General features: G+C 40.4%; 4 protein-coding genes and 1 pseudogene across 8 annotated transcripts; all 5 read left to right on the top strand.

Annotated features, from left to right (window-relative positions):
- The first annotated feature begins 19,577 nt into the window (after positions 1-19,577).
- Positions 19,578-20,350, top strand: LOC148873396 (ras-related protein RABF1 pseudogene; annotated as a pseudogene). Its single transcript, XR_016105577.1, has one exon. The product of XR_016105577.1 is annotated as a ras-related protein RABF1 pseudogene (transcript).
- Positions 20,351-24,873: 4,523 nt separating this feature from the next.
- On the top strand, positions 24,874-66,115 carry LOC148873395 (cysteine synthase-like). The gene is made up of 10 exons (XM_088966202.1): positions 24,874-25,300; positions 25,971-26,080; positions 26,193-26,250; positions 27,725-27,988; positions 28,419-28,556; positions 52,491-52,542; positions 52,638-52,717; positions 59,124-59,183; positions 60,306-60,386; positions 65,813-66,115. The coding sequence occupies exons 1-10, from the start codon at positions 25,079-25,081 to the stop codon at positions 65,903-65,905; spliced, it is 1,158 nt and encodes a 385-aa protein (XP_088822328.1). The 5' UTR covers positions 24,874-25,078; the 3' UTR covers positions 65,906-66,115.
- Positions 66,116-83,974: 17,859 nt separating this feature from the next.
- Positions 83,975-86,584, top strand: LOC148873394 (short-chain dehydrogenase/reductase 2-like). Its single transcript, XM_088986819.1, has 4 exons — positions 83,975-84,328; positions 84,424-84,682; positions 85,707-85,889; positions 85,991-86,584. Exons 1-4 carry the CDS (start codon positions 84,252-84,254, stop codon positions 86,384-86,386), a joined length of 915 nt encoding a protein of 304 aa, XP_088842945.1. The 5' UTR covers positions 83,975-84,251; the 3' UTR covers positions 86,387-86,584.
- A 9,050-nt stretch (positions 86,585-95,634) lies between these two features.
- Positions 95,635-96,234, top strand: LOC148873393 (uncharacterized). The gene has a single exon (XM_088965730.1). It carries the CDS (start codon positions 95,635-95,637, stop codon positions 96,232-96,234), a length of 600 nt encoding a protein of 199 aa, XP_088821856.1.
- A 9,926-nt stretch (positions 96,235-106,160) lies between these two features.
- Positions 106,161-116,419, top strand: LOC148873392 (cytochrome oxidase assembly protein). 4 transcript variants are annotated; one of them, XM_088960755.1, is made up of 3 exons: positions 106,161-106,300; positions 106,548-106,592; positions 115,961-116,419. In XM_088960755.1, the coding sequence occupies exon 3, from the start codon at positions 116,002-116,004 to the stop codon at positions 116,206-116,208; it is 207 nt and encodes a 68-aa protein (XP_088816881.1). In that variant the 5' UTR covers positions 106,161-106,300; positions 106,548-106,592; positions 115,961-116,001; the 3' UTR covers positions 116,209-116,419. The 4 variants fall into 4 exon arrangements, with proteins under 4 accessions (XP_088816881.1, XP_088816883.1, XP_088816882.1 ...); XM_088960757.1 differs by having other exon boundaries at positions 115,958-116,419; XM_088960756.1 differs by having other exon boundaries at positions 106,163-106,300; positions 106,558-106,592.
- Positions 116,420-122,110: the final 5,691 nt, after the last annotated feature.

Here is a 122,110-nt window from a genome sequence, read left to right as displayed (position 1 = left end):
AAATTAGTATCCGCACGAGGCATGTAGGAACTTTGGTGCAGAAGCATCCAGACGAGGTCACTAGTGAGCATAAAGTCCTCGGTAAGAAGAATACCAAGAGTCTCAAAGGTTTCAGATCCCTTACCTTGTACGAGGTGCCTTGCATTTATAATCGGAGATGTTTGAGGGTAGATGGGCTCGGATGGCCCAGATGCAAATCGTACGAGGGCTATGCCCGATAATCTGGTGGAGTCACGTGGTGCCCCGTAACTGGGCCCCACAATGGGCCTTTTCTGACACCCACTAATTGACACGTGTCAACCCCGTACTGGCCAGCCGAATGCGCCTAATCAAATAAATAAACTAGCAGAGTGGTTTAATCAGGTTTTGACTAACTTTGTAGTTTGTACCGAATAATGGGCCTAGACAATCTAGAATGCTTAATGTTGGATATCTGCTACTTGTTATAAGCTTTGTTATTTGTGCATTTGCCGGTTTTGTTTTAAAGTCATTCGCAATTCTTCAAATCAGAATTCATGGACATGATCTTCATACATACCTTAATACATCAGCTGTTCCGAACACAAAAAGCCTCTGGCCTGTAGTAACATTCCCACAAAACACACGTTTGATCACCAGAATTGATTATTAGGTGAATATTTCATCTGGAACATACTAACATGAAGATACATAACACTTATGCCCGCTTAACATCCTTGATACATAACCAATACTGGTAAATTCACATCCTTGAAGATAGAAAAGGCACATGGTAGTTTGTTAGAGCATGAGTTTTCTACTTGTTAGAGCATTTTACACAATTCAATTCTTTTCAGGAGTCTAGCCCAATGAATAAACTTGGCAGATTTCTTAAAAAATTATTAATTCCATTTGAAACCAAATTAGTAGATTAATGTTACTACAAATATTAAGAGAGCACTTTTGGCTGCGATCAATAGTTTCTGATGTCCAGACAAAATTAATTAAAGGAAAAGATGTAGTTGCAGCAGTTACAGAACCTCTCCACCCCTGTTCACTATCGTCTGAAAACCAGCAGCGATGGGTGAGGTGGCGATGACGACCAGCTGAACGGGCCCTGGAGCATTGGTTGAGCTGTTTTGGAGAAACCATAGTGTTTGGGAGGGCTGAAGTGCAACGGTTTTTAACTTTCCAAGGTGGGTTCAATAATGGACAGCCTCTTAGCTATGATGAAAAAAATCTAGAGAGCCCAAATCAAATAGGCGATCAGCCATTTTCTGGACCATCTACGAGCAATCTGCTTCAACGAAAAACCATGTTTTTGGCTTTCGAATAGTCATTATGGGCTCTTAAGGTCTCCTGTAATTTGGGGGCGATGGTAACTCTTGTGACGATAGTAATTAGTCTTACTATCAAACGGAGAGTGTCATGGCATGAAGGAACACGGGAAAGGAGAGGAAAGATGAATAGTTAAAAGTATAAAAAAAGTCAAAATGATTTTATATCTTTTTCATATCAATTTTTTTCAAAGTTAACTGACGAAATGCCTAGGAAAGGGGTCAAAATGTTGATTTTATCCTTTATTGTTTTTCAAAATTTTAAAATTGATGAAGGAAGATTTGGTGTGACCTCGTAATCATTCAACATGGCAAAGGCAATAGCTCGACACAACAGCATGCCCAAGGTGCGAGCTCCGAAATGAGGAACCAGCAATCCAAGCTCCCTACAAGGAGCCCGAACTCCCTATAAAGAGCCCTAACTCCCCGCAAGGAGCCCGAGCTCTCCCTTAGACTCTGAGCCCTACGAAACAATCCGAACTGGCCCGACCCAAGGTAGTTCGGGCCACACCTCCATCCGAACTCAAGACTTCACCTCGCACACCACTCCAGCACTTCGCCTCCAAGACGTTGAACTGAACAACCGTATCGTACCTGACACCGAAGGAGTCCGTATCCTGAGGCGGTGCACCTGACTGACTTGGGATCTTACACTTGACAGTCGCACTTCAACGGCCACCTGCCACCGTCACCTGCCACCACCATCTCCAGTTACAGAGACGGCTCCGACAAAGAGAGCGGTGGCGGTTCTGCCCCAGCAGAGGTGATGACACCCGAATTGGCAAAAGCGCAGGGGTAATCATACCCGACCTGACAGAAGCTTAGGAGTGAGTGCGCGAAGTGGTTATAAAAGGCCCCCTTCCCCCCAAGAAGAGGTATGTGAACTTTGCGCCATTTGGTTTTATCTTTCCCTTGAAGAAATACTGACTTGAGCTTCAGAGCATTCTCACTGGGTTCTTTCCCGGAGCTTACTCTCTTTCCCCTTCGTTTCAGGCACCTTCTACTCCAGCCCGAGGCAAGATCTTTGACAGCTAGGACTGGTCGGATTGCTCACCATCAGTTGGCGTCGTCTGTGGGAAACACTTCTAAAAGCATCCCTCTAAAATTCTCATAACCCCCTTTTTTTCCCAAAAAACCCCAACACTCATGGCTTCTTCCAACAATACTGGACGTGGCATGGAGATGAACACCGCCAGGGAACAACTTCAAGTCCCCGTGGTGTGCATCGGACAGATCACCATCCCCCTTCCGGTGGATGGGATCCCCAGCCTGAATGCACCACGAATAGTGGTGCCCGTAAACCTCCCCACCATGAACGTCTCCTTTCCTCTCCCTGTCGAAATAACCTTTACCAAACCAACTGTTGTCCCCCTAGCGACCAGCCAGAACCAGTTGGATGACCTGATGCAATGCATGCGAGCAATGCAAGCCCAAATGCAACAATTCCAGCAACATCAGCTCCAGCAGCACCAAGTACTGCCCCACCTCTCTCAGTATCACTATCAGCAGTAGTTCCCCCAACTGCCTCTGAACCAACCACAACTTCCACCTTGGCACCCTGCTCCAAAGCCGGTTAAGCCCTCCCCTCAGGGTGGACGCCATCACCAAGGAGAAGCCTCCCAACTTCATAATCCCCCCCCCAAGAGCCAGGCCTCATCCCCGGGCCGAGGGGAAAGAAAAATCACCCCCGCCTCGTAGCTCGCCGGTGGGTCAGGAACCTCGCCCGCCAAGTCAGTATCTCGACACTCCAAGTCTGAGCTCCTGCTAATAGAGAAACGATTCATTGTCCTAGCGGCAGACTACCAACAGTCCGGACCCATCGAGCTCGACAACACAGAGGCCAGCAGCGCCAGCACCAGGCCCACTCAGCAATGAAGACGCCAGCGAAATTGTCGAACTGCCACCTGTGTCCTGCTCGAGCTCAGAGGTAAAGAAGAGACAAACTTGGACGAGGTAAAAGTTGCCCCTATTCTCTCAGTTCCCTCCCCCCTCTCATCGAAACTCCTTGCAGTCCCCATGCCCAAACACTTCAAGCTCCCCCCTTTTGGACAAGTATGATAGGTCCTTCGACCCCAACGACCACGTCAATGCCTTCTAGTCCCAAATGCACCTAGCTAGGGCCAGTGAATCATGCATGTGTGTGGCCTTCACCACCACCTTCAGGGGGGTGGCCCACACTTGGTACAGGAACCTGGCCCCCGGGTCGATAAAAAGCTGGACTCAGTTCGTGCAGTTCTTCACCGCACACTTCGTTACCAGTAAGCGGTGCCCTAGAACCGAGGAAAGAATCTTCGGAGTAATCCAAAGGGAAGGAAAGTCCATCCGGGGCTACAACAAGCGGTTCAATGGCGCATGCTTGCAGATACCGCAACTGGACCCAGCGGTGCAGCTCGCGGCGACCAAGAGAGGAGTAACACACAAGGAGTTCAAATGGCACATGGTAGCTAGCCAACCCACGACCGTAGCCGAATTCCTCAAGCTCGCGGATAAGTTTATGAGAACAGAAGAAGAGATCAACCAAAGGGTCAAAAGTGGGATCGAGAAAAGGAAGAGGGAAGGCGAGCCCTCCAACCCAGTCGACAAAAAAAAACCCGGTCTAGGAGACGAAGTCGAGCTAGCCGTTACGAGCTCCCTTAGCAGCTCGGACAGACTACACACCCTTGAACGCGAGGCGGACCGAGATCTTGATGACAATCAAAGATGCCCCATACGTAAAATGGCCATCTCACCTAAAAGGAAACCCAAACGAGAGAAATAAAAACTTGTATTGCAGTTTCCATAGAGATCACGGTCACAGTACCGAACAGTGTAATAATCTCCTCAATGAGATAAAGGGACTCATCCGTCGCGAATACTTGAGAAATTTTGTACAGCATAATAATAATAATAATAACAATAAGACAGGTCGGCAAGGGGAGCACGGAAGGGATGCCCCTGAATCCAGCAGTAGGCCAACCGAACCATCGCAAAGACAGCCTCCAGAGGAGAGGCCAGTTTGGGGAACCATCCACGTGATAGTGGGAGGTTCGGTGGTAGCAGGTTGTACTTCGGCACTGGCCCGAATGTCAGTTCGCGAAGCGGGCCGAGAAGAACAAAACCCTCCAAAGAGGTGCGAGGGGTCCTCTACCCCAACGATGACGCGCTTGTCATAAAACTAAGGATCAGCGACTTCGAAGTCAGGCACGTACTTGTGGATTCAAGCAGCTCGACGAACATCCTCTTCAAGTCCGCGTTTGACCAGCTTCAGTTGCAGAAAAGCGATTTGAAGCCCACGAACACTCCTCTGGTGGGCTTCAACAGAGAGGAAGTCAGGCCCCTCGGGAAAATAATAGTACCTGTGGAAGTCGGCACATGGCCTTGTGCAGTGAGACTCAACCACGATTTCCTGGTGGTCACGACCCCCTCCCCATACAATGCCATAATATGGTGACCAATCATGCATGTCCTGCGAGCAGTGGTCTCCACCTACTATTTGGCAATGAAGTTCCCTACAGACTTCGGTGTGGGGGTAGCGCGGGGCGACCAGCTTGAGTCCCGCAAGTGTTATGTTGCCGCCCTGAAGGGAAAAACCAAGGTGGTCGACGATCTCAAACTGGAGCAGCCTACGGAGCAAGGCAAAGAACGAGCTGCGCCCACAGAAGAAATGATCGTGATCCCAACTTCGGTTGTGGACCTAGCTCGGACGCTACAGATCGGTGCTTCCGTCCAGGAACCTCTACGAACCGAACTGTTGAGTTTCTTACTTCAAAATTTAGATATTTTTGCATGGTCCGTGGCCGATATGTCCTGTATTAACCCTAGCCTTATAACTCACAAACTTAATATTGACCTTGTAGTCAGACCCGTTAGACAGAAAAATGCAACTTAGCCCCGGAACGCTGGAGGGCGGTCGACGAAGAGGTCCAAAAGCTCCTCACAGCAGACTTCATAAGGGAAGTTCATTACCTGAGTTGGGTAGCCAACCTAGTGCTGGTGAAAAAGGCAAACAACAAGTGGCACATGTGCGTCAATTACACCGACCTGAACCGAGCTTGCCCGAAAGACTGCTTCCCCCTCCCCAGAATTGACCGCCTAGTGGACGTGACCTCGGGACATGAGTTGCTAAGCTTCTTGGACGCCTACTCGGGCTACAACCAAATCAGGATGGACCAGTCCGATGAGGACAAAACCACCTTCATAACCGAGTTCAGCCTGTACTGCTACAAGGTCATGCCCATCGGACTGAAGAATGTTGGGGCGACCTTCCAAAGACTTGTAAATAAGTTGTTTTGGCCCTTACTTGGCACAAAAATAGAGTGTTATGTAGACGGCATGGTCGTCAAAACACAGTTTTCACAGGAATTAATACAAGACTTAGATTCTGTCTTCCAAATTCTGCGTCAATTTAGCATGAAACTAAACCCAAACAAGTGTGTATTCGGTGTCACATCGGGTAAGTTCCTAGGGTACATCATCAACTGGCGCGGTATTGAGGCCAACCCGGACAAGATAAAAGCCATCTTAGATATGAGACCACCTCGAAAAGTAAAAGAGGTTCAAAGGCTAAACAGCCGCATAGCCGCTCTGAGCCGCTTCATGTCCAAATCGGCAGACCGTTGTCTGCCTTTCTTTAAAGCAATCAAAGGCAAAGGGTTCGAATGGACCCGAGACTGCCAACTCGCGTTCGATGAGCTAAAAAACTACCTCGCTAGTGTGCCGATCTTAACCAGGCCCGAGGAGGGCGAGGTCTTAGAACTGTACCTCTCGGCAAGCGACGAGGTGGTCAGTTCGGTACTAATAAGAGAGGTAGATTGGGTCCAACAACCCATCTATTATGTTAGTAAAATTTTGCAGGGAGTAGAGACGAGATACCCGCAGATAGAAAATCTAGCATACGCATTGGTATTTGCAGCTCAGAAACTCCGCCCATATTTCCAGGCTCACACTGTCATCGTCTTAACTAACAAACCTCTGAGGCAAGCCTTACTCAAGCCCGAGGTTTCCGGTCGGCTGACGAAGTGGGCCATCGAGCTCAGCGAGTATGACCTCCAGTATAAGCCACAAACTGCTATTAAGGCCCAAGCCTTAGCAGATTTTATCGCCGAGTGCACGTTCAGCCTCGAAGTCCCTAGGCCAGTTGAGCCCGAGATCCCCAGTTCGGGTGAGCTCGGAGCTCCCAAAACAATAAAGTATGAGGAGCCCTGGATCCTTCACGTAGATGGCTCCTCGAATCAGTAGGGTAGTGGGGTTGAAACAGTGCTGCGTGGCCCGGGTGGCACGAAATTGGAATACGCACTACGCTTTGAGTTCGTGACATCCAACAACGAGGCAGAATATGAGGCATTGATAGCCAGACTGAACTTAGCACAAAAAGTAAGAGCAAAACACATAGTTATCCGCAGCGATTCCCAGCTTGTGGTCAACCAGGTTACGGGCAAATACGAAGCATGCGAGCAAACTATGATCGCCTACCTAGCAAAATTAAAGGAGGCTCTGCTCAACTTCTAGTCACACTTCATCAGGCAAATCCCGAGGTTAGAGAACACCGAGTCTGATGCCATGTCCCGGTTAGTCAACATAAGTCACAACGCCATGAGAACCGTGTACATAGAAGACTTACCTCGGCCTAGCATTCTTGGTGGGGCAGAGGAGGTCTCTCCCGTCCTTGAAGCAGAGCCGAGCTGGATCGACCCACTCGCGAGCTTCTTGCTAGACGGAACCCTCCCTGCGGACCGCAATGCAACCAGGAGTGTGCAGCGCTAGGCAGCCAAATACGTCATAATAGATGAACGGCTGTACCGATGGTCCTACACGCTCCCCTTCCTGTGTTGCTTAAGACCTGTCGAAGCCGAGCTCATACTCCGCAACACTCATGAGGGTCTGTGCGGCAGACACTTGGGAGGTAGGGCCCTCGCCCAAAAGGCACTTCAACAAGGGTACTACTGTCCAATGATGAAGGCAGAGGTCGTCGAGCTCGTTAGAAAATGCGACAAGTGTCAGAAGCATGCCAATATCCACCATCAGCCCGCCGCCGACCTCAAGTACCGCACTAGTCCATGGCCCTTTGCTCAATGGGGCATCGACCTCCTGGGGCCATTCCCGCCAGCAACAGGTGGGAGGAATTTCCTAGTGGTGGCGGTAGATTACTTCACAAAGTGGATAGAAGCTGAACCTCTGGCAACAGTTACAGCCTGAAAAATACAGAACTTCTTTTGGAAGAACATAGTATGTCGCTTTGGGTTACCTCAGGTACTGATCTCCGGTAACGACAAGCAGTTCAAGGATATCAAGTTTCAGGAATGGTGCCAAGATATGGGAATTCGGCAGAACTTCACATCGGTTGCATGCAGGCAAACGGTCAGACAGAAGTAATGAACAGAGCTATCCTCCGTGTATTGAAAGCATGACTAGACTGAGCTAAAGGGTTGTGGGCGGACGAGCTACCAAGTGTTCTATGGGATCACCGAACTACGAAAAAAACCACCACGGGAGAAGCCCCCTTTAGCCTCACATACGGCACTGAAGCGGTAATCCCGGTAGAGATCGAAGTGCTTACACTGCGACTAGAAGCGTATGACGATCAAACAAACGGAGATGAGTTACGTACCAACCTCGACCTACTGGACGAGGTAAGAGACCTCGCGTACATCCGGACCGCAACTTACCAGCAAAGAGTAGCTCGGTACTACAATGCCAGAGTAAAGAAGTGGAACTTCCGCGTCGGTGATCTGGTTCTCCGTAAGATCATGGCACCTGAGCACGACGTAGGCAAACTTGGACCGAATTGGGAAGGGCCCTACAGAGTAAAGAGAGTGCTCGGGGGGCATACGAGCTCGAAACTTTAGAGGGCAAACAAGTACCCTGAGCGTGGAGCGTCATTAACTTGAGACGATACTATCTATAGATCACCAAGCAAAGTGAACTAAGTCGCTACCAGAGCCTTAAGGCTAGAATGCCAAGCTAACAAGGACCTCGGCATAGGCAAGCTAAGGCAAAACAAGCCGCACGAGTGCATTAACCCGGGCAAAACAGATTGGGCATACGATTAGTTTGGCAAATACTGTCAATTCGGTGAGAGAGCAACCAACACTTAACCAAAAGAAAATCATTCCATTGCAAAATAAGGGAGTGTACATATCCAAAAAAATATATATATACATATCGAGCTCATAGGCCTGGAGGCACCTCGTCATCATCAGAAGGCACTTCAACGACACCCGAAGGTCCTGCCTCATCCTCAGAGTCTGGTTCACCGTCTGCAGCATTGGTCATCTCCTGAGTAATGCGCGAAGTGGTTATAGCGCTAATATCGAGCTCAGGGTATGTATTCCGGATCATCCACCGGCTTAGTTTAAAGCCCCTTCTGTACGAGCCCATCATCAGGTCATCAAAGCGCAACGTGGCGATATATTCATCGACGGCCTTCTTCTTGGCATCCTCGATGCCTTGAGAAAAAATCTACGTCATCTCCCTAATATCCTCTTGAAGGTATTCGACCTGATGCTGCAAATCTAGCCTCAGGTCCACCATATGCTTCACCACAACTCCCATGGCCTTGGTATTTCTCTGAGACCTCGCTACCCTGGCCTGTGCAGCGCGAGAAACCACCTCAGCACCTCGAGAAGCCACCTCGGCAACACGGAAAACACCTTTGGCAGCTCGCACCTGCCTCAAGCTCCTTTCCACTTGGGCCGCCAAGGCATGGATAGAAGAATTCACCTACCAAAAAGAAAAATAACAAATGATCAAAAGAACGATAGCAAGAAAGATAAAAGCAAAAAGCCCGACAAGAAATTGTTTACTTACCACCATGGCATGAGTGGCAGCACGACAAGCTACTTGGTTCAAAGGAAGCTCGGTCTATGATGCGACCTCCTCAGGATAAATGGCCTCCCTACTCTTCTGAAGAGCGTGGTTCGGCGACAACACGCTCCTGAACTCGCCATGAGCCCCCGAGCTTGAAGGCCCAGCTCGTGTATAAGCTGACTCAGAGTAAGCAGGAGCCCCCGTGTAAGTAGCCTCGGCATAAGGGGCCCCTGCCGCTTCCTGTATTGGAGGGGCCATCTCGGGCTCCCTGGACGAATCCACTGACGGGTAGTCCAATACCTCGGGCTCCGAATCTCGGGGCAGCTCGACACGAGTTCGTTTTGCGACTCGCTTCCTCCTCTTCATGGCGTGGAACAGGTTCCCACCACGAGTCTTCTTTGAGTCCATCACACCTGCAAAAAGAGCACGGCATCAAGAAAACTAAAGAACAGAACAAAACAAAAGGCAAGCCTTTGAGTAAGGAACCTACCCGAACTCAGACCGGCCTCGATGAGCTTAGCCTTCGTCAGATAATGGTGGCATTTTAGCCCAAGCCGTGCCCATTCCCGAAGGCCCTTTGCAGTCTCCCTATCAAGCGTAACATCGGCATCAGGGGTAGCCATCCCCCACCCAGTTTGGAATGGCCACCTCAACGCACTTTGCACCCCAAAGTAGTCTCGTTTCCATGCCAGGACCTTGTTGAGAAGATCGTGTACGAGCTTAAACCCCAGGCGAGGAGACAAGTAATACGCACGCCTACGTCCGGGAAGGGAACCTGCTTGCTTCTTAAGCATTAGAATGGAAGAAAAAATATCAAAGTCTAAGGGCAAGATCTGTTCGCAAAATAGGGAGATTGTCCCCACCAAGTTACGAATAGAATTCGGGTGAAGCTGGCCGACAATAACGCCGAAGTGGTTCATGACCTCGACAATAAGGGGGTGGAAAGGCAGGCGCAACCCAACAGCGAGCTGCTCCAGGAATATCACAATCTCATCAGGACCATGTTCCCAAGGGAAACTGCCCAAGGGTATAAAATAGGTGTACTCCCTAGGCAAGTTAAACTGGTTAATAAGGGTGTGAAGCCCCTCAGGCGTCATGGTCGAGGGCCCAAACTTGTCTAACGTCTGACCTCGATGGGAGGAGGACGCCAAACTACCCGAGGCGATTTGGCCTATGGGTTCAAACTCTTCCTCGAGCTCTACCTCGGGTTCACTAGGGTTGTCAGGGGATGCAACTCAGTTCGTAGAACTTGCATCTGACCCACTCGAACTGTCTGAGCTATCCGAGCTAGACATCGGAAGGAGAAGGATCAAGAAGAAAGTAGACTCACCCGAAAAGAAGGCAAACAGACTACGGAAACTTGGACGCGAGCTCAAGAAGCAAAACACAAGAGTGACAAAGAGACTGGGGTCCCCCACTATTTATACCCATAGTAACCAAAAATCAACGGTTCTGATCAAAGCGAATCCAACGGCTTGCAGTCACGCTGACCGCACGTCTCTTGAGACTGAGACGTGACTGGCCGCACGTCTTTTAAAACTGAAAGAGCGCCAGCACACATCTCCCCGCATTAAAGGCGTCAGCAGATCGCTTTTTCAAAATTTGAAAAGACGCCCGCTGTCACGTCTCCCAGCATCATGCTTTTTTGAATTCTAAAATAACGCGCACTGTCACATCTGTCAGCATTTATAGATGGATTGGCGCGTTTCCCAACTTTTTGGCACTCGAGAAACCTGGAAAGATCTTGACGAATGTGCACTTCGTACTATCAGTCAAAACGAGTTCGAATTACGGGTCAAATCCACCCACCACCTCGCGAACTCCCCGTGCCAGGGCAAGTCCCTTTGCAAGAGGAGTGGGGGGGCAATTGATGAAGGATGATTTGACCCAACCTCATAACCACTCAACACGTGGCAAAGGCAACACCTCGGCACAACAACACGCCCAAGGCGCGAGCTCCAAAAGGAGGAACCAGAAGTCCAAACTCCCTACAAGGAGCCCGAGCTCCCTACAAGGAACCCAAACTCCATATAAAGAGCCTGAACTCCCCGCAAGGAGCCTGAGCCTTACGAGACAACCCGAACTGGCCCGACCCATGGCAGTTCGAGCGACACCTCCATCCGAACTCAAGACTTCACTTCGCACACCACTCCTGCACTTCGCCTCTAGGATGTCGAACTGAACAACCGTATCGTACCTGACACCGAAGGAGTTCGTATCCTGAGGCGGCGCACCTGACTGACTTGGGATCTGACGCTTGATAGTCGCACTTCAACGGCCACCTGCCACTGTCACTTGCCACCGCCATCTCCAGTTACAGAGACGGCTCTGACAAAGAGAGCAGTGGCGGTTCTGCCCCAGTAGAGGTGATGACAACCGAACTGGCAGAAGCGCAGGGGTAATCATACCCGACCTGACAGAAGCTTAGGAGTGAGTGCGCGAAGTGGTTATAAAAGGCCTCCTTCCCCCCAAAAAGAGGTATGTGAACTTTGCGCCATCTGGTTTTATCTTGCCTTTGAGGAAATACTGACTTGAGCTTCGGAGCATTCTCACCGGGTTCTTCCCTAGAGATTACTCTCTTTTCCCTTCGTTTCAGGCATCTTATGCTCCAGCCCGAGACAAGATCTTTGATAGCTAGGACCGGCTAGATTGCGCACCATAAAAAATAAACATGAAAAATTTAAAAGAACCTAATAATCTGGGTCCATTTCAAAATAAAACCCAACTAATTCCTCGTCGTTTTATCGATTCAATAAAAAATGATGAGAAGAAAATGATGGCCCGTGAAAGTCGTCTTAGGCTTTGCCCAAAACTGGGTTCTCTTTCTCGTAGTATATCTAATAGTACATGGCACCAGCACCAACGCCAACGCTAGATCCATCGGCACCTCCTACCAATCTGCCAGTGAAAACCCAGAAGCTACGTCTTCACCCCATCAGCTCACGGCAAGAAGAATTACGCTGGTGTAAGTTCAGCTCCACCACCACCGCCGCCGTTACATTCAGTACCACAAGCACCGTTGTTACCTCCAATACCACCATCACCACCACGCCGCTATCAAGTACCAAAATCACATTAATTTATTAACCTTCACCATCAAACAATTTCAAAACAAAACTCAATCCTTCCTCCGACAGAAGGGGTTCGTTGATCTACACCAGCTCTTCGATGTTGAGATCCAAGTCAAGTTGGGAAGTTAACTGGGGTCACGGTCCTCAAATCGACGCAGTGATGACTTGTTGGCTTTGCGCTTCAAATTGAATCATTGAGAATAAATCAAGATTTAACACTACCCTCTGCCATTGGGTACATAATTACTGGTAAAGCTGCTACGGTTTATGGCTTATTGGTTTTGCGCTTCAAATTGTCGCTGGTGAGGCAGATGCGACTCGAGATTCCTTATGAAATGTTTTATCTTCCTTGGTTTGGGTAGAAATTGTAGTGGATACATCGAGGACTCTCCGAATCCTCTGAGACATGAAACCTGCCGCTGGGGCCTATGAAGCCACTTCGAGGAAGAATGCGTTTCCAGCTTTTCGAATCTTCTGCCGCTAAGTATCCAACCAGACTCGAACCCCTCGCGGTTTCGAATCTTCTACAACGATAATACGTTCAAGCTTTCGCAGATACAACAATGCTGAATTCATACTTTCTCTCTAGTAAATGATGAGTTATCAGCAGAACGACGTTGGATTTGTGGTTCTCAGACAGCTATGGCTGACGATTTGGGGAGCGGCATTTAGATCATGTGTAGAGTTTCTCACAACCCTCGTGAAAAAGACTGGCATTGGTTCGGTGCTGATGAAGTTTGAAGCTGAACAAAATCAACAGAGGTTGGGGTTAAAAGAGAAAGGGTATTTTTGGTTTTTTCAAAAATATATCAGTCATTTCGAAATTGAAATTTAAGGGCATTTTAAGAAAGTATGTAAAAGTAAGGGTTAGTCAATTTCTTAAGTCATAGGGGTATTTTAAAATATTTATCTCAAAAGAAAAAATGGGAATATAGTAAGGGTAACTTTTGGGCCCTAATATCAATAAAAGTAATATTTTTAAAAAAAAATTCGAAAATAAGGTAACTTTTGAAAAATAATATCAATAAAGGGCAGATTCATTGTTCATCTTCTTCCTCTTGTAATCTATTCGCTAGCACCGCCTCTGGCAACGCCTCCACCTGTCCTTTGCCCACCTCTACCTCTACTTCTGGCAACGTTGCTGGAGGTGGGCGGAGGCGCTGGTGGTTATTTCTCTGCCCAACACCATCACCTCCGCCCACTAGTGTCGCCATCGCTTCTGTCTCCACCCACCTCCAGCAACATTGCCGGAGGCGGAGGAGGAAGTGACAATGTTAGGCAGAAAAATAAGCACCAGTGTCGCCGTCGCCACCGCCTCTACCACCTCCGCCCACCTTCGCCTCCGCCTCCGGCAACATTGCTGGAGGTGGGCGGAGATAGGCGGAAGCGGCAGCGAGTAGCAGTGTTGATGAATAGATTGCAAGAGGAAGAAGATGAACAATGATTCTGCCCTTTATTGATATTATTTTTCAAAAGTTACCCTATTTTTGAAATTTTTTTAAAAATATTAGTTTTACGGATATTAGGGCCCAAAAGTTGCCCTTATATGCTATTATCCAAAAAAAAAAAATCAAAACCAATATATAAATAAATCTTAAGCCTTAAAGCTATAGAGTTAGAAGTCAAGATATCATAACCTGGCAGGATGGGTCATCCAAAACCTGAACCTAATTCAAATTGAAAAATCAAAACCCTAACCCAACCCTAAAGACAAATATATTGATCCTAACATGAAGCCCATTTACCATTTAACCTAACCCATTGACATCCCTCTCTATAAGCCTAAATGGCTGCTCTATAACTTTGGGCTAATCCATAACATCTTAAAAACTTTAACATTCCTGTCCTAAAATTTCATTTATTTAAGACCACAAAAATAGGCCCAACCTTCTTGTGCTAGATTTTGCAAACTGTAGCTCCGATTTTAGTCTGAAACTGGAACAAGGCTTTGATTGTTCAACTCCTAATATCCAGCCCACTATCAACGTGATAAAAATGATGAATTGTATTTATAGTGGGTTTCATCAAAGTTTGAAGACTGAAAAGGAGCAATTGTGTGCTTAGTAAAAAAGGAACATTGTTCAGCCAAAGAATCTATCCCAATTTACGCTATATCTACTTTTCTCTCTACCCAATTTAATGGCCGACACAATTGATAAATTTCAATGAGATTTTTAGTGGAATGATACCACATTAGAAATATTCCATTTAATACATTAAAAATAACTGTGCATACCTAACTCTCAAGAACCATTGGGAGTTATTTGGGACTGTCAAACCAAGTATGACCAAACTTTTCACCTAAATCATCATTAGATCTAAGGCTCAGTTTGAAAGGAATACAAATATAAATATAGAATGTAAAATTTTGTAGTCTGTATTATTTTGTATGTATGTGCATTGTATATATTTGTATTTGTACTCTTTTCAAACCGAATCTATGTATTCTACAAATTTGTATTTATACTCCTTTCAAATTTAGCTTAAGGAGCAAAGAAAATTATTTAGAGTTTGTTTGTCAATGTTTCTACCTGTTGGTTTTTAGAAATTCTTGTATTAGAATAAAAATTTTATTCTTTGCTGTTTAAGAATACTAGTGTTTGACATCGGTGGAGGAGAGGGATGAGCGTAAAGGATTGTCCTGTGACGTCGACAACAAATACTGGGTGGTCATGACTTCCATTCCATAGCAAATTGAAATCACCCCATGCGTAGCAACACTTAGAGGTGGAGGAAACCAAGATCGAATCTTTATGATGGGTTCTGACATTGATGGGTTGAATGACGATAATGGCTGCCGATGACTTGTTGTTGCTGACCTGTTGATGGCCAACAACCGATACTCAATGGTTGTTGAACGTATGAAACCAATGATGGCCAACCAAGACTCAATGGCTGCTGCTGACCTGCTGCTCGTTCTCAAGTAGCCTCTCCAACTTAGCTTCGACGACCCTTTTGTTGCCTTGTTGGAGATGTGTTCCGATCGATTGTCGTCCAACGGCAATGAGGTTGAACGAATGAGGGCTGCTATATATGGCTTGAGTAGAGGTGTAAAATGGGTCGTGCGAGCGGTCCATCCAAAATGTAGGTCATGTTGTGTCGGCCCGCAGGCTATTACACCTTCCCCTAGGATAACTTAGGGGGTCGATATAGCATGGCCCATGGCTCAAGCCCAGTAGGCCTTGTTGGGCCGGGTTGGGCCACAAGCTGGGCTAGGGCGTGGGCCGAATCGAGCCAAATTCGTTTTTTTTACCTTTTTTTTTGTTTTTTGACATTTTTTATTTTTTTATTTCTTTGCTAAATTAAAGTGTAAAACTAAAATATTTAACTTTCCTTTGGGATTTGGAAACTATTTGAAAAATAAGAAATGAGAAAACTAACAAATAAATGAAAAAAATAAATACTTAACCAAATAAGAATGGGATAACCAATTGGAAATATGAAAATTGGAAAATGGAATAAAGTAATAAAATATAAAAAATACAATATAATTACAACTTGAAAATACAAAATTACATTGTTAAAAAAATAGCAAATAAATTAAATAAAATTAAAACAAAATTTACAATAATTTGAAAAAATGCTATACAACTATTGTGTTAGTATACAAAAAATATTGACTTCATCATTTTCTGATTTTCTCCTATTGTTCATGACTTTCATCATTTGCTTCATATGAAATATCGGATGTAGTGCCATGCCCTTCTTTGTCTTGTAATATGCTTTCAGCATCCATACAATCTTTAAAGCATATGCACATCTCTATACTTTCATTATTCATATAGCTTCTCTTGTCATCCGGCACCCTAGTACCTGCACTAAACCAAGACTCCGATGGAACTTTAGACACTGGAGGGGTTAGTAAATCACGTGCCTTGGCAGCGAGAACTGGATAATTTTTTGAATGTTCATTCCACCAAGCTAAAATATCAAAATTATTTGTTCCCTCACCTAAAGTAGAAAAATTTGCTTATAAATAAAAATTAAGTTCAATAAATGAACTTGTTGTCCAAGTAATAGATTTTTGTCTTCTACTTATTAAATAAAAATGTTTTTATCTTCTACTACTGGGCTCAAATTCAAAAGTAGAAGATGCAACTGTGCAACTTGTAGAATTATTTCCTATTACTTCATATTCATATAAATTGTACATTTCAAATAATAAACTATTAATTTTTTTATTTACAATTTCAATATTCATATTTTCACAATATGTTTCAAGTAAAATATTTAAATCATCTTTCCTAATCCTAGGATCTAATATTGTAACTAAGCAATAAATAGGAGAAATGTTCTTCCAATATTTTTTAAATTTATTTTCCATTATTTCAACAATACTGTTAAATTATGGATATTTCTATATTTTGCAAAACAATCACTAATCACCATTAATTTATAAGCTAAATTACAACTAGTTGAATAATAAATACCCGATAATTCATTAGTTGCATCATAAAAATGTTTTAAAAAATCTCTTATACAAATTGTCATTTCCCAGTCTTCCTCAAATATAATATCATTAGGCATTTTGGCATTATAAAAATCACTAAGAATTTGTTTGTGAAAAATAAAACTTTCTAGCATAGCATAGGTAGAATTCCATCTGTGTTTAACATCTAATATAAAATGTTTATATTTTAAACCATAGTTTTGACAAAAATATTTAAATTCTTGTTTTCTTGCTCTAGAACTTTTAATATATATATATAATATCATTGCATGTGAGAAATTTTTCTTCATATTAATTACTTGAGTTTTAGATATATCATAGTTATGATAGAAATTGAAAATTAAAAAAAGTAACAATATGATTAAAAATAAACTTAGATATTAATTATTCAATTATGACATCATGCATTTTTTCTTTTGAAAAGTTGGATCATTGACCCACCATGTAGATAAGAAATAGCATTGCTTTTGGATTAGTTTTAAATTAGGGAAAATTATAGTCAGAGCTGGCTGTACATTTAAATTTTGGTTACATTTCAAATTATAAAAACCTTCGCCATGTCATCAGAGGGTTATGTGGCTATTGCCAACATGGGACTCTTAATCCATATTGGACACAATAAAAAGCTTATATTGAAATTGCCTTTTAATGTTCGGTGATTGGAAAAAAAATAGTTTTTAGTTTCTCTCTCTCTCTCTCTCTCTCTCACACACACACACAATGATCTTTATTTGCTCAATGACTATGTGATTTGAAAAAAAGTAAAAATTGTTTTTGGTTTTTAGATTTACGTTCTCTATATCAATTTCTCTTATTCTCTCTCTCTCTCTCTCTCTCTCTCTCCCTATCGTTCTTCTTCAATCTTTTTCGTTCTCTTTCTCGGTCGATCTCTCCTTCTCCCTTAATTTCTATCGTTCTCCCTCAGTTTCTCTCCCTCTCCCTCCCTCGCTTTTTTATTTTCTTATTTTCTTACACACTTATATGGTATTAATTAGATCGTATAAAAGAACATGAGATGAACTTGGTATGGTTAAAAAATTATTACACCAATTTGATAAAATTCACAAGAAACTCTTGGCTATGAAATTTACACCGATTGGAGAATGATAAAAAGATTGAGGGAGAATGAGATTTTGACCAAGAGGGAGAGTGAGGAAGAAGAATGAGAAAGATCGAGGGAGAACAATAGAGAAAGAAAAGTTTTGACTTGGCTATAGACCGAAGCATAGAGAGTGGGAGATCGAGAGATGATTGTGAGAGTGAGAGAGAAGGGAGGGAGTAGGAGAGAAACTGAGAACCTATTTTCGATATAAGTTTTCTACTGTGTCCAACATGGAATAAGAGTTCCATGTTGGCAACAACCACATAAGTCTCTGATGACATGGCGGGGGTTTTTATAATTTGAAATGTAGAGCCGATTTTTAGAGTTTGGTTGGTTTCTAGACCAACCTGCAACTTAATTTTAAATGTACAATTGACTTTGACTATAATTTTCCCTTTAAATTATATATTTCATTTACATTATATATAAAAAAAATTATTTATCAAACTTAATTTTTGTTTGTCTATAGTACCATTTTACTCAAACCACTAAACCACCATCTAAAAATAAAAATTGTTTGATTTATAGGTTGACATTAAATTTTGTATTACATTTTCATCATTGATAAAATTATTTCTTATGTATAAAACTTATTTTTGTTCAATACAATGAATGTACAATATTAGAGATGTACAAAATTATATATTTCATTTACATTATATAAAAAAAAATTATTTATCAAACTTAATTTTTGTTTGTCTATAGTACCATTTTACTCAAACCACTAAACCACCATCTAAAAATAAAAATTGTTTGATTTATAGGTTGACATTAAATTTTGTATTACATTTTCATCATTGATAAAATTATTTCTTATGTATAAAACTTATTTTTGTTAAATACAATGAATGTACAATATTAGAGATGTACCCAATATTTTATTTTTTATAAATATATAACATTAGATATGTACCCAAAATTTTCTCTTATCTTTTTTTTGGGTAAATTACAAAGACCCCTCCTATACTATGGGGGTCTGTGACAAAGTCCCTCTTGTACTTTGTTTTGTGACAAAGACCTCCCTGTACTATGATTGTCAGACAAAGACCCCCTTCCATTAGCCTTTCCCTCAAAAAAAAAAACTATTACAATATTTTTTAATCCCCATACTTTCCCTCAAAAAAAAAAACTATTACAATATTTTTTAATCCCCATACTACTGCCCCATTAACAACTAGACGAGAAAAACACTGTTCATCTTCCCTCAGCTTCTGTTGAGCAGATCAGGAGCGTTAATGGGGTTGATGGCCAGGGACGACTGTGGAGTGGTTAGAGCCTTGTAATTCTGTTGCCGTGCACATGCTTCAATAACACTAGTAATGGCATTACGATAATTTATTTGTCGTATTTAGTGCGCGCAGGGGAGAGCTTAAGCAGCATCGGAGAAACGTATGGTACGATTGTAGCAGAGTTGGTGGCCGTTAATGGGTTAACACATCCATCCTTCAAACTTCAAAGCTTTAACACACCCATTGTTGAATTTAAGACGGCAAACGGGCATTAGCGCAGAACATCAACAATTTTGGTCGAATTAGAGAGCATTACCTTTTACCGATAAATGCATCGTTCTACAACTGGAGAGCGAATTCATTAAGATAAGTACCTTGTCACCATTATTTCCGATACATAGACATGCTCTGGTGCTTTAGTTTGAGATAAATTTTTGTTGTTATTTGGTTCATGAAAAGGCAACAAAAAAAATCAACTCTTTGTATTCTTGCATTTTTTTTGAAATTATATTGTTTCTACTATTCCAAATCCAAAACCCAAAATGAGTTTGTTGGAAATCTTGGTAACTCCCCTTACATAAGTGGTAAAGTGCATACTAATGTCTTTCGGTAGCCCTAGAAGAACCAGGCAGGTCTCACCAAGCCATGGGTTGCTCCTCCCTTCCAGAGAGCACGTCTTCTGGACGGTTGGATGTTTCAGTTTTGAGAATGTTGAAGCAAGTGACTCAAAAAATTTGCGAGTGAAGCTAATGCTTTTAGGGGACTCTGGTGTTGGCAAAAGCTGTATTGTTCTTCGTTTTGTTCGTGGACAGTTTGATCCATCATCCAAAGTGACTATTGGAGCTTCATTTTTATCAGAGACAGTAGCATTGCAAGAATCTACAACGGTCAAGTTTGAAATATGGGACATTGCAGGGCAAGATAGATATGTTGCACTGGCCCCTTTTACTACCGAGGAGCTGTAGTTGCAGTAGTTGTATATGACATAACAAATCCACAGTCATTCAACAAAGCTCAGTACTGGGTTAAGGAGCTACAAAAACGTGGGAGCCCTGATATTGTCTTGGCTTTGGTAGGGAACAAAGCTGATCTCCAAGAAAAACGAGAAGTATCTATCGAAGATGGTATGAACCAGGCGGAGAAGAATGGGATGTTCTTTATTGAGACATCTGCAAAGACAACAGATAATATTAATCAGCTATTTGAGGAAATTGCTAAAAAGTTGCCTCGTGCTCCCTCTTCATGATTGCAGAAAGAACACCAATCGCACTACAGATTACAGAATTCCAATACCTCTCTTTCTTCTGCATTGTACTTCTGAATTTGTTTATATCGTGAATTACCCTGTTATCTTTGATCTATTTATAATGGGTTTTCGGTATGATTCAAAAAAAATGTGTCGGGAAGCAGATTGGTTATATTTTTCATTACAGAAGGAGCATCAACAACCTTAATGAACTCACAGAAATCTTAATTTCAATGAGAGATCATACACAACAACTATTGAGTGCAGCTCAAACGAGAGGAAAGGAAGCCAACTGGCCGGTAATGCAAACCCTGGTAGAAAGAGCGGATGCCATATTAACACAAGTTCATAGTTGGTTTCCTAACCCTGAAAATGCAGAGAGAAATAACAGCGAATGTTTTATTGGATATTGTCTTGCTCAGTAAAAGAGCAAAGCTGAAGATAGTGGAGATCAATTCTCTAATTGGCGAAGCAAAACTGTTTATGAATGAGAGTTGAAGATAGTGGAGATCAATTCCTCAGTCCTTTCATTTCGGAGAGTTGGGAGAGAGAAAGAATGATAGAGGACTGTGAGGGAGGGGAAAAGAAGATAAGAAAGGAAAAACCATAGGTTAAATAGGTTTTAAGAGAAAAAGGGCAAAAAAATAAAATAGAAAAAGTTTAGTGGGGTATTTTGGTAATTTAGCACATTCTGTCATCTGAATTAATGGTCAAGGGGGGCTTTTGTCTCATGGTCATAGTATAGGGGGGTCTTTGTTGCAAAACAAAGTACAAGGGGTCTTTGTAATTTACCCTTTTTTTTATTTTTGTGATTCTTTGTATTTTCTATTATTAAAAATTTTATCATTTGACTATGACATCATTTAATTTCTAGGTAGATTTTGAAATTGACTTTCCATTTTTATCATTAATAAAAATACTTCTTATGTTTCATAGTTATTTATTTTAATTTTTTATTTTGTAATTATGACATTATTTATTAATCCATTTGACCACAAATGGTCAAATTGCTTGCCCACCACCGGGAGGGAAGAAAATGGTTTTGTTTTCAAATTACTTTTCAAAATATTTATTTTTATAATATTAAAATTAATATTGTGGATTTGATTATAAGAATTTAATGATGAGAAAAAATATTTTAAATATAGAATTTAATGAGAGAGAATAGGAAAATATTTTTATTTTCAATTGGTTTAAAATTTTACATTCTATTTTCATCATTAATAAAAACATTTCTTATTTAATATACTTACTTTTGTTTAATATATATGTTAAAAATGTTCCCAATTTTTTAATTTCTATTTTTTTATTTTTTTATTTAATCGTGGCCGCATGGATTAACCCATTTGACCCAAAATGATTTAATTTCTTACCACCACTTAGATGAAAACACTATTTTTGCTAGGTAGATTTTAAAGGTATAAGCTTTTATGTTATTAGAATTATTAATTTATTAAGTATAGATTTAATTAATAGAACTTAATGATGAGAAGAAAAAAATGACTTAAATATATGATTTAGTGAACATGAATGCAAGTTAATAACTTAAATGTTGGATTTAATGATAGGGGATTGAATGCATTGAATATATTTAAATTACCTCTTTTCAACTCATTTAATATCAAAAATCAATTACCCTGTTTGCCCTCATTTTTTATCACTAAACTTAAATATAGAGGGGTAAATGTTGTTCTTAGAAAATTCCATAAAAATTCTTGTGGCCATTCGTACTTTTTAAAGTAGTATATATATAATACAATTTCTAATTTTAGAAATATGAGTAGAAATAATATTTAAAGAATGTGGCATGCACATGTGATATGAAATAATTTACCATTTAAACATGTTTTTAATTGAGGTTTTAAAATATTTATTGTTGAATCATTATTAGTAGCATTATTAAAACTAATAGAAAATCATTTATTCTCAATTCCATAAGCATGTAAAGTATTTAAAATATTTGCAACAATAGCTAGGCCAATATGTAGCCATCCAAGCCTAATAAAACTTAGAATTATTTTATTTAAAAGCTAATTTTCACCAATAAAATGACCGATAACACAAATATAACTTATGTTAAATTTAGAACTCCAAACATTAGAAGTAATTGCAAATTTAGAAATATTTGATAACATATGAATTAAATTGTTTATATGAATAAAAAATTTTAAAGCATCTGATCTAATAGTATTTCTAGAAACTTTTTTTATATTGTGGATTTACAGAAATATGTAACAATTTTTCAAGTTTAGTATCTTCAGCTAACAAAAATGGTTGTTCAACATGTACAATGTATTTTGCTAATTTTTGCCTCATTTTTTTTCTTGAGAATATGTAATGTACCAAACCCCCACCCAAATTGTGTTTGTATTGTTTCTCTCCCTTCTTCTTCTTCTCATGGGTGAGCAAATGTTTGTTCAAATGGTCAGTACCACCCTTGCTACAATAGATAAAGTCTTTCATACATTTTTGGCAAATAACTCTATTTTTTGCCATCTTTTTTCCTTCCCCTCAACATCCTCTATTTTAAATATTTTTCAAACCGGGCTAATCAACTTAGAAGGCCATCTTTTTCTTTCCCCTAGTATCGATACTAGGGGTGGAAGTTCTATCAATATCAATAGCATCCGTATTGGTGCTAACACTATCATGATGCAACTAAAATATCATTGACATTGAACATGTTGGGGAATTGGTTTTGGGAGGAGCTGACCATTTTTCTTAAATTCTAAAAAAATAAAAATTAATTTAATTGGACTTATTCAGATTACCGGTTCGGAATCCCAACTTGATTTCAATGATTGAAGCCTTTCAATTCCAAGAGTCCAAACCTCACAAATTGTTAACTTGAGATACTTGAGCTGGTTGAGCAAGCCTTCTTCTTGTTGAATCTTCAATAAAGTTGAGAATTGGAGAAACAGTCAATCAGAGTCCAAATAATGTATGAGAGATTGAAAATTTGAAATATTGGGAGATTGAAACTTGAGAGAGTATGAGAACTAGAGAAGAGATTAAGAGAATTGTTGAATTGATGCGATGAGAATGGTGGAGGATAGAACTATTTATAGGAATTGAAAATAATCCAATTGCCCAAAATACCCTAAAAACTAGTCATTTTTTAGTTATTGGGATGTGTATTTTGGTCATCGTAAGGTTATTTATCACTTTACCCAAAATGCCCCCTAAAGTAGTTGTTATATAACTGTTAGTGGCATCTGTGTCATTTTTTCTCCCCCTCCATAACCAAAACACATAAACACCCCCTATATAGCTTTTGGGGGGGGGGTATTTCTGTAAAACTATCCAAAAAACTAAAACTAGCCGTTGGGGGGGAGGGGGTCCCCAACGACTAGTTCCTTGGGTGGGTTGTGACGTGCCATGCCAGCTCATGGACTTTGAACCCTAGGCCCAACACGACACGGACCATCGTGCTAGGCTTGGCACTGCAGGTGGCACGACTTGATTTACACATCTAGGCTTGAGTTTATACTTTTGCGCAAAATGACAATAGCACCCATTTTCTCACGTGAGAACATTCTAAACTTGTTCGTTATTAGACATGAACGCTGTGGGAACCGCACGCTCCAAGAGAACATATTCTTTGAGAGCGTCAATTTGTCATTCCCAAACAACACATTCTTTGGGTGTTGTTCTCATGTGGGAATGACCCGTTTCTTTTGTTTTTTGCCAAACACGTTTTTGTTCCGTGAGAATGTCAAGAATAGTAGAAATGTTCTCTGTAACTTTGCTAAACATGGCCTTAGATTCTATTTGGGAAGAGTGCAAATATAAATGTGCACAATACAAATATGTATAATGCAAATACAAAAATGACAATATTAGACCTAAGGAGCTAGAATGGCCATGTATTTAGACCTGCTCATGGGCCAAATGGCCCGATGGGCTGGCTCAACTCAACCCATTCTTTTCAGGTTGAACAAAGTTTTAGGCATGTGGGTTTGGGCTTGGACTTTCTCAAATAAGCCTACTTGATAATACTATATAATTTATAATATTTATATAATTTATAATATATTATTAACAATATATAATTTAATATGTTATAATATATATTTCTAGGTTGGGTGGGTTTAAACTATAATTTTAGGTCCAATGGTTGAGTCAAGCTCTGGCTCAAACCTATTTTTTTTTTTTTTTTGTTAATAAAAGACAAAATCCAAACCTTGCCTGCCTGTGAGCAAGTGTATATGTATAATTGGTGAAACAAAATTTACGTAGCGAACCCCATATAGTGGGAAAGAGGCTTAGATGATGAATAATTGATGATAATGGTATAAATATTATATTATGACACATACAATACATATTTATGTATAAATTTTTTTTTATTTATATAAAGTATATAGACCCGGCCCATGATGAGCCCTAGTTATTCAACACTGAGTCACTGAGCCTCTATTCCCAAGGCCACAACTGAACCTATCACCATCATTTGATTCATTTCCCACAACAGAAAAAGACTAATGGGGTTCACTGAATGTGGACAACCTTTTAGACTTTGGTGGTCGTCTATGGAACTGGAAACGGGAAAGCATTCAGATTCCAGAGTCCTAATATTGTTTCTGTTTGGGAAATGAGAAGATCTTGAAGCAATTTACATGAAAATTAATTATATTCATGGGCCCCCATCGTCCTTTAACAAATCAGATCATGGGCCCGTTGACCTAGACCCTTGACCATTGTTCAGGTTTACCGGGTCGGGTGCAGGATTTCCACCTGATTGGTCTGATCAGATGATTCTGATCGCCACCAAAATTAAAAAACTAAATAAAAATAAAAAATAAAAGATAATATAATAAAGGGCGAGGCTTTAAAGCTCTGAAACAGTAGTCTTGACGCTTGAGTTGTGCAGGTGTTTTTTGCAGAACGAACTCCATCAATGGCTGCTTCCCTGTCGAACCATTTAACGTCAATTCCGAGATCGAGATTGGGGTCTTGTCCAGATAATCGGCTTCTCAAACAATCTCGGGTTTTTACAGCTTTGAATCTCCAGAAGTCTCCTGGGATTAGGAGGATCTCTTCGCCTGTTGTCTGTAAAGCGGTTTCTGTGAAGCCTCAATCAGAGATTCAAGGTCTCAACATTGCTGAAGATGTCACCCAGGTGAGGAAATGGAGTTACTTGTCTGGATTGTCTATGGAAATTGTGAACTGGGTTATGGTTTTAATTGCGGATTTTTAGTGGGAGTGAATAAAATTTGAAAATTTAAACTCTCCCGATGAAAAAAAAAAAAATTTAGAAACTTGTGACATTAGAGCTGCTTCCCTTTAGTTTTTCTATTGTCATTTTCTTAAGGTATCGGAGAGATATACTGGAAATGTGATTACTATAGTTATCTGCTTATCTGGGTTTCGTTTATTTGGTAAGGCAAATAACATAAACAAGTGTTTTTGTAGATGGAATGATTAAGTAGGTTTGTAATTTAAGTGGATAATTTTTAACCGATTCAAAGTTCTTACTGTTGGTCCAAGAAATCCACAATCAAATATATGCGTGTGTATGCTAATTGTTTACAGTGAACAACCATCAAAACTGAAAATTATATTCGTAACCTCAAAGGCTCAGTTCACATAATGGGGGAGTTCTTATGGAATGCTTACGGAATCAGAAATAGCTCATCTTTTTCTCTTTTTTTCCCCTCTTCTGTAAACAAAAAATAACAGTATTGAACTTCATACATATATTCAAAGTTTGTTTTCCATTGCATGATATGTTAAAATCTCAAAACTAATTAGGTTCTCTTCTTTTGGTTCCATTGGCCTCTCTGTAAAAGCTTATTGGAAAGACTCCAATGGTCTACCTGAACAATATTGTAAAAGGTTGTGTTGCCAACATTGCTGCCAAACTTGAAATAATGGAGCCATGCTGCAGTGTGAAGGATAGGTGAGATTTCTTTCTTTTATTCTTTTTGTTTTTCTTTCCTTATTTTTCATTTCTAATCATCTACATATTCATCTAGTTGACTTTCTGATTTTTTAATGGCTTTTCATTTCAGGATAGGTTACAGTATGATTGCTGATGCTGAACAGAAGGGAGTTATAACACCCGGAAAGGTAGACAAATGATAGATTTAACTGTTATGGACATTTACTATACTTTCCAGGTTCCATTACTACACCATGCCCCATCTATCTTGTTGAGAACCTCACGGCTTGCAAAGTATTACTATTTTCTATCTGATAGATGCATAACTAATGTAAACTGCAAATTTTAAGGGGCCATAGCTTGGTGCAATGGTAAAAGCTTGGGCTGATTAATGTGAACACAGGTTCAAATCTGAGAGTGGCTACTTTATGCAAAAATTACCAAAGGTTAGGTCTGTAATATCCAGTCCACTCCTCCCAAGAGCCCAAGTAGCTGGGGCCAAATAATGGTTTTTTTATGTGGTCTTGCTGATCTGCTTGATCATTACTGGGAAAGCTACTTCATGGATGTTCATGGTCCATGTCATCAACCATAATACTGTATATTCATATTGATCATATTGATGCAATATTGCAATAGAGGCAAAGCGCTATGGATGTTTAAATATTTTTTAAAGGGAAGGAGTTGTGTGGTTCAGAGTTTTTCCTCCTAAAACCTGTTTTAGTAATTTTGCTATTTGTGTCATTTTATTTCATACTTCTGTTTGTTCCTTTTCTTGTAGAAGGGGAGGGTGGGGTGGGGGTTCTTTGAGATTATACCGTTGCCCTGGTTATAACTGAGTCATTTAAAGATTTCCTGGCAATGTCATTTGTATTGTTTTTGAAGTTACAGCTTTGCTTCTTCCACAGCTGATAATTTCCAGAAATTTGGTTCTGCATTCTTGGAAACATGGCTCTTTTTGGAATTATTTCTGCATTCTCAGATACAGTTCTCTTTCTCTCTCTCTCTCTCTCTGTGGAATTCTATCTCCATCTTTCCCTATTAGTCCCAGTCTGAATGGTTGTAAACATAGAAAACCTGGCTTTTCAGATCTAATAAATTGCAAAATGCCTCATTCCGCAATTTGCATAATAGTTTATTTGCTTCATCCATGAGCCAATTTGCTAATTGTGAATCTGTGATGCATCACTCTTTTCTTTTACATGGTGGATAAGGGGTATTTTACAAAGAAAGGAAAGTAAAAGCTTTTACCTTTATAAAAGTGAATTAAAATAACAATAGTATGGTATGTATAGAAAAAGGGAAACCATGGAAAAAGTATAGTTGCTGATGTTTGTTTTCATAGTTCAAAGGAAAGAATTAAAGTTTCTCAGCCAAAAATAGCATTATTATACAGTGAACCATGCATTATGGAGCATGAACTGTGAAAGGTTTACCAACTAGGTAATATGGGGCACATCTCCTAGTAAGTTGAATGATAGGAAAAGCTATGCACAACTGTTGTCCAAAATTGAACATCAAATAAATGAATGAATAGAAATTGCATCCATAACTTCCAATCTGGTGTACCTAGTTACCTACCACATTGATATAATTTGTCTTAGTTGATTTCATTACTTATCTTTTTCTTTCTGAATATAAGCTTTCCTTTTCTTTTACTAGAGCATTCTGGTGGAACCTACAAGTGGAAATACGGGCATTGGTCTTGCATTTATTGCTGCTGCAAAAGGGTATAAACTCATTTTGACAATGCCTGCATCAATGAGCCTGGAAAGACGAGTCCTCTTGAAGGCATTTGGTGCGGAGCTGGTTCTCACTGACCCAACCAAGGGCATGAAGGGAGCAGTTCAAAAGGCTGAAGAGATTTTGAAGAGCATACCCAATGCATACATGCTTCAACAATTTGACAATCCTGCAAATCCAAAAGTATGCGGTTAGGTCTATTAAACTTCTTCCTTTCCATTTTGCCTATAAATAGTCAGAGTGTCTATTATTGGGTTAACTCTGATATTCAGAAATTGCTTTCTCTTGCAACCTTGTGGTCAATGAAGAAATTACCAAAAGAGAAATTTGCAAGTCAGGGAGATAAGAGGTTGTCCTACCTAAAGATATATGATTTGACACCATCACCTGGAGTATGCACCTAGAAAGTGTTATCTATAAATTGGATGGTTCTTGGATTAAGAGTCAAGACCCATCCAACAACGATAACATGCCATCTGAGAGATCATGTGAATGGAAGCATGGATTTATGTCCTGATTTGGTTGCATGGTGCTCTATGCCTGGATCAAATTGGATAGGCTTTTCCCCTTCAATTTTTATAAGCTTTGACCTATTCTTATATTCTTTATGCAGATTCACTATGAGACAACTGGTCCAGAGATCTGGGAAGACACAAGTGGTAAGGTGGACATATTCATTGCAGGGATTGGGACAGGTGGAACTATCTCTGGGGTTGGTCGATTCCTGAAAGAAAAAAATCCTGACATAAAGGTAAGTAATATTTTCTGATTACTCTGGCAAAAAGACATCTGATATTTATTCCATATTCATGCTCATTTGCATCGACATGCAGTTTCTAGGACCATGGTGCCATGCAGCTATGCTGAACATATGTAGGTTTTAGATAACCTAGCCAACATGCTAAATGCCTTTAACAGTCTTCTAAAACCTACGAGAGGTAGGGATCCTTGAGCATTAGAGAAAGCCCTTAGTTGAATTCAAGTGGTAGAGCATGCATTCAAGTCATATCTTGGGGCTTGAGAAAAAAGCCATTGGCTCTATCAAATTCTTGCTTCTTATTTTTCCCCTTGAAAAGTAATGATAAAAAGGATTGCAAAGCTCTTATCAATTTTATGGAAAAAGTATAGAAGATTAAAATATATGATATATAAAGTAGACATTTGTGGAATAATAAGAAATAACTGTGGTCATATTCTTCTCAGCTAGTCTGGATGTATTGGGTATAACAACTCTCTAAAAGCAGGCCTAAAACTGGTTTCAAGGCAGGTATGGTCAATCTTGGTGTGGAAGGTTATTGTAAAATTCTTTTAAGTTGGTCAATACAATGTTTTAAAACATGGAGGTGTGACACAAGGCGTTCCACTACTTGGTGGTGTGAGGTGTAGTTCAGAACGTAAGAGGCATAAGCTTCCTGAGTACAAGGAGTAAGCCTCCTTAAGAGGAAGTGGACCGGTTGGAAGGAGGAGTCTCCAATTTTTTTCTAATGAAATGCTTATATACATTGATGTGCATAGTCTTGACTTCCTGTCATGTTGAATGGCATTATGTGCTATGTTAAATCTTGATAGCCACCTTTCTGTTGCAGTAGAGGGGCCTAGGGCTGCTTACTAGAAAGCCTGACTTAAGAACATTTTTCACCTATGAAATCTTTGCAACGCCATTTGCCAAGGCATGATACTCCACTTTGACACTTGATCTATCCAAGGTTCAAAATATCGATATTCCCGATATGCCGGTAGAGGCGTATCGGGCAGTATGGGTAGTTTTTTTTTCAAATCCGGTTCAGAGGGGCCGGTTTAAGGCTCGTCCTCCCCCTGAATCGGTCAAAACCCCGATACACCCTCTGTAGGGGTGTATCGGGAAGCTCCCGATACGGGCTGATATGTATTGATATTTTGAACCTTGGATCTAGCAACTACCACTTATTTCTTGCTTTGTCATGTTACCAAGTTACCTCCAACAAAGGTACAATAGCTAATGGTAGACCTTCTATCATCAACTGAACCAGCCCAATTAGCATTTGTAGACATTTCAACCCTTAGTGACCGTGTATACCAAACAAAATACCTCTACCTAGATGTTTTTTAGGTACTTGAGAACTCTCTTAACAACAGTAAAATGAGTAGCCTTGGGAGCATTCATATATTGACTGAGAAAATCCATCGTCTTCCACCAACTTCTGGAACTGCTTGATATATCAGAAATAGTCTGGTCACCACAATTTCCAAGCCTATGATTTGGCTCTATAGGTGTGTCAGTTGGTTTGCACCCTAGCTTGCATGCTGAAGAAGATCTAGGACATACTTTGTACATAACATTTTTTAAGGAAATCAATAAATTTTTTCTGCTACCAATATAAAAAATATTTCCTTTGTGAAATTAAGATACCTTTGTTAGATTTGGCAACTTCTATTCCAAGGAAATATTTAAGGGGACCTAAATCTTTCACCTCAAATTGAGATGTGCTCTTTATTTCATATTTCCAGTTTCAAACGACAAACCTCCTTGCTACCTTTTATATGAAAACCAGGGGGTTGTACCATATACACTTCTTCCATATCTCTATTTAGAAAGGCATTTTTTTAATCTCAAGTTGATGAAGATGTCATCCTAGATTTGCAACCAAAGACGAGTATACATAGAGTTGATCTTTGCTACTGTTGTAAATGTCTCTGTATAATCAACACCATACATTTGGGTACACCCTTTAGCTACCAACATAGCTTTGTACCTCTCTATAAACCCATCAACCATGGTACTTCATATAGGAGACCCTTTTGAACATTATAGGCTTATTTACTTTAGGAAGACCTACTAGTTCCCATGTGTTATTATTGAGTAGGGCATTGATTTCTTTAGTGTGGTATTGGTCCACTTAGGTGGTAACTTTAGAGTCTCTGCAACGTTTTTAGGAAGGGAAACATTAAAGGTAGTAGAAATATAGACATGATAAGAAGGGGACTAATAATTACAAGTATAGTATCAATTGGATGTTTAGTAGTACAAGATCTAACACCCCTATGGACAACAATCGGCATGCCAAGATTGTCAAGGGTGGAATAAAGAAAGGAATAAGCAACACCTCGATCGGAGGAACTATTTTTCAGGTTTGCCTCCTAGCAAGGTTCAAAGTTTTGATACAGTCCGATACACCAAATTGGGTGTACCAGACTTTGTATCAACACTCTTTTATATATATATTTTTAGTTTTTTGTTCAAAATATGTTCAGGGGGTTGGTTAAAGGCCTGGTTACCCCCTGAAACAGGTCTCACCCCGAAACTCATTATATTTCATGTATCGGTGACCCACTGATACAGGCCTATACGTGACGAAGTAATTTCAAACCTTGCGTCCTAGGGTTTGTTGGTGCAGATTGCATGATTTCTGGTTGTTTCATATCTTGAGATATGAGCTGGTCCTTCTAACAATGAGAATAAACCCAAAGAGGCTGAGGATGAGAGATGAGAATGGGCAAGGGAAACTGAATTACCTCTCATTACTATTACACATCTCCCCTTGAGGAGAGCTTCACGGAGATATATGACTTCTAGGACATAGGATCATAACACTTAAACCCCATTTGAGAAGAACAATAACCAAAGAAAATACTACGAATAAACTTGGCATCAAGTTTTCCACTAGTCATGAACAAAGCACTTACATCCAAAGGTACAAAGAGGAATAGAAAAGAGAGGATACTTGAAAAAATAGTTGATATTTGGGGCCCTAAAATCCAGAATTCTTGTGACAAACAACTAATCAAGTAGGCTGTAGTAGGAATTGCATATCCTGAAAACTTCTTTGGCACATTCGTCTAAATCATTATGCTACAAGCCACCTCCAATAAATGTTGGTTCTTTCTCTCAGTGACACTATTTTGTTAAGGTGTCTAGGGCAAGAACTTTGATGTAGAGCCCCGCTATTAGCAAAAGCCTGAGTCAGGTTTCTAGTAAAATATTCTTTTACGTTGTTTGATTGGAAAATTTGAATCTCAACATGATGTTGCATCAATGTTGTCAAAATCTTATGATTTACAAAACGATTCATGATTTGAATCATGAATCCCATGGGTTTCAATTCAAATCTTGTGCTTAAATCCTTTTCTGCAAAAATCTTAATCCTTCGATTTGAACCATAAATCTTACGATTTATACAAATCTTGCAATTCACTGTGATTCAAATAAATTCAATTAAGGTTTAAGAATTAGTTCTCCACTTTGTAATTTTTTTGTTTATATTTAGTTTTGTCAAGAGAGACTTGTTCTAAAGCTCTACCAGAATTTGTTTATGTTATTTAAGACCAGATATGTAGGTTAAAGAGCTATTGTATGCAGATTTGTTTTATTTTAAAGTCAAACTTGATTATATAATCTTATGCTTCTATTGTACAATTTCACAACGTATTGGACCATATCAACCGGTATGTTGCTTTTAAGGATTTTCAGAAAACATTCGTTTTAAACATTTTTTTTTATATTATTATGACCCCCTCCCAAAATTTGAAAAAGAAAAAAAAATGTGTTAGGTTCAAAGTACCGATACACCCATACTGCCGTTTCGCTATTTTGAGTCCATATATGGTAGATTCTATTATTTTGAGTCCATATATGGTAGATATTGACTAAAAATTAGGTAAAATCACTTTACTATATACATTTAGCTTTTCAGTATATCTATATTTAATTTTTTGACAAGTTAGTAAAGAATATAAATAACCTTATAATTTACAATATGTCGATATGATTCAACTTTCTTTGTGATTTGCAATATGATTGTGATTTTTAGAATACTGGTTGCATGTATACCATGTGATGAAATTCTTATATTAATTGTGGAACTTTTTTGGGATGAAGTAAATATATCTAGATATACTTGGAATTTTTTTTGATAAATATTAATGAAATTTTATTTAAATTATGAGAATGAACATACAACTCAAGGAATCCTGATAGGGGGAATCTCCCATAAAGATACATATTATAAATTACAAAATAGCCCAATACAATTGATCCTTGCTAACCCCTTGTTTAGCCAATGCATCGACCATACCATGGTATACCTAGAATAATTATCAATAAAGCTATTGAAATATCTATATCCATGCTCAGTTGTGTTACAAGTGTGGCCTCACACATTTGAGTTAACAATATGGAATGGGAAATTTGCTCTTACTCAATGGAAAAGTTCTATAATGCTTTCACATTTGATGGTTTGGATGGATTTTTGGCTTTGGCAATCCTTGAACTTTGTAAAAATGCCACTTTAGACTCTGTTAGAGTCGGTTAAGGAAGGGTATTTCAGTCTTTTCATCATCTATTTAAGTATTATATTAGTTACATGTCCCATACTTAAGTAGGGGCATATTTGACTTTGTACTTTGTTTTTGATGTATATATATATTATATAGTCGATTGGGAGAGTCTTTTAGACTTTTCAGTTTGACACCTCTTTCTCCTCTCTTCTTCTTTCTCTCCTTCTCTCTTTCTCCCTTCTCTATCTCTGAAATTAGTTCGACAGATCTATTTTCACATGGTATCAGAGCATCGCTAGAAAGAGACTACAACTTCATTTGATCAGATCCTCTTCCCTCTTTCTTTTATTTTTTTTTTCTGGTCTGCGCAATCTGGAGTAAGTGTGGGAGAAGGCTGCGACAATTCGTAGAGGTTTGTAGCAACTTATCCAGGTGTCCCTAGGATTACGGTGGCCTAGTTACAGGTGAAAGGGGAGTGCGGTGATTTCCTTTGATTTTTTTAAGTGTGAAATGGCGTCAATGGGAGATGTTAGTGGTGACCAGAAATCAAATGAGATGATTTCCTCTGATTTTTAAGTGTGCAGATGATATCCATCAAACTCAACGGTGAAAACTATGTGCCATGGGCTAAGTTAGTGGAAGTGTTTCTTAAGGCTAAGAAGAAAGTAAAACATGTGTGGGAGGAGAAACCTACAATTGAATCTCCGGGTTTCAGTGATTGGGAGTAGGGGGATGCTCAAATCATGATGTGGGTTGTGGAACAGTATGGAACCCAAAATCAGTGTTAACTTCATGTTCTTTGACACAACAAAGGAAATATGGGAGCATGCTAAGAAGCTCTATTCTGGACAAGACAACACTACAAGAGTTTGTCAACTTTATCAGGAGTACTTGAATTTGTAGCAGGGAAATCAAACCCTTGAAGAATATTCTGCCAGTTTGAGAAATCTTCAGAATGAACTTAATGTCTACCACCCCTTAACTCCAGTTTGAGAAATCGTTAAAATTCAGCACAACAAAGGGAGCAACTTGAGGTTATCCGGTTCTTAGTGGGGATGAAATCAGAGTATGAACCTATCAGAGCACAAATGTTAGGTGGATCTGCCCTTCCCACTCTAGAGGAAGTGTTTGCTCATCTCCGTAGGATTTCTCTTGGTCCCACAGAGATAAGCACTTGTTGGAACACGAGGAGGAGAATATGTAAATAGAGGAGGTGGTCGTGTAGTTCGAGGGGCTGTGACAACCTTATGTTTGGTCATAGTAATGGTATTGGTGGAGGCTGTGATTCAGGGGGAGGCCGTGGTAGAGGAAGATGAAGTACTACTAGGAAATGTGCACACTGTGGAAGAGACGGACACACGGTTAACTTCTGTTATGATCTACATGGGCCACCCTCCACATGGGCTCATCATGCAGCTGTTGGTGGCAGTGAAGTCTGTGATAAATAGCCAGTTGATCCAACACCTTCTACAACCACAACTACTTCTGGGAAGGACATGATGAGTATTCCAAGGGGTGAATTAAGAGTTTTTGTTTTGTACAGTGTTGTAAGATTTTTGTTATTCAGGGGTCACCTTTTACTTTGGAAGGTGATAGTTGTTTCTTATGGTTTTATCTAATGAAGTTACCATTTCCTATAAAAAAAGAGTATGAGAGATTTCTTCAGGCTACTTCACATCATAACACTGCCACCCTTGCTCTTTCATGTATGGCTTGTCTAGCATCAAAACCTTCCCCTTGGATAATTGACACTAGAGCCTTTGATCACATGACTGGGACTCTAGGTGTGTTTTCCTCTTTGCCTCAGACCTCCACATCACATAATGTTACCCTAGCCAATGGTTCTACTTCCCCCATTTATGGTGTCGGTAATGTTGACACTACATCTCTTTCTTTGTCTTTTGTTTTATATGTACCCAAATTTCCTTTTAATCTTATGCCTGTTAGTAAACTAACCAAGTGTCTCAGTTTTTCTATCACTTTTTACCCTTCCTCTTGTGTTTTTCAAGATCTCAAGACGGGGAGGAAGATTGGTGGAGGGTATGAAGTTGGTGGATTGTATTACCTTGACGGTGGTGGTTCTACAATTGCACTTCAAACTTCTTTGACTCCTCTCCAGTGGCACTGTAGACTTGGTCATCCATCTCTTAAATCTCTCTATCTACATGTTCTGTCATTGAGTCATTTGTCTTCTTTGCAACGTGAGTTGTGTCAGTATGGGAAACACCATCAAATTTCCTTCAGTCCTACGGTTGATAGTTGCATGTTGAGCCTTTTTGATTTGGTTCATTCAGATATTTGGGCCCAATTAGAATTGAGTCCTATAATTGTTACAAATATTTTGTTATTTTTGTTGATGATTGTTCAAGAATGACATGGATTTATTTAATGAAAGAAATGAGTGAATTATTTTCCATTTTCCAAAAGTTTCATGCTGAAGTACGTACACAATTTGGTGTTTCAATTAAAATTCTCCGTGCAGACAATGGCAGGGAGTATTTCCGTACTTCATTTCAACATTATTTGGAACAGTGTGGCATTATGCATCAAACATCCTGTGCAAACACTCCTCAACAAAATGGGGTGGCTGAGAGGAAGAATTGACATCTACTTGAAACAACTCGGTCTCTTCATCATATGAATGTACCGAAATCTTTTTGGAGTGATGCAGTGCTTACCGCTTGTTTTCTCATTAATCGCATGCCCTCGTTAATTCTTGACGGTCGTTCTCCGTTCTCTATCTTGTTTTCCGCTTTGTCTCCATATCCCTTGCCTCCCAGGATCTTCGGGTGTGTGTGCTTTGTTCAGAATCTTGGTCCTGGTCTAGACAAGTTGGATGCACACTCCATTAAGTGTATTTTCCTTGGCTACTCTAGGACTCAGAAAGGGTATAAATGCTACAATCCCATTACTCGGAAGTCATTAGTCTGTCCTGATGTTACATTCTTTGAATTTGTGTTGTACTTCTCAGGTCCTGATGTTTCTCTTTCTCCCAAAGAGGTTACTCTTTCTCTTTCAGTTGATAATCCTATTCCTGTTGTTGCTGTTGTGACTGAGTCTCTACCTCCTCAAATGCAAGATCATACTGAAAATTCACCAATCCGTCAAGTGTATACTCATTGACAAAGACCAACACCTCCACTAGCTTCTACTCTGTCTGCAGATCTAGTTTCTTCCACACTCGAGTTGCCTTCTAACCTTGACCTTCCTATTGCATTGCGGAAAGGTAAACATAGTTGCACTCTACACCCCATATCCAATTATGTTTCCATCTCTCACCTTTCTGCTTCCCACTGCTAGTTTGTTTCTCTGTTATCTTTTGTGTCTACACCTAACGATGTCCAGGAGGCTCTTACCTCACTAGAGTGGCGTAAAGCTATGGAAGAGGAATTCTTTGCCCTTAATCACAATCATACGTGGGAATTCACCGATCTTCCCCCAGGTAAGCATGTTGTTGGTTGTAACTAGGGTGGCATAAAGATATGGAAGAGGAACTCTCTGCCCTTAATCACAATCATACGTGGGAACTCAACAATCTTCCCTCAAGTAAGAATATTGTTGGTTGTAAATGGGTGTATACTATTAAATATCTACCAGATGGGAGAGTGGAACGACTGAAAGACCGTTTAGTTGCCAAAGGATATTCTCAACTTTATGGTATAGATTATGTGGAAACCTTTTTCCCATGTTGCTAAGATTGGCTCAGTACGCGTGTTGATTTCCTTAGCAGTCGTGAATGATTGGCCTTTGTTTCAGCTCGATATTAAAAATGCCTTCCTTCATGGTGATCTTCTAGAGGAACTGTACATGGAGCAACCACCAGGGTTTGTTGCTCAGTGGGAGGATGGTAAGTTGTGTAAACTCAAGAAGACGACCTATGGGCTTAAACAGTCTCCTTGTGCTTGGTTTGGCAAATTTAGTGAAGTAGTGATAGAGGTCGGAATGAGACAATGTCAAGTTGATCTCTCAGTGTTTAGCTATGATTTTGAAGCTGGGAAGATCTTGCTAGTGGTTTACGTGGACGGCATAGTCATCACTGGCAGTGATAGACTTGGGATTGACAGACTGAAGGTCTTTCTACAAGATCACTTTCAAACAAAAGATCTTGGGAAGTTGAAGTATTTCTTGGGTATAGAAGTCGCTAGATCGAAACAAAGCATAAACCAATGCCAGGGGAAATATGTTCTTGACTTATTGGAAGAAACAAGACTATTAGGTGCTAAGCCAGTTGAAACTCCCATGGAACCAAATGTGAAGTTGGGCAGTGATATAGGTGAGCTATTTGATGATCCTAGAAGGTATAGAAGGCTAGTGGGAAAACTTAATTACTTAACTATTTCTAGACCAGATATCTCATTTGTTGTTAGTGTGGTAAGCCAATTTATGCAAAGCCATCGAGTTCCTCACTGGGATGTAGTTCTTAGAATTGTGTAGTATTTGAAGGAGGCTCCGGGCCGTGGGTTACTGTACAAGCCAGGAGGTAGTTTCGAAATAATTGGCTATACAGATGTAGATTGGGCAGGCTCAGTATCTGACAGGAGATCCACTACAAGTTATTGTACCTTTCTTGGAGGAAATCTAATGCCATGGAGGAGCAAGAAGCGAATTGTTGTAGCAAGGAGTAGTGCAGAAGCAGAATACAGGGCCATGGCACACACTACATGTGAGCTAGTGTGGTTGAAAAATCTTTTGCAAGAAGTCGGGTTCTCAATAAGCAAACTCATGAAGCTATATTGTGACAACCAAGCTGCAATTCATATCACATCCAATCTAGTTTTTTCATGAGAGGACTAAGCACATAGAGGTAGATTGCCATTTTTTGTAAGGGAAAAAGTCCTTAATTGTGTCATAAGTACAGAATATGTGAGAACAGGTGATCAGTGGGTAGACTTGTTTACAAAAGGGTTGAGTTCGGGAATAGTGAGCTACGTATGTAACAAGCTTGGACTATATGATATATATTCTCTAGCTTGAGGGGGAGTGTTAGAGTTAGCTAAGGAAGGGTATTTCAGTCTTTTCATCATCTGTTTAAGTGTTATGTTAGTTATGTTGGTTCGGATGTCTTGATGTGTATGCTTATCTTTGTTGGGTCTTAAGTCATTAGTTATTGGGCCTAATCTTATTTAGTGTTTTCTATTTGTCTAGGTGTCTCATCACTAATCAGGGGCATTCTAGTCTATTCATGTAACACTATGTAATACACTTATATATAATAGAGTAGGGTCGACTGAGTGAGGTGTGCCGCCATTCTCAAAACTTTCTCTTCTTCTTCTTCTTCTTCTCTTCTCCTTTGGCAACTGTGTTCTAGCAAACATGGTATCAGAGCTCTAATTTATCACCTGGTTACAGCCGCCGTCTCCTCTTCTACTCTTATCTAACTCTCTTTCTCTTTCTTTTCTATCTTGGATGCTGCAAAGAAACCCTAGGGTTGGTCGTAGAACACAACAGGACCTACATCTAGGGTTTCCCTTGGTTGTAGGGCCCAAGGGGAGTTTGTCCCAGAAACTGATGCCCTACTAGACTTATTACAGTAGATTGTAGCCATTCAGCTAAGAGAGATCTGTGTGGAACAGATCTAGGTGGGAGGATTGATTTCGACAATCCTAGAGCTGGTCGTAGGGGTGATTATAGTCTGTGACAGCAGAGGTTAAAACACAACAGAAGTCAACACAGTGCAGCCATGTGTTGCTCTTGGTTTCAGCTCTGTTACGGGTTCTTAGGACTGAGTTTGCAGTGTAACAATCTTCGTAAGTCTGAAACAACTTTTTGTATATTGTGTTTGCAGTTGTGATTCTTACAAGTAGGAGAAGATGTCTTCAGTATCCGGGGAAGTGTCTTCTAGGGATGTTAGGACTGGTGGGAGGTCTCCTAATCTGGAGAATCCAAATCTGCACAGCCTGCATATCACTAATGTGTTGTGGGATGAGTACAACTTTAGAGAGAATGGTCTGTTTCAGCCATGCTCTTCATCACTTCTCGGGAACTCACTGGGTATTTGGACGGGCTGAAGAAGGAACCTGAAGTGGCGAGTGTGGAATATGCAGTGTGGCGTAAGGAGAATGCTACTGTTATGTCCTGGCTACTTGCTTCAATGACTCCACGAGTTGCTAGGACTGCTCAACACTTCTCCACTGCTGCCAAGATCTGGGAGAAAGTGTCTAAAACTTATGGGCAGAGAAAAAACAATGCCGGAATTCATAGACTGAATCAAGACATTGCTGCCTTGAGACAAGGGGATATGACTGTTGCAACATATTTTGCAACCTTAGAAGGACTATGGGAAGAGCTTGATCATCACCTTATTCTTGATTGGGAGAATGCCAATGACAAGGAAAGGCATGATAAACAAATTGAAGAGGGCAAAGCATTTAAATTTTTTGTTGGTTTATATCCAATATATGAGAGCATAAGGTCTCAAATTCTGGGAAGGGATGAAATGCCAGATTTACATCATGTTTATTATCTCGTGAGGAATGAAGAGGTTAGAAGACAAGAGATGCAAGTTGACACTCAAATTAAGCTAGCTGAACAACTTGTTGAACATTCGGCCCCAATTTCTACAAATCAAAAGGGGAATAAGTACTCAGACAAGAGGCATCTTAAGTGCACTCATTGTGGAGGTGAAAGGCATGTGAAAGAGACTTGTTGGGTTCTCTATCCTCATTTAAACCAGCTGCCATGAGGAAAGATAAGAAACACCAGAAGGGTCAAGCTGCAAGTGGGAATCTTGTTGCCAGTCACAGTGATGATAGCTCAAAACACTCATCCACAATTACTTCTCCTTCCATGGGACAGATTGCTAATTCCTTCGGACTAGGGTCCTTGGGTTTCACTGCTGATGAGGTAGAGGTACTTAGCCGGGCTCTAGCTCGTCTAAGGACCAATTCTCTTGCTTCCACCTCCCTTGCCAGATCAGGTAATGCCTCTGCTTTTAGTGCAACTAGTTCTATTGATCCTGCTTCTTGGATTATTGATTCCGGTGCAACTGACCACATGACACATATGTGTTCTCTATTTTCTTCCTATCATTTATTGTCTGGCCAAGATAAGATGAGGGTTGCTGATGGTTCTCTCTCCACCATCTCTGGGAAAGGGGTGGTTGACCTAAGCAAGGACCTCTCACTCAAATCTGTTCTGCATGTTCCCAATCTTTCTTCAAATTTCTTATCTGTTTCAAAGCTTACCAAGAATTTCCTACTTATTGTGTCTTTCAGACCGATTGACGAAGAGAACGATTGGGAGCAGTTATGAGTATGGAGGTCTCTACTACCTTGATGCAGACATCAGTTCGGCCTTACAAACATCTGCTACTAGTAGTCCGTCCAATGTGAAGTCAATAGCTAGGTTACATCTGTGGCATGCTAGGCTAGGTCATTTGCCTTTTTCATCATTAGAAGTGTTGTTTCCGGAATTATTCAAGGGTGTTTCAAGTCAAAATTTAGTTTGTGAATTATGTCAGCTGTCAAAACAATGTAGAACTGTTTATCCAATTTCTAGTAATGAAATTCAAGCTCTTTTTGATTTGGTCCACTCTGATGTTTGGGGCCCTTCACCCCTTGTTTCTGTTGATGGCTTTTGGTACTTTATCAGTTTTATTGATCACTACTCACGATGCACATGGATCTACTTGTTAAAAGGACGCAATGAAGTGCCACGAATAACTATGGCATTTTACAAAATGATTGAAACACAATTTGCCGAGAAAATTAAGCAATTCCGGTTAGACAATGCTGCTGAATATTTTGAAAGATCCTTGAACTTGTTTATGGAGAATGCTGGAATGATACATAAGTCATCTTGTGCTAGTACCCCCCAACAGAATGGGGTTGCTAAGCGCAAGAATAGACACCTATTGGAGACTGCTCGAGCCTTACTATTTCTTCACAAGGTTCCCAAGCACTACTGGTCTCAAGCAGTCCTTACTGCATCATGTTTGATAAATCGAATGCCATCCAAAGTATTGGATATGAAAACTCCTTTCTCTCTCCTCTGTCCTCATCTTCCAGATTTTTTTCTTCCACCTAGAGTCTTTGGTTGTGTATGTTTTATACACGTAAATGATCCAAAGAAGACCATGCTAAACCCTAGGGCTACGAAAGGAATCTTTTTGGGGTACTCTCCTATACAGAAGGGTTACAAGTGTTATGATTCAGTCACCAAGAAAAAATGTCAAAAAGGATGTGGTGTTTTTTGAGTCTCAATAATCCTATTTTCATTCTTCCCAGAATCCTCTTTAGGGGGAGACTAGTGGGATGGAAGAGGATTCCTCTGTTCCTTCCTTTTTTGTGCCTCTTTCTGCCTCGGACCTTCCATCTTCTTCTCCGAATCCTCCTAGTTGTAGTATCCCGGGTGAACCTAGTGAGGCTCCCATTGTACCAGTTACCACTCTTGATGTTGCAGATGCTACTGCAGATTCCAGCAAGCAACAAAAGGATATAAGAATCACCTACAACAGAAGGAAAAAGGGCCCTCTAACTCATGACTGTAACCAATTGGACTCGGATCAACCTATCTCAGCACCTCCAGGTAATCTTATCACACATACTTCTTATTTGGATCTCCCTATTGCCTTTCGTAAGCCTACCCGTTCTTGTACTATTCGACACCCCATTGCTGATTTTGTGTCTTACTCACATTTGTAACCTCGTTATTGTTCATTTGTATCTGCTCTTTCTTCTGTGCATGTCCCTACTAAGTATTCAAAGGCAATGTCTGACCCAAGATGGAAAGAGGCTATGAACGAAGAAATGAAAGCCTTAATGAAAGCAAGGACTTGGGAGTTAGTGGATCTACCGGAAGGGAAAAGCATTGTTGGATGCAAGTGGGTGTTCACTGTAAAGCATAGGGAGGACGGGTCCATTGAAAGGTACAAGGCTAGACTTGTAGCAAAAGGGTTTACTCAAAAGGAAGCGATTGACTACAAAGAAACCTTTGCTCCAGTAGCGAAGCTCAACACAATCCGAGTTCTATTGTCACTAGCTGCAAACTTCTCATGGGAGCTACATCAGTTGGATGTAAAGAATGCTTTCCTAAATGGCGACCTACATGAAGAGGTATTCATGGATCATTCACTAGGTTATGGGTTTGGCAGGAAAGTGTGTAGACTGAGAAAAGCATTATATGGTCCTAAGCAGTCTCCTCGAGCTTGGTTTGAGAAGCTTTGTGGGACCATGAAGAAAGTGGGTTATACTCAAAGTGTGGCAGATCATACCTTGTTCATAAGGAAGAAAAATGGCAAATTTACAACACTTATTGTCTATGTGGATAATATGGTGATTACAGGGGATGATCAGGAAGAGATAAAAAGACTAAAGGAGTTCTTGGTTGCTGAGTTTGAGATCAAAGACCTGGGCCATCTGAGATACTTCCTTGGGATTGAAGTTGCTAGGTCAAAAGAGGGGATCTATCTATGTCAGCAGAAATATGTCCTTGATCTCCTAGAAGAGACAGATATGATGGGGTGTAGGCTAGCAAATACTCCAATAGAGCAAACCATGGTCTACAGAAATCAATAGGAGAGGACTACCTTGATAAAGAGAGGTACCAAAAGCTGGTGGGAAAGTTGATTTATCTGTGCTCACTCGCCCAGATATTGCTTATGCTGTACATGTTGTCAGTTCATGCATTCTCCTAAAATCCCTCACATGAGAGCTATGGAAAGGATTCTCAGATATTTGAAGACTTGCTCGGGGAAAGGAATTCTGTTAAGAAAACACAATAAATATGAAGTTGAAGCATATACTGATGCAGATTGGGCTGGTTCTGTTGGGGATAGGAAGTCAACCTCAGGGTACTGCACCTTTGTTGGAAGAAATCTCGTTACATGGAGGAGTAAAAAACAAAATGTGGTTGCTAGATCAAGTGCAGAGGCTGAATATCGAGCTATGGTTCATGGTGTTGCTGAACTTCTGTGGATTAAGATCCTTCTTGGTGAACTCGGAATAAAGATTGAGTGTTCTCTCAGGTTGTACTGTGACAACAAGGCTGCCATCAACATTGCAAATAACCCAGTGCAACATGATAGAACGAAACATATTGAGATTGACCGACACTTCGTCAGAGAAAGAATAGTCTAGGAGAACTCTGCATTCCTTATACTCCCTCCGAGATGAAGATCGCATATGTTCTAACAAAAGGGCTAAGCTTCAATAAAATTCTTGGACATGCTCGGCAAGCTAAACATGATTGACATCCATGCTTATAGCTTGAGGGGGAGTGTTGGTTCGGATGTCTTAATGTGTATGCTTATCTTTGTTGGGTCTTAAGTCATTAGTTATTGAGCCTAATCTTATTTAGTGTTTTCTATTTGTCTAGGTGTCCCATCACTAATCAGGGGCATTCTAGTCTATTCATGTAACACTATGTAATACACTTATATATAATAGAGTAGGGTGGGCTGAGTGAGGTGTGCCGCCATTCTCAAAACTTTCTCTTCTTCTTCTTCTTCTCTTCTCCTTCGGCAGCTATGTTCCAGCAAACAAGTTACATGTCCCATACTTAAGTAGGGGTATATTTGACTTTGTACTTTATTTTTGATGTGTGTGTGTGTGGTATATATATATATATATATGTATATATATTTATAAATATAGTCGGCTGGGAGAGTCTTTTAGACTTCTCAGTTCAACACCTCTTTCTCCTCTCTTCTTCTTTCTCTCCTCTCTCTCTCTCTGTCTCTTTGAAATTAGTTCAACAGATTTATTTTCACAGACTCTAAAGAATTAAAAGGACCATTTTCACTCTCAAAATTTGATGGAAAGGCTGCTTTAATGCAAAAACAGACAACGTTAGAGACGTCATTGACGGGTTTGTTAGAAAATGAATAAAATAATAAAGCATGCTTATGTGACACTTCTCAAGTTTGAAAAAGGCCACTTTAGAAGTTAATCTAAGTTAAAAAATAAATTTTATTAACTTTAAGTAAATTACTTCAAGGATTTTCTCAAACTAGAGTCATTAAGTTAACAAGAATTAATTTAATAGTAAATGGTTAACAATAATTAGGAGTAAATTAATACTTAAACACTAACTTTACTAGCTTAACTAATAGTAAATTGACAATCACTTAATTTACTCAATTAACTTAGCCAACATAGTAACTCGATTTTCTTAATTAAACTACTTTACTTAATTTCTTTAATTATTTTATTTACTTATCTTAATTTACTATAGTAACTTAATTTACTTATTTACCTTAATTAGCTTTGATTATTTAATTACTCTATTTACTTAGCCTAATTTACTTAATTGAATTAATTGATTGTTTAACTTACATAGTTGGATTGATTTACTTAATTGTCTTAATTAGTGTGGTTTATTTAATTTACTTAATTAACTTTATACCATCATAGACCCTAAAGTAATTTACTTAATTAGCTTTATTAAAGTGACTTTTTCAAACTTGAGCAGTGCCACATAAGCTTGCTTTATTATTTTATTCACTGTCTAACAGATCTGTCGGTGACGTCTTAATTCTTTAACATTGTCCGTTTTGCCTTGAAGTTTCCTTTCCATTATAGTTTGAGGGCAAAAATGGATCTTTTAATTCTTTAGGGTCTAAAGTGGTTTTTTTTTTTGCAGTCAAAGAGTTGTTAGAGCCTAATATCCAAAATATTGCAATAAAGACAAAAATGGTTTTTAAAGACTCAAAGGACACACGACCTAACTGACGGTGCCTTAATAGATATGGTCATTATTACACTAACTCATAGACTGACTCATGAGATCCATAAACTTAGATGTCTCCAACCTAGCTTTACCATTCAAAATATAGAGACCATCAACCACGCGACCCTTTCCAATCATTCTCTCTAAGGAGAAATCTTGAAAAACACAAGAATTGGGAAGAAAGGTTATGGAACAATTGTGAAATTTAGTAATAATGCTAATAGACATAAGATTAATTGGTAATTTTGGAGCATGGAAGATAGGTAATATAAAATTGACACTAGAGTGGGATATGTTTCCTTGATCAACAATGGTGGAGAAGGAACCATTTGCTAGTCTCACCTTATCCCTTCTAGATAAAGATGGTAGCAAGAAAAAGGATCAGGCTTACCAGTCATGTGGTTGGAAGCCCTGGAGTTGATAACTGAGGGATCACTAGGAATAGAAAAAAAACATCAAGTGAAGTGGCCTAGTTACCTGAGCTGGTGGCATAAGAAGTGGAAAGGCCTATTACCTGTGCCCTCTAACTGACAAAGTACCCTATTATACTACTTCAAAGGGTCACACATAGGACTATGTAAAACCTCCCTTGGTACAAACCCATTGAGTGACTTTGAGCAGGCATAGTAGAGTGAGTAGGCTGGTCATCCATGAATATATGTGCCGGTTGTCACATTATCTGAGTTAACCTTCTTCCCTGGCTTCTTCTAGAACTTCTTAGGCTTCCCCACTAAGTCCTAACATCTCTCCTTAATCTGTTTCATCTTCTCACATTGAGTATACCACAGTTTGTCTTTGTCATCTTCTTTAGTCTTCTTAGATTGTTTAACCTTTTTACTATCACCCTTAGCCATGAGAATAATTTGTTCCCCCTAAGGAGGATTCATGGCATTCCTCGTCTCTTTTGACTGCATCAGTGTGTACACCTCCTGTATGTTGGGTAATTCCTTGCTTCTTAGTATCTACACCCTGATAGGCTCATATATAGGATTAAGACCAGCAAGGAAAGCAAACGCCCATTGATCTGAAACAAGACACTTGTAAGCCTTTGCATCCTCAGTCCTCACATCCCCACTCGATGGACCGATAGTGATCTAACTCTTTCCACAATCCACATAGATGTAAGTAGCTGAATTATCCATTGTCATATTCCTCTTCAATGGTCTATAGGGCAACAAGTTCATTTCTGCCAAACTTCAAAAACATACCCAGTAGTATGCAGGCAAGCCCAAACACTACACTACCAGGCCAAAGAAGGTTATCTTCAGGGTTGCTAAACCCTTATCTTGATCAACCTGGGTCTGTCAGTGACTTCTTTCACCCAAACAGCCTTCAGACACACTTCAACAAGTGATACACCAACCTTGACAAAGCAGGTGATTCAATACATCGCTTCCAGTCAACCTTTCAACACTGCAGATCTACTTAGGAGGGAAAGAAATAACTTTTCGCAAGTCTGTGCACACAGACTTAATGGCAGGCGAGTCAAAACATCGCTTCGAAGCAACCTTTCAGCACTGCCTCTACTTAGGAGAGGAAAGAAATAACTTTTCACAAGTCTGTATTTAATGGTTTAATAGCAGCAGTTACCCATCATAGCCCACCCATAAGTATTAGGGATACCCCCACAAAATCTGGATATCAACAACTCTAGGCCTACACCTGCTGCTGAGAAAAAAATTCAAAAAACTTGCATAACAGGTCCTTCTACATCACTCAACCTGTGTTCAGATCTGAATGAATCACCTTGGTATTTACAACCAAGGAAAAAAGGAAAAAAGAATGGCTAGATGGTCATTTTGAATAATCCCTATCTTCCCTTCCAATCAATCCCACAAACAGGAGAGAATCACCGAGAAAAAAATATGAGAACTGGAAAGATGATCCAATCAGATCTCCTTGTCTGATACCATGAAAACAGCCTTCAAGTCTTGAAGGAAGAGAGAAATCAGAAGAAGACCGAGTGTGGGGGTGCCCACTCCTTATTTATTAAAATGAGCATAATGAGAGATGAAAGGACTAATATATCCCTACGTCACTAATAACATATACAACATGTGTCTGTCGTGTTGGATTCTCATATAAAAAAGTTAAATAAGTATCATTTAAACTACTTAGTTGAAAGGTTGCCCCTTTTCTCATCATCATCCATGCCTTATCCCAATACTTTTCTAATTTCTTTTTATATATTTATTGAAGGCAGACATCCACATTGATTGCTGATTTCCAATTTTGACTTGTTAATTTAAAACAGGGAACCTTCTGCTGTTTACACCTCATGCTTTAGGCAAATGAAGTGTCTTGCTGGCATCTTTCTATTTAACTTAGATATTCTTGACAGTGTAGCCGGCCAGAGATAAGTGGAAGAGGAGAGAAGAGGAGAAGAAGAAGAGAAGAGAAGAGAGGAGAGAAGAGAGAAGATTTGCAATGTAACAGTACTGGCGGCGCCAGTGTTTATTTTACCATATATAGGGCGACAGAAATAACAAGGGAAAAGACCCTTGTGCCCCTAAGTACAATAACAGACATAACAGAAATAAAAAACGAAATAAAAAACACTTTAATTAGCCAAACAGGCCTTAACAACTGCAACTAAGTTATTTTAACATTATTCCAACACTTCCCCTCAAGTTGGAGCATAGATGTCAATCATGCCCAACTTGTCACACAAATCTTTGTGCTGCACATGATGAAGACCTTTGGTGAAAATATCTGCAAGTTGCTCTTCTGAGCTGACATATGGTGTGCGCACTTCTCCACTTTCAAGTTTCTCTCTGATAAAATGCTTGTCCACTTCAATGTGTTTTGTCCTATCATGCAGAACTGGATTAGCAGCAATATTGATGGTAGCTTTATTGTCAAAGTAGAGTGACGTAGGATTGCTTACTGCGAAACCCAGTTCACCTAACAGATTTCTTATCCACATGATTTCCGCAACCCCATGAGCCATCGCTCTATACTCTGCTTCAGCACTGGATCTAGCCACCACACTTTGTTTTTTGCTTCTCCATGTGACAAGGTTTCCTCCTACAAAGGCACAATAACCACTGGTAGACTTTCGATCATTGATTGCTCCTGCCCAATCTGCATCAGTATATACTTCCACTTTTAAGTGACTGTGTTTCTAGAACAACAAACCAGCTCCAAGAAACTTCTTGAGATATCTCAAGATCCTCTCTACAGCCTCAAAGTGAGTTGTCCTCGGGCTGTGCATGAATTGACTAGGGACACCCATTGCATAGGCAATATCAGGGCTGGTCATAGACAAATACAGAAGTCTCCCCACGAGTCTCTGGAACATCTTTACATCTTTCAAAAACTTTCCCTGATTGTCTCCTAGATGGTGATTAGGTTCAATAGGTGAATCAGATGGTTTTACCCCTAACTTACCTGTATCTTCTAGTAGATCTAGTACATACTTCCGTTGGGAAATAAAGATGCCATTGTGAGAGCGGGCAACTTCAATTCCAAGAAAGTATCGTAAGGGGCCTAGATCCTTCACCTCAAATTTAGTGGCTAAGAATTTTTTTAGTCTCTAGATTTTAGCCTCCCAATCTCCTGTGATCACTATGTCATCCACATACACAATAAGAGCTGCAATTTTACCTTTACCTCTTTTTACAAACAGGGTATGATCTGACTAGCATTGTTTGAATCCCATCTGTTGAACTACTAAATGGAACTTACTAAACCAAGCCCGAGGTGATTGTTTCAACCCATATAGGGACTTTTTCAACCTGCACACCTTTTGTTCACTGCCTTTGGCACAGAACCTTGGGGGTTGGGTCATGTACACCTCCTCTTCCAAGTCACTATTCAAGAAGGCATTCTTGATGTCCAATTGGTGAAGATCCCAGTCAAGATTTGCTGCCAAGGAAAGGAGAATCCGGATGGAGTTCATCTTCGCTACTGGAGCAAAAGTTTTTGCATAGTCCACTCCATATACTTGTGTGAAGGCTCTTGCTACCAGTCTAGCCTTGTACCTTTCAACAGTTTCATCAGTTTTGTGTTTCACTGTGAGCACCCACTTGCACCCCACTGGTTCCTTCCCCTCTGGAAGATCTTCCAACTCCCACGTACCATTTTTGTGTAAGGCATCAATTTCTCTTAGTCATAGGACACAAAGTTAGATATAAGATGATTAGTGGTACTAGATCTAACACCCTTTCTCTTAGCAATAGGAATATTAAGATCATTGGGGACAGGTGAATCAACATTTAAAGGAGCAATGGGAGCAAGTGTACTTGGCTGATGAGACGGATCTGCCTCAGGTGAATCCGATGATGTTGGTTGCATAGTGTCTGGCTCCACGGCTCTTGAACTCTGTTGGCTCTTATGGCGACGATGAAAAACTCAGAACGGAGGAGGATTGGGTAAAGGAGGTAGTTGAATATGAGTCGTCGTCTGTTTCTCCTCAACCCTACTCTCCCCCTGAGGAGAAACCGAGAAGAACGGTTGACTCTCAAAGAATGAGACATCAATGGAAACATAGTACTTGCGGGCAATGGGATCATAGCAACGATACCCCTTTTGAAATGAAGGGTAACCAAGAAAAACACAAGGAATAGCCCGAGGGTCAAGTTTACCACGAGTAGATGACAAGTTGTGGACAAAACAACGACACCCAAAAACACGCATCGGAATAGTGGACAGTGGGGCTGTAGGGAACAAGAGCTAATGTGGGGCGTTATACTCTAGTAGCCGAGAGGGCATGCGATTGATGATATATGTCGCACACAATACTGCATTCATCCAGAACTGTTTTGGCACATTCATATGAATCAGCAAGCCACGAGCAACTTCGAGAAGGTGACGATTTTTTCATTCAGCCACACCATTTTGTTTGGGTGTCCTGGCACAAGAGCTTCACTGAAGTGACCCACTCGAAGCAAAGAACTTCGTGAGATCACTATGGAAATATTCCTTTGCATTGTCCGACTGGAAAATATGAATTTCCGTTTGGAACTAAGTGAACACCATGCGTTGAAAATCTTTCACAATTTGTGGCACTTCATCTCAAGATCGCATAGGGTAAACCCAAGTGTATCGAGAATAATCATCAATCAAAGTAACAAAATACTTATAGCCAGCCGCAGTAGGTAGAGTAACAGGGCCCCAAACATCAAAATAAACATTATGAAATGGAAATTTAGATCTTTTATTTCTTAAAGGTAAAGAACTTCTACAATGCTTACTCAACTGACAAGTTTGACACTGTAACTGACTCACTGTCAAGGACTCAAACAACTTTGGGAACATAATTTTTAACGACTCAAAAGAAAGATGACCTATACGACTATGCCATAAATAGGCCTGACTCTCACTCGACGAACTTGTGGACTCAGTCGCCACTAGACCAGCATTATTCTCCAACACGTAGAGACCATCCACCATGCTTCCTCTACCAATTGTCTTCCCCGAGGTCAAATCCTGAAACACATGAAGACGGAAAAAAGGTGACTGAGCAGTTCAGAGAGTGAGTAATACTACTAATGGGCATCAAATTAATAGGTAATTTTGGACATGCAGGACATTAGGAAGAGTAAGGCCAAGTGGGAGAGATATGGTGCCTCGGCCAGCTATGGTAGAAAAAGAACCATCAACCAGTCTTACCTTCTCTCTCCCAGAGAGAAGGTTATATGTTTGGAACAAATTTGACTTACCGGTCATGTGATTTGAGGCTCCGGAGTCAATAAACCAAGGTGAATCAGTAGTATGAGATGACACATGGAAGGCTGTGGCATTACCTGATGTAGACGCAAATGAGGTAGAAGGAGTAGGCCCAGAATCCACCTGGCGGAGAGTCCTACCATACAAGTCCAAATGTTCACGGAAGGAGTTGATAATATCTTCCTTAGGGTCAGAACCAGGATGTCTCTCCTGAGTTACGGAAGGACTAGTCTCTGTCGATGCCATATTAACTGATTCATACCTTTTTTGATTCTGCTGACCTGGTTTCTTGCCCTGATTCGGTGCTGACTTCTTACCCAAATTCTGTGCCCATTTAGGTTTTCCATGGAGATCCCAACATGTATCTTTAGTGTGTCGTGTCTTCTGGCAGTGAGTGCACCAAAGCTTGCTTTTATCTTCTGATTTTTTCTGAGTGTCACCCCTTTTAAAGCCACCTCTGACATTTGTATCTGAATTTCCCCGGACCGCTAGGGCATTTGACTCCCCTTCTACACCATTCATCACACTTCTGCTTTCTTCTGACTGCACCAAGGCATACACTTCCTAGACTAATGGCAAGTCTTTACTACCCAAGATCTGTACCCTGATGGAATCATATGACGGATTCAGCCCTAGGAGGAAGGCAAACATGCGTTGCTGTGATGCAAGTGACTTATAGGCCTTTGCATCTTCATTACACTTCCAATTCACATTCTGATGGTGATCAAGTTCTTTCCATATTGATGTCAAATCAGAATAATACATCGAGAGACTCCTCTCCCCCTGCTTGCAAGTAGAAGATTAAGCTTGTAGTTGATATATCTTGGCATAGTGTCTCTGTTCTGAATAAGTGGACTTCGCTTGTTCCCATATCTCACAAGCAGTTTCAGCCCACATAAAAGTCTTCCTTACTTGTGACAGCATTGAAACCAAGAGCCAAGACATCACCATACTGTTCTCTTGGTTCCACCTATCATGCTCAGCACTTCCATACTTCGGTTCCTTTACTCTCTCTTTGATGTATCCTATTCGCCCCCTAGTAGTGATGTAGAGTTTTATCCCTCTAGACCACTCAAGGTAATTCAGACCATCAAAGGGAATGACAGCCATGGGAAAGCTCATATCCATCCCCCCACTCACTCCATTGTGGCTCCCTGAGATCTCCGAAGTAGCAGAATTCTCATTCGACATGGTCAAGCAGTTAATCAGTCCCACACACCGGACTTAGGACCCCTCCTTACTCCATAAAACAATGCTCCACTTAGTTCACACCCACACACTCGGGTTTGCCAACCAGATTGAGCACAAACAGTACCAAATTCCGGACAAAACTGAGGTAATATTCGGAAGTTTCAGACCTGTATAGTTTTATCAGTCCCCACCACCAGAATTCCAGAATGTCTAACAGCCACTAATCAGCAGGAGAGATCCTTCTTACTTATAGTCAACTCAAACCATTGAGAAGACTGGTCAGCATTGACCTACAGTTGTCTTAACACATGAACAGGATCACACGATCCAAGAAAACTAGGGTTACACAGGTTCGACAGCATTCAGCCGCCCCAGATTCATAGGGTTTTCACTCGGCACATGACCAAGGAGAGTAAAGAAGAGAAAAAATTGGAACTGTACCAGTCGTAGCTATTCTATAGTCCAGAATCAGATTTCCTTTCTGCTAGTCTGTTCGATCTGTTCTTTGGGTTGATCGATCTTCTCTTGACAGTAGGGTTGATCGATCTGCTCTCTTTTAATCAGCATTCCCGCTCTGATACCATCTTGACAATGTAGCCGGCCAGAGATAAGTGGAAGAGGAGAGAAGAGAAGAGAGAAGGTTTGCAATGTAACAGTACTGGTGGCGCCAGTGTTTATTTTACTATATATAGGGCGACAAAAATAACAAGGGAAAAAACCCTTGTGCCCTTGAGTACATTAACAGACATAACAGAAATAAAAAACGAAATAAAAAACACTTTAATTAGCCAAACAGTCCCTAACAACTGCAACTAAGTTATTTTAACATTATTCCAACAGATATGTTGTCCCCATGTTCAGGTTCTTACCCTTTTAATTTGTTAATTGACTTTATGAAGCATAGGTTATTGGTGTGGAACCTGCAGAAAGCAACATCCTTTCTGGGGGAAAGCCTGGTAAAGCCAACATACCTTTTAAACTGACTTTCTTTTTAAATAATGCTTCTTTCAGGTTTATTTTATGTAATCTATCTCTTCTTGCCATAATGCAGGTCCACACAAGATTCAAGGGATTGGGGCAGGTTTTGTGCCCAAGAATTTAGACAATGAAGTACTTGATGAAGTCTTAGAGGTATAAATCTAATCTCTTCCTATATTTATACTTCTGTTCTGTTCCATTCTACTTTCTGTTATTAAACATTATTTTTTCTTATTAATTTGGTACCTTTCTGTCACACCAATAATGCATAACCAAGAATTCTTATGTTTGTATTATAGTTATTCCAGCTAATGTTTAGGATCTCAATATCTAACTCGATCAAGTCAGTATTGCACTATGTTGAGTTGGGTGGACAGAGCTTGACTCAACTGATAGATGCGATTCAGTATGATTTTACCAGTACTGTGAATTTGGCCAACTGACAAGTTCCTAATGTTGCTCCTGGCTATCCAAGGGTCTTGAGAGGGGTGGACTCAGTATTGCACTATGTTGAGTTGGGCGGACAAAGCTTGACTCAACTGATAGATGCGATTCAGTATGATTTTACCAGTACTGTGAATTTGGCCAACTGACAAGTTCCTAATGTTGCTCCTGGCTATCCAAGGGTCTTGAGAGGGGTGGACTCAGTATTGCACTATGTTGAGTTGGGCGGACAAAGCTTGACTCAACTGATAGACGCGATTCAGTATGATTTTACCAGTACTGTGAATTTGGCCAACTGACAAGTTCCTAATGTTGCTCCTGGCTATCCAAGGGTCTTGAGAGGGGTGGACTCAGTATTGCACTATGTTGAGTTGGGCGGACAGAGCTTGACTCAACTGATGGGCGCGATTCAGTATGATTTTACCAGTACTGTGAATTTGGCCAATTGACAAGTCAATGGTAACCTAATGTTGCTCCTGGCTATCCAAGGGTCTTGAGAGGGGTGGGCTGAATAAGGACATAACATTTGATACTTTCTTGCACAAAGTGGTCAATCTCAGAGTCAAACCTAAATTCTCATGCTTGTGAGCCTGGGATTTACAAAAAGGGGAATAAGCCACTTTGGGAAAGAGATCCCCTCTCTCCTTGTGTGTATATGTTTATAGTGCATAAAAAAATGTCAACTGGTATTTTCAAATTCAGTGTTACTGGTAAAATAGTTTAGTGGCTGAAATTATACATTCATAAATAGCAATGCACACCATTAAAGGGTAACTACCCAAGGTTAGTCCTAGATAAGGGGTGGAGAGGGTAGGACCTAACCTTTGTTTTTCGTTTTTTGTTTTTTTGTTTTTTTTTTACACAAAGTGACCAACTCAAACTGGCATTGTCACACTTGTCAGCCCAAGATTTTACTACCCCACCAAACTCTACTTTGTATTGAAGCTGTAGACGGCCTTTCCACATGATCAAACCATTTTAGTCTACTTTCTCTCATCTTGTCAACTACCAGGACTACTCTTACATTCTTATGGATATGTTAATGTTGGTCTTTATCTTTTCTAGTTTTTCCACTCATCCATTTAAAGATTTGCATCTTTGCTAGACTCATTTTTTTGGGTGTATTCAGTATCCTTTTTTTAATCAATAACAGATTGGGTGTATTCAGTATTGTTGAAAGCCAAATGCTTTCATGCATATGACATTGTTTGCTTTAGCCATTTTATAAAATTTTCCATTTAATATCAGCGGTATTCTACTATCATATAAGACTCTTGATATGTTCCTCCATTTTCTCCATGACACTCTAATTCTGTGGTTGATGCCCACTTTGGTGTCTCTGTTATTATTAATCATCAAACCAAGGTGATGAAAGATGCCGTGCTGAGGCACTCTTGGTCTCCAATCTTGATCATACCCTGATTTCTGATCCTTATTATTATTATTATTATTATTATTATTATTATTATTATTATTACATTTAGGGATTATCTCTATAATCTGACTTTGCATTTAGTTCCCCTCTGGTTTCATTCAATAATATCATGCCATTGGTGAACAGCATGCATCTTGGGATAGTGTTGAGGCCTTCAAGTATCTCACATGTTTCTCTTGCTAGCCTCTATTTATGGGACAAATTTCAACCCAAAATACTAGCCATGTGTCTCAAGTTGAAACTTGTGGGCAATTTCTTAATTAAAAATTGAAACTGTGGATGGTTCATAGAACTTGGGCTAACTGCCGATGCAAGTTGGTTATGGGGCTGATGTTGATTTGGGAACTTGTGGAGAATCCAGGGGATCCCCTATCAGATCAATGTTCAGATTGGCCATCACCATTCTACTTGGCAGAAAGGATGAGTTGCATTGGATTTTGGAAAGAACCCTAGTTGGACCAATTAAAATCCTCTTTTTGATAAGTAATAATAACCAATTAAAATCCTCTTTTTCCATGATGGCTGTATGTGTTGCACATGCTATAGGTTTCGGCTGTGCATGTAACAACCTAGGGGAGTAGTCGTAAGAGACAATAACAGCAGCATTCTACTTAGCTTGCCAGACCCGTTTGGGCAAAGAAACTCTTTAAAGGCAGAGCTTCTATCCCTTATCCATGGTTTAAAGCTGTTTCCATGCAAGGGTGGACAGAGGTATTAGTATAGGAGACCGTCAAACAGTTGTATCATGGATGAGAGCTGAATATGAAATTCCTTGGGTTTTTAGGCCATTATTTAAACAGGTGCAACTAGGTAAAAATTTGAATGGCTTATTCAAGCGGGTGCCTAGGACTGCAAATGAAAGAAGTATTCTTGAATCTTAATACAATGGAGAGCAAGATGGAGAGAGAAAAAGAGAGAACGAGTTAACTGTATAACACAATGGTATGAAATAATAGCTAAGCAAGGAGTCGAGAGGGAGTTAATGTTTTGGGCACAAGTGTAATTTTTTCCTTTTTCTGTTCTTGGGAGCTCAAACTCCAGCTGGAAGATAAGAAAGTTTATCTTTATCCTTATAACATTTTTGTGATTAATTAATGAAATGTGGTTATTGATAAAAAAATAGGTATGAAATAAAGGAGAATTTGTCCATGAAGGGGAGTGGTGGGTAAGTGATTTTTTCTGATAAATAAAATCACAAGTGATTTTTGTGGACCTAGGGCAGGATAGGGAAGATTAATTGGAAAAGGGATTATAGGAGGAAGGAGGTAGGTGGATTAGGTTTAGAGTGATTAAAGGAAAAAAACATATATCTTTTGGGGAAGTGGTTGTGGAGGTTTTCTATGGGAGAGAGAGAGAGAGAGAGAGAAAGAGAGAGAGAGAGAGAGGGTCATTTGTGGTATTTGGTGATTGAAAGCATCTATGGACTGGACTCAAATGGGTGGGACTCTGCATTCAATAGAAGTAACACCCTCAAGAGTCCTTGGTGTGAGAGATTGGATAAATATACAGTGACAATGAGATCTCTGTACCTCATTACGAGTTTGAAATAAGTGTAATCATGCTAGACCCAGTGAGGCCCCTATGGTGCTCGTGGGATCATTCCTTTGTGCAACAAGATGTCTCATGCGAAGACGGTCTCGCTCTTGGAAGACTTGCATGACATGAGTCCCCGATGAAAACACATTAGGAGCTGCCGTTAGGAGTAACCAGATTTGGACACGTGGCAGAGTAATGGAGTCCAGGGAGATCGTGCGTGACAGTACTTGGTATCTCCGGACATGTGTCTCTACTAGTATATCTCCCAAGAATGCAATCGGTACAGTGGACCCCTGAGGATACGTCCTTTTTTGAGGAAAGCATGGGATTTGTTCCCTGCTTGCTCACACAAGATGAGAATTTTCTAGAACAATCTCAACCGTGCACGATTTATGGCAAGCTTTCTCTATAAATAGAGGACTTGAGCTCTTGTTCAGGGCCTTTTTTTTTTGATAAATAAGATGAGGTTTTATTAGACTTTAAGATAAGACTTACAAGCATCCTTTAGAGAGGCATGAGATGCTACCTCTCTATAAAAAGCGAAGAGCAAAGAAAATTAAATGGAGTCCAAAACAATGCATCCCTATTCACCCCTTGCTTAGCCAAAGCATCAGCCATCCCATTTGCAGATCTCCTCACCCACTGTATCCTGAGATTCATATTCCTAGTAAGCCACTTAAACTTCTTCATTTCATTTCTGTAGCACCAGGTTATAGAGTCCGGGTCCTTTAGCAAGCCCACCACCACTTTTGAATCCCCTTCTGTCACCAAATTTGCTAACTGTAATTCATTGGCAATCTGCACCCCTTGTAATGCTGCCAGCAACTATGCTTTGAGAGAGTCACCCAAGCCCATGGGGCTGGAAAAAAAAGGCTATAAGTTTACCTTCTGAATCTCTCAATACCCCTCTTATAGCCGAGGGGCCTGGATTTCCTTGGCTGCTCCCGTCGAAATTCAGTTTAACGAGGCCTTCCATTGGAGGTGACCATTGCATCTCCACACATTCCTTTCTTGAAGTGCCTTTTGCAATTACTTCCCAATTCCTCTAAGCATCATCAACGGAGAATTGGGAGAACAACTCCAAAGTCCTCACCCAATGGACCACCCTGACCATTGCACAATCCCTAACAGCTTCTTTGCTTCTTTGTTCAGGGCCTTTTTAGCACTTAATATCTTTTCAACACTGTTGCATCCTTTGCTCTATGCCCAAACTTTCATCTCCAGGCCTTGCACCACTTAATCCCTTATGTTCTCTATCCCTGGTTTTCTAATCCCAACTTTCATAGCTCTTGGACTAACTCATCTTGTCGGCATACACCTGAAATATTAATACTTGCTACTTTTCTACAACAAATATGTCATAATACTATATTTTGTACTAGGGTGAAATTCTGGGGCACCTGTGTTGGGGTGCTTGGGGAGACTCTCCTTTAAGCCAAACCTTTCCAAGAATTTAATAATCTCTCAACCTTCAAACACAAGGTCATTGCTGAATTTGCTGGTCAAGATAGCCTTGGTTTTTCTTGGAACCTAGGTCTAAGAATGGGACTGAGAGGCTGAAATTCCCAAGCTTGTGAGGTTGTTAGATTTTCTTGCAAAGGTCTCTTGGTTCTTCTGGGGTGGATGAGAGAGTTTGGGGCCAAGTACGACTCACAGACCCTTATCCAGTCAAAGCATTGTGGTCAGGCCCTGTGTCTCCTAAAGGAGAGGTCTTTTGTTAGGACTTAGGAGGCAGATGATATGATTACAAATACATGTTATAGGCTCCAGAAGAAATGGAAATACTGGTGTATCTCATCTCATGTGGTGACGACACTACTCACCTTGCAACTTGCCAATATTGATGTTTAGACATTGTACCACTTTTCTCTTCTCTTCGAGGGTAGTAGCTGGATGGCCCATTCATCCATTTTGGAGCTTTTCTCAGACAATATTTTTACATGTTCTACCAAAAGGCAAGAGATTTTATGGCAGTGTACAAGGGCAGCAATATTATGGGGATTTTGGGGGGAGAGATGCTAGAATTTTTGAGGTTAAGGGGCTGGGGTAGCTGCTTTGATAGACCTTTTAAAGATAAGAATTGGGCATTGAACCTTAACATGTGAAAATCAAATGCGTCACGAAGGTTGACCTGTTGAAGGATTGGCAGATCGTGGTAGATTATCAACTGAGAATTCAGAAGAGACATATGGATTGGGTTGCACCTGAAATAGGAAGATTGAAATTCAATTCTGATAGGTGCAGCCTAGGCAACCCAAGGGAATCAGGAATTAGAAGGGTGGTATGAGACAACACAAGAAATATCTGCCTCAGTTTCTTAGCTTTTAGAGCAGGGTATTGCTCTAAAAGCTGACAGCCTAGCACTGGTTCAAGGACTAGATGTGAAGGATATTGTTTTACAGTTATTGCTTGAATGCAAGCTGCAGAGGACATTCCTTGGATTTACAGGCCACTAGAAAGATAAACTCAATCTTTTGGCAATCAATTAAACAGCTCATTCAAGTGGGTGCCTTGATGTGCTAATGTTTAGCTGACATATTAGCTGAAGGAAAGCTTTCAATGGGGAAAACCATGGCCAGGAGTGGATGTGTAAAATTTTCATTTTCTGCTTCAAAAATTCTGGTTATAGACAAGGCTTTCCTTGTATTGCTTTGTATTTCCTTCTCTCTACCTAGCTATTTGGGTAGTAGAGAGCTTTTTTTTTTGTTTTAAATTTTTAATTTCTGATTAACAAACATTTCAAATTGCTTGAAACCAGCACTCATAAACGGTTCAAATGAGTTGATGGTTCACATCAGTGATTCACTAAGTCAATGGTTTTGATTTTAATCCGACCAAGTGCCCAGGTCAATGATAGTTTAAAACACTGCTTATTGTTGGGTAAAACTTTCTTATTTGATGAAATCTACTTCCCTTAGCCTTGCAATCTAGAATTCCTTTGAGTCCATCTTAGATGGTTCAGTTTGTCCTGCATCATTTATAATTTGATATGTGCTCATGTGTTTGTACACTCTTATTTACAATAATACATTGGAAGTCTGTTCATATGCAACAAGTTGAATTGGTATGTAGCATTTTCCCTTCATATAGCAGGCTTTTCTGTTATTTGGAATCTCATTTTTTCATGAGTTTGTTATGTAACAGATATCCAGTGATGAAGCTGTTGAAATGGCAAAGCAATTGGCTCTTCAAGAAGGGTTGTTGGTAAGTACTATTTTAATCTGTGAAATTGTTATGAAATCAACATTGTCCTGCAAAAGTAAAGTTGCATTTGGATTTTTAACCTCAAAAGCACTTTGAAGTTTGGATGCCAAATCATTTTTTTTTAGTTTAAGAAATGTATTCTGTTTTTGCTTGTTCTATGATGTTTTTATTGTGGGTGAAAGCTCTTTGCCTTGAACTTAGAACCTTTGTTTTCTCTTTTAATGAAAGTTGTTGTTTTTTTCATTATCAAAAAAAAAAAATTCTGAACAAAAGTGAAACCTACCTGCTGTCATTCTGAGCCCTAAGAGTACTTTTGGGTGAAGATATTATATTCTCAATTTTCTTCTGGCTCCGGAATTATTTTGTCTTTATTTGTATTTTTTTCTTGAACACAATCAAGGAACAAATGCTTCTTTTCTTTCCTTCTGTCATTCATTTTCCCCAAAGAAGTGGTATTTTCATTTCTGATTGTTTCAAAAATATGCATCTGTTACTTGTAGGACAAAGAAGTGGTATTTTCAACCTCATGTTTTTTTTTTTCCTTTTTAAGCATCTTATGCAAATTGGTCCTTTAATTTCAACAAGTAAGCTATTCTTTATCTATGATATATTTTTTCATCAAAGAAAAAATATGGTGCTTTATGATTCTCATAAAATCCTTAGAGTATATCAGGTATTGTTAACTTATCAATTTAATTTCCAATTAATGTGTCTCATCTTGTGGCTGCACATTTGCTTCATAATCTACATTAAACCAGATTCAGTTGATTGGATAATCTCAACTGTTGAAATCTCTAGTTTTTCTTTTTTTTTTCTTGATAAATCGTAGTTTTTCTTTCATCCATTATCTCTTTTATTGTTGAACCTTTTAAAGCGATCAAATTGGTTTGGGGTGATTTCGGAGAATTTCTATGAGATTCTGGACTTCATTCCAGGGTTCACCCATTTGGACGCTCCAGATCAATGAGCATGTGCAACACCTTTTTGTTGGATGTAGGAATGATCAAATGTATAATATGGTAGTTAAATCTATTCTGTAAAATTATTCATCCTTTTTCATTAGATGGATTGTTCTTGTAAGTTGTTAAGTTGCTGATCCTTAAATTCTGATCTCTTATGCAGGTTGGCATTTCTTCTGGTGCAGCTGCTACAGCTGCTATCAAGGTTGCAAAGAGACCCGAGAATGCAGGAAAGCTAATTGCGGTATGTATATTCTTGTCTGGCTTCTCTCTGAATTAGGAGTTAGGAAATCAAATTTTATGTTCTCTTGATATGATACGATATCCTGTTAGTAATGAAAAACAACTTTCAAAATAAAATGATATGATATCCTATGTCAAAATTTAAACTTAGGGATGCAAAGTCTCTAATTCTATTATTCAAAACTAGATTGAAATAAAGAGATTAAAAAATTAAAAAGAAGGATGTTGCTCTTGCGAAAGCTGAGGGTATCCACCTGCAACCAAACAACAAGAAAAAAAAGCGTCCAAATAGCAGAAACAAAGTAGCAAGAATCAGGAGATTAGGAAATGTAAAGAAAATTTTCCATTATCTTTGTACAATGGGCATATGCGAGGAGATAAACATCAAGTGTTTTTTTATTCCATTGCAAAGTCTCGCAAGTGTTTATTTTATCATGGAAGGCTTCCTAGCAGAAAGCTTGAATTCTAGGTGGCACCAATCCTTGCCAAATGGCCTTAACTGGAAAACAAGCCTTAATAGAGGGGTTGTTGGAAAGTCCAAAAAAAGAGGCACAAGGAAAAAAACCAATCTCTCAGCTCTCTTCTAAAGATTCAAGTCGAGCCAAAATCTCTGGGGTTTTGCAATCCCGAAACCCTCATCCAAAACCCAAATCTCAAGGCAAACAATGATGGAAGGAAACCAATCATCATCATCATCATCATCATCCAAGCCTTATCCCAACTATATGGGCCTATGGGGTCAGCTACAAAAATCCTGTTTTGATATTCTGTTCCGTTTAATGTCATATCCATTGTTAAATCCAAGGCAAAATATCGATACGTATCGGGCCATATCAGCTGATACGTATCATATCAGTGACCTAACGATACACCCCTATAGTGGGTGTTTTGAGGACTGACCTGGTTCAGGGGGTAGATGGGGCCTTAAACCAGCTCCTCTGAACCAGTTAGAAAAAGAAAACTAAAAGTAAATAAAAAAAAGCGAAGCTTGGTACACCCCAACTTGCATATTGGTCTGTATCGATATTTTTAACCTTGGTTAAATCATTAGCAATTAAATCATTTCTTAGTTCTTACTACTTTCACCCATGTTTTTTATGGGTCTACCCCTACCCTATCTAGCGCCTTCAACTTGCAACAGATCACTTCTTATGGGAGGAAACCTAACTATCAGATAGGAAGCAGATAGGATGTGAAAGTAGAAAGAACAAAGAGGGGAATTTATCTTTAAAAGTCAAATCTTCTCATCACAGGTCCAATCAAGATCTGGCTTTTCTTCCGGAAAGTTCATACCTAATAAAGCAGAGAAAGGATATGCCCATTAAGTTTTTTGGATAAGATTCATACCAATAATCGATTTCTCAATTATGGAGATCTCTCCTGAATCTTGCATTCCACACAACTCCTTGATTATTTCTCATAACTGTTCTTGGCCAACATCTCTCTGCTTCCAGCAACAATAAGAGAAGGGAAAATGATGAATTGAATGTCTTGCATTGGCAGAAAACTGAAAATGTTGGGTGAAAACCGAAAGTGAAAATGGCATTGAAGGGGGTAGCAGTTAAGAGTGGTGGAGAGGATGAAAGAAAGACTGAAATTCCTAAATTGATGTCTGGTTGAGAGAGCCCTAAACTTAGATCCTGACATTAGAGATGTGGAGCACTGGGAGTTCTTAGAAGTCAAGTGATAAGATTGGATAGATGGACAACATTACTAGGGTAAACTGTAGACAAAAGCAGGTACGTTTGGGTTGATGTTTATGGTGTTTAAGGCGGTGGGGGGGTGGTCATGGGCCAAGCATAGGCTGGGTTTAACACCCATGATAAAGGCTTCAGCCTAGGCCTGGGCACGGCCCAGGTCTAAATTACAAGCCCAGGCGCCAGGCCCGGGCCAGGCTTACAAGTTTTGCAGACCTAATGAAAAATTAATTATTTAGAAAATTTTAAATTAAATAATATACAATACATGAAAAAACATTGTACAAGTCTAAACTAGGCTAGGCTTGGCTAGGTTTTGGGCCTGTTGCATAAGAAAAGGCAATGAGCCTCATTTAATTCCTAAACTTAGTTTAGCTTGACTTGCTTGTCCTTTTATAGATGAAGGCAAGGCTTTCATTCCCATTCTTGAGCAATGTGGGATGTGGAACAATACTCAATAGTGAGTATTACCATTAAGTTTTGTCCCAAGTTCCACATTATGGGAATGAAGACCTTGCTTTCTTTTTAGTGAATGAATAAAAAATTTTTTAACCATAAAGATAAGAGTTACAAGCAATTAAGAAAAGGCATGAGATTCAACCTTTTCTTTAAGATTGATCACATATTCTCAAACTTAATTTGAACATTAATTACAAGGTAGTCCAAAATAGAGAATCCCGAGACAGGACTTTCTTTTTCATCTATAAAAGGTCTTGCCTAGAAGGGAAACTCTCATACTTGAGTTGACTCGTGTCAACTCATGAATAGTTAAGTGTTAAAAAATTTATGTTTTATATAAAATTATAAAATAGTACATTAACATAAAATAAAATATATTTGCATATATATAACATATAAAATATATAATATTAAGTTTATATAATTTATTATATGTAATGCATAATATAATATATTATAATATAAAAATATTATATATTTAAGAATACATATTCTATTATATTGTGGGTCAGGCTGGGCTTGAAGTGTTGGGCCCAAATCCAGCCCTGAATTTTCTAGGCTTAATGCAAGCCTGGGATGGGCCTGGGCCCGAGCTTGGAAATTTACGGGTTGGTCTGGGCTGGGTTTTGGGGCAGAGGCACAGAGCCAAGAACAATTGCTTGTGGCGGTGGGAGGGTCAAGTGGTTCAATTTTCATAATAAGACATGCAAGCAAATTCAGTTTGTGAGAATTGTCATTGAGACAGATGAAATCAAATCAATTCCTACATTGTTAGATCTGATTTATTTGGGTGAGATCTTTGAAATATGGATTGTAGTTGCAAGAAACAACCCAACATTTTTACAACTTGATAAGGGTAGGAGTGGGAAAATAAAAGGGGAAGAGGCAAATGATAGTGTTAGGATTTTTGGATAAATGAGAGGTCACTTCAGGAGGCTGAAGATGAAGGTGAAGGGTTGGGGTAGCATAGGGACCACTTTGAAATTTCAAAAGTTAAGAGGACTAATGTGGGAAAAGTTGAGGCCCAATGAAAAGAAAATTAATAAGATAAGCCTTGGCCCAGCCTAAACATTTGAAAATTCTTAAGGTGTGGGGGTATTGAATGAGCGAGAAATTGAGGAAGGGTTTTAGAATAGAGGAAAGTCGAGGATTGAACAAGGTAGGGGTGCAACTTTGGCAGGCCCAATTTGAGCCCGGATTGAACCAACCCACAATTTTACATGGGTTGTGGGCTTGGCTTTCTGGTCCTCAAGCTAGGCCTGGGCCCAAAAGGCGAAAAGTTTGGGCATTTTTATTTTGTGGGCCAGGCTCGGGCCTAGCCTTTAGGTAGCTTGAACCCAACCCTATCTTATTCTAACCTGAGCCCAGCTCACCTATGTATACATATATGCATATACAAACACATATGCATATTGCTTTTGATAAATCATAGAGAAGATGATGTGAGATTTTTTATAGGAACCAGATGAAGTGAAGAGGGATCATAGGATCAGCTAGGAGGTGGTGAGTAGAGGAAAAGGTGTAAGGGGTTTTGAAATAGGTAATATGTAGAGGAGGAATTCAGCTCTCTTGGGGAAATGACCATGGAGAATGCCACAAGACAGGGACAAGTTGGTGGTGAAGGTGATAGTGAGTATTCATGGGCTCTTTGACAACAACTGGGATGCTGGAGCTTCAGCTAGGACAAGTCAAGCTTCTCCTTGGAAAGCAATTAATTAAACATGTATGATTGGGGTCTTCCTCATTGAAGGAGCAGTATCCATCACTTCTTTTGCACTTATTCTAAAAATGAAGCCATCTCTAAATTTTTGGTTCCTTCAAACTCAAGTAATGGCTTCAATTGGGATTTGGGCTTTCGAAGGGGTATAAGAGACTCTGAACTCCAGAATGTACTTACACTACAACTGTTGGAGGAAGTCTTTCTTGATCCCTCTAAGTCAGATAACAGAATTTGGACTAAGACCCCTTCAGACTCTTTTTCTTGTGGTTTCTTCTTCTAAGCCTTGTCCCGATCTTCCTTTATCTCTTTGCCTTCTTTTCCAATTAAGGAGGTATGGTGTAAGCCTATTTCTCCTAGCATTGGTGCTTTTTGTTGGAAGTAGTCCATGAAAAGATTAATATTTGTGATTTACTTAAAAGAAAATGACCAAGTTGGTGTTTGTCCCCCAATTGGTGTACTTTATGCAACGCTAATGGTGAGAGCTGCTATCACTTGTCTTTTGTTCTTTTACTGCTCTTATTTAGGAATGGTCCTTCTCCTTGTTTGGGTGTAGGTGGAACCCTTTGGTGGATGTTCAAAGCCTATTTGCTCCATTTTTTTGTATGGCCAAGGATGAGGGGACGACTATGTGGAGATCTTTAAGAGCAGCAAAACTTGGACAATTTGGGAAGAAAGGAATTCTAGAATTTTTCTAGAGGAGAGAAGCGAGGAAGACATCATGGAAACAACTACAATTAGAGCGGTACATTGGTTGAAATCTTTGGATTTAGTTTTAAATGTGTCAATGGATGACTTTCTTAGAAAGTGGAAGGAAGTGGCTGAATCTTGCTCAACTAAGTCCGTCTCAAATTACCATTGGTCTCCACCGGAAAGGGGGACCATTAAACTTAATTTTGATGGAAGCAGTATGGGAAACCCATGATTATCAAGTATTGGTGTTGTATTTTAGAGATGAGGAGGGTAAGATAATTGCTCTATACTCAGGACCAGCTGGGGAGGGCAATTCCCTTGGAGTAGAAATATTGGCTTTGATGGAATGTGTTCAAAGTGAGAAAGATCTGAACATTGGGAAATTTGTTGTTGAGAGATTCAAAATTGGTAGTGAGCTGGTTACAAAGAAAGAAGTCAAAGCTATGGATATATAGCAATGAAAAAAATGAAATTTAGATGGTTGACAAGAGAGATGGAAATCTCTTTCATTCAGATTAAACATTGTGCTAATTCCTTGGATGATACTTTAGCCAAACAAGGGTTGGGCAGAGAATCTCTATTTTGGGTGTGGGGAATCGCTTGGTGAGAGATAAGAGACTCTCTTTCTCTCTCTACATTTTCTCCATTATAAAATCAAAAGCTTCTAGCAAAAATAAATAAATAAATCAAATCAAATTAAAAGTTGTATTGCCAATTTCATCCTTAGTCAAACAGTGTGAACTGTGGATTTTGCAGTAACCAAAACAAGGAGACCATTTAATATCCAATCATTTTTTAGTTGAGTACCTAACCTATTTGTGTTAATCCTTCAATTTTTTTTTCTTGGATTTGGAACTGCAGGTTGTATTTCCAAGTTTCGGCGAGCGGTATCTATCCTCTGTTCTTTTCCAATCAATAAGAGAAGAATGCGAGAAAATGCAGCCAGAGCCATAAGAAGTAACTTGTCCAAGCTAGTTCCTGTATTAGAGAAAATGGGATTTTCCTTTATACATTCTTAAGTTTGTTTTGTTTGGTGAGTCGATTGTTCCTTTACCTGCTACAAGAATAGCATGTGCTTTGGAGGCTGTTTTAGAAATAAATAATGTTTTTTAGGAATCTGGATAGCAAATAAGCAATTTCAACCTACCATTTCTCTTCTACCTACCTTTTGATTGTACTCTTAGCTATAGTCTCAACTATTTATATGGGATGCTCTGATCCTGCCTTTTTTTTCTTCTTCAAATCTCGTGTGTTTTGCATGGGTAGAAAGAATCAAGCCTTCTTCAGATTTTTCAGCAGACAGAATGTCTGATTGGATTTTTTTAACCCACATTGCATCCGTGCATTGGGTTGCAAATGGATCAGCAGACACCGGTGGGATATCCCACTTACCTAGATCCATATCTGATTTGTTAATATTCGGATTTGAATTGAATATTATCCATCCAGATTGAACTCGGATTGTATTTAAATATTGAATGTCATCAATAAATTAAACTAAAAATGACTTTGATATTGTATATTATGAACAAAATGAATTGAACTAAACTAACTTTATCAATAATATAATATAGATTTTATGTAGATATAAACGCATATATGGATAAAATTGAATCCCAGCGATGGATCCATAATTGATCCAATTATAATTTGTAAAGGGGCTGAATTTGAATTATGCAAGGTTTAAAATTTCACATGTCGAAGTGTATTGTGGGACATATCGTTCCATTGAGTTTAAAATATGTGGAACACATGAAAATACATCATATCATTCCTTCTTGTATGTATAAAGGCATATCGGGTGTATCAGTGAAGAAAAAATGGTATAGAAGAGTGAAAGAAGGTTCTTAACACTGTCTAGAAGCTTTCTTGCACGTTCAAACCTTGCACCTTGCGATAACTTTTTATACAACCCAGGCACTCTAAATCTACAAAAATGAAATAACAAAGAACTATCCGAAAGAAAGATTTTTGGCGGTAAACTCGTCTGGGCAGAAGTTGCAAAAAAAAAAATGAAGATTTATTAGTTTTTCCACAAAACTAACAAATGGATAGGTTCTACTCAGAATCAACCTCGAATCAGCTTTGAACTGACCCTACTCAATCTGTTGCAGGGTAGGGTCTGGTTCCAAATTCTTGGAACCGACTCCACCTAGGTCGGTTTCAAGGTCTAGGGGAACCCAATGAACTGGCCTTGATTGGTTTTTTTGGTTTGCCATTTTGGGGTTTATTTCAAAGGTCTAGGGGAACCCAGCGTTGGAATCGAACAAAAAAACTAAAATTTTTAAAACCGATTTAATAAAATGGCAAATCAAACCAAAACCAAAACCAAAATATATAGGAACTGGTAAAACCTAATCGATTTTTTTTTTCGGTTATTTTGATTAAAACCGAAATTAAGTCAAGTCTTTTGTGTTCTATAAAAAGAGAAGAAGTTAATAAATACCTGTTGGCTGTTGTAAGCCTTTGAGGCTATAACTGGCAGTGAAGACTGAAGAAGAAGAACGACGGTCGACGGCAGCACGAACTGAGTCTTAGACTCCAAGTCTGCGGTAGTCGGAAGTTTGCCTGAGTGCAGAGTGCCTGGAGGCTGGAGCTGTCGGACTGGGAATTTGGGACTTGGAGGATTCTTGATCTCTGCCTCTCTGGTCTGCTCTTGCTCTGGGGTTTGGAATAGACGATGAGACGAATAGTGGAACTGGAAAGTCTGGAATGGAAGTCTGGACTCTGGATTCTGGAAGTGTCGCAGTGTGGAAGACGAAGAGTCTTCTTTCTATTTTCGATTTTCCTGTTTTGGACTTTTTGACTTTTCGTGATCGTGTCTAATACGTTAATGGCTTATTTGCTAATTTGGTTTGGTTTTTCGGTTTAACCGAATTATGCTCACCCCTATTAAGCATTCATAGTTACAAAATCCATGGTCTCACTTGATTTTCATTTTAATGTTTGTATGCGTATAATAAATAGTGTAAAAGGTAATATTTATAAAATTTAAATCATAATGATAAAATTTCAACTAAACATTAATATATTGTAATATTCTACATATTAAAAATAATATAACTTTTAAACTACATGTTTCATTTTTTTTTCTTGAAGAGGATGGTAAAGAAAGAACAAGTTCCATGAATAAACCCTGGAACCGACCCGAAAACTGCCAAGGCCAGAATTGACCTCAGCTGTGTATACACACACGCCTCATTCAAGACTTATATATAGTTTCATTGACGTGATTTTATGATTTATTAGATTTTTCACACACACACATGACTCATTCAAGACTTATATATAGTTTCATTGATGTGATTTTATGATTTATTTGATTTTTCATTTATCCACGTGTATTCAAATCATATCCTGATATGCCTCCTAAAATTGTCTAACTTTACATTTCGAATACTTTAAACTTTAGATTCCCGCTTAACCAGATCAAATTCAAATTTAAATTTGGGCAGATGATAACATTTATCCCAGATAACTCTTACGCAACTGCTCCCCATAAACCACATCATATTATATGGAGGGTGGTTATCTAATGCTTGATGGGCATTCAATAAATATGGATGACATAAACCATATCCAGCCTAAATGGGGGCTTCCATCCAACATTGACCAGAGCCCAAAAGTCTTGCTATTCGAATATAGGGAATAGAAAATTTTAGCATCCAACAAATCGTTCCAGTCGACATCTTAGCAGTTATCCAGTTAGTAACTTGACTTCTAAATAGCCACTGTAGATGATGTCAAATTGGGTTACCGACCCATTACCTGTTAATATCCTATGATAAGCATGAACGAATATTTGACTATTGGACCTACGTTGAAGGTGTAGGTGTCACTGCGCGGATCAACTTGGATGGTACGTCTTATTAAAACTTCATTTTGCTTCATTTCACACGGTCTTTTGGTAGCCCAAGAGTCAAGACTGATTAAGAATTTGGGTGTTAGGTGATAAAATGTTGGTGGATGGTATCGGAAAAGCTTGAATGAAATAATGAATTTAGACACATGGAAAAGCATCTTAACATTCAATACTTTGATGAAATTATTCTTAAAACTTCTGCATCATGATTTTTTAGTTAAACTGATTAAATATGTCGGCAATAGTTTGGTGTTTGTTTATTGAAACAGTCAGCAACCCATTTTCATTAGACCAACAAATAAATAATGAATTTTGAAAAATAGGGGAGAGAGAGTGGAATTGGTTATGTAAAGCACTTATCAGCTTTTCAAGTATGACTGTAGAACCACTTCAATCCAGTGGATGCCAAACATGCATTCACAAAGAGATGTTTGTTTAAGCCCACTGGCTAAAATATTGAAATTAACTATATTGTTTGGTACACGGCTTGTTTGTTCTCTTTCTTAGGCATAACTGTTCTGCTGACTTTCCTAGAATTGGAACTTAATAAAATCCAAAGCCTCATCAGCTTACCAACTTAGATTTTTTTGTTTGGTTTTGTTGGCAAATCCATGTCAACAAAATTATATTACTTTTGCAAGAATGGCAGTTGTTTTTTATTTTCAGAAACAAAACCAATAAAGTTGTCGATTAGACCTGTTCATGGGCCGGGTAGTTGACTGGCCGGCTTGGTTTGACTCAATATTTTTCAGGTTTGAACAAAATTTTAGACCCATGGGTTCAAGCTTTTTTAAAAATGTCTGGCCTAGGCCCGAACCCAATTCGATACTATTACATATAATAGAAATATACATTATTTGTATATAATAAATATATATATATATATATATAATATGTATTTATTTATAAAGTTATTATCAAATGTTGATTTATTATTCAGAAAATATGATTTTAATTTATTAAATTACACAAAAAATAAAACATTTTATATGCAGATCAGACTTTAGGCTCGGGCCTGGACATTTTCTATTGATAAAGAGGCAATGCCCAGCCCGACCCGTGAAGAGGTCAATAAGGCCATTTCCCATCTTATAATAGAAGCAAAACTGAACTCCTTGCCCGCTACTCATGAATGACAGGTTCCACATTGGGCTCCCCAACCAGCCCACTTACTATGGATATAGGATCTCCTCCCCACAAAAACTCTGCACATTCCCTAAAACCATTGGCATCCACCTATAGGTGTAAATTGGGTTGTGCCGCCTGCCGCTCAACACGGCCTAATCCAACTTTGGACCGGCCTAGCACGACCCGGTACAACGGCGTGCAGGCCGTGCTAGGCCTAGCACGATCGTGTGGGTCGTGCTGGGCCTAGGGTTTTAGGTTTGCGGGCCGGGCCGGCATGGCACGACCGAGTGGGTCGTGCCACTTGTGGCCCGCATGCCTACACGACCCATATATATTATTTATATATTTATGTATAATATATATAATATAGTATAAATTATAATTATATAATAATATAGTATATAATATATTAATAAAATAAACAATTGTTTTCAATTTTATTATACTAATTTATTTAATTATTGTATATATAAGCAATTGCATATATCAAAATTTATATAAAATTAAAATTTTAAGTTTTTTCAAATTTTTTTTAAATATAGCTTTGGCCCGACCCCTGGCCCATGGCTCGACCTGGCCCATGGCACGGCACGACACAACATGGGCCTACACGGGCTTGGGCCGTGGGCTGTGCTGGGCCAACCCCTCAAGTTATCCCAGGGGAGGGCAGCATGGCCTAGGACGGCCGGCTCGACATGGTCCATTTTACACCTCTACGATCTACCTGCACTCACTGATGGCCATACATGAAAACATGGGCCTGTTCTCCTCTCCCTACTAGGGCTGTTCATAAGAAGACCCAAACCGACCAACCCGGACCGACCCAACCCGAGTTGTCTCTATCTTAGTTACAACCTAACTTAATTTCTAGTCTTTTAGTTAGGAATGACATTAATGGCAAGTATTGTAAGACAATTAGACATGGAATTTTTTGGAAAAGTTTAAAGAAAAGAATCAAATGATCCTAGTTTCTATGGTCTTTTACACCAAATAAGCAACCAATTACAATTAGAATTAGGTGTCCTTTTTTACTTAGATTAGAAGGTTTCTTGAAATATACAAATTTCAGTCTTCTTTCTCTAATATAATTTGACTTTCTATTTTCTTGATAACTTGATTGGGGGGTGCTCCTGCTTCACAAAGTTATTGGCCTGTTTTCTCTTAATTTATGTGATTTCCTTGTTAGATGATGTTGCTAGCTACTTCTCTGACACCCAATCTACCAATTTATTACCAAGGTTGAATTTAGAGCTTAAACCGATCCAAACCGACCCAACCCGACTCAAACCGACCAGGTCGGTTTTGCTTAATGCAGGGTCGGTTTCGGTTTCAATTTCAGGTAACCCGACCAGGTTGAGTTGGTTGGAAAAATCTCAGTAAATCGACCCAACCCGACTCAAACCGACCAGATCGGTTTTGCTTAACATAGGGTCGGTTTCGGTTTCAATTTCAGGTAAGCCGAATAGGTCGAGTCGATTGGAAAAATCTCAGTAAATCGACCCAACCCGACCCATGAACAACCCTACTCCCTACATTTCAAATGTTCATTGGCTGCACATGCTGATATGGTAAACAAAATCGTCTATGTGGTAGCTGGTGGGGTTTCTGTTCCTACTTCCTAGTACCAAAGGGGGCGGTTGTGGTCTATGTAGAAGTGTTTCCTCTTACTGGCCGAGGTATGTTCTTTGTTGAAGGCATTTGTTTATTGTTGTTGGCATGATTTGATGTTGTGGCATCGTTTTGTAGAGGGTTCATATGATGTTCACCCCTAATGCTTAGAAATAACATTTACCCAGATAAGTTCACTTATCCATGTTCTTTTGATTTCCAAATAAATTATATAATGATTTTTTACCCATAAAAAGCCAATGTTAAAATGGATAAACTTGTCTTATTATATCTTGTAAATTTTTTTTTTCTTGTAAGTGGAATGGTTACTTACCCATCTAGAAGATGGAATCACTTACTTGAGAAAACTAACTTTATCATGAGCCTAAAGCTCAGGACGTGGATAAACCGTTCACCATTCTTGTTGGTTTTTCTGGTATAAGTTGTTGGTATCTTGTTTGTTCACCATTATTATGTTAGCATTATTCAATGAAATTTCAGCATTTGGCTTAAGCAACTGTGCTCATTATCTCGCCAAATATGCGATGCATTCTGGCTTAAAAAGCATAGCAAACTGCATGTGGGTGAGATTCCACATTTTTTCTATTGTGTTGTTATTTTTCATTTTGAACGAATGGAATGAATATCCATCCTCACTTGGTGGCCGTTCTTTTATTGAAAGCCCATTGACCATTTGATAATGAATGAGGTGGCTGAACTGAATGAATTACTGCTGCCCATCTAAATAATTAATTATTACTTGGTCTTTAAGTGGATATAAAGTATTGGAATAAAAAACTTTAGCTTCGGCATAATTTCTTAATTAAAAGCTTATTAATTAAATAAAAGAGAAACCAATAAATCATTCAGTTCAGCCACTTCAACTGTTATCAAACCGTCCATAGCCTTTTGCACTAACATTAATAGGCCATGGAGATGGTAGGGTTAACGTATGTTTTCCTTCTATGCAGTCATACCATCCGATGGGGGTTGATTTGGTCTGATCTTGTAGTATGGGGACACGTGGACATGATCTATATAAGTAACAACTCAGCGTGACGGCCTGGCCATAACTCAACATAACAAACTCGTTGAAGCCCGGCCGGGCAACTCGGTGGATGTGGCAACTCGTCGGGAAGTAACATCCAGCTTACCCGAATTCTCTCTAAGGGTGGAGCGCCCCGAACTCCCTCCAAGCAAGGAGTCCCGAGCTCTTCCTTCCTGAGAAGGGAACACCCCGACCTGCAGCTAGGTATCCCAAAAAACACTTCGAGTCAGCACCATTACACTCCTGTCCATACTTACCAAAGGTTCGCCTCAAGCATAAGCACCTCGGTGTACCCCCAGCACCCCGGCGTAAGGTAGCTCGGACCAAGGCAGCTCGGTGCAAAGTAGCTCAACAACCTGCAAGAAAGATCTGCCTGACAATGGTACCTGCCGAATCTAGAGTCTGCGCCCACGTCTCTTGTCAGGCGGCGTCGTGCCTGCCACTTTTGCCAGATGTGGCACGCCTGACAGGTTCGTACCCTACAACGGTTGCCCGCATCTGTCACCTCGGCTCTGGTAGTAACGGCTGTGGCAGAGGCTGTTATGCCTGATTTGAGAGATCCCCAATATAAAAAGTCCCCGACCCTCGAGGAGCCAAGGTACTGAACTTGCGCCATCTCACTCTTAGCTCTCTCTTTGTATTCTTCAGTTCTCTTAGAGTTCTAACTTAAGCATCGGAGTGTTCTCGCCGGGTGAGCTCCCCAGGAATTCTCCACCTTCCTCTTCGTCTTAGGCACCGTCCATCCCCAGCTAGGAGCCAGGTTTCCGCTAGCTAGGAGTGCTCGGATCGCGTAGCATCATTTGGCGCCGTCTATGGGAATCGCTTCAAAAAGCCTTCCTCCAATCTCTGCAACTCTCAGAACTTAGCATCCATGGCTTCTTCCAGCAATGTCGTACGAGGTGCAAACCAAAATGCCTCTGAGGAACAACTCTAGCTTTCCACTGTCTGCATTGGACAGTTCACTGTCCCCCTTTCTCCGGACGGAGTTCCCAGTCTGAATGTGCCTCAGACAGTGGCACCCGTGAACATTCCACTTCCTTCCACGATCGGAACAACCTTCGTTGAACCCTCCATCATCCCTTCGGTGGCCAACCAAAGCCAGCTTGAGGACCTGATGCAATGCATGCAAGCTATGCAAGCTCAAATACAACAGTTCTAGCAACTTCAACTTTATCAGCAACAAGTGCTGCACCAAGTTTCCCAGTATCAGTATCAACAGCAGTTTCCCCCACTGCCTCAAGCCTAGCAGTCACTCCCTCCTCGGCATCCGACCGCGCAGCAAACCAAACCCCGCCACTGGAACAAACTTCCTTCTCGCTGGGGAGAGACCTCGGCATTGTCTCGCGGTGGGAAAGAGAGACCAGCTACCCTTGCCTCGTAGCCTGCAATCAGGTCGAGGGTCTCCCAACCAGTTAGGTCGGCGTCGCCTCAGCATTTGTAGTTCGAGCTCCCACTTGTTGAAAACCAGTTCGAGGTGCTGGTCATAGACTTGAGGCAAGGCCCCTCAGTTTGCAGCTACCAATAGTAGTCTGAGCCCCTCCTTGGGCCCATCGAGTTTGGTAATACCGAAGCCAGCAGCACCAATGCCGAGCTAGCAAGGAAGCAGCGGAGGCGCCGCTGAGCTCGCCGAGCTCCTACTCACGATCTGCCCGAGCTCCAGGGTAAGGAAGAGGTAAGCTCGGGCGATGTAAAAGTTACTCCACTTCTTTCAATTCCTTCTCCTCTGTCGCCAGAACTTCTTGTTGTTCCTATGCCGAACGACTTCAAGCTTCCCCCACTGGATAAGTATGATGGATCCTTCGACCCAAACAACCATGTGGATGCCTTCCAGCCCCAGATGCACCTGGCAAGGGCCAGTGAATCCTGTATGTGCGTAGCTTTCTCCACCACCTTCAAAGGGGTAGCCCGCACATGGTACAAAAACCTTGTGCCTGGATCGATAAGAAGCTGGGTGCAGTTTGTGCAAGTCATCGTCTCCCATTTTGTCACCAACAAGAGATGCCCAAGAACTCAAGAGAGCCTCCTTGGCATAGTCCAGAAGGAAGGAGAGTCCATCCGAAGCTATATCAAGTGGTTCAATGATGCTTGTTTGCAAATACCTGACCTGGACCCCGCAGTTCGGCACACTGCGGCCAAGCGGCATCACCCATAAATAATTCAAGTGGCATGTGGTTGTTAATCAATCCAAGACTGTGACCGAGTTCCTCAAACTCCCAGACTAGTTTATAGGGACGGAGGAGGAGATCAACCAGAAAGGTGAACAGGCCCTTGAGAAAAGAAAAAGGGAGATAGAGCCCTCAACTCAGGGCGATAATAAGAAGAAGAAGGACCAAGCTCGGAGGGCAAGGCTAGGCCAGGACGCCCCTGAACACGAAGCGGGCCTAGATCCTTATGGCCATCAAGGACGCCCTGTATGTGAAGTGGCCACCTCGGTTGAAGGCAAACCCTAATGTAAGGAATAAAAATTTGTATTGTAATTTCCATAAAGACCACGGTCATAGTACCAAAAACTGTAAAAACCTTCGCGACGAGATAGAGGAGTTCATCCGTCGCGGATACTTGAGAAATTTTGTACAAAATAATAATAATAATAATAAAGCATGTCGGTAGGGAGAGCATAGTAGATATGCTCCCGAACCCAGCAGGCAGGTAGAGCAACCGCAGAGGCAGCCCTTGGAAGAGAGACCAGTTCAGGGGACTATCCACGTGATTGTTGGAGGTTCAATTGTTGCGGGCTGCACTTCGGCAGCAGCTCGGGCCTAAGCTCGCGAGGCCGCTAGGGAAGAGCAGAATCCCCCGAAGCGGCCAAGGACCAAAAACCCGATCTTCTTCACAGAGGATGACCCACGCGGGGTCCACTACCCCCATGATGACACGCTCATCATAAAGATAAAGATTAATGATTTTGAAGTCAGGCACACCCTCGTTGACCTAGGCAGTTTGGCGGATATCTTTTTCAAATCAGCATTCAACCAGCTCCAGCTCAAAAAAAGCGACCTGAAGCCCGCAAATACTCCCTTTGTAGGCTTCAGCGGAGAGGAAGTCAGGCCCCTGGGAAGGATTACAGTACCTGTGGAAGTCGGCACCCGGCCTAGCATAGTGAGGCTCAACCACGACTTCTTAGTGGTTGTAACCCCCTCCTCGTACAATGCCATAGTAGGTCGGTCGATCACCCATGCCCTACATGTTGTGGTCTCCAGTTATTATTTGGCAATGAAATTCCCCATGGACTTCAGAATCGGGATAGCGCCAGGTGACCAGCTTGAGTCTTACAAGTGCTACGTCGCCGCCCTCAAAGGGAAAGCCAAGGTGGCCGACGACCTCAACCTGGAGCGACCTACGGAGCAGTACGAGGAGCGAGCTGCACCCATAGAAGAGACTGTCTTCATCCCGACATCGACAGAAGATCCAGCTCGGGCACTTCAGATCGGCGCTTCTATTTAGGTGCCTCTACGATCCCAACTAGTAAGTTTCTTACTTAAAAATTTAGATGTTTTTGCATGGTCCACGACAGAGATGCCCAGCATAGACCCTAGCATCATAACTCACAAGCTGAATATTGATCCTGTAGTTAGGCCCGTTAGATAGAAGAAACGCAACTTAGCCCCAAAGCGATGGAGGGCAGTCGACGAGGAGGTCGGGAAGCTCCTCGCAGCTGAATTTATCAGGGAGGTCCATTACCCGAGCTGGGTGGCCAACCCCGTTCTGGTAAAAAAGGCTAATGTTAAGTGGCACATGTGCGTCGATTATATCAACCTGAACCGAGCTTGCCCGAAGGATTGGTTCCCACTACCCAGGATCGACCGTCTAGTGGATGCGACCTCAGGGCATGAGTTGCTGAGTTTCTTAGATGGCTATTCGGGCTACAACCAGATTAGGATGGACCCAACTGACAAAGAAAATACTGTCTTCATAACCGAGCTCGGCCTGTACTATTACAAGGTCATGCCCTTTGGGTTGAAAAATGCTGGGGCAACCTTTCAGAGATTTGTAAATAAATTATTTGAGCCATTAATTGGTAGGAAGATAGAATGTTATGTGGACGATATGGTCATCAAAACCCAATTTTCACATGATTTAATACAAGATTTGCATTCAATTTTTGAAATTCTGCGTAAGTTTAATATAAAATTGAACCCGAATAAGTGTGTCTTCGGTGCCACCTTGGGTAAATTCCTAGGGGACAACGTTAACCGGCGCGACATTGAGGCTAACCCGGACAAAATTAAGGCTATCCTAGAAATGAAACCACCCCGAAAATTGAAGGAGGTTTAGAAGTTGAACGGTCATTTAGCTGCTCTGAGCCATTTCATGTCCAAGTCGGCAGGCCGTTGCCTGCCTTTCTTTAAGGCAATAAAAATCAAAGGCTTCGAATGGACTGAAGAGTGCCAGCTTGCGCTCGACGAGCTCAAGAGATACCTCGCCAGCATCCCAGTCTTAACCCGACCCGAAGTGGGTGATGTTTTAGAGTTGTACCTCTCGGCAAGTGACGAGGTGTTCAGCTCGGTACTAATAAGAGAAATAGATCGGGTCCAACGTCTCATCTACTATGTTAGTAAAGTGTTGCAAGGAGCAGAGACGAGGTACCCAAAGATAGAAAAGCTAGCCTATGCACTAGTCATTGCAGCTCAGAAGCTCCGTCCGTACTTCCAAGCTCACACCATCATCGTCCTTACCAACAAACCCCTAAGGCAAGTCCTGCTCAAGCCCGAGGTCTCCGAAAGGTTGACGAACTGGGTCATTGAGCTCAACGAGTACGAGCTCCAGTACAGGCCATGAACTGCTATCAAGGCCCAAGCCTTAACAGATTTTGTCGTAGAATGCACCTTTAGCTCTGAAGTCCCCAGGTCAGCCAAACACGAGTCCCCTAGCTCGGGCGAGCCCGAGGTTCCCAGGCCGGTTGAGCTCGGGCACCGTGAAGTAGCAACTAGTGTGCCATCTCTCCTAGTTAGACCAAGCGCGAACTGGGATGAGGAGCCCTGGATCCTTCACGTAGATGGCTCATCAAACCAGTGGGGCAGCGGAGCTGGGTTCGTTCTGTATGGGCCAAGCGGTGTGAAACTGGAGTATGCACTACGCTTCGAGTTCGCAGCATCCAACAATGAAGCAGAGTACGAGGCATTACTAGCCGGGCTAAATCTAGCAAACGAGGTGAAAGCCAAGCACACTGTCATCTGCAGTGATTCTTAGCTCGTGGTCAACTAGGTTACGGGTGAGTACGAAGCTCGCGAACCAACCATGATAGCTTACTTAGCCAAAGTAAGAGGGGCTCTGCTCAACGTCCAGTCACACTTCATCCAACGAATCCCAAGATCAGATAACGCTGAGGCCGATGCCCTATCCCGGTTAGCCAGTACTAGTGATAACACCATGAGAACCATGTATATAGAGAATTTACCTCGGCCTAGCATTCTCGGGGGGGGGGGGGGGGGTAGAGGAGGTTGCTCCCGTCGTTCAAGCAGAGCCGAGCTGGATCGATCCGTTCACGAGCTTCCTGCTACACGGAACCCTCCTTGCAGATCGTAATGCCGCCAGAAGGGTAGAGCGTCAGGCAGCCAAATACATCATGACAGACGAACGGTTATACCGAAGATCCTACGCGCTCCCCTATCTGCGCTGCTTGCGACCCTCTGAGGCCGAGCTCGTCCTCCGCGATACTCATGAGGGCCTGTGTGGCGGACACTTGGGGGGCAGGGCCCTCGCCTAGAAAGCACTGCGACAAGGGTACTACTGGTCAACGATGAAAGCAAACCCGATCGAGCTCATCAAAAGATGCGGCAAGTGTCAGAAGCACGCCAACATCCACCACCAGCCTGCCATCGACCTAAAGTACCTCACTAGCCCGTGGCCATTCACACAGTGGGGGATCGACATACTTGGGCCATTCCCACCAGCAACAGGGCAAAGAAGGTTCCTAGTGGTGGCAGTCGATTATTTCACTGAGTGGGTTGAGGCTGAACCCCTCACAACAATCACAGCTCGAAATGTGCAGAACTTCTTCTAGAAGAGCATAGTGTGCATTTTCGGACTACCTTGGGCATTGATCTCTAACAACGGTAAGCAGTTCGAGGACATCAAATTCTAGAACTAGTGCCAAACATGGGAATTCAACAGAACTTCACCACGGTGCCACACCCTCAAGCAAACGGTCAAGCGGAAGTCACGAATAGATCTATCCTCCGCGGACTAAAGGCACGCCTAGACCGAGCTAAGGAACTATGGGCAGACGAACTGTCAAGCGTATTATGGGCTTATCGGGCCGCAGTAAAGACCGCAACAGGCGAGACTCCCTTTAATCTTACTTATGACACTGAAGCAGTCATCCCAGCCGAGATCGAGGTCCCCACGCTACGACTAGAAGCATATGATGACAAGGCAAATGAAGACGAGCTATGCACCAACCTCGACCTACTTGACGAGTTGTGGGACCTTGCATATATCAGAACCGCGGCCTACCAGCAAAGAGTAGCTCGGTATTATAATGCCAAGGTAAAAAAGCGAAACTTCCGCGTCGGAGACCTGGTTCTTCGTAAAGTTATGGTGCCTGAGCCCAGCATTGGTAAGCTCGGCCCTAGTTGGGAAGGACCCTACCGACTAAAGCGGGTGCTCGGGGAAGGTACATACGAGCTTGAAACCCTAGAAGGGAACCAAGTACCTCGGGCATGGAACATTGTCAACTTAAGGCAATATTACCCATGATCGCCGAGCTAAGAGAACTACAAGTCGCTCTCTAAGCCCAAGAGCCAAAATGCCGAGCTAACGATGACCTCGACACTATAAGACGCAGTTGCCTCTTCGGCATGGGGAAACTCCAATAGGGGGTGGACCGTAGTCACTTCCAGAGCCTAAGGGCCAAAATTCCGAGCTAACGATGACCTCGGCCCTATAAGACCCACTCGCCTCTTCGGCATGGGTAGACTCTAGGAGGGAGTGACTAAAGTCACTCCCCCCAGCCAAAGGGATAAAACGCCGAGCTAACCAAAGGCCTCGGCATTACAGAGCATAGTATGCCAAGGACGCAAGTAGCTCGGGTATGGACCCTATGGCGCTTAGTCCACCTCGGCATACAACGGGTTGGACCCGCTAGGGACAACCACCAAGTCAAGTACTGGAGGACAGTTCGGGCATATGCCTTACTATGTCACTCACCTCGGTGTACGTTATAAAAACCACCCCTAACATGTACTGGGAGATAGTTCGGGGAGGCGATAGATGAAAAACCCTACTTCGGACACTCAATAGTTCGGATAAAGCAGTCACTCTGGCAAAAGTATAAAGTGCGTAGTACTTAGCAAAAAAGCAAAATTCATTGATTGAGAGTTCCATACAACAAACTCGGTAAAAAACAAAAAAAAAAAGAAACTAAAACTGAGCTCACATGCTCAAGGTACAAGGGCTACACAAACTATTAAGGGGACTCATCATTTTTACTCGGGACCTCCTCAGGAGCTTCTGCCAGGTCGGTGGCATCTGCCTCTTCATCGCTGCTCTCCTCTTTAGAATCCAGGTCCTCTATGGCCTGGCGGGCTATCTCGTCCGTGATCCACGAAGTGGTGATGGCGCTCGTGTCGAGATTGGGGTGTGTACCTTATCAACCACCTACTAAGCTTGAAGCCCTTACGATAGGCCTTCGTCAGCATGACGTCAAACTTGTCCGATCTGACATAGTCTAGGGCGGCTTTAACCTTGGTCTCCTCTATGGCCTGGTTGAAGATCTCAGTTTTCTCCTCAAACTTGTCTGTTAAACTCCACCTCGTGCTTCAGGACCCCATTATCCTCCTTAAGGCCTTTCACCTCGAGCTCTAAGGCCTCCTTGTCTGCCCGGAGGACGTTCACTTCGCTCCTCAGCCCGCCCCTCTCGCGCGCCAACCCTTCCTTCTCCGCCAGCAGTTCCCCTATGAAGTTCTTCTGGGCTGTAGCATCGCTCTCCAGCCGATGGATTTGATAGCGAGCTGCCATCAGATCGGAGTGGGCTGCACGAGCTGAGTCTTCGATAGGAGCCCTTTTCAGGTACCTTTTAGACTGAAGGGTCAGGGTGTGCATGACGAAGTTCACCTAACAAGAGAAGGTCGATTAGCAACAGAGAGGTAGTGGCTAAAAAAAAGAGAAGAGAGGGGGACTCTTTGAAGTGATAGAACTTACCACCATTGAGTGGGTGGCAGCCCGGGCTCCGAGCTGAGCAGGAATGAGGTCGGCTCAGTCGGAGACCTCTTCGGCGTAGACAACCCTCTTACTCTTCGAAGGATGCACCGTGGGATCAAAATGCTCTGGGCTCCCTCTTGACTCCCCGAGCTAGAAATTGTCGTCTCAACTGCGCGAACGGGCTTGGTGGAGGCTTCAGCAACTGCATCAGTGGCCACGGTGGCGACCTCGGGCTCCACAACTGCTTTAGGAAAGGGCTTTGCCGCCGTCTCAGGCTCTCGAGGTGCCAAGTTCTCCTCCAAGTCAATGATCAGAGGGGCATCAGGAAGCTCGGGCTTGGAAGTAGGGGCCTACGGGGCCTCGGGCTCAGAGGTGGGGACCTGTGGAGACTGGACCCGAGCTCTCTTGGCAATTCACTTCTTTCTACCTTTCATTTGGCGAAAAAGCCTCTCCCCCTTAAGCTTCTCTTCTTCCATGGGTCCTGCAACATAGCTCAACCTTAGTAAACTCGAAAGTACTAGCTATTTAAGCAAGGTACTAAGTAAGACAACCTACGCAGGCTCAAGTCGGCTTGTATGAGCTTGCTCTCGGTGATATAATCCTTGTAATTAAACCCGAGCTCAGCCCATGACTGGAGCGTTTCCCTTGTCTTCTTGTCTAGTATGACGCTGGGGTCCTGAATAGTCGCCCTCCAATGAGTGGGGAAGGGCCACCCCGCGGTGTTCCGGACTACAAAGTAGTCCTGCTTCCAAGCCGGGACTTTGCTGGGAAGCTTGTGTAGTAACTTGAAGCCCGGGCAGGGGGACAAGTAGTAGGCCCGCCTGTGCTCGGGGAGAACGCTTGAAGCGCTCTTCTTTATTGACAAGATTGAGCAAAAAATATCTAAGTCTAGGGGGAGGGCGTAGTCAAAGCAGAGGGAGATGGTCCCGATCACGTTACGAGTGGAGTTTGGGTGGAGCTGGTCTAGGGCAATGTTGAAATGTTTTATGACCTCTACGATGAGAGGATGAAGAGGAAGGCGGAGCCCGGCTATGAGCTGCTCCCTAAAGATCACGATCTCGTCAGGACCGTGCTCCCAAGGGAAGTTACCCACGGGAAAGCTGTAAGTGTATTCCTTGGGGAGATTGTACCACCGGATAAGGTACCAGAGTCTCTCCAGGGTCATGATGGAAGGACCGAACTTATCTGGCATCCGACCTTGGTGAGAGGTGGATGCCAGGTTACCCGAGGCCTTCCGTGCCTCATGAGAAGACTGGACTTCAGTTGGACCACTCTGAGCCGAGGTACCCACCTCGGGCTCATCCAGTTGACTATCGACACTAGACATGGTAATAGAAAGAAACGAACTAGAAGAAATAAGGAAACTGAAAGAAAAGCTAAGGGGACTCACCAAGGAAAAGCAACCGAACTGGGGAGAATTGACTCGAGCTAGAGACCCTATACGCGAGTTCTAGATGAATGCTGAGAGCTTATGGCGAGGGAAAAACGACCAGGACCCCCACTATTTATAGCCACTATGCTCGGGCGTCAACGATCAAGATCAAGACGATATGATGGCTCTCAAGAAAACTGGCTACGCGACCCCCGAGGCAAAATCGATTTAGCACATTTTTTAACGTCTGCGGAGTCCACAGATCGCATGATGTCCGCACGTAGACTGTACGTGACCCGGGTTGCTCTTGATTGAGCCGAACTGTGAACTGGTCTAACTAATGAGCTGCCTGATAAAAAGACATGAGCTCCGAGCCAAATCCACCCGACACACCGCAGACTCCCCACACTGGATCAGAACCCCCAGCACGGGGAGTCGGGGGCAATTGATGGGGGGTGATTTGGCCTGACCTCGTAGCTCGGGGACACATGAACATGACCTGGCATAAGTGACAACTTAGCGTGACGGCCTGGCCATAACTCGACATAACGAACTCGCCGGAGCTCGGTCGAGCAACTCGGTGGATGTGGCAACTCGTCGGTAAGTAACACCCAGCTTACCCGAATTCTCTCTAAGGGTGGAGCGCCCTTAGCTCCCTCCAAGCAAGGAGTCCCGAGCTCTTCCTTGCTGAGAGGGGAACACCCCGACTTGCAACTAGGTATCCTGAAGTGGAAACACTTCGAGTCAGCACCATTAACACTCCTATCCATACTTACCTAAGGTTCACCTCAAGCATAAGCACCTCGGCGTACCCCCACCACCCCGGCGTAAGGTAGCTCGGTGCAAAGTAGCTCGACAACCTACAGGAAAGATCTGCCTGACAATAGTACCTACCAAATCTGGTGGTTGCGCCCACATCTCTTGTCAGGCGACATCGTGCCTGCCACTTCTGCCATATGTGGCACGCCTGACAGGTCAGTACCCTGCAACGGCTGCCCACATCTACCATCTCGACTCTGGTAGTAACGGCTGTGGCAGAGGCGGTTACGCCTGATTTGAGAGATCCCTAATATAAAAAGACCTCGACCCTCAAGGAGCCAAGGTACTGAACTTGTGCCATCTCACTCTTAGCTCTCTCTTTGTATTCTTTAGTTCTCTCAGAGTTCTAACTTAAGAATCATAGTGTTCCCGCCGGGTGAACTCCCTAGGAATTCTTCACCTTCCTCTTCGTTTAAGGCACTGTCCATCCCCAACTAGGAGCCAAATTTCTACCAACTAAGAGTGCCCGGATCACACAGTATCACCATCTATTGACATGCCAAATTATATTCAAACCCAAATGGTCCCTTAGAGTTAGCACTATGGACGTGGTAGGGTTTAAGTGTTTGCCTTTTATCTGGCCATACCAAGAGCTGCAAACATGGTGGTCCATAATAATAATAATATAACTATATATTCTCTTTCTTTCTATCTGTTGATTGTTGTATTCATGCATGCTTGGTCGAGAGTCCGGTGTCTGTCACAAATGAAAGTTCAGGTTTAAGTGTCACTACCCTATAGTATAATTAAGGTGGCACTCTCTAATTTATCCTTAAAAAAACACAAAAAAAAAAACCTTGATTGGCCCCTCATTTCCCCATCCCTCCTCGTGTCAAAGGAATTAAAAAAAAAAAACATTTAATATAAAATTTATGCTATAATGAATATTGTTGAAGAGGGCCAACACTGTTTTGACAACTGTTTTCTGCTGACTTTGCATGAACACCTTTAATTTAATTAATGTGGCCAAAACAATTGTCTTATATTTTGGTTAAACAGAAAATTCATTTAATTTAAACCCCTACTTTGTTAATTAGAAGAGCCAGAAGGGGTTGAAAAAATTAGGTAGGGTTTGATGGAAGAATGGTATTCTTTTATTAGAGGGGATTAAAACCCAATAGAATTTTGTTTTGAATTCTTGTATATAATATATAATTTAATTTAAAATTAAATAACCCATGTGTGAGAAATGAGGGGCTAAGGAGGCCAGCATTGAGGTGATTGGACTCTTGGCTCTCTCTATAAAATATAGATATAGATTTATGGACCATGGTTAATTTTGTGCTGTCTTCTCTTGGCAAGTTTCTATCATTTCTCTGCAATGGATACAAAGGAACTTGAAGTTTCTTCCCTCTCCTCAACTAGGTCAAGTTGCTCTCCTTGTCTCTCCACAATCAGGTGACCTCTCTCTCTCTCTCTCTCTCTCTAACAATGAGTTCTCCTCTATGTATCCAACTTCTGCTATGTGACATGAAATAATTTGGAGCTTGCAGATGGTGGTCCGAGGATACTATTGCTATTGTCACCGGAGCAAACAAGGGGATTGGTTTTGCAATTGTTAAGCAGCTTGCAGAGCTAGGATTAACTGTGATCCTGACATCAAGAGATGTATCTAGGGGTCAACAAGCAGTCCACTCACTCAGAGCTCAAGGACTTGATGTGCTATTCTGTCAACTGGATATATCAGATTCTGCTTCAATCGATATCTTCGTTTCATGGTTGAAAGAAGAGTGTGGAGGACTGGATATTCTCGTAAGTAGAATGCTCTCTGCACAAGTGAATCTTGTCTTCACAAGCCCATCTATTCATTTTAGCTAATTGGGGAATGGTAACATGTCTTGGAGGAGAAGAGAAGCTTAAGCTTTCTCTCTTTTTAAACCAAATTAACAGCCTGATGAAAATATGCCCACAGCTAATTGCAAGGGGTGATAGATGAGTAGTCTTCGTCTGGTAGCTTTGGTTCTTCTGTTCTCCTTTGTTCTTGGTTCTGACTTTGTGTCTCTGATCACTAGCAATCCTTTGAAACACAGGAGGGGTGGGGATGGGGATGGGGGAGGGATTAAGTACTGAAACGTGGAAAAACTCAAAAGGGTGGCTGCACTTTTTTTCATTCTCTTGTTTAATTTTGAACAATTCAAGTAAATAACAAGTTTGTTTAACAGACAGCAAAGCTGGACCGAAGATATAGAGTTGAAACTCCTAAATAAGCATATTTCCTTGTTTAGCTAACTTTGAATGCTCAAGGCCCATTTGGGAGGCCTTCAGTTTTCATTGAGCTGCTTTCACTGAGACGTTTTGAGCAAGTTACTAGAAGAAGCTTCACCGGAAAGCCTTTTTTTTGGTTGAATATATGATAATAGTCTGTTTGGGCATTCTGGGTTTTTCAATGGGGCCGGCCTTGTAAAGCCAGAAGCCACTGTACGATAGCTCTTACAGGTGGACCCTATATTGACAGCCAATTAAAGTTATGTTGGTGATGAATAATCTGGAAAGCAGGCCTAAAATGTTATCGTTGAGCCAAAAAAAAAAGGTTTTCCGCTGTAGTTTCTTCCAACCGGTTCAGTAAAAGAAGCTAATTGAATCAAAATTAAAACCCTTCCCAAGTTTTCTGTGGGGTTTCTGACCATAAAGATCAGATTCCTTCTTTGAGAGAGCATGCTGAAACAGTAATCAGGACCGAGATTTGTAATATTAGCAGTAGAACAGAACTCTGGTTAATTAAAAAAGAAACAGAACTCTGGTTAATTAAAAAAGAAACACATATATATCCACACAGGTAAACAATGCGGCAGTATCATTCAATAGGGTCGGTGAGAACTCAGTGGAGCATGCTGAAACAGTAATCAAGACCAACTTCTATGGGCCAAAGCTGCTGACAGAGGCTCTTCTACCATTGTTCCATCGATCAGCTTCCATAAGCCGGATACTGAACGTTAGCTCACGACTGGGTTTATTAAATGTAAGTGATGGATGAAGCCCTGGCCTTACTGTTGAGAATATATATCTCTACACTACAGCCCAGTAATTAGCAGTACTTACGCTTTTGTTGGTTCCTTGTAGAAGGTAAGAAACCCTCAAGTACGAGAGCTTCTGCAAGATGAAGAAGGGCTTTCAGAGGAACGCGTGGAGTCCATGGTGAGACAGTTCCTCAAAGATGTGAGAAGTGGGAAATGGGAAGACCAAGGCTGGCCTGTAAACTGGACTGACTACTCTGTGTCCAAGCTTGCTTTGAATGCTTATTCTAGGCTTCAGGCAAAGCGCCATGAGGGGAGAGGTATGAGCGTAAACTGCTTCTGTCCGGGATTCACTAGGACGTCCATGACTCGTAACAAGGGATCTCGCACGGCCGAGGAGGCCGCCGGAGTTGCCACCAGGCTTGTCCTTCTCCCACCTGATAAGCTTCCGACCGGGAAATTCTTCATTGAAAGTAACCCTTCCATATATTCAAAGCTGTAGCTAGCTGAGTGAATGAATAATGAATAATATTCATTGTCAGTTTCAAGTGGGGACGACAGGACAGAAGCCATTAATTCACATGTGAGGCATGTAGCTCCCAACTCTTTCCATATTTTTGGGAAATGAGGATGAAGATATCACACATGTAAACAATTAATGTTCTCAACCAGTATTTTACAGTTTCACGCAAAGAACAAACCATGTGGAAAGAAAGGTGGGGCAGTTGGGTTGAAGAATAATTTCACATGGAAGGATAAACTTTTATTTGATTAGAAAACAAAGTTCTATATATGCTAGAGAATAACTACAACCAAGAGCCACGAACTAGGGCTGAGATTTCCTTTTTCCTGATGCATAAGAGCACCTGCAGGCCACTTCGTCCGGCTCAACTGGGGCACAATCAACGACACCTGCAGGCCACTTAGTCATTGGGTGTCTCTTATATCATGGACAATATGTATATCTCACCCATATGAGACCAAAAGGACAAAGTGATTTCAAAACAAAGAAACCCTTTTTTTAAGGGTAAATTATAAAGAGCCCCTTGTATTATAGGATCGGTGACAATCATCTCCCTGAATTTTCATTTGCAACAAAGACCCCTAAGCTTTCAATTTGTAACAAATATTCCCTTTTATTAGAGTTTGAATATGATTCTCATTCAGTTCTTTAAAATTTCTTAAATCCTTGAACTATCTTTTTCTTACTTATTTAAATGACCTATGAATCTATTAGTTTTTTAAATATAATATAAAAATAATCCTCTCGGTTGCTTTAATAGATCCTTGTAGATTTCTGGTTAGACTCAATATTTAGATGAAATGATAGAAGTTTCTTTATGATAGATATAAATTTAAGGTTTTGTTTGGTTTTCCTTGACTTATTGGAGAAAGGAGCAGATATTTTTTATATTTTAAAATGAAGAGAGACATTCATATTAGTGAGATATTGAAATGAAACAAGAATTTAGGGAAACTAGCTTGCTTTTCTATATATGTGTGAATTGATTCTTATTATTTTAGCTGGTTTCATTTAGGCCATGTTCACTTTTTGATTAATTACTTACCCAGGTAAATGCATTTACTTATATTCTTTTATTTTCTAGGTAAATAAGGTAATGACTATTTTAGTCATAAAAATTCATTAATAAAAAATGTATTTTTTGTCCCATTTAAGTGTTGGAAACTTTTCCCCTATGTGGAAAAGTTATTCACCCATCTAGGAGATGGATATCACTTTCCTGGATAAACTTTGACGGACTTTCTTCCTTCTCAAAATCCAAAAAAAGACCGCCCCCTTAAAGAAAATGGATGTAGTTTAGAGTCAATTAAGGTTTAAGAGAAAATGATGAAGAAAATAAAATAAGGAATATTTAGGTGGGTACTAGTAATCCATCATCAAATTGACCAGTCAGAGCGGGTATTTATGACAAAGTGAAAGTTCAGAGGGATCATTATCACAAGTGCAGGTTCAAGGCAGTAATTATCAATGGCTTCGTAGTAATAAAGGGTCTTTTTTAAATGGATTTTTGGCTCTGGTGACCCATGAACTTTGGGAAAAAGGCCAATTTTGACCTTAAACTTCAAAAAATATCATTTTCAACCTGAACTATTGAGAAAAGGCCAAAATGAATGATGTTAGAGACGTCGTTCACGGTTCTATTAGAAAAATAATAAAATAATAAGCCTCACTGATGAGGCACTGGTCGTCAAAATATTAATTATAGGTGGGTTCCACGATTTAGTTACATGTGACCAAGGATAAAACAAAAATAATTATTTTTATTTAATAAATAATTAATAAAAATATTAATTATAGGTGGATTCCAGCCATTTATTCACAGGCAGGCCCACTTATTCATATCTCTCCCTCAAATAATTATTTTATTTGACAATTAATAAATTATTAATTATAAGTGAATCCCACTTAAAATTCTCACTTGTTCATCTCTCTCTTTCCTTCTTCTAGGTTGTGCTGTTGTATGGCCTCATTGTTGCCCTAATCCGTTTGTGTTGCGTAGACAGGGACCATTCTCAAGATTATTGGAATTAAATCAATTGGCTGATGGTAGAAGGGGGGTGGGGCGCCAGAAATCAATGAATTGAGCTCCTAAGTACCTTTTTCTAGTGCTCTTGCTCCATTGGAGAAACTGTCACCTTCCTCTTTATACTATCTTATCTTCTTCTTCTTCGCCCTTGTATGTAGTACCCATCGCCCTTCGGAGCAAGAAATGTCAACAGATGATTGCCAAAATATCACGTACGTCCACCTCTCACGAGTCACGAGCACCTCGATTAGGGTTTGAAGCTGCTACTACTGCGTCTCTTGATTGAAGAACATTGATGATTGAGATTGGTCCGTGGCTCTCGAAGGGTCAGTGGTAGTAGTAGAGACGAAGGAGAGAGAGAGATAGAGGTGAACAAGTGGGACCCATCTATAATTAATATTTTATTAATTAATTATTAAACAAAAATAATTATTTGAGAGAAAAAAAAAAAGTGAATAAGTAGCCTCCCTCCCCATGGGATAGGATGGGTGGATTGCAATCCACCTCAGAAATCTGAAATTACAGCCCTCCTATTAGCCCGTTCTCCCCACTCTAAATCGCATCCTACCCGTGAATTTCTTATCAACCCACTATGGTGGGGGTTAGATTTCTGTGGTGGACTAAACTATAAAAACCTCTTAATATTTATATCAATTAATTATTAAATAAATAATTATTCTTGTTTTATTCTTGATCATATGTGAAGGAGTGGGAATATTAAGTGTGATCCACCTACAATTTCCTAGATTGATTTTGACTTGAGCAATGTAGGGGTGTTCACGATTTGGTTAATTGAGTTAACTGGTACCAATGGTTCTAGAAAACCAAACCAAAGCCAATGAGTTAACTGATTGACCGATTCATTTAACCATCGATTTGGTTCGTTTGTTTTTTGGTTTTTTATATTTATAATATATTATAAAATATATAAAGATATAATTAAAATCAGAAATATATATAAAATAATATATTTTAATTAATAAATAATATATTATATATTATAAATATATATATTTATATATAATACATATTTATTAATTTATAATGTATAAAAAATATATAATATATAATATGTATACATATCATTTTCTATATTGGTTAGTCAAAACCAAAGCCGTACATTCAGTTTTTTAAAAATATCAAATTGAAATCGAAACGACAGTTAACCGGATTTTTCATGGAATGGTGAAGACGTCTGTTTTGGCCTTAGATTGGTTTTTTATCCATAGTTCAAGATCCAAAATAGGTTTTTTTCTTTTTAAAGGGTCTGGAGTCAAGATTCCTTTTTCTTTTAATTAAAAAAAAAAAAACAGAGAAGTCACTACCTCAGATTGGACTGAAATTATGGTTCTGCTAAGTCGTCGGACAACTAATTGCAGTTAAGAGTTTTGTTGTAAGACTTTCCCATTCTGAACTCCAATCCATCCCTTTGGCGTGTGACCCTGGTACGGGTTGTCTTTTTTGGGGGGGACCGGAAAGACTAAAAAACATCGGTTGAAATTAATGTTGAACTGGTCCTAGTGTGTTTGATTGATATGATAGAATTTGGGGCCCGTTTGACAAAAGCCCAAGATGCTGAACTGAAACGTCATCGTTTTGTGTTTTAGTAAATAGGATTTTTACGAGGTTGTGTCCTTCTTAGCTCTTTCATGACTAAAGCTTAAATTGGGTACATCAATATATCCTTAAAATTTATAATAGAAAAATCAATAAGTCTTTCAATTTAACTACTTCAGTCATTATAAAAAATAACAAGTCGAAGAGCTTACTATTAACCATCTCCTTTTTGAATGCGAAATGGTCCAACCAATCTGGTTTGGAGTCAATTTTAGGGATGGAACCGGATTCAGTTGGTCAATGTGATTTTATTGGCTGGCTTGAACAATGTGCTAAGTTTAAGATTGATTCCTTGTTTGCATTAAAGACCATCACTTTGTGGCATGTTTGGAAGATACCAAATAAAATTCTTTTTGAGGGCAAGGTCTTCTCTCAGGTCTAATATCAGAAATTTTATGATTTTACTCCTTTAAAGATAGTAGGGGTGATTCTTCTATTCATGCTTGGCCTAGGCTCGGGCCCTGGCCTATATCAGGCCCGGAACTTCGTAAGTTGGGCTTGGGCCCAATACTCTAAGCCTGGCCTGATCCATAATATTATATCATATTCTGGCTGGAATCTTATCTTTGTTCTCTTTTTGAGTATGTTATGTAATATAAAGTATTATGTATATTTAATATAGTGTAGACTGTACTTAATGTCATGGGCTCAGGCTTGGGCTATAGTCCTGATCATAGGTGCTAATCCTAGCCCAGCCCAGCCCATGATCACCCCTAATCTATATGTTAATTGGGTCTCTCTCTCCATTTATGACACTCCATGTAATTGATTTGACTATGGTGAATGTCCAACATTGGAGCAGAATGCGGAGGTCTGGACCACTGGAGTAAAAGATGGTGAGTGGACTTTGTTTGATAAAAAATAATGAGCCTTAGGGCTTAAAAAAGGGTCGTAAGGATAAGGGTTTTCACAAGAAAGTGATACCCATGTGATGATGCGACTTCTTGTATAACCACTGGAAGACATGTAAGATGTCACCAAGCTAAGGAAAATAAATTGAAATCGTCCTGATGTTCAATGTGACGGAATTAATTAAGAGAAGGCACTTGACTTCTCCTTCAACTTTGATAACTGAGGATACCCATTTCTCCACATTCTAATTTGAATTTGATCCAGTCAGGGTTGGATGAAATATGGTGGATCCACCCCTTTCCGATATGATTCGATTTAATTCAATTTAACGCCTTGTTTGGTTTGCGGAAATAGGGGTTTAGAATTGGAATCAGAATATGCTATTCCGGTTCCAATTGTTTGGTTGGGTAAAATTGGAATTCTATTCCTATTTATGTTAGAATGGCATTTCTCTATTTGAGAGAATGGCTATTTCTTGTCCTTCCCTTGGAAATGAAATTCCATTCCTACTGATTTTAATTCCCATTTTCATTTCTATTTGAATCAAACAGATTATGGGAATGAACCATTCTGATCCCGATTCTTAAAGATTTTGATTTTGATTCTGATTTTAACTACGAACCAAATGGACCCTAAATATGCATGCTTATATGTACTTAAATTTGGAGTAAATTACAGGGGCTCTCTCATACTTTATGGGGAGAAACACAGCCCCTATAACTATTTTGTGACAGTTGGCCCCTTGGGATTTCATATCATGACAAATAATTCAATCCCATAACCTGCTGCAAGGAGTTTGTAAGGCATTTAATGTGATCATTTCTAGTTCAGTCATGAATCCTGGCCTGCGAAATTCCAGCCTTGGGCCTCAATTCAAGCCCAGGCTTGCATCTCTAAGTTGGGATTGGGCCCTGTAATTTAGGCATGGCCTGGACCACAATATTATTTATATCATATACATATATACATGTAAGTTGAGCACCATTATTTAGTTCATTCAATCCCCTCTCATTAAATCTCATATTTAAGGTTTTAACTCCCATTCTCTCTCTTATTTATTATAAGGTATTTGTTTTTTCATTATTAAATTTTACTAATTAAATCCATATACAATAATTTTGATAGTACAAAAATCTATGTTTTTAAAATCGATTTAAAATTTAAAGTATTTTTTATTTTTTCATTTAGGTTGGTAGTAGACCTGTTCATGGTCCGGGTGGCCCGACAGGCTTCAACGTGGTTATAGGCCCGCGGGCTTAAATTCGGGTCAAAAAGCCCAGCCCACAATAAATTCGAGCCGGGCTTGGGCTTTGTCAAAATAGCCCAGCTCGAACCCGGCCCGGCCCGGCCTGACCTAATATTAGACTTAAAGTGAGTAAAGTGATTATGTCCACTTGAATAAATTTTTTGATTTAAGAATGTAAAAATGTCTTTTAAAATATAAAAGAAAGGGGAAAAAACCATATTGTAGGCCCATTGTTCATTTAAATAGGAAAAAAAACTATCCGAATTTTTAATTCTAATTTGAATAGGGGAAATTGTTTTTTTTTTCTATTAGGTCGGGCTTCGGGCTCGAGCTCGAGCTTTGGGCTTTTTATTAAGGCTGGGCTCAGGCTCGGGCTCGGGCCTAGCATATTTCCCTTAATGACAAGTGAAAGCCTGGCTCGGCCCGGCCCATGAACAGGTCTAGTTGGTAGGTAAGAAATTCAAACATTTGGATCAAATGGGACAAACTATATGGTATGGGTTCAATTATGATACCGGAAAGACAGTTCAATATCCAACCTTCTTAATTGTGTAAAAGACAAAACTGTCAAGTTTTCATTTTTCCATGAGATAAGACTCTTCATCAACCTTGAAATTGTATGCTTTTATTTTCTTTCGTTTTTCATAGGAGCATTCAAGGTCTGGTTTGGTGCGGTTTGGAGATCTTAGACCAAACCAATAAATTACAGTTCGAGAAATTTTCAGATCAGACCAAACCGTTTTATTTTGGTATAGTTTCTAATACAGTTTGGGGGGACTTTGGGCCATTTTATGATTCCTAGCATCTCTTACATTCTGTTCATCCTCTTCTTTCATTCCCCTTCCCTCTCCCTCCCTCCCTCCCCACCTTTTCACTTGGATTTAATCCACACGCACATCTCATTCTACAAAAAATCTATATTACAAAATATAAATAGAAAAATTGAGTATATCTGGTCTCAATTCCCACTTAATTTAAAACAAATAATACTAAAATAATATTATGCATATTGATGAGGGGTGATTTGGCACGACCTAGTAAGAAGGGGACATGTAGACGCAATCTACTCAAGGGGTGACAATTCAGCCAAACGAACCCATTTCGCAACATTCGGAGTTCGGGTGTCCAACCACCTAATCCTAAAAAACCACGCCGGCAAAGGGACACCTCGACACCCAATACAGTTTAGGAATAAAGAATCAAAGTACCAGTTCGGAGCTAATGAGCCAAAACGTCACATAACCGACTCCAAAGGCCTCCCCAATGGATCCCGAATTTCTCGAGATCACGATGAACTTGTCCTGGCACCACCTGAATCGAAGGTAAATGATAAACCTTATCAACATACTGCTCTCCTTCAAAAATGGAACAAACCTTATCTGCACAGCCCGGAGATCTCGGAGATCTTGCGTAAGGCCCACGACTACTCTAGTATATAAACATGAAACCTCAAGGCAAAGGTACGTGTGATTATTCTACTCACTAGCACTCAAGCTCTCAAGGATTCAACTCACATTAATAGCATAAGTACTTAAGCATCGGAGCGATCTTGCCGGGTTAACTACCCTGGGTTCTCTGATCCACTGGTTTGCAGATCGGTCCAGCTCACCACCCAATTGGAGTTCGGATCGCCTTCCAGCTAGGAGTAGCTAGATTGCGCACCATCAATGGGCACCATCTGTGGGAAACGATCAAAAGTTCATCCCTATCTCTTCACAGTTTCAAACTCAATCTCAACCTCGACGGCATCTTCCAGCCACACCAGAAAAAGTATTGAGATGAACGTTACTGGGAGGCAAGCTCAGCAATCAACCTTCCCCCAAGGCCCTACGGTATGTATCGACCAATTTACTATTCCGCTCACAATGTCCGGAGTCCCGTCACTGTCCGCACCATAGAGCACCATGCAAGTGAGCGTCCCACTTTTCCTAGTGGTAGGCGCGACTTTCTCTGATCCATCCATGGTTCCCCCCAGAATCGGGCATTCCCAGTTCCATGACCTCGTTTAGTGCATCCGAGCAATTCAGATCCAAATGCAGAGGGGTTCAACAGTTCCAATAGTACCAACAGTACTATCTGTACCAGCAGAATTAGCATTAGTTCCCTCCATTGCAGCCGAACCAGCAGCCAGTTCCACCCCGACACCTAGGGCCCCGTCAAGGCCAGAACCCGAATCGGCCTGGAACCAACCAGAACATCAGTCAATCTCCCCATCGGGGTGAAGAGACCTCGCAAGTACCGATTCCTCTCAAGGGTTAGGTTTCGCCCCGTGGAAGGAGAGATGGTCAGCACACTCCTCTAGTCTTGCAAGGAAATCTCAAAAACAGGTATGGGGATAGTCAGCCCAACTGGACCAACCCGCCTCGGTACTCCCAACAGGAAAATGATGGCTTGCGAAAAAATAATAACAAGTTCAGAGTTCGAGGTGCGAACTCGAGACAAGATCTCTCTGTCCCTCGTGATAGCCAATTCGAGCCCCACAACCAAGAGAATCCAACGAGAAGGAACCAGGATCTACCTCGCAATAATGCCAAAATACCAGACCAGACTGAGGTCAATACCAACGCTGAGCCAGTGAAGAAGCAGCAGCGGTGGCATCATAAGACACGCCGCCCCTGGGTCAGAGACTGTCCATCGGCGAAGACAGGCCAGCAAGAAGAGCAAGCCAAAGGAAAGGAAGAAGTGAGCTCGGTTGCTACGAAGATTGTGCCTCCACTACTTTGTCGGTCATCCCCTCTGTCTCCTGAGTTCTTGGCAACTCCAATGCCAAAAGATTTTAAGATGCCCCCATTAAACAAGTATGACAGGTCGTTTGACCCCAACGACCATGTGGACTCTTTCTAGTCTCAGATACACCTAGCTGGGGCTGATTAGTCTTGCAAGTGTGTGGCCTTTTCCACTATGTTTAAGGGGGTAGGCCGAACTTGGTATCGGAACCTCATGTCAGGCTCCAACAAAAGATGGTCCAAGTTCTCCAACCTGTTTACTACGCACTTCATTACCAGCAAGAAGTGTCCAAAATCGCAGGAAAGCCTCCTAAACGTGGTACAGAGGGAAGGAGAATCAATCAGAAGCTATATAAAGCATTTCAACGATACTTGCTTGCAGAAACCGGACCTCGATCCGGTGGTATGATTCACTGCAGCAAAGAAAGGAATCACACATAAAGAGTTTAAGTGGCACGTGGTAGCTAGTAAGCCAAAGGACATCACCAAATTTCTTAAGTTAGCATAACAGTTCATTGGTACCGAGGAGGAGATCAACTAAAAGATCGACAACCCACTACCGGAGAAGAGGAAGAGAGAGAATGAAGGAATGAGCAATGGTGGGCGTTAAAGGAAGAAAAGCAAGTCCCCGAGCAGGAGAAGAAGCAAGTCAAGAAGTCAGTCCCCCTCGCACACCCGCAAGCCAGGTTAGCGCTCCAGGACCCCACCTGTGGAGAGAACAAGTTACACGCCTTTGAACTCTAAGCAATGAGAGATCTTAATGGCTATTAAGGACTCCTCCTTCATTAAATGGCCTCCCAGGCTAAGGGGAGACCCAGCAACAAGAAACCCGAATGTCTACTACCATTTCCACCGAGATCATGGACACAGCACGAAGAATTGTAGGAATCTCCACGACGAGATCAAGGAACTTATCCATTGCGGATACCTAAAGAGCTTCATATTGCAAGAAGAGAGGGGACAAGTAGATCACCAGGTAGATCGACAGGGGGACCAAAGTAGGAATGGCCCCGAGATCAACAGGCAAAATGAGCAACAACCACGACAGTTGCTAGAGGAAAGACCGATCTGCGGGGTAATTAACATGATCACTGGTGGGTTCATCATCGCCGGATGTACATCAGTAGTTGGGAGGACCTTGGTTCGTGAGTTAGAGAATGAATGGGAGAACCTACCAAAGCGACCTTGGCTCAAAGAACTGATCTACTTCAGTAAGGACAATGCGCGCGGGATCCAGTACCCTCACGATGATGCCTTAGTGGTGAAGCTAAGGATTAATTACTTCGAGGTAAAACACATCTTGGTAGACTCAGGCAGCTTTGCAGATATATTCTTCAAGGAGACATTCGACAAACTATAGTTACAACAGAGCGACCTGAAACTGGCAGATACTCCTTTGGTAGGGTTCAGCGGCAAGGAGGTCAGAACTCTTAGTCGAATCATAGTGCGATTTGAGCACACATTCTTGGTAGTGGGAGTTGTGCATGGTGACTAGATTTTATCACACAAGTGCTATGTGGCTGCTCTAAAAGGAAAGGCAAAGCTAGCAGAGGATGTCGAGCTTGAACAACCAGTGGAGTATATCGACGAACGAGCTGCCCCGAAAGAGGAGACGGTCCACATACTAGTTTCTACCATCGAACCACCCAGAACTCTCTAGATCGGTGCCTCAATCAGCGAACCACTTCGATCCCAGCTAGTAAGTTTCTTACTTGAAAATTTAGACATTTTTGCTTGGTCCGCGACAGAGATGTCTGAAATTGATCAAAAAATTACAACTCAAAAGCTTAATACCGACCCTTTAGTCAGGCCAGTAAGGCAGAAGAAATGCAACCTCGCCCTGGAACGTTGGAGGGTATTCGATGAAGAGGTTGGGAAGTTCATCACGACAGACTTCATCAAGGAAGTCCATTACCCGAGTTGGGTGCCTAACCCAGTTCTGGTGAAAAAAACCAATGGCAAGTGGCGCATGTGCGTCAATTACACAGACTTGAATAGAGCCTGCCCGAAAAATTGCTTCCTGCTACCCAAGATCGATCGCCTAGTGGACGCGACCTCAGGGCATGAGTTGTTGAGCTTCCTGGATGTCTATTCCAGTTACAACCAGATTATGATGGATCCTACTGACAAAGAGAATACTGCTTTCATAACTGAGTTTGGGTTATATTGTTACAAGGTCATGCCCTTCGAATTGAAAAATGTTGGGGCAACATTCCAATGCCTTGTAAATAAGATTTTTGAGCCGCTAATCGGCAATAAAGTAGAATGCTATGTTGATGACATGGCATCGAGGCCAACCCAAACAAAATATAACATGAAGTTAAATCCAAATAAGTGCGTCTTCGGAGTCACTTCGGGTAAATTTCTAGGCTATATAGTCAACTGACATGGCACCGAGGCCAACCCAGACAAAATAAAAGCCATTCTAGATATGAGACCACTCCAGAAAATAAAAGAGGTTCAGAGGCTGACTGGTCGGATAGCCGCCCTGAGCCGCTTCATATCCAAATCGACAGACCGGTGCCTACCCTTTTTAAAGCTATAAAAAAGAGTGAGGACTTCAAATGGACTGAGGAATGGTAGCTCGCTTTGGATGAGCTGAAAAGATACTTAGGTACTGCCCCAGTTTTAACTCGACCTAAAGAAGGGGACGTGTTAAAGCTATATCTCTCTGCGAACGATGAAGTGGCTAGTTCGGTATTGATTAAAGAAGTAGACCGGGTTCAACAACCCATCTACTATGTTAGCAAAATTTTGCAGGATGTAGAAACTAGATATTCGGAGATCAAGAAACTAGCATACGCATTGATCATAGAAGCCAGAAAAACTTCGCCCGTACTTCCCGGTCCATATCATTGTTGTTCTCACCAACCAACCCCTAAGGCAGATTTTACTGAACCCCGAGGTGTCTGGAAGATTAACGAAGTGGTCCCTCGAGCTGAGCGAATATGATATCTGGTATGTGCCTCGGCCAGCAATCAAAGCCCAGGTCTTGGCCAATTTTGTAGCAGAGTGCACGTTCAGCACAGCGACCCCCGAGTTGGCCAAGCTTGCTCACATGACAGGAGCATCAACCAGTACGGCGCCAGTCCTAGCTAGAGTGGAACCAACCTAGGACAAGGAGCCCTGGATCCTCCACATCGACGACTCGTCCAATCAGCAGGGAAGCAGTGCAGGACTGATAATATGTGACCCAAGTGAGGTGAAGTTGGAATATGCTCTCCGGTTCAGATTTGAGGCATCGAACAACGAGGCAGAATATGAAGCGTTGGTCGCCAGGTTAACCTTAGCAAGGGAAATGAAAGCAAAGCACCTCATCGTATGCAGTGACTCACAACTAGTGGTTAACCAAGTCATTGGTGAGTACGAAGCTCGTGACCCCACTATGGCAGCTTACTTGACCAAAGTTAGAGAGATCCTATGCAGCTTCGTCTCCTGCTTTATCAAACAAATTCTGAGGTCCGAGAACGTTGTGGCCGACGCCTTGTCACAACTAGCTAGCACGAACAACAACACCATGCGAACTGTGTACATAGAGGACTTACCTCGGCCTAGCATTCTCAGGGGGCAGAAGAGGTCGCTCCCGTATCACAAGCGGAACTGAGCTGGATCAACCCACTCATGAGTTATCTGCTATATGGGACCCTACTGGCATAATGAAACGCAGCTTGAAGGGTAGAGCGCCAATCAGCTAAGTACGTCCTCATAGACGGACAACTATACAGAAGATCCTTCACGCTCCCTTACCTCTGCTACTTGTGACCCTCAGAAGCTGAGCATGTACTTCGCGACATCCATGAAGGCTTGTGTGGTGGACACTTGGAGGGTAGAGCTCTCACATAGAAAGTGTTAAGGCAAGGCTATTATTGGCCCATGAAGGCAGATGCACTCGAGCTCGTCAAAAAGTGTGACAGGTTTAAGAGGCATGCCAACATTCACCATCAACCTGCTACTAACTTGAAATACCTCACCAGCTCGTGGCCCATTGCACAGTGGGGAATCGACATCCTTGGTCCTTTCTTGTCAGCAACCGAGCAAAGGAGGTTCTTGGTTGTAACAATAGATTATTTTACAAAGTAAGTGGAAGCCGAACCCTTGGTAACAATCACAACTCGCAACATACAAAATTTCTTCGGGAAAAGCATAGTATGCCGCTTCAGACTACCCTGAGTGCTGATATCCGACAATGGGAAGTAGTTCGAAGATATTAAGTTTCAAAATAGGTGTGCCGAAATGGGGATTCAACAAAACTTTACCTCGGTGGCACACCCCTAGGCAAACGGGCAAGCATAAGTAACTAACAGGGCGATACTTCGCGGATTGAAAGCTCGCTTATCTTGAGCCAAGGGATTGTGGGTAGACGAGCTGCCCAGTGTCCTTTGGGCTTACCGAACTACTATCAAGACCTTCACGAGTGAAACCCCATTCAACCTCACGTATGGCACATAAGCGGTGATCCCAACGGAAATCGAGGTACCCACATTATGATTGGAGGCTTACGATGAGGAAGTGAACGATGACGAGCTCCATACCAACCTGGACCTAGTAGAGGAGGTATGAAACTTGGCCTACATTCGAACTGCAACCTACTAACAAAGAGTAGCTCGGTAGTATAACGTCCGGTTTAGAAAATGACAATTTCGTGTCGACAACCTATTTTTTGGAAAGTTATGGTACTTAAGACCAATGTAGGCAAGCTCGGACCGAACTGGGAAAGTTCGTACCGTGTAAAACAGGTATTCGGGGAAGGCACATAAGAAGGTATTACTTATGAACCCATGACTTCAAGGTAAATTTTCTCTAAGTCTATGTGAATACCGAACTGGTCAAACCCGCGCCTTCAAAACTCCTCGAACCGGTCGAGCATGGAATTCGTGAAACTCAGGGGATTCCTTGAACTCCTCGATGGCGCGGTCTCTCTCTTGAACCCATGCCTCCTAGGTGGTGGTGTCAAAGATCTCAGTGCACTCCTTGACCATCGCCTCAAGGTTCTCATTCTCCTGGAGGAGAGCCTCCTTCTCCCCTTTGATTTTCTTCTTCTCCTCCGTCAGTACAAGGATCAACTCCTCCTAGCTCTGAGATCCCTTCTTGGCTCGAAGAACCTGACCCCGAGCTAATCCAGCTCATGGTAAAGCTTTCGAGCATTTTCTTCGACTTCCTGAGCTCGCTTCAAATGGATCTCAGACTAGTAGACGAGTGAATGGATAGCGGAGTTCACTTAGAAAATAGAAATCAAGCGTAAGTAACATTAACAAAAGAATAAGAAAGTAAACAAAGGGGCAAGTTACTCACCACCATACAATAACTAGCCACTCTTCCTCCGAGCTGACTCATTGGCATGTCAGCCCATTCTGCGACCTCCGCAGAAAACACGACATCCTTGCTCTTAAGAAGCCCAGGATGCGGAGTCATTATGCTCTCCTTCGGGCACCGAAGTACCCTCAGGCTCGCGAGGTGGGGTCCCCTCATCCTGGTCCTCGTCCAGGTCAACAACTGGAGGTTGGGGGCGAACCTCCTCCTCCGGGAGCTCGATCGAGATCGGCTCTGGCGCAGCGACCTCGGGTTGGGTAGGAACTAAAGAAATAGCCTCATCTCAATGAGACCTCTTCGAGGCCTTTCTCTTCTTTCCCTTCTGAACACTCCTCAGAAGGTTAGCAGTATCAACACCCGTCATAACTTCTGCAAGAGAAAAGGAAAAGAGTTAGTCACGAACTGAAGTAAGTGCAAAAAGAAAAAAGGAAAAGCGGTGTGTGTGCCGAGGTGGAGGATTACCAGGAGGACTCAGCCCAGCTCATACAAGCTTTTCCTTAGCCAGGAAATCTTCTATTTCAAGGCTGAGGTCCCTCCAAGAAGTAATGACCGCCCTAGTCTCAGCATCCAGCCTCACCCCGAGGTCCTTAATGGCCACTTGCCAGTGAGTCAAGAATGGCCATCCCTTAGGATTCTGAACAAAGAAGTACTTTTTCTTCCAGGCCGGTACTTTGTTTGAGTTAACGAATAGAACTTTGAACCCAGGGCGAGGGGAAATATAATAGCTCTGCCGAGTGTCCCCGTGCAGGCAAGAAGAGTTCTTCTTGATGGAGCAGATCAAACTAAAGATGTCTAGGGTAAGAGGTCGGTTATACTCGTGGAAAAGTGAGATCGTGCCAACAATGGTTCGGATGGAGTTCGAGTGTAACTAGTCAATGGTGATGTCGAAGAACTTAATGATTTCTATGATGAAAGGGTGGAGCGGGAAGCGCAACCCAGCTATGAGTTGCTCCTTAAAAACAGGGAGCTCGTGGTGACCGTGAACCCAAGGGTATTGACCCAAAAGAATACTGAAGGTAAGGGCGTCGGGGAGATGGTAACGGGCTACCAAGGACAACAAACTTTTCGATGTCATCGTGGAAGGGCCGAAGTCGTCTGGATCCCGACCCTGAGAAGAAGATGGGACCCCCTCTCTAGAGGTCGGTCGCTATACCTGAGGTTCAGGTTCCTCAGGCCGAGATAGCCTGACGTCGGGTAAAGGTGTTTCCCCTAAGAGGTGTAAAGAGGAGCTCTCTAGTGAAGAGCTGGCCACACCGGCGGGAGCCGATGACCACACCTCGGCACCCTCAGGCTCACTAGAATCGCTAAGTAACCTATCTATGCTAGCACTATACATATTGGACAGGAAAATGAAAGGGGAACAACTAATGAAAGAAGATGAACTCTCCAAAAGGACGACAATGACCTCAAACACAAAGGGAAGAGTGGCGAGCTGAAGGACTCCGACGCGATCTCAGGAGAGCTCAATTACATTATTTATGGTGAAGGTAATGGGCCCTTCGGCCCCCAATTTTTAGTCCACCACATCCAACAATCGATGGCTAAGACCTGTACAATCCAACGGCTCCCATGAAAACTGGCTGCATGCTACCTGAGGATGAAATCGGTTGAGCGCGCCCTTTGGCGTCCGCTGAATCTATAAATAGTGTGATGTTAGCGTGTACCCGAGACACAACCTGGGTCATTTCGTGGTTTAGCCAGATGGTTAAACATGCCCGACCAACGGTTTTCCCTCCAAATTGACTAGACCTCATGCCAAATCCATTTGGACTCTTCATGAACTCCTTGCATCGGGTTAGGACCCCTGGCACGAGGAGTGGGGGGCAATTAACGAGGGGTGATTTGGCACGACCTAGTAAGAAGGGGACACGTAGACATGATCTGCTCGAGGGGTGACAACTCAGCCAAACGAACCCATTTTGCAACATTCGGAGCTTGGGTGTCCAGCCACCTCATCCTAAAAAACCACCTTGGCAAAGAGACACCTCAACACCTAATACAGTTTGGGAATAAAGAATCAAAGTACCAGCTCGAAATTAATGAGCCGAAATGTCACATAACCGACTCCAAAGGCCTCTCCAACAGATCTCGAATTTCTCGAGATCAAGATGAGAACTCGTCCTGGCTCCGCCTGAATCGGAGGTAAACAATAAACCTTATCAACATACTGCTCTCCTTCAAAAATGGAACAAACCTTATCTGCATAGCCCGGAGATCTCGGAGATCTTGCGTAAGGCCCACGACTACTCTAGTATATAAAGACATGAAACCTCAAGGCAAAGGTACGCGCGATTATTCTACTCACTAGTACTCAAGCTCTCAAGCATTCAGCTCGCATTCGTAGCATAAGTACTGACTTAAGCATCAGAGCAACCTTGCCGGGTTAGCTACCCCTGGTTCTCTGATCCACTGTTTTGCAGATCGGTCCAGCTCATTGCCCAATTGGAATTCGGACCACCTTCCAGCTAGGAGTAGCCAGATTGCGCACCATGATATATACTTTTAGATAATATCAAGAAATTTGAATTTAGTTCGTTGATAAATAGATCATATTTTTTCTTTTTCATATTTAATTTGATCCAAACAAGTAAAGTATGCAAACCTCTTAATAACCAAAGAACATTTGAATAAGGAACTATATGTAAATTTGTCAATAAATTTGCTACTATGCATGATGTGACCTACAGTTATACTGAAGGTAAAATGAGAACCGAACTCAAAGTCACATTTTAAGCATTAAGAGATAAGAGCTACCGAATGAGCCCAAAATTACCCTCAGTGGGAAAGTAGTGTAGCAGCCTCCACGCTCAAGAGGAGGACCATCCCTTAAATATAACCTTATCCAATCCTAACCCATTAAAGCTATGTTTGGTTTGAATGAAAAAGTAGGGAAAGGAAGGAGAAGGCAAGGAAATTTTTACAAACTTTGTATAAGTTTTCATACCTTTCCCTACCTTTTCATTCAAACCAAACATAGCTTAAAGGGTTGTTGAGAAATCTAAATTTTATTACAATTTCTCATGCAAATAAAACTCAGTTCCTATCAAATTAGTATATACTAAGCATACCTTTCTCTCTCTCTCTCTCTCTCTCTCTCTCTCTCTCTCTCTATATATATATATATATATATATATATAGGGGTGCTCATGAATCGAATAACCGACCTTTTTGGATCAAACTAGTAGTACCGGTTATTGAAAAACCAATAACTAGAACCAAATCGAAACCAGTCAGTTAACCGGTGAGGTTCGTCGTTTTTTGTTTTTTTTGACTTTATAATATTTATTTCAAAAAATATATAAAAATATATAAAATATTATATTTTAAATAATAAATAATATTATATATATATATTTATATATAATACATATTTATTAATTTATAATATATAAAATATATATAATATACATAAATATATAAAAAATATATATATATACAAAAACATGTATACCGGTTGGTTCAGTTAACCACCGGTATATAGAATACATATACCCCTATATATATGTAGATCTCTCTCTCACTGATTTTTTTTGGGGATAAAGGATTAGTTCGCTGATTTTAAGAGACCATTTAATGACGCTAGATCTTTGGATTGAATGGATAAATTATTTGAATGGGTTAGCTAAGAATAAATGTTGGTACATCATTTGGATGGTTAGAATAAGAAATTTTAGGTGTTATTTGTTATACCACTTTATTTTTGCTTGACGCAAAGATTTGTTAGAAAATTTGGTGCTTTATTTGAGTTAATGAGAAAAGTTAAATTCTTGATGCATTGCTTGGATGGACAAAATTAGTTCTTTGCTCTTAAGAGACCATATTGAGAACCTAGATTTTTGTGTTCATTGGATGCTTTTTTGGATAACTTAGATCTTAAGAGACCATTTTGATGGCCCAAATCCTCGGGTTAATTTTGGTAGATCATTTGTCATACCACTTTCATGGCCTAGATTTCTTAAGATAATTGCACATCACTTGGATTTTCAAGATTGGTGATTGATCTTGATGAGTTCAATGATCTAGATCTTTAGTTAGAAAATCACGACTAGGAATATCCCTTTTAGTAATATCAAATAGGTAAAGAGCAAAACATTTATTTGCTACAACATACATAAGATTGCTATTATATGTAAACACTACATAACCAAAAGCTACACTTAGGAATGTCAATGGATTGGGTTAAATGGTAAATCCAACTTGATTTGACAGTATAGGGTTGGGTTAAGGTTTTGATTCTTCAATCCAAGTTGGGTTTCGGTTTAGTTAAGCCCACCCTACCAGATGATATTACACATATAAAAGCTATTCTTATAATTTGGTCTAACTTCTAACCTCTAAACTTAAAGTCTAAGATTGCTTTTCAAGTTTGTTTTAGTTTTCCATTTTCACTATGGAGAAGAACCTATAAACCAAATTCTAACTTAACTTAATGGTTTTTGGGTTTTCAAAATGTGTTATAAAAGATACAATTGGAATATTGTAGGTCAGGGTTGGGTCAGTATGAGCTTGAAGCCATATATAGGGTTGGGTTATTAGGTCCAAGTGGAAGCATGGGAGGGTCAAGTTATGATTGAGGCAAATCCGTGTAGAACTCAGCCCATTGACATCCTTAGCCACATCACTTAGAGCTACAATTGGACCGGATTCCAACTAGACCTAGCTGCATCCACATATGCCTTATTGTGCTTAAAATGGCAAAAGAATTGAAAAAAGATTTAAGAAAACTAGTTCCTTTTAGCTTATACATGTATGATATATATATATATATTTATTAATTGTAAACTTTATATGATTTATATAATATCTATATTTAGGGTAAAACCTCCCTAAGTTTCTGATCATTTCTGGAACCTACCTTGAAGTTTGACAATTGTAGTCACTTTCCTTAAGCTTTTTGACAAATTAGACCCCCTTTGTTAGAATTCGCTAACAAGTGGTATGAAAATGCCCAAAATACCTATGCAATTACTATTGAGGCTGGTTTTTACAGAAAAACAACAACAATAAAAAAGAGAGAATTTAAATTTGTAGAGCTTTGAGCAATTGACAAAAGGGCAAATTTAGAAAACAAATCAATTTCAAAAAAAAAAATATTGGAAGGGTTCAAGCTAATGATTCATATGAAGAGAAAATTTTGAACAATAAACATTTTAGTGAAAAGTAACTATATGGGTATTTTGGACATTTTCATGTCTCTTTTTAGAGGATTTTAACAAAAGGGAGTCTAGTCACAAAGTTCAAGGGAAGTGATTGCAATTATCAAACTTCAGGGGAGGTTTTAACAATTTACCTAATTTTTAATCGAACTCAATTTTAATTGGATTCAAAGAAATTAAATCTATTTTTAATCTGATTATTAATCATAAACAAGTTCTACCATCCCAATTTGGGATACTCGGACGGGATGTTGATAGCCCTAGCTTCATTAAAGCTATGTTTGGTTTGAAGGAAAATCTAGGGAAAGGAAGGGAAAGGTAGGAAAACATTTACAAACCTTGTATTAATTTCCTCGCTTCCTTTCCCTACCTTTTCCTTCAAACCAATTGTCCAGATGCCATTGATACTAATCTTATTGCTCTCTCAATTGAGAACCTGCTTAAGATATTAGAATAATTGATGTTGTTGTTGTTTGTTTGGAGAAAATGCTTTTTTCCAACCAAAGGCTTGTGCAATTGTTCGGATCCATGAAAAAGTAGCTTGGTAGCTTGCTTGCATGTAAGTTTGGGCTTAAGCCTGTTTTTTTTGGCTCGCGGGCTTGAGCTCGGGCTATAAGTATTAAGCCCAATTATTTTTCGGGCTAGGCTTTGGCTTTTTAAAAGCCCAGCACAAGTAGACATACACAGGTGGCCAAAAATTGCCTGCCTCGGTGGCTCAACTTCTGGAGGCGAGGCGTAAAATGTTTGGGGCGGTAGCCTTGAATAATTCGGGTGTAAATTCCAATTTCTAACGGGGTAAAGATGTAAAATGATAAAAAAAGCATCAGGAACTTAGGGTGGGAATCGAACATTGGGGTTCCCTCTGTTCTTCTTCCTGGTTCGAACTGACAAGTGAAAACTGCAAAAGAACCACTCCAGTGCTCTCCTCAACGGTTCAACCTCCATTGAAACGGAGATCAAGTTGAGTTTTCCTTTCTTCTTTTCGTTCTTTCTTTCTTCTTCTTCTTCTTCTTCTAATTTTTTATTTTTGTAATTTTCCTGCGGTTCTTGCTTGTGTACCGCATAGGTTACTCCAAGATTTGAGTTTACATTTTGAAATAAAAACTGAAAACAGAGTTTTGTTTTGAGTTTTCCATCGTCCCGTCTTCAATATTCAATATAACTTTTTGTTTTTCTAATTTTCTTTTCATTTGGTTTGAATTTGAAGTTTGTAACAGACTACAGTCGACTAATCAAGTGATCAACGACCAAGGTAAGTTCTTCTTATTCTTATTTCTTAAATCATAATTTTCTATGGTTAATGTGCTACGGTTAATTGGTTAGTTAGTGTTACGTTTAAGAATTAAAACTGTGGCTATGGTTATTCTGAATGCCTTCTTTTTATTGTCACATGAAGAAGAAAACGAATGGAGTTCGAAATCATGCTTTTAGTGATTAGGGACTTGCTCCAAAAGAAATGGATGTAATTTGAACGAACATAAGGAATTTAGAATTTAGAAAACGGTAATTTAAATTTTGATTTCAAAATCCGAACCAGGTTTTGATCTTTAATTAGGTTTGAATCCTTGAAACTAGAACTTTAATTGAAATATTGGTAATTTTTTTTATTCATTTGGGAATTGGAAAACTTGCTTATACTAATAGGAACAAATTCTGGAAATTTTCATAACTGGATGAACGTGTTTGATATGCCTTGCTTGCTAGTTGGTGCTTTGAATGAAAGTGTGTCTACTAATTTAAAATTTAAATGTTTTGCCTAGTTCTATTGGTAGGAAGTCTATTTATTATAGGAATTTGCAAATTTGAACTTCAAGGATTCATATTTTGTAAATTGGCTATTGGATAGTGTCGGGTGTGTTCTTGCTCCTATCTTCCTTTTTTCACCTTTTCTTCTATAGTTTAGAATTTGTATTGTGGTATCAAATTCTAGGTAGTTGATGTTACTAGTTATTTTGATTATAACATTGTTTTTTTAGTGCTTAGATTTCATAAGAGTAATATTGAAAAAATTTGAACACATAATTAACAGTTATTGGACCATTATACATTAAATAAGTCAAACGTAATTATATAAAATTACAATTATTTCTTTCTTTTTGTGTTTTTTATTAATTATGAACTATGTCCATAATTTTTTATTTTTTTCATTTTAGGCTTACGTCTCAAACTGCCTTGAGGCTCATGCCTCGCCTCTTTGGCACCCAACTACCTCGCCTTTGTCTTTAGCCTTTTAAAACCTTGGTCCAGCCCTAACATTTTCCAATTTTTTCTCTTCCCATTTCCCATCTTTTGTGTTTTATTTATGTGTGATTTTTTTTTGTTTGAACTTAGTGTATGATTATATATTGGGTAGCAATATTTTTGATGTGCAAAATGTGTGATTGGATAGGAACAAGTTAGAAAATATGAAATTAGAAGATAAAACTAAGATATTGCATAACGTACATTGGGCTTTGGGCTTTATATTAGAACCTAGCTTCGGCTCAAGAATAAGCTCCATAGTCAGGCCGGTCAATGGATCAGGCTTGGATATTTTCTATTAATAAGGGGTAAAGCCAGGCCTATCAACAGGTCTTGTTTGCAACAAAGAAATGTGTGAAATGATGGATCTAGCTCTTTGGGAACCTCACATCTTGCCACCTATTTAACTTTTAAAGAATTAGATTCAGGACTGGCCGTTTGACAAGTACCTCTCCATGATCAAATAATTGATAGATGGAAAATTATGGCCCCATACCCATATAATTGCTTTTGAGTCTCCACAATGATACACAGGGATGCCAATGTATCTGGTTTGGTACATTTTTGTCTTCACCCTATTCCAACCCTTACTTCCACCCGAGCGCCACCTGACTTCATAAAATGTAGTTCCGAACCCGCTCCAACCTTATAGGGTTCAATTTCTTTTTCTTTTTTTTTTTTGTTTTTTGATATCTTTGAAGAGCTACACAACGGGGGGTAGCTCATCCCCCAATCCATAACCCCCCCAACCTAGGTGCAAGCAAGATTCGATTCCAAGTCTCCACTACGACTAGTAGGAGACCTTACCAACCAGCTGGTTGGCATCTTGCTTATAGGTACCCAATACCAACTAGACCCAGTCTATGTTCTTTTACTTGTGTTTCTTTTATAATACATTCTAAAAACTTGTCTTCAAAAAAAAAAAAAAAACTTAATAGCTATTAGTTTAAATTGGAATTTGGTTTATGGATTCCAAGTAAGGGGAAATTGAACGTGCCAGTGTTTGGAAGAAAAAAATAAAACATTATACCAATTGATGGTTTGTCTAAAACACTATTCACATTTCACTGGGAGGTCTTTGGATTGTTTTGCGAAATGGTTGCAGGAAATCTTTTTCTAGTAAAGGTGATCATTTTCAACCCTGCATGGAAATTCCAGGTTTTGGCCTAGGTTTTGTTTTTCAGCCAGTGTTGTAAAAGGCGTGAGAAGTGTATGTCTAGAGGCGCACCTTCAGTTAAGGCACCCCCAAAATGTCCTAAGGCATATGCTAGAGGTGTACACCTCATGTGCTATTTTTGTGATGCGCCTTACACACACCTCATATAAAAAGACAGGAAAAGAAAGAAAAAATAAAAAAGGAAAGGAAAGGAAAAGAAAAGAAAGGGAAGGGAAAGAAAAAGAAAAAAAGAGAAAAAGAAAGAAAAGAAAAATGAGATCCTCCTTCCTTCTCACCCCCTTCCTCTTAAGGAGGCTTACACCTCCTTGTGTTTGGGAGGCTTATGTTCTTACTTTCTGAACTATGCATCACACCTCTAGGTAGCAGAACGCCTTGCGTCATACCCCCATGTTTTAAAACATTAGTTTCAGCCCTGCTTGTAAAACTGCCTTGGCCTTTGAGACTGAAAATGCTATCTGCTTGTTTTGTCAATTTAAAAATCTATCTGATTATGATTGGAATTGTAAGTATACCCTTTATATATGTAGAGGTAACTTGACAAAACTCTACAAGGTGCCAACTGGCCAGTTGGTAAGGTCTCCTGCTTGTTGTAAAGTCTACCCTCTATATACCCCCATTGTGTAGCTCCATGGAGGGAAAAAAATCAAAACACTAACCTACACCTTCACCCAAATAAAACGGCTGTGTTGATAGCGTCCCCCCAGAAGCATATGGGAATATTAGAATTCAGCATAATACTCCTTCCAACTTCTAGGATATGTCTGTTCTTTCTCTTAACTACTTCATTATGTTGAGGTGTATGGGGACAGGTGCTTTGGTAATAACCCCATACTCAAGAAAATATGAGGCCAAGGGTTTCGCAAATTGGATAAGAATCATTTGATGGAAGTCATGAGTCAAAGCAGGGACCTCACCCAAGAACGCATAAGACAAAACCATGAGAAGCAAGAATAATCATCAAGTGCCGCTGAATCTGTCTGAAAGAATGTTGGGTGAATTAGACGATTTGCGCAGTAAGGTCGCTGGGGCTGAAAACTGCATTCCAGACCGAGAAGGGTCCTTACCAAATCAACTTCCCAGGCAGGTTGTTTGTAAGGAGGTAGCTACTGATCTTTAGAGACATAGCTGGAATATGCCATTGAAGGATAATCAACAGGTAACTGGTAAGGAACAAAGTGTTGATTTAGGGATGGGATTGAACCCAAACTTGAACCAATCTAGGGGAACAGAAGTTTTGCTGTCTTCCATACAAGGAGGTCCAGCTGCTTGTAATATATGCTATAAATAGAACTGAAAATATGCTAACTCATAGTAACATATAAAGTATGCAAGGAATGGTGGGAACTACAGTTCTCTTTCTTTCTTTCTTTCCTTTTTTTTTTTTTTTGCCTATAAACATCAAAGTTCCTTAATATGAAGTTCTTTTTGCCTAAAAAACATCAAAGTTCCCTTTCTTTCTTTCTTTCCTTTGTTTTTTTGTTTTGAAAAAGGAGACATCAGTGTTCTTGCTGATCCATTGGACCTGTTGCTCCCCAAAGTAAGCTAGTTCGGCCCACACCTATCTTGGAGGTGAATCAGCCAAGCCATTAACTTAACTGGGAATCCAAGTGAGTGAGCAACAATTCAGATGGGATGCTAGAGCCTAATCTTCTCTAACATTGTTTAACAAGCAGTTCATCTCCCAACCAAGATTTACCCAAATTTCCTTTTCCATTTTGATTGGTAAAATTTACCTAGAAGTCACCCTAAACAAGAGTGTCTAGGCTATTGCAAAATAGAATTTTCACCCACCGATGCTCACATTCAATTTTACCTCAATTATGGTTTTCCCAAATTACCTTACCTCTTTTTTTTTTTTTTTTTAAATTTTGGTTTTCCCAAATCAGTGTATCTTCATCAACAAACTATTAAAAAATTGCAGTGTAGGGTTAAGAGATTATCAAAGAATTGCAACCATAAGATAATAAACAATCAAATCATTTTTCAGATCAAACCTATGTTTCTAAGAAGCCAACCCCATATAGTTTGGTGTGTGGACAAGCCTTTGTTAAGTTCTATTGGAAAAAAATTGTCTTCAAGACTTTTAAACAAATAAATGTGCTCCATCAATGCTTGAGGAGAATGTATGAAATAATAAATTCTATTAGTAATCAAGTTTTTAATCAAACTATATGGAGTTTGCTGAAATTAAAATTGGGGAAAAATTAGTAATCAAGTTTTTAATCAGTAATATTCCAAACTGAAATAACAATATAACCAACCAAACCTGGGATTACCATCAAACCGCCAGAAGAAGAGTTGCTATATGTCCTAACCTCAGTGACCAGAACCTTTGCCCTTGTGTGATGCTTACACTCTAAACTGCTAGTTTATGAATTTCAGAGAGGATACACAATGAAACCATGTTCCCAAATTTGGGAACCTAAACATCCAAACCTGGGATTACTATCAAACCACCAGCAGAAGAGATGCTCTATGTCCTAAATCTCAGTCACTAGAACCATTATCCTTGTGTGATGCTTACAGTGTAAACCTCCAGTTTATGAATTTCAGAGCACTTTGAAACCCATGTTTCCAAATTTGGGAACACAAAAGTTTTAAATCACATATCAAAGCAGTTGGCAATCAAAGTCTAAAAGACACTCGAGTGGAAATTGGCCCCATATAACCCCCCCCCCCCCCAATTACTTGTAGTTCTCTCTTCCAGCTGATGTGGGATTCCCCCTCTTTTATTAAGTGTCATCTATCTCAAATCTAGATCTCTTCACATCCACTTACCAACTTCTATGTCAATTCTATTACCAAAAAAAATGTTGCCTAATATCAAATGAATGGGCTCTTAGAATTTATTTTGTTGATGAGCATGCTCTTTTTTCACCTTTACAAGAGTTTTGAATTGACATTCATATCAAAATCAAAAGTCCTTTGGTCTTATTTGTTCAAAAAAGCAAAAAAGTGTAAGGCTCTTTTCCTATGAAGAACTGTAAAAGTATCGTTTATGAAAAGCAAACAATAGAACAACCAGTGAACACACAAGAATAGTAACCAACAAATCTGGGCTTGTGGTATCATCAATAGGATAATGAATTAGTATAAAATAAAATTGGGAGTAATGAAAATGAAACAAAATGAGATCACTCTGTGGGTAGTCTATTTTTTTATGATCAATCTGTGGGTAGTTTATTTTTATATTGTATGAATTGCTAGGTCAGGACAGATCACCTTGCAACTGCCATAATCCTTAAAAGTCCAATGTTCAGGTATGTTCTTCTGGTCTTCCTTCAGTCCCCTGTGACTGTTTGAGAAAGATCTCTGATCCTTCTTTTTGCCTCCCTTTGTCTCTCTCCTAGAATTTTTATCCCTCAAAATTGATTTCCTAGGCATCTATACAGATTAGACATATTTTGTACCCAGCCTCACCTTTGCACCCAAAATTGTGTTAACTTCACTCTCCATAGGCACTGAAGAATGAAAACCATTTATTTTCACTTTATTAGGTGCTTCAGTAGGTCCTCTATAAACTTTTGGATGGAAGAAAAAAAGAGAAGGTAACACTTGCAATGTGCTTCAAAAAAAGGCCAAAATTGTGCCTGCTTATCTCTATAAATCGTGGTTAGACAGTTGATGGCCTACTTATCTCTTATATTGATGCTGTATTGTGGTAACTAGGCTGCTATTAATATTGCACATAACCCAATACAGCATGATAGAACAAAACATATAGAAGTGGACTGACATTTTATTAGAGAGAGAGTTGCCTCTCAAGAAGTGTGCCTTCCCTATCCAGACTTGGTTAAGTGGGAGCTGGTGTGCAGATCCAAAAAAGATGGGTGTTTAAGGGTGAAAAGGGTTGGATTCTTCAACAAAGCTTTATTGGGGAAGTGGGTTTGGAGGTTTGGAAGAGAAAGGGAGGCCCTTTGGAGGAGAGTGGTGGCTTGTAAGTATGGGGTGATGAACTTTGGGTGGGATTCAAAGGAGGTGAGACATGCGTATGGTGTTTGTGTATGAAAAGGTATCATGAGTTTTAACTCCTTGTTGATCCCTTTCTATACATGGAAAGTGGGTAGTGGGTTGAGCATAGGATTTTGGGAAGATGAGTGGTCAGGGGTGGGGAAATTTGCTGAATTATGCCCAAGGTTATATAGTCTGAGTAAGAAAGGAGTTCCAATTTCAGACTACTACTAAGTAGTAAATGGTGCTGTGGTTTGGAGGCCAAATCTTAGAAGACCCCTTTTTGATTGGGAGTTGGAGGAGTGCTTGGAGTTGCTGGCAAAACTTCAGGCCTTGGAGATCAACCCCTCAGTTACAGATGTCAGATTATGGAAAGAGTGTAAGGATGGGAAGTCGACTGTCAAGTCATTGCACTCAGCACTGATCATAAATCAGGTGGAGGCTGATCCAGTTAGGGGTGCTTGGGGGAAGCTTGTACCACCAAGGGCTGAAGCATTTGCTTGGTTGATTGTGAGAGGTTGCATTCTTACACAGGGTAACTTGAAACTTAGAGGTCTGCAGTTTTCAAGTAGATGCGTGCAGTGTTGTGATGGTGAGGAAGATGTGTCTCACATTTTGCTTCATTGCAGCTTTACATACCCAGTTTGGTCCTATTTCTTCAGGTTATTCAAGGTGGTCAGGATCCGGCTGAAATTTCCATCTGTCAGCCAAGAATTCAAGGTGGAGTTAAAAGTCAAGATCCTTTGGACACGTATTCCTTTTTCTGTTTGCTGGGAAATATGGAAGGAAAGAAATAGAAGGATCTTTGAGGAGAAAGAGAGAAGTATGGAAGAGCTGGTAGCTGTTATTAGTTCGACAGTTATTGGTTGGGTGCTCTTGCTTCTTTCAAGGACTGCAGAAAAAAAGACTTTGGAGCTGACTTTTGGACTTCTCTGAATTCTTAATAGAAATGTTGAGATCTGTCTTGTTTCTGAAATGGCGTCCTTTTTTGTTTTTTGTGGCCTTACATTACTGTAATCTGGAGGGGGTGACATCTTGTCACCTAGTTATGATGTACTGTTTTTTCCGTTTAGCAATAAATTTTCTTTTTTATTTATCTTCAAAAAAAAAGTGTGCCTTCCCCATGTTGCTTCTGATATGCAGCTTGTTGATATTCTCACCAAAGCAGTTACTAAAACCAAGTTGGATATGGACTTACACAAGTTGGGAATGATTAATATCTACTCCCAACTTGAAGAGGAGTGTAGAAATACAGTAGATCAAAGTTAATGGTGGGCCCCACAATATGCTTTATTGTTTTTATTTATGTTATAGCTTTGTTACTTGTTGTTATGCATTGCTTTTGTTCCCTATTATAGGCGGTAGGGTATTTCTGTCATTGTACACCTTTTTATTTTTGCTCATAAATAGCAATGAGTAGGGCAGCAGTAAGCCATTACTATTCTTTTTCTGCTCCTCCTTCTCTTCCTTTTCTCTGTGTTGTCTCTATTGTGCACCTTTGTTTTTCTTTCTTTTCTGTGCTGAAATCTATCCTAAACTAGGTTCAACCATCAATCTTGTTGTCAACTTGGACCATAGATTTTAGGGACACAAGTATCATTCATTAAGTGTACAAAAACTCCTTTTAATTGCCAGACACAATCTATTACTGTTTTTAATTTCTTTTCAACTCTCACCACCTGCTTTTCTGTCCCATCTCCAAACTCTGCTATTTTCAGAGCCATATTTAAGATGAATGTGCTGGAACTGACTGAACATCTCTGCAAGCATCTCAATCTCCCAGTCAAAGAAATTTCTTCTAAACTTGGGAGTCCAAGTTCTATTGGGAACAAGAGAAATGAACATATCAACAACCGCAGCCTCCTTGTTTGTGGCTAAGTTAAAAAGGCCAAGGTATAAATCTACAAGAGTTCTTTCTCTGCACCAGTCATCTAGGCAAAATCTCAATCAGGTTCCGTTGCTCAATTTAGGAGAGATACCCTTGATGTAGCTGAACCTTTGGATGCCTTTTCAGATTGCTCTACTGGTGGTGAGGGCAGACTGATTGTTATCCCACCCCCCATTTGCTGTACTGTACTTTGCTTCAATCATCTGTCTCCATCAGCTATGAGACTAACTAGAGAACCTCTAGTGCCACTTGCTTAGAAGAGCAATGTTGGCCTCCTTGATTCTTTAAGGCCCAATACCCCCAGATTGTTTTAGAGTGCATATTTTGGACAAGTGAACATGAAGTCAATGGGTGAAACTGTGAAAATTCCGTTTTGCAATGGTCCAGACACATGTTCAGGGCAAATTTTAGTCAAAATTTACCAATCAAGTAAGAAAAGGAAATTTGGGTAAATCTTGTTTGGGAGACGAACTGCTCATTAGGCCACATTAGAGAGGTTAGGCTCTAGTATTCCATCTGAACTAGTGTTCACTCATTTGGATTCCTAGATCAGCTAATGGCTTTGCTGGTGCAATGGTCCAGACACTTGTTCAGGGTGAATTTTAGCTAAAGTTTACCAATCAAGAAGGAAATGGAAATTTGGGTAAGAACTGCTCATTAGGCCACATTATAGAGAAGCTTAGGCTCTAGTATCCCATCGGAATTAATGCTCACTCATTTGGATTCCTAGATCAGTTAATGACTTGGCTGGTTCACCTGCAAAACAGGAGGTGGGTAGGCCTAGCTTAGTTTGGGGAGCAACAGGTCCATTATCGGCAAGAATGCTGATGTTTTATTTTTCAACAAAAAAAAGTAAAACTGGTGCTTTGTCTTTGCTTTTACTCTTGTTTAGTTAGCCACCTAATGGCTGTTGTACATGATAATATAACATCACTCTCATATATGGCCTTTATATTACATCATATTGATAAGTATCATAGTATTCAATATTATAACCATAATGCAATCATTATATAACCTCATTTTTATAGGAGACCATTCGATATATTCTTTTGTTAATTGGATGATTCCATGCACCGGATTTGCTTAATATGGTAGCTAGAATCATAGGTTGCTTGAAATTATTATAATAAATGACAATTTTCATGTCTGTAGATAGCTGGGAAACTTTGTTAACAGTTTATAGAAGTAAATAAATAATAATAATAAAGAATAAAAAGTCATATAAGATCAGATCTTTCTGGGACTCATAAACTGGTGGGTTTTCCCATGTTCTGAGAAATGGCTGTCTTGGTTTCCTATCTGGTTGCAACTTTCAGTAAAAAAATTGATTCCTGTAAGCCCTTTTTTCCTTCCCTAGCAGGTTCAAGAGTACACAATTAACTGTATCTCAGTACTTTTGCAATGTCTGGACTTTCGAGATTTAACAGCCTTGGACCAAAGACAAAGAACTTGATAGTGGCTGGAGGTTTAACAGGCTTTGTATTTGGGGTGTATTTCTACACCATGAGGGCTGTAGGGGGTACAAATGAGTTGCAGGTGGCTATTGACAAGTTTGAAGAGGAGAAAAGCAAGAAAGAGGCTGAGGCAAGCTTGATGACAAAGTCTTGATAAATCCATTTTCACTTGTAGTCTCATGTTTTACTAATCATGTAAACAATAAAGGAGTAGGGTTTTTTCTCAAATAAATAATGGTTCATTCTTCTAAGTAATGACTTGAAAGATCCACTCTGATGTCAAGGGTTCTTGGAAGAACTTCATGTGAGCTTTCTGTTTTTTCTAATCCTTTCCAATCAATTATTGCATGCATTATCTTCTCCCAGCTCCTTTTTTTTTTTGTGTTCCATCCTTGTTTAACCTGCAGGTTTAATGTATTTTTTTGAAAATTTGTGAGCAACTGTAAATTGCTCATCTTAGATGAATTCATACTGCAAAATAACCATCCATTTCCTATTGGAATAAAAAAGATTGCTTTATAATACTGCATAGTTTGGTAAACTAGATCTTGGTTCAGTCTTTAGCGTTTCAACTTTCAAGTAATAAAGGTAACTGAGGAGATAGAGCAGGATTACATTTAATATTGAGCATTGAGGTTTTTTTTTAACCAAACTTTGTTATCCTGCAGAATATCTATAAAACCTGTCATAAAATGATCAAATAGCCCAAGGCATTTTCTCTATATCTATTAACCTCCTCTTTAACAAATATTCATGTCAAAGTCTAACAACCTTCAACTCTAGAACCCAGAGAGAATCCTACCAAATGTTCGCGCCGCATTCAACTTTCGTAATCCAAAGTCCCAAACCAGACTGGATAGACAAGATTTCGGATTGTGTTAAAACCGGTTAGATGGTAATGACTGGTTAAACCACCAGTTAATATTCAAAAGAAACCCAAAAACTGCTCAGCCCTGAACCCTGGTTCAGCTTTAACTTTCAATACAATTTGACTAATTTACTTTTGCCCAATTAGTAATAGCCTTTAACAAGCAAATACCGTTTGTAGAGCAACCACGGCAGTCATGGACCATATGGTCCTCTATTTGGTTCATAAAAAACCTGGTTTCTCTAAGCTACTAGCCACCGTCCAGCTTATCCCATTGGACCGTTAGGTTGACCTAGTAAATACCCAAGAATCAACAAATCTAATGTTAATTGTAAGAACAATTCTAGTAAATACCCAAGAATCAACAAATCTAGACTTCGATGGCAGTCACCAAATGACCGTGAAGGCGTGAATTCGCATGGTTAGCTTTGCTCATTATAGTGAAAATAAAATAATAAATGATTCATCTTCATCAACCTCGACCCGCTGGGTCAACTAGTTCACCTGCCCATCAGTCAAAACTTAGGTGTTCCCAGATAGAATTGCCAACCATCTAATTTCGAGAAAATAGATCAATGTCTTTATTTCATCTGGGTCTTCTTTACTGAAAAAACAGGTAGTTCGCCTTATATCACCATGTTATTATTTTTAACAATACAAGAATCACAAATCACTTAACCTCTGTAACTTGTGGAGACAGTAGCAAGCATAACAATTGTATACCTCTTATAATCACAGGATTTAACATCACATACATATTGAAAATGATGCTTAGTCAAAAGGTATAGAAATAGAAAAAGGAAAGAGTTGAGAGTTCCATTTATAGATCTCAATCTTTTAGTACATTTTACTGCATGAATTGTATATGAACCTGCTCCAGATAATGAGACCACCATGGCCCATTACTGCTACTGTAACTATGTAATACAGGCTTTGACCCATTCCCTCCCTCAAGGTACAAACCACCAAAAAAGATGATTTTGATCCTAACCTTCCACTAATAAATAGAACAGTATGCTGTATAAAATAAACAAAACAATTTGAGAGAGATATACTGACAGGCAAACCATGAAGTCAGCTAGGGTTGTAATCAGGTCAGGTTTTGATAGAATTAATCCAGACGCATCCGAATCTGATCCAATCATTGAAATTTCAAATTTGAATCAGAAATTTTGGACTCATATTAGATTTGGATTAAATCTGAATCTGTTTTTTTTTTTTTTTTGGATAGAACTAAAAAATGGGCTACGCAGAACGGGGTAGCACGTCCCCAGAGATCAAAACAAGCAATTACACTTAGAGGCCTACGAATGGAGCTAAAAGATGGTTTCGTTGGTGTGTGCATGATTATATTTTAAATCTGAATCCGTTTACTGTTACATAAATACCTGATTATATTTTAATTGGACTTGGATCTTGGAGTCAAATCTGAATCGCACTAATTGGATCAGATGTTGAATCAGTTTTTATACCTTTTGACTAAGTATAGTTCCTATTTTATACGGATTCAACTCTTTCCGTATAAAATAGAAAAAGGAAAGAGTTGAATCACATACATACTGATTATTATACGGATTCAGGTTTCAAGATCGGAATCCAAACTAATTGGATCAGATGTTGAATCAGTTTTTTTCTTGGTTTTTGGAGTTCATTGACAACCCTAAACTCAGCTTTGCACTTGTCATCTGCAGATCGTGCTCTGATTAGGCTTGTTACAAGCCTGAGGTTCAAAGCTCAGGCATGGCTTAGCCCAGCCAAGTATGAGCATCTTTAACCTCTCATTGGAAAACTATTTTCTCTATAGTTCTTATTTTTGCAATATATAAGGTATAACGTTCTTTTCCCACAATAGAACTGAATGTTCAGAAGATTTTTGGTGGGGAACTGCCCCTAAAGGATAAATTACAAGTCCCTTATTCACTCACTATGTGCAAAGAAAAGCTAGCTTCTCATTGTGTCTCCTATTCCAAGAAGGGGTTAGTTGAGGATCTAGGTCTAAGGAGGAAAAGTTTAAGAGAAGTTGAAATTTCAACTGTTCTCTCACTTGTTTGAGTGTATTCCTTGATGCTTCCATAAAATTTGGACCGTTAATCTCACTAGTCTATTCACTTGTGCTTCTTTTTTCATGTCTCTCACTCTCAGGTCTTCCGCTTGGTTGGGTTTCTTTGAGTGAGATTAGGGTTTCTACGGGGAGATGTTCCCTGTTAAAATCAATACTTGCAAGAATCTTCAAAAGAAAAGATCCAATTGGCATCTCTAACCTCACATTTGCTTTCTTTGTAGAGCAAATTGTGAAACTATATTTTGTAAAGAATCTAAAGATAGGGGTCAAGAGTCTTTGTTATATCATATTATTGTAGCGCTTGGTGTGGTGTTTTCTTTTATTTTCTTTCATTTCAGCCATGTAAGGGCCTTATGATATTTATTACAAAAAAATATATATTATAAAGAAATTTCAATTTCTCTATGTATATGATAGATCATCCATAAATCTAAAACACATGAAGTCCTTATATGTAGATAAAAAAGTATATTTTCCTTTTTTGTTATTTTAGATTTTGTCCAAATTTCTTTATAAAACTTTCATAGGTCTATTCATAGCACCAAAAAAAATTGTGATTTTAAACACAAAAAAAGTAGATCAACATAAATGTTAACATTTTCAAGCATTTAAGCATGAAAAACAATAAATCATAAGAAATTATGAGAAACCTTTAAATAAACTTACATAGTTTTGCAATATTTCCCAAAACTTAAAAAATCTTCAAAAGTATTGGTAATTTACACTTGTTTCATGCAATTTTTACAAATCTAGCACTATAAGAATGATATTTGCAGCTTTAGAGATGTTTGGGAGCGAAAGAAGGCTTATTTTGAGGGGTGGGAAGTCTTCTTTCCCCTTTATTTATTTTTTTCGTTATATGTCTATCTTTTTCATAGTGTATCCACCAATACACTATCGACACACCCAATAAATGGTCGATATGGATATGATGTGATGGAAAAAAAAAGACAATACCACCTATATCCCATATCGAGCCTTTAAAGATAAGACACAATATGCCCGGTATTGGGTGTTGTGTTGAAATGACCTTGCCCAAGACAACTCCACTCCATGTTGATTTAGACACATATCCTTTTTAGTTTGGACCTCCTTTTTCTTATGTCATTTGGAGTCTAGTTACTAGGACTTTTTATATTTGTAAATTTGTATTCAAATTGTGTTTGAAGAAGCCATGAGACAATATTAGTGTTGGCATTCGAATTTAGACAATAAATAAAGAGGAGGAAAATGGATGAATTGAGGTGAGTAGACGAACCAACTTACTTCCAAAGACCTGCAAAAGGGCAGAAGTCCCGAGAGGGTGAAATTTCCAATGCTTAAGTTAGTAGATGAGCAAGAGATTGTTGGACCAAGATAGAAAGCTGGTTGGTGAGGAGAGTAAGAAGGAAAGGAGCCCAAAGGGTGTTGTATTATGTGCACCTTTTTCCACAGATGCATACTGAAAAAAAGAAAATTCCTAGTTCCACCGCTGATTGACGGTCAAGCTGATTTGGATCAGCAGGGAATTCTTTGATTTGTTTTGTGACACGTGGCGGCATGAGACTTGGCTGAGCATATGGCTTCATCAATTAAGTTCCCTTTTCATGGGTTTGGGTTTTCTACATGTTCATCGACATAGAGTTAAAAAGTCGTTCTTTGATTTGCTTTACAACTTCCATCATTTTTAGTTGCTTTTGTTTTGGATAAAGAGGTATATTTTAAAATTTTGAAGAACAATTAAGGGTAAAAATAATCTTTTGTCCAATTTAGCAGCAAGATTTGAGTCCCAAAAACCCAAAGATTCATTTGCTAATGTTTGTCCCAAATCCCCTCCATCTGACCCTCAATTAAACAAGGATTACATTATGAGTCCCTTGATTGGCTAAAACCATCCCTTACTAGATCTTCCATTTCTTAGCATTTTTAAGACAATCAAACCTCACCAATATACTCAAAACCACCAAAAACCTATAAGCATCAAACCTCAACAAAAAAAAGTCCCCATTAAACCCCAAAACCAATAAAAGTTCTATTTCATGAAATCCTCTTGCTCCACACTAAAAACCTTTCTCTTGACCTGATCCTATACCTAGTCATCTCTAGAATGAATCCCTAACACAAATTACCATAATGCCCTTTAAACATTGCAAAGTTACTTGAAATGTCTCTCAAACACAAAATTACCCCTATACGCCATTAAATGACCAAACTACCCCTTAAGCATAGTAGAACCACTAAACTACCAAGAATCCTTAAAATCACTAAATTACCCCTCACACCCCTCTTCACTAAATTACCCCTTTTATTGCTCAAATACCCTTAAATCCCTAAAATTTCTCAAACTAGCCTTACATCGTCCCCTTCGCCTATAAAATGAGACCTACCTCCCATTTATTGAGCAAGCCCCCTTCATAGCTCGACCATGGGGGAAGAGAGAGAGAGAGAGAGAGAGAGAGAGAGGGGTTATCTTCTTCCCACTTGTTCTTTCTTCCCATCTCCAACACCCCCCATTACCATCATATCCATCATTGAACCCTAGTTCCACTCGACTTGATCTCCAGTACCGTTGCTTTGGTCAACTAACACCTACACCTACGTCCAATGATCACCACCATCGCCATCCTATTGTTTACCTGAGTACCTTGACACCACCCTCCATTATCAAATGTCTCAATTCATTAAACATCCCTTTTCAAGTACCATATGTATAGTATTCGACAATTATTGTTAGTATTTTAAATACTATATAGTTTTAATAATGTGAGCAATAATGATGTTATTGTAACTATTTTAAAATCTCACTTAAAACCTATTTTAGAGGGAAAATTGTTTCATATTAGATATGTCTATCATATTTTAAACTTATGTATTCAAAAATATTTAAACATTATTTCAGCATATATTTCAAAAATTAGAAATTATATTTATTTATTAGATTTTCTAGTTCAAGAAAACAAGATTTCAAAAGTTTACGTCTTCAATATGGAGAAAAATATAAACAATTTCTGTTAGATGAGAGTATAGGTGAAATTCCACCTATTTTATATTAGAAAGCTGCATTCCATACAAGGAATTATTACCATGTTTTATTATGAAAGAATGCCCAATAACGTTATAACTAATTATGATTGGAAAAATGACATT

Source organism: Nelumbo lutea, chromosome 1 (assembly GCF_056320005.1).
Source record: "Nelumbo lutea isolate HS-2025 chromosome 1, American lotus-T2T, whole genome shotgun sequence".
Taxonomy (NCBI): Eukaryota; Viridiplantae; Streptophyta; class Magnoliopsida; order Proteales; family Nelumbonaceae; genus Nelumbo; species Nelumbo lutea.
This window is presented reverse-complemented; position numbering and strand designations above follow the sequence as displayed.

Excerpts from the sequence above, each read along its gene's own strand:
- LOC148873393 (XM_088965730.1), top strand. The coding sequence starts at position 95,635 with ATGGCTATTAAGGACTCCTCCTTCATTAAATGGCCTCCCAGGCTAAGG.
- LOC148873392 (XM_088960755.1), top strand. The coding sequence starts at position 116,002 with ATGTCTGGACTTTCGAGATTTAACAGCCTTGGACCAAAGACAAAGAAC.
- LOC148873395 (XM_088966202.1), top strand. The coding sequence starts at position 25,079 with ATGGCTGCTTCCCTGTCGAACCATTTAACGTCAATTCCGAGATCGAGA. Across the intron at positions 27,989-28,418 it reads ACAATCCTGCAAATCCAAAA|ATTCACTATGAGACAACTGG; the intron begins GTATGCGGTTAG and ends TTCTTTATGCAG. Across the intron at positions 59,184-60,305 it reads CTCTTCAAGAAGGGTTGTTG|GTTGGCATTTCTTCTGGTGC; the intron begins GTAAGTACTATT and ends TCTCTTATGCAG.
- LOC148873394 (XM_088986819.1), top strand. The coding sequence starts at position 84,252 with ATGGATACAAAGGAACTTGAAGTTTCTTCCCTCTCCTCAACTAGGTCA. Across the intron at positions 84,683-85,706 it reads GTGGAGGACTGGATATTCTC|GTAAACAATGCGGCAGTATC; the intron begins GTAAGTAGAATG and ends ATATCCACACAG. Across the intron at positions 85,890-85,990 it reads CACGACTGGGTTTATTAAAT|AAGGTAAGAAACCCTCAAGT; the intron begins GTAAGTGATGGA and ends GGTTCCTTGTAG.